Here is a 144,179-nt window from a genome sequence, read left to right on the forward strand (position 1 = left end):
TTCTATTACATAAATTACTATCTGTCACCAAAAATGCTGGTGTCCAGTAATAATGTCAGTCACAATGTTTACACATATGAAATAGAAAGCTCCAATAGAATCTCCATTCTCCTGTAGGAAATTGGTGGGTGTATGTAAATATGATATGTCAATATAAATAATAGTCAAGAACATTTTAAATGAAACCTAGCATTTAGCAGCTAACTGGAGAGAGAGAGAGAGCATACTGAAACACACAGGTGATCACACCACAACAGCAGTGCTCACTCACTGAGCTGCACGGAAAACAAGGGACATTAGATCAGCCCAACCTAAAGAAGAATAAATTGAGGATGTATTGATCCCAAGGCAAGAAGCAGACACTGCAGCTCAGAGAAGGAGCTCATCAACCACAGAGATGTTAACACTACTTGTGAGGAGAAGGACATGCTTGAAGTAAAGAGATCAAATGGACTCCTTAGTGGGCTTGCCTGCAAGTCTTAAACAAGAAAAACCAATGAGGCTTTTAATAGTGAACAAGTAGCAGTTTATTATGCAAAAGAATATGATATTCAGTTTGACCGATCCATTTTGGAAAAGCTTTCATAAAACGAGGATTGTAATGCTCCTGGGTGTTTTGCTGTTCAATCTTTACATTTTCAAAACAAACAAATTTGAGATGTTGGCCTTTGAAACACTGGCTTTAGATGGCTGGCTAAAACATATACTGAGGATATGAAATTGTCTTGCATCAACTATTTCTCATGAGCAGAAATTGTATTAGAATTTTTGCTAACACTTATAACATTATAATAACATTATTATAACACTATAATAACTGCACACTATTAATCATTAATTAAGCATTAGTAAACATATAATTAATAATTTATAAAGCATTAATAGACAGTAATAAGCAGTTTATAAATACAGATATAAATGCTTTATTCTTGATTTAAAAGCATATCTATAATGTGTTTAATAATTGTATTTTCATACTTTATTAATGATCAATTTATAATTTCTCAATGAAGTATAGCATTATTTACAAACCAGTTATTTAGGAGTTGCCAGTGATTCATAAGATCACAAGAAATGTAGTAAATTCAGGTAGTTATAAAGCATTTAGTAGTGGTCAGTTAACTATTTATGTGAGCTCATCTAAAGTGAGGACTAGTTATGCCTTGTAAAGCATTCATAAAGGATATTTAAAGGCTCAGTTATCTCCTAAACAAAAAACGGAAACAAACACAACACAGTGATACAGAACATATAAATATTAACAGCCTTTAAATCTCATTTGTAAAAGCTTTACAAGGCATAAATAGTCCTCACTTTAGATGAGCTCACAAAAATAGTTAACTAACAACTACATATGTTTTATAACTACCTGAATTAAGCCTGAATTACAGTAGAAATACATGTTAATAAACTATTTATTAGCACTATAAGTAACTATTACTATATGTCTGAATAAAAAGATGTATGAATGCACATTTAAATAATTTATTCATCATTTACTTACAATTTCTAAGTGATCTTATGAACCACTGACAACTCCTTAATAACTGGTGTGTAAATAATGCTATACTTCATTAAGAAATGATAAATTGATCATTAATAAAGTATGAAAATACAATTATTAAACACATTATAGATATGCTTTTAAATCAAGAATAAAGCATTTATATCTGTATTTATTAACTGCTTATAAATGTTTATTAATTCTTTATAAATGATTAATTAACTGTTTCCTAATGCTTAACTAATGATTAATAGCATGCAGTTATTATAAAGTGTTACCGAATTTTTCATGCCATACGGAATATATATTAAACTTAAATGTATAAATATGATATCCACCCAAATATCGGTAACTGTAAGTCAGATATATTTCACGTCTTTTCATATTACATCTGATATAAAAAGTATTCACCCTATTCTTCATTCTGTAGGCATGTTTAAAATATATGAGGTCTCGCACAATTGACCTTAAATGAGTATGCTCAGTCAAATCAAAGTTCTTTCTGTGTAATTAACCTCTAATTTTAAATGTATGCAATATTAACCAACTTATAGTTTACCTATTGTGCCTTTTCTGATATTTCCTTTGCTTTAGTGTATAAAAGAGCAGTCTGTGAGTGTAAACTCTGCAGGACAGTGGTTCCCCAGAAGCAGGGTTGAAGGCCTATGTTCTAAAGGAAAGAACCGATTCTGAACTGACTGAAGTAAGTTGTTAGTAAGTTCAGTCTTAGTTCCCGCACAAACATACATAGGCTTGTAACAAATCTGCATGATGCCCACCTATGTTCAGCGCTGGCTGCCTGCAAACACTGTGTACTTTGACCCACTCTCAAACACATTAGTTGCAGATGAGGCCTGTTGTAGAAGAGTTGTGTTGTCGCAATATCTAAATTCTGTTTTCCAAGGTTTTCAGATTTGGCTGGCATTCTGGTACAGTTCCTACAGGTGCACAAGCACGTCAATAAATTAGAATTGTACATTGCTCTGTTGATTGACAAATACTTGTTACCACTGCTCGAGAATAATTTATGACATATGACATCTAATCTGCAACGTATGACACACTTAAAAACTCCTGCTCAAGACATGTTTGCTATGATGGTTCAGATTGATCAGATTGATTTCTAAATGTAAGTGTTTTTAGACATTGGATTGTTAAAATAGCATAATAAGGGGACTTTAATGGCATTAATTGTATTGTTATTTAATTAAATATGGTACAAAGAAACCCATTGTCTTCATGAAACAAAACTGTAAAAAGCATGGTTTAAAATCCTTGCTTGCATCTAAAGAAGCATAAACATAATTTTGTTAAAAATTCAGTGTTGTTTTCAGAGCATGCTGACATATCATCCATGCATGAGTACTGCAGAAGCTGTGTTTCTCTGATTAGACTACCATTTGCATTTAGCAGTCAGCATTTCACTTTATGCTTTTTGAGAAAATGACAACATGCTGTTTAAAAGTTGGATTCCTGGTTTTGTACTTCAAATATGAAAGCTTGAGAGATGCTTTTACTGAATCAAGAAGATTCAGAAGATAGAGCTGTTTATTGTGCAACTTGTAATAAGGACTATTTTAAATGCATTAATGGATTCTGCAATTACACAGGTACATCTAAGTAAACATATTAAAAATAGTGACATTGTACTGTGTAACCCTTTTTTTAATGCGAGTGAACTGAAATGCACATAATGCAGCGAAAAATATGTTTTCTTTTATTTGTTAATATAGCTGTTGTTCAGCCATTAGTATTAATAGTAGGCTACCCTTATCTCAGATCATTAGTCATCAGATTCTCTGTAAACAGCCAAGGTGCCCCCCTGCAAGGTGTCATAAGACACTCAAGACCAAGACACTCAAGACTATGATACATAAACATAAATGAGAGATGAGAGAAAAACACTTCATATAGTCTATATTTAACATAACAATTGATGGGAGTGAGAAACCTTTCAGTCACTCAATGCAGTAGGAAGAGATAAGTTAATATGTGCATGATTCAATAATTTCATTCCTACGGGAAGGCTTGTCTCCACCTGTCAAAATATCCAGCCGTCTCCTCTGAATATTCTTCCTGTTCTGACTCTCTCTCACCCGCTTTGACTTATGTGCAGCTCTAACACGGCAGAATGTTTGCAAGAGAATGTTTTGTATGATCCATATTTTGAAATGAGTGACTAAATGAGTGACTAAATTAGTGAGCTGCCGTTGAAGCTTTCCTTGCAGGTCTCTTTGATCTCTATTCAAACTTGATGACTTCTGGGCCAAGAAGAGCTTCCAACACAGCCATCCATGGGGATCCATACTCTTGGCTCTTTAGAAAAGCCTGACCAAACACGATGGACTCACTGCAGAAGAGTTTATGGGGCTCCAGTCATTGAGAGCTTCATCAACACAGCTCCATTTATATTTTAGCGGCCCGGTATGAATAATGCACAGAAACCAGTGAGAAGGAATTTAATGATGCCTTTTTGGTAGGGTCTGCCTCTCAGAGCAGACGCATCCCCTCTTCCCATTTACCTGCTCTAGTTTAGCCTGAGGGAGGGGTGCTTACATGAAAAAGTCTTGACTTCATCTGTCTCATACTTGTGGAGGAGCGTGTGAGGGAGGTGCTGTGGTCTGGAGGAGGTGGGGGCTGGAGCTCTTCAGCCTCTCAGCATATTGATCCGTTCTGACATCTCATGTAATGATGTTTATTCTGTAATGAAATGACTGGAAACTGGGCTGTATCAGACTGCTTTTACATCTTTTGCTCTCACCTATAGTGGAGCTTCTGTCTGGCAGTCTGGATCCTCTTATACCCTAGCCCAGTGGTTTTCAATCCTGGCCCTGGGGACCCACTACTCTGCATGTTTTGTATGTCTCCCTTGTCTGACATACGCACCTGAGTTCATGGAGCTCTCACCTAATGAGCCGGTAATCTGAATCAGGTGTGTTAAATAAGGGAGAAAGTCCCAAGGACTTTGCGAAAGGAGACCCTGCCCCATTTGGGAGGTTCTGCCCAATTTTGGAGTTCATTTTGAACTCACCAGACCTGAACCCCACAGATAATCTTTGGGGTATTGTCAAGAGAAAAATGAGAAACAAGAGTCCAAACAATGCAGATGAGCTGAAGGCCACTGTCAAAGAAACCTGGGCTTCCGCACCTCAGCAGTGCCACAAACTGATCACCTCCATTCCACGCCGAATTGAGGCAGTAATTAAAGCAAAAGGAACTCCTACCAAATATTGAGTACATGTACATTAAATGAACATACTTTCCAACAGTCCAATAATTCACTAAAATGTTTATTTTTTGTTGGTCTTATGAACTATTCTAATTTGCCCAGATAGTGAATTGGTGGGTTTTTGTTAAATGTGAGCCAGAATCATCACAATAATAAAAAAAAACAAAAAACAAAGACTTAAACTACTTCAGTCTGTGTGCATTGAATTTATTTAATACACGAGTTTAACAAATTGAGTTGAATTACTGAGATAAATCAACTTCTCCATGATATTCTAATTTATTGAGATGCACCTGTAGTTTTAGTATTTGAAAAAAAAAAAAAAAGTATCAGGTAAAGCCAATTTGATAGATTTCTTCTTTGCAAGCTTTCAAATGTTTGCACCTAACACAAGCTTCCTTACTAAATCTTATGCTGATGGTCACGTTTGTAGATTTGAGCATTAAATCCAATATTGTTGGAATAATTGCAGTCAAGTTTGGCTCCATATGACATTATGTTCCTAGCAGTATAAGGTGTGTATTGACATTTCCAGGCAATACACAGAATCTTGTGGTCTGAAATCAATGTTTGGACCACAGAGTACAGCTCTTAATAGACACTCTACTACACAGCCGTTGTCCATTTTAAGAGCCCAGGTGAGAGCTTGTTTTGCAAGGAAACTGTAAAAATCTATCCACACTATTTCACTGCTGCCATTGATTAATGTGCAGTTATATATACATTTATAATTATTTTTACCTAATGCATTGTACTGTATATGTTTTACTGTGTAATTACCCATATTACCACTGAAGTGAAAATAACATTCAAAAGCCATTCATGTGCAATACACCCTCTCTCTTCCACTGGCTTTGCACATTTCATTGGAACAGCAAATATTATTTAAGCACACAACAGGGTCTTTATAGCCTCTGAGCAAGGGTTGTGCCTTTGAATGAAAAGTAGAAATAAAATTCACACAGTTATGAATTAAAAGTAAATAAATTCTCAAAGGAAAAGTTCATTTAGAAAATGAAAATGTACTCACCCTCAGGCCATCCAAGATCTTGATGAGTTTCTTCATGAAAACAGATTTGTAGAAATATAGCATAAGATCACTTGCTCACCAACGGATCATCTGAAGTAAATAGGTGCCATCAGAATGAGAGTCCAAATTGATAAAAACATCACAATAATCAACAAGTAATCCACATGACCATCTAGTCCATTAATTAACATATTGTGAAGTGAAAAGCTGTTTGTCTATAATAAATACAATACAGACCAAAAGTTTGGACACACCTTCTCATTCAAAGAGTTTTCTATATTTTCATGACTATGAAAATTGTAGATTCACACTGAAGGCATCAAAACTATGAATTAACACATGTGGAATTATATATGGAATTATATACATAACAAAAAAGTGTGAAACAACTGAAAATATGTCATATTGTAGGTTCTTCAGAGTAGCCACCTTTTGCTTTGATTACTACTTTGCACACTCTTGGCATTCTCTTGATGAGCTTCAAGAGGTAGTCACCTGAAATGGTCTTCCAACAGTCTTGAAGGAGTTCCCCGAGAGATGCTTAGCACTTGTTGGCCCTTTTTCCTTCTGTCTGCGGTCCAGCTCACCCCTAAACCATCTCGATTGGGTTCAGGTCCGGTGACTGTGGAGGCCAGGTCATCTGGTGCAGCACCCCATCACTCTCCTTCCTGGTCAAATAGCCCTTGATGCCTTCAGTGTGACTCTACAATTTTCATAGTCATGAAAATAAAGAAAACTCTTTGAATGAGAAGGTGTGTCCAGACTTTTGGTCTGTACTGTACATCAAGATGGTGCTTACTTGTGGATCACTGTAACTTTTTAATCAGATGTTTGTACTCTCATTCTGACGGCACCCATTCACTGCAGAGGATCCATTGCTAAGCAAGTGATGTAATGCTAAATGTCATTTAATAAACTTTTCCAAAAATCTCCAGATTTTGTTAAAAGTCCTAATTTTGCTCAGCATTAGTAGATTTACACCTAAAATCTGATCACTTACTTTATTACTGCAAACAGTGTATTTGCGTTATAATTGGGGACAGAACACCACCTTACTGAATGCATTCTGTTCTGCCCAACCTCAGTCCAGTGATTAATGTTGCTATGGGTCGCTGAAAAATCACACACAAAGAGAGAAAGAGAGAGTGTGTTTTTATTGCTATTTTTTTCTTTTACTATGTCATAAAACTTGTATGCACCCTTAAGGTTTGCTCAAGGATTTTTGAAACCTCAGAATCTGAGCACACATTTTGATGCCTGCAACTCTTGTTTTCAATAGAAGACATTCAGATGGATTTTTAGGGATTTCTATTTCTGCATGTCAAACCGACAATCTCTAGTGATTTGCTCTGTTGACTGTTTTCCATGCAATTAAGTGATAAGCACTGTTCCAGACCATCCATATGTGATGCAGGAATTCTCTGAATTCATGAATATAACATAGCAGTCTCGAAACACAGCAGACAGCAAATCTTTTGCTAGACTTTCTTTTTTTTTTTTTCAAGTGAATGCATTTCATATTCCTTTTGAGAGACATTTGTTTGTTTAAAACAAACAGACTTAGACACATCCTGACAGCTGCAAACTCCCACCCTGAGGTGGGTGTGAATCTGAAACATGATTGTAATTGAAAGAAGCAGTAATGTGTTGCTCTGAAAAAAAAAACTTTGAAATATCCAATTTTGACATTCTAATCGAGAAAATATGTTTTATAGCTCAAGGACCAGAAGACTAGCTTATAAAAAAGCAAACTTGAAGTTGATATGATAAAACAAATGGTTAAAATAAAAGAACCTCTCACAGATTTCCTAGGTTTGTAATTGCTGTTGTGTTGGATTTGCATGTATTTATCACAGTGGGCTTGGCTGCTGGACACAAGAACCTACACAAACCATGTTTAAAAAATTTATTTTTGTTATTGGCTTCATTCAAATTGCATTCAACACAATCCTTGAAATGGTGGTATAATTTATATTCACCGCGTGCAGTCTGTTCAAATGTGTAAAACTGATTTTTAAAGCTGTTTGAATAAAATTTGGTCAGTTTCCAGCATCCTTTGCATGGGACTGAATGAGTAGTGTAAATGTTCAACATATCTGTTACTTTGTGCTGTGTTGGTCCTTACCTTGCCAGTGCCATGTTAAGCTGCAGTTGGATTTAGAAGAGTTTATTGTGTTTTCAGACTTTGGTCACAGTGGCAGATGTGCTGTAAGCACTAATGTGACTGAAGATTATACTGTATGTTCTTTAGTTTAGAAGTCTCTTTGTCCTCTGTGGTTTTACTGTAATAGATATTGCATGTCACCAAACATTATTTTCAAAATGTTTAAGTGTGTTGTTGCTAGCTAGTAGTTAGTTTGGTATGTCTAATTGTTTGGGTTCTACTCAGTTCAGTGAGCGCAATTATGCTCATTTTCAGTCTTATGTTTTTCAAAACAATGAGCTCTATGACAAATCCTCATAACCCTACAGATCTATTTGTTGCATACATCAAGATATCTCAGACTAATAACTGGCCGTCTTGGCTAGTAAATTATCCCACACAGCTTCATTACTGTAACAGGGTACAGCTTGAATGTAAAGCAGAGAATTGTTAAATTGTTAGAATTGTCATATTGGAAGAGATCTCTGGCAGCAACTAACCAAGCTCTGTAGCTAAGGTCCGTGATCTTTTTATCATTACTCCTATGTGTTCATGCTTCCACACAGACAAAATCAATATACCACCTCATTAAATGTCTTTAGAGACTCAAGGACATTCAAGATGAGATCTGCAGAAAAAAAAAAAAATGGTTGAAGCAATATACTGTTCAGATTTAGCAAAATATGAAAATAAAATGAAACAAATTAAAACCCAAACCAAAATTGAGAACCCTTCAGATTAAGCTTATTCATAAGAATGAAAATTTCCACTAATCTAGCATTTCAAACAAGCTGAAAGAAAACAGAGACTGTGTTATACTTGAGCATGTAAATCTCTATTCAACAACTTATTAAAATATTCCTCTTTTGGGTGCAGGCGCACATACCAATCAGATCTGGCATCTCTTTGTCTTGCATCATTTATGTGTTTTGCCTGGGCAAGATACAGCAGAAAAATTCACAGCCCTTTGGCAAATACCTGTGTTGTATTTGGAGGAATCATTGCGGCTGTGGATTTCTTGCCTATTTAATCAGGGTGGGAAACTCCTGCTCCTGAGGTGGAATATATTTGCATAAAGATACTTCTATCAAGACTGGACACTCCTGTATCAGACTCTTCTGAAAGTTCACTTCTGGAACTTTAAAGACGTGAACAGAATCAGTGATGTGTGGATTTCTCTACTTTGGTTCATATGGACGTTTTATATAATAGATATAAAATAAGCAGGTCTTATAATTTATGCAAACCATTACAAAGAACATAACTTTAAATACAAACTGTAACATACCACAGCAACTGTAAATACGTACTATAATATATCAACAGCTTTACACAACATAAACGCTTTACATACCACAACATAACTTTGCAAAACATAACCTCACATTCCATAGCATAACTTTACGTAACAGCTTTACAAAACATAATTTAAAATAACATAAGAATTAACATAGCAAAAATAATACACAGCATATTATTTCTGCTAGTTATATTCTTACAACTATTATAATCCACAGCAAATGAAAAGCTGATTTTTAAGTACTATAAGTAACAAAACAAACAGACAAACAAACAAACAATTAATATATGAGTAATTTCATGGCGTACTGGAAAATCTTTAAAGGGAGAGTTCAACCAAAAATGAATTATCGGTCATTAATTACTAAACCTTATGGTGTTTCAAACCCGTAAGACCTTCATTCATATTTGGAACACAAATAAAGATATTTTAAGATATGCTTGGTGCACAAAAAGTATTCTCAACGCTTCATAAAATAACGATTGAACCACTGATGTCACGTGGACTATTTTAACAATGTACTTGATATGTTTCTGGACCTTGAACATGGTAGTTCCCTTGCAGTTTACGAAGGGTCAGAAAACTCTCAGATTTCATAAAAAATATCTTAATTTGTGTTCCAAACTATCCCTTTAAGGACATTGCACCATGACTGTAAACATAAAAGCAGAAAATGCAACTGCTTGCAGTAAACATTAAAGTAATTCTTCAAGCAATTCAAAGGAAGTTAACTGCATTTAACATTTCTGATATTAGTGTTAATTTTAAGCTATACATACAGAACTGGATGCTATTTAATTATTGGGACTTTTAAAATCATTGAAAAGGCATTATACAAATTTGTTTAGTTTCCTTTAGAACTCAGGCTGACTAACCTGGGAAAAAGCTACATTATAGCAGATACCTCTAATGCACAAGGGAATAATGGCTATGCTTAAAATTACACATAAAGATGTCACTTTGTTCGCTTGTTTGAATGTTTAAAATGTGCCCATAATGGAAAGCAATGAGAGAAGAACATGCAATCACACATAATGACCTGCTTTGCCGGAAGTGTCATGCTTTTGTGAATATGCTTTTAAATGAATAAAGTATGAGCTTGTCTGGTAACCAGAGTGGACAAAGAGCATTGAGGTAACAATTTTCGTTGCTGTAATCAATATTTTCATGTTCAACGCCAGTAATTAAAACATTCTCATATTTCTGAATGAAATGGATTTATGTTTCATATTTGAAGAAAAACTATAAATTAATATAGCAGGAACATTGAGGGCTAGGGCTAATTAGCAAGGATTAAAACGGTCAGGAATGGAGCAAAACATAGTGCCATGCCTCTCCTAACCACACGAATAAAGAATTGTGCTGCTGAGCATCCTTGTTCTGAAAGTGTCTTTTGTTCTGAAATCACTGTAGGTGGAAACAAAACCCATTTTTTTTTATCCATTATAAAAAGGACATGTTTGAATGATCCAGTGAGGTTTAGAAGTAGCTATCTTTGATTGTGAGCAGTGCATCTGTTCAAGTCAAGGAACTGCAACTCATATGAATGTAAATGCTATCATTCTCCATGTGTTATAGGCCTTCTTGGCTATGACTAGGTGTGAAGTAATCAAACAAATCAAACTAATTTAGTTGCTTACATCATATTCATGTTTTTGAGACTTTAAAGAGACATACAGGACAGGTTGTATAAATATGGGCTACAGTATGTGGTCCTCACATGCAATATGATGTGTCTGTTTTAAAAGTTAGTATTTTTTTTATTTTATTTTGTATTTTATGTTCATGCCTCATATAAAAATATATATTACACTCTAGGAGATACATTTTTGCCATATGGATCCACCATTTCCATCTGAAGAAGAAAATTAAATAATGATAATACCTAAGATTATTATGATAATAATAATAAGATATATAAATAACATTAATGTTCACATTGTTGGTTATGAAAAAGCCATTTCTTAAAATGATGCTTCTAGCCACAGTAATACTGTACATGTAGCTAAATTTGTCACATTTAATTGCACTTTTCTGCACAATTTGCACTTTTAAATAAGTTGAAACAAAATGTTCCAGGTGCAAAAGCAACTGAATCAATTTGTGCTGTATTGCTGAACTGTGCTGGAAAATGAAGGTCTTTAACAAGGGAAGTTGTGCATCTCTGTAAGTTCCTAGAGGCTGTAGTGCAATATCCTCCCAAGCGTCATTTGGTATTCTAGCATCACACTCTAATAGAACACAACTCTCGCAAACATAATGAATGTTTGCTGGCAAAAGGTTAATATCCACTAGGCAGAAAATGAATCAACAGTCTATTAATGAGACTATTACCAATAATGATGGATAGAGAAACTAGACACCCCCACAGTCAGGATCAGTTTGGAGGTATTGATCAGTGGGATAATGCATTTTTAGACATCACTGTCCTGATGGCCTGGGGGTAAACTGAGGCACTGTACGCAGCAAAAACCTATAGACTGTGCTGTAAATACAAACCTGTTGTCTTTTTTCAGCCATACCGATGTGTAGAGTAAAACAATGCACAAAAATGAACAAAGGGATGTCCTTGTCGGTATGATAAAATAATAATAATAATAATAATAATCTATACAAATAAACTCCTTAATTTCGGTGTAGTTGAGGAATAGTTCATCTAAAACTGAAAATTAGCTGAAAATGTTCTAACCCTCGGGCCATCCAAGATGTAGACGAGTTTGTCTTTTACAGTAATTGAAACAGTTTTCAATGCAGTGAATGGGGGCCGTCAGATTGAGAAGAGAGACCAAACAGCTGATAAAAACATCTGAATCAGGGGAGAACTATGGACACAAAAACAGTCCATAAAACTTCTAAACTAATATGCTGGTAAATATCGACTTTAACATTATTTAATTTATACTTTTCACTGGAGGAAGCATTAGTATGGATTAAAGATTTGTATTTTGGCCATGAATTATAGCAAATATATATAATTATAGATCCACATCCAGTGAAGCTGAGTTCCTCATTTTCAGAAAAAAAAAAAAAAAAAACTCTTCTATGTGATAAACCAGATAAGGGTTTTAACGCTCGTCATGTTATTATGCAGAAATGTAAATGCCACTGACTTACCTTATTACCCAGTTGATAGTCCATGCTTTACCTGCCACAACAATGATTTTCTCAGCTTGTGATAACAGCTGAATCAGTGGTTCTGATAGGAGTGAATGGCTCCACCTGTAGTCTAGCAGAGATCAGTCCGTCTCAGAACGACACACCATAACCCCCCATAGGGACAGGCAATTGGAGGACAACTTTGCATGTCTTTCATGCAACAGATCTCTGGTAGGGTGTATCAAAGAGGTGTTTCTCTGAAAACAGGCCCTGCGTACCTGAGGGGTTGAGCAGAAGAACCACTTCAAATCAAAGGCTCAAATTAGGACGGTAAGTTTTCTAAAGTTCGATTCTCACAGAGTTTTTGGAAAGACATCTGGGTTTGGGATAAATTTGTGCTTATTTAAATTGCACTTATAGTGAGTTTTAGACAGTGTCCTATGCAATTTTATATATATATATATATATATATATATATATATATATATATATATATATATATATATATATATATATATATATATATATATATATATATTTTTTTTTTACCTTTTCAACTAAAAAGACAACTTGCCCATCAAACTGTTTCTCTGTCATCAAATCTTTCTTTTTTTGTCTTTGTTAGCCTCTGTTTGTTGACTGATACAGGTAAAGAACGATTAGGTTTCATTGGGTGCGTCTCAGTCAGTTCTCTAGTTCAGTAGTCAGTGAGCTGATCAGGAAGTTCTGCCTTTTGTTGATTATACCAATGGTGGCGTTCTATGACATTGTACATAAGACATGTTGCTGAAAACTGATAATCTTGTATAGTCTCAATGTGTATTTAGCACGGGTCCTTACCAGTACCCGGATCCATGTACCTGATATTTTGATCCACAACCTCAGTAGCTGATTGAAATGCATCCACTGTCTAATTTTCTCTGTTTGCATAACCACACTACATTATGCTACTACTATAATGTACAGAAGTCAATGTGTGTGAGGATACTTGACGACGTTTAGTGAAAACTAATCTCATCAGATCACATAATTTTAGCATGGCAAAATACATTGACATAACACACAGACTGTTGTAAGCAGAGTCTTCATCTCATGTACTTGTACACCATTCAGATGTCTCTACACTACAACACCATTTATTAAAATATTCAGTTTTATTGTCCTTTAATGCTTATACCTAAAATCATGCAGCTTGGTGAAAAGAGGTGTGCTATTGATTTATATTTTTCACTCAGGGTGCTATAAAATAGGTGAAAATCCTAATCCATTTGCTTGGGATTACACTCTTTTATTTTTTGCCATTAAGCAACCACAGAAGAACGTCTCTTTACATTCTATTAAGCCTATATTCTATATAATCTATTGTGAAAACATAAAAAAAAATCATATACAGTGCATATGTAACATTTAATAAAACTTAAACAGTATAATAAAAACAATAAATAAATAAATAAAAGCAGGGTAAATGTATGCTCAGTGATTCATGTTATGAGAAGTTTACCTACAGAAGTGCTTTTGTTCACACAGTGGATGTCTGACTCCAGCACTGAAGCCCTGCTGCTGTACGTCTGACATCAGAGACTGATTTAAATGTAAAACCTCAGGTTGAGCTCTGGAATAACAGTGTCAAAAGAGGGTAAGATTCGTATGATCCCTCTTTTAAAACCACAGATGACACTAAAGAAACGTTTGTTGTCGGAGCGCAGAAATGAAAGACTGTAACTTAATCAAAATTGAATTCCTTTCAAGTTTTGGCTCTTTTTTTCCCCCGGCCTCTCGGAGGTTCTGGTTTCTTTTCACACTGCATTTCTGAGCCTTCAAAGCTCTTTTTGCTATCTTTTTACTAACTGAGTCAGCAAAAGCATTGCCGGTACATAACAGCAGCACGTCAGCTCTTACACACACACACACACACACACACACATACACACACATACAGGATACTGAGACCTCAGTGGCTCTCGTCCCACTTTTATTTTTCCGTTTGAAAAAGAATTATGGCTGCATATGTACATTATACAATTCTGCTATTTACATCATAACAGATAATTTTTTCTAGATCAGTGTGCAAATAAATCAAATATTCATGGAGCTGTAAATTCCAAAATATCTGCAAGAAACTAATGACTGCCACAGCTTATTTAAACCTCGAGTATTTTCACACCAAATACTCCAATCTTCATTTTTATTTTCTTCACAGTGTGTTGATTGTAGTCTCGTTCTGGTGAGTAATTATCCTTATCAAACTAAAGCAAAGGTTTATACTATGTCCCAAAAAGCAGATTTCCAGCAAAAATTATTAATTGGTGAATGTTACGACACAATTACCCAGTCATAATTTATTTGATGTTTAAAAGAGGGCTGCAGGAATTATGTATTTCTATAGGCCAGCCTGAAAGTCAGCACTACCCTGATTCACTCAACAAAAATCCAATAAGGTTTTTCCATTGGCTTTTGGATTATTGCAGAAAATAAGCTCTGTGACCAAAGGTTTATGATCCTTATGTTTATGTTTTGTTCTTCATGATGTGTTCATTACAAATTAACTTTTATTATAATTATTCTGAAGTCTAAATACATTCATCAAAAATAATAATAAATACAAACTCAAACTCTTTCAGTCTTCATTTAAAAAGCTAACTTGTTCCCAGGTTTTAGGACTTCTTCTTGCAGCTCTTCATTTGGACCAATGAAATGTCATGGTAGGAGGGGTTACTCAGCACCACAAAAATAGAACTCATAACATCTCCGAAATTTCTCTTGTTGTGAGAAAGCAATTAGAAACCTTTAATAGTTTATCACATTATGCATGGTTAGGAGTTTTTGGAAACCGTAATTTTACATTAGCACTGCTTTGTTTGTGCAAATCTTCAAAAAATAAATAAATTAAAAATAAATAAATGAAAGAGAAAGAAAAAGCTGCCAGTCGGTTCCCACCTGTCTTACTCCACAGATCCAGTGTCTTGGGAAGAATGGAGATGTGTTGCATGGAAGAGAGAAAGTTGAAATCAGAGCACTTTTCAGCAAAGCTCCAGGGAGATAGCTACACAGCTGAGGCTCAAAGCAGAACGGGTGACCTGGGATATTGTGGTTCAGGCTTCAGTGTTCAGTCAGGGGGATATAAAAGGGCAGCACAGCGCTTTCTCTGATTGAACCAATTGCTCTGTGTAACTATCTCCCAGGTCTGTCATTCCCCCCGGGCGAAAAACACTCCAGCTTAGCACTGAGAACATACAACAAGTGCCGCACGGCCAGAGAGGTGTGCGGAGGGAGGGTCGGTACACGGCGAGGGAGGTGTATTAAGACTGTGCTGATTGATTTATTGGCTGCATTGATTGTCGAAGTTGCTAAATAGCTCAGAGGCACAGCAGACAGATTGAATGGAGGGGGAATTGGAAAACCATGTGTATGCGAAAGCAATGTTGAATATGCAATGACACCCTGTCCATTTCTTATCAAACAAGCCAGATTTGTGTAAACCACAGATCCGTGTTTTTTTTTTTTTTTTTTTTTTTTTTTTTTTGCTGTGGAATAAGTTAACTGGGAAAGTGACTTAAGTTCATTCTGGCCTGAATGTTTGTGATCAATTAAGAACAGAAAATAATAAACTCTAAATGTGAGGCTAGTGAGATTTGCTTTATCCCAGTATCCTGAGGGTTTACTTTAAATGTCATAGCACAAACATAAATAATGTTTTCTTAAAATTATCCAATGGGCTGTTTCATTTAATCACTGCTTGCTATTCAAGTAACGCTCTTTTCAGCTGAGACTCGGAGTCATGTGGTTAAATTATCGGATAGCACAACACAGACTTAATAAATAAGTATTGAGTGGTTTTATAGAGTAGTTTTAGGCATGAATAGGTCATGCAGTAGTGCTTTGCATAATATTAAATGTATGACAACACCATCTGAGATGAAGGCGATTGAGCAACATTGCTTTGGGTTATGAATGGCCAAGACTAACACATTGCCAGATTTCAACTGAGAAACATTTGGTGCTCTGAATCAAGTGAGCAATTTATACTCAGTATATAACAAAAGTGTATTTATGAAAATAAAATTGATTTTTTTTTTTTTTTGGTAACAAAATAAAGCATTTAGCATCAAGATCAATGTAGTGATCCTTAGAAATACATTTGTCATAGTGGTTCTTTAACATGAACCTGAAATGAATCCATCAGGTGGGTTGCACATTCAAAAATGTCACTTCTTTTATGATTTTCACAGGCATCTCTTTTAATATCCCATTTGTTCATAATGACAGAGGACTTTGTTACAGCAGATGTTTGGTAACTCCCTGCTGCTCCCTCCACAAGCATTGCTGCTACACTCATCATCATGTTGCTGTATCACTATGCCAGCGACCGCTTTAAAAAAAAATGTGAAGGGTTAGACCCAGGAATGGAGCATTTGTGCAACACTTTGGATTTTTCTGAAATAAGCTGTGAGTGTGATAATGACAGTTTCACTGGCTGTGATCAACTCGCATAAGAGATGGAATCATTCTTGAGGTTGTGATTAACCATGTTGCGCAGTGTCAGAAATTAAAATATAAAAAATATAAAAAATACTAGATACTGCTAAATCACTTACATACCATATCACATATCATTTCTGAGCCTCGACATTCCTTGAATCCACACTCACACAATACTGTCTGTAACCTTGATACTTTAATGTATATACCATGGTAATGAATGATTAACAATATTAATAGTTCAAGATACCTCAAAGAAAACCATGGTAGTAGCATGTAGATGTCTAAAAGTCTGTTTTATTACCATACTTAGCACAAAACCATTCAAAAGTATGGGGTCAGTAAAATTAATGATTTTAATACTAATTCTTCTGTTCTACAATATGCATTAAATCGATTAAATGTAAGAGAAAATGCTTTTATAATGTCACAAAAGATTAATAAAAATAAATGCAAATAAAATTATTGATCAAAGAATCCTGAAAAAAATGTGTCATGGTTTACAATATAGAAATAATATTAAGCAGCTCAACTTTTAACATAGATAATACAAAGAAATGTTTATTGAGCATCAAATCAGCATATTAAAATGCTTTCTGAAGTAATGATGCTCAAATTTTTGCTTTGTCATAAAAAAAAAAAAAAAAATTATTACCTTTTAAAATATTTTAAACTATAATAATATTTCACGATATTACTGTTTCTACAAATAAATGCAGCCACTGTGAAAATAAGAGATTTATTTAAAAAACAAAAAAATGTCTGATCGACCCAAACTTTTGAACGGTAGTGTAAGTGAACATTTAATCAAACTGAAGAATTTAAAAAAGTACTGCATGTAGTGCATTTCTTCAAGCTAATTTATTAAAGAGGTAAGGTCCAAAAGCCTGTTGCCAGAAAATAAATGCTTTTTTTTAACGTCAAATATATGTAGTACAACTGTCATTCTGATAATGTTTTGCATACTATAATATTAAATATATGGTATAATAATAATAATAATAAAAAAATGCATATAGAAGTGTAAGCTTTTGGACCCAACTATCTGAATTTTTACTAGCCACAAAACAAAACTGCATTCATAAAATCGGGCAGAAATTACTGAAGCTTTCTCATTTTAGAGGTTTACTGTATCGATAAGATCTGCATTTGATTATAGTTGTTTCTATTCTTCAGATTCCACAGTTGCACTGCACTCACTGCTGGTGTGCGAGAAATAGAGAGTGAGAGATCAAAAAATAAAACCCTCAGGGTGACGGTGGGTAAGGACACTTAACTCATGGCATGCATCATCATAGAAGACATGATTCATTTAGCAACTTATTCTGAAGAAAACGAATAAAATCCTCTTTTGACAAATATAAATATATTTATATTCGGGATAATATGTACAAGAACATTTGCCATCATAAACACCATTGGTATTGGGGGTTGAAAGAGCAGATTAGCACTCTTGCTATGGGTACACACACTTTCGCAAAGACAGCAATGATCATTTGGTGTGTTAAAGCACGGACCAAGGGAACGATGAGGGATGGAGGGAAGGCTGGCGGTGGAGAGAGCAGCAGCGGTTTAGTCCCGAGAGCCAGGCGAGTTGCCATGCTCCTCCAGTTCCCACTCAAAGTTTTGCCCTGTCATTTGGTAGAACATCATGTTAAAGGGCTTGTAGAATTTGTGCAGTCTACGAATGACATCGGGGTCTATTTTGGGGTGAGTTCTGCCCTTGGACTTGCCAAGGCACCGTGGGGTACTGCTGTCCTCTGGCTTCTTCAAGCAAGGGAATCCCTTGGTTTTATTGAAATAGAAATGTTTGTCAGTAACAATACGCTTGAGTCCCAGGAAATCCTGCACCTTTGCCATCTCGCCGGACGGATCAACGATAAGCCTTTCTCCGCTGACAAAGTGCATCTGCGAGAGCGGGAAATACTGCATCCAGCTCTCCAGGTGAAGAGCATAGATCCCTATTCGCAGGGCGCTCCACGACGCATCGATCAGGCCCAGCGTTCGGTTCTTAAATGCCAGCACTTCAAAAGTCGGTATCTCAGGTCTCTTGGAGAGCGTCTGAGTATAGTCCGAAATGGCTCTGGTCACTGGATTGCGGACGACTATGATTAGCTTAATGTCTCTCGCCATCGAGTGGATTCGCTTCGGGGCACTGTTTGTCACAAAGTAGCTGGGTGTCTTCTCCATTGTGATCTGTCCCTCCAGAGTAGACGGCATCAGCTCCCTGCACCAGAAGTGAGAGAAGCAAATTAGCATGAAGCAGTTAACACGATGCACATGTCTTCATTATTAAATGCAATAACCAAGGACATGGTACGTGCAAAATTGATTCAATGAGTAAGTGCTATACTATTTGAAATCACACATGAAAATAGCAGTTATTATCCCTGGACATAATGTTGCAAGTAGAAGCGTAGAGCTAATTACAGCCACAAAGTAACGAACAAGAGATAAAAGCCCAGAGATGAAACGTGTACGTGTACAAGCACTCGTTGCTTAATTGACTCCATCTGTGTTACTCCTGGCACTGTTTTGGAACTTTAATAATGAGTTCACTGCATATCATTAATACTGCTGAGCCTGGGGTATTGTTTTATCATACATTTACTCAGAATGTTTTACTCTGTCCCAACAAGTACAAAGACTTTTTCTTAACATTTTTTTTTTGTGTGTGTGTTCATTTAGGTAGCAGTTAGGTAACCTTGCGGTATAATTTTCCAGACACCACACCTAAAAAGTAAATGTTAAAAAAAAAATAAATAAAAAAAAATAATAATAATCTTGTGTAAATATCAGACATTTTCATTAACCCACTTTTTATGTTTACATTTGCATTTATGCATTTAGCACACAACAACATACTTTTAACAACAATAAACTGATAGCAAACTGAAATACTTCTTAAGCTTTTATTTTTGGTATCAGAATAACAGTCTGGACATTGAAACATTCATTTTCATTCTTTTATTTATTTATTAAATTGCAAAACAGTGAAAACATTCTACTGTTGATTCTTATTTTATCTTAAAAATGCATATTAAAAATAAATACATTACAAAAGGACTCAAATGGAAATCTCTTCTAGGTTTTGTGAGATAAAACACTTTTAACTCAGAACAAATGATTTCTAAATCTACTAAAAAGTAATGTCATAACATTTAGATGCAATTTACTTACAGGCAAGGGTATATTTATTTATTTTTGTGCTGGCATTACGATAGTTATTCATACTGAAAATAATCCTAAAGCCTATGATATAAATTGACATTTTGACACATTTTTATGATATATGTACCAGGTTAGATTGGAAACGAATCTGCTAACAACAACAACATATGTTGCTGCAGTATTGTTAAAATGAATACATTTAAAATCCAGACATCTGTCAAATATCACATATTTTTACTGCTTTAAAATGGCACCATATGCCCTTTTCTGCTCTTCTTGTTCTGATGTAATGTTCAGATGCCTCACTGAAAGAACAGCATATTAATTATGCCATTTTTTTTGTAATAAGAGATGTATATTTGCTTTGAGTGATATGTCTGATGTGTGATATGAGTGATTAAAGTCAGCTGTTTGTCACCGTATGAAGCATTGTGTTTCTGAGAGATGAATCGGTGTGCTAGGAAAGAGTCATTCATAAATTAAGGAAATTAAATACATATTTATCTCTGTTTTGGGCTTATATTGCAATGTGATCCATGCCTCAAGAGTGAAAAACAAATGAATATTTAGCAAGCTCTCTCCTCTATGATCTATTCATACTGATCTATTCAGTATGATCCCTCATTAAATCTCACAACAAGAATTTGACCTAAATTTATGACTACATAATTAATTTGCCTTCAGTTATACGTAATTGAGACACTATGAAACTCATCAGTACACACACACAAAAATAAAAAAAACACAGACATCATATTGAAATTCTACATAACATTCACTAAAATAAGCGTAACTTCATGCAATAGCCTATAAATAAATAAATACAAATATAAAATTATAATATTGGCAGTGTTGCGGAAGTAAATTATGTAAAATACAGAACTTATAACATAATCAGATAATATAGTTTATAACTTAATTAGACAATTCATAATTTAAAAGAGATTTTCTCTCTTAAAATCAATGAGTCTTTTTGAATGAATGAATCTGGATTAGAGTGACAGCATTAAATCTCAACATATGCTAAAACTAAAATTTTGAATACATATTAGTTAAAAATATTTAATGATATAAATAAATCAAAGACTTGAACTTTGCACTAATAACAATGTCATCTACAAAGTTACATCACTATTTATTTAACTAAAAGCTACAGTAGTTTTATAATGTACATTTAGTAGTCCACAAAACAGAAAAACACCAGCTTTGGGCAGGGATGAAAGCCGCTTTAGGCAGAGCACGATCGTGCCGCCCCTCTGTCTGCCTCCTCCAGCACATTACTAGCAACGTCCACAACTTCGCTGTCATTAGCATGGTCACTGCTGATTTTGACTATGCTGTCCTCTTGACTTCCAGAGGCAATGAATTTCAAAATGGAGCTGCTTTGTTTCTCCAGTGCTTACTCTTTTAAAAGCTGTCGTCTTTTGTACTCATGAACAGATCATTTTATTAGTTTTGACATTTTTGAATATACATATGTTGCAAGTATGTTGCACGCATATACTAATTGATGCTACTCTAAATGGGGTGGGGGCAGGGAGCGGCTGGGCGGGAATTTTTATTCAAAATTTAAAGTTCATTTAAATTTATACAACTGGAGTGGGATAAATATGCTGTTGATATAAGTGCAATAATTGTAACTTAATGTAAAACAAAGAAATAAATTAATATCTCTCTCTCTCTCTCTCTCTCTCTCTCTCTCTCTCTCTCTCTCTCGCCTTCTCTCTCTCTTGCCGCCCTGGCTGAGCTGCCACCCTAGGCTACCTATAGGCACGCGCCGGCCCTGGCTTTGGGAAAAAAAGTGGTAAAAATGCAAGATATTTTGTGGCTGCATGGACTCAACCGCTCAAAGCCAAACTATTGTTAAGCTATTTTGACTGAATTGAAAGCGTTACAGGCGTTAAAGGTCATACTTTAGAGCACAAGGGTTAAAGAGCAGGTCTTTAGCTGAAGCCTGGCAAAATGATCTGCTCTATTTATTATGTAATTCTTGAAATGTTAGCTTTTTTGTTGTGTTTGACCTTTTCTTGCTTTTACCAGAACAGAAATAAATAAATTAATTCGTTAAACCTGCCAGAAACAAACAAACAAACAAAAAATATCTGAGTTTAAATACCTGGTTGCACACACTTACCCAGAACTACAGACACATTCAAAAAAAGTTAATCCAAAAATTTAAATTAGTATTCACCTTCAGGCCATCCAAAATGTAGAAAAGTTGAAATTTGGAGAAAATCTGTTCTGATGAAGAAACAAACACACCATCTCGGATGGCTTGAGGGTGAGAACGTTTTCAACAAATTTTCATTTATGGGTGAACTATTCCTTTAAAAGCTTTCCGTACCTTCACATTGAACAACAGAACTTTTGTGTGAAGTCAAGGTAAATGAAGTAAATTTCCCATCAAATTGCCACCAACTGCTCCTCATTATTATTACTACATTTACCATATTCAACAACAACCAATGGGTAAGAACGCAAGTTATCCATTCTTATTTTGCTAACACCATATTATCTGATTTTTCAACAAGTAGGGCATTGAAGAGGTCAGACCTCCAACCTCAAGGCTGATGGGCTGGATTTACTGCTATGATATTACTCCAAAAAATCATATTACTCTGGGGCATTACTGACGAAAAGAGCAATAACCTTTGGTTCCACATTGTAAACATCATATGAGAGAAAATCAGCTGCTTTGTTACTTTCAGTACAATGTACAATCTGTAATTCATCATCACCAGAATCACCTGGCTATATCGTCATTAACAATATATTTGTTATTTTCTACAAAACAATCTGACAACCTCATTTATTTTAGACTTTCTGGATAACCAATTGTCAGTGTGCTTGTAGATGAGGGGAGATTACATTTTTTGTTGAAGGATACTTATATCTGGACCTTATATCTTAAATGATATTTCAGAAAGGTGTTCTTTCATCCTGCATTCATGTTATAAAACCTATTGGATTAAAAAAAGGTTGCAAACACAGCTGAAGGTTCAAAGTGCACAGTAATGTGCAGAGGTAGCACACATTCTCACAATAGATTGAATACTGTATTCACTGTTTCATACACCCATACTGCAGCACCTTGTACAAACTTCATTTATTATATAGATGCCGTGGGATTGTGGAACTGAAATATAAGCATTGTCCATGAAATTGTATTATACGGAAATGTACCTCAGTTCACAGGTGAAATCTTGGGATTTTTTTGTTGTTGCTAAAAATGACTGTGTGTATCGTAAAATTAAAATCCATCATAAAATCTACATATTCCTTGTTACATCAAAAATTGGTTATCTGTCCTGTGTTTTAATGCATTATGTTTCGTAAGTGTTTCTGTGTATTATACATCTATATTAAAATGTTGTTTAAGTTATTCATGACATCATACCACATTTTATAAGGTACATTACGAGGCATAATTGACCCTTTGCAAAGATTGGCCCCCCTTCGTTACAGTTGCTACGTCTGACAAGCCATGGCACTCTTAAAAGGAGCAAAAAGGAAACTGACAACACGCCAACAGACAAAACAGCACAAGTTTATTTTGGTATGAAATGTTTTCATTTTGTAAGAAATTCAAACAATAAATATAGTTTTGTGGCTTTTTAATGTGATGTGACAGATCACTCGGACCTCAGGTCAGGCGGCATGTGAACTAGGGTGGCCATTTGTGCCATTTTCGCAGGACACGTCCTGACCAGGATTTCTATATTGCCTAAAATATCCACGTTGTGGCTTTGTTTGCGCTGCACAGACCAATGGCTTCTTGGGCTTTTGAATCGCTCTCACATTACTTTGATGTCATACACCGATCAGTCTGCTCAATGCTGCTTTCCAGTCCGACACTAAAATGTACACGTATTTGCATCGCTTTGACCGTTCTCTGTAGATCCCACCTTCTCACGCACCACAATTGGTCGATTTACGTACAAAGTCGGCAGGTTATTGGTCAAATGATCATTACTGTCATTAAGTATCTAAACAGGAAACCAAAGCCAAAACCTGGATATTTTAGGCAATATAGAAATCCTGGCCAGGACATGTCCTGCGAAAATGGCACGAATGGCCAGCCTAATGTGAACCGATCATCTCTTTGTCTTTACTAGTTACTGTGCAAAATAAACATGAATTACATCAGAATGACTCTTGTTTAAAGCTGCAGAAAGACGTCAATACACATTATTTTTCAAGTTCACCTAAGTCCATCTACTCTCCAGTCTGGTTTATTTGTCGGACACAAATGGCAGATTCTGTGTTATGATTGGTCAGATCACCTGTCATTCAAACTCTCTGAAGGGTCAATAAAAGGAGTAGTTCACCCAGAAATGAAAATTTACTTAACCTCAGGCCATCCAAGGTGTATATGAGTTGTTTTCAGGTTATATATATATATATATATATTTCCCCTTTAATTACTTTTCTATAATTTATAATTAAATTACTTATAATAGCAATTCCTGGAGGGCCGGAGCCCTGCAAAGTTTGGGTCCAACCCTGTTTCACCACCAATACCATGTAGTTTTCAAATTAGCTTGAAGGACTTGATAAGTTGGATCAGGTGTGTTTAATTAGAGTTAAATCTAAACTCTGCAGGGTTCTGGCCCTCCAGGAATTGAGTATGACACCCCTGATATAAAGGATTCAAGTAAAGTGTTTCAAAAATTTTCATTCATAAATGCTAACATTTATAATTATTACTATAATATAGTTATATATAATTTATAGTTATTCTTATAAAACAGTTTATGAAGTGAAATTGTTGTTTTTAGTGTTGTCCCTTTCAATACATACATACAGAATGTCTTCAGATGTGACAGCTGTCGCTCTCGCACAAATATGGTGATAGCACAAGCCAATCAATCATTGCATGTTGGACACATTTTAAATGAGCATCTCTCTGGGCCGCATTCGAATTCTCCTTGTGGAACACATCAAATGGAGTACATATATCCTCCATGCCCCTCAACACACGCATGCACGCTCTCGCTCACAAGTGCCTCTGTAATTTCATTTCTGTAACAGTATTGCACTTCTGATGGGTAATTTCCCAATGGATTATGCTTTGCTCAACATGCTATAGAGCTGTGGCCACTTCTAGAGCAGTAATGGGATATAAAACACGTCTGTAGATAGCACAGTGAATAGAAAGAGTATTCGTTTTCATTCCATTCCATCAATGTTCTACACTTCTTCACTGCTCTAATGAATAACTAAAGATTTTTTGCCCTCTCAAGGTCTTCAGGAGTTGCTGTTTAAAGTTCACCATGAAGCACACAAGATGATCAGGATGGGGGTTTGATTGCTCACAAAAATAAAAAAAAAAGATAAAAAGAAAACCTTGCTGAGAACGAGCAAAATGGGGGAAAAACCCCCAGAATGAATCACCTTGTATTCACCTATGTAAACTGCATCTAAAGTAAAGGCGCAACGGGCAGCATATGCCTCAATGTTTAATAACAACACATACTTCTCCAGACGAGATGTTCTATCAAAAGGACAGATGACTGATGCTCAAGGTAACCTTCTTCATTTAACAAGAGCGCATAACTGGCCATTGTCCTCATCAGGCTCGATGCAACTCATTATATGTGTAATTGCAAAAATATGGAGATTACAGAGGCGCGATACCTTCATTTGTGATTGAGGTCGAACTCATTTTGATTGTGAGTGAATCAGTCATGGATGGTGTACATTTAAAATGTCAGAGGGAGGGAGAGGTGGAAAAGAAAACAGAATGCTGATAAACAAGCTAATTTTCCTAAGCGCCGCGGATGACTCGGCTGGCCTTGCGCTCAGCTGGAACGGAGAGAAAAACAGATACAAATGGTTAACAATCGCTTATGCCTGCATGAAGAGTGCAGCATGACACGGGTCATTCGGGTGGGCAGGTAAATACAGCATGAGGGGCTGAAAAGGCTTCCTTTGCCATCTGCTGTTTATCTACTCACACAAATCGCATAATATATACCTGAGCTATTTGTCTATAGGCCTTGCCGTGCTTGCATAACGCTTGGATAAACATGCTTAGGACAACTAGAATTAAATAAGATAAATTCCTCCGGTACCTCTTTGGATCATTTGATGTGGACTGAATTTTTCAGTTCGGTAAACAAAACAAAATAAAAATAAAATCCACGGTGCATTAATTATCGTGAAATTCATGTTGTGTGTGATTTTTTTGCATTTACCAGGCAAATGGCACAGTGAAGTAGAAGGTATAGCATTTTAATGAACATCATTATTGGGGGAATGTTGCTTTCAGAGCGCAAAAACTATATTGCCTCTTTATGCTTTGAAGTTAAAAGCATTCTAATTGCCTCTTGCTGTGATCTACAAGACAGAGAAAGATAATGCATGATCCAGGGGCATTATTTTACACAGGTGTTTCTGAGGTTATTCTCCAAATGCATATTCTAAATCACTCTCCAGTCTCCAAGGCAGATATGAAAAACTTACATTGGACGCAGAGATGCATCACCTTTAGGATTAGACTTTTAAGGGCTATATTGTTCACATTTTTAACTGAAGTTTGTTTATTGTTATTCAAGTTTTCGAGCAGAGCGAGTTGCTCAGTTCTACACAAAAATTCTCATTTAACATTTGAATTCCGCAAATAAGACTTGTAATAAAAATAAATAAATAAATAAATAAATAAAATCCAACAAAAGGTTTGTGATTAAACATCAAAATTAAAATATTGTTTTTACTAATTATGCTTATTTATCTTTTCAATATTTTTTTAGAAAATAATTACATCAAAAACAATTAAAATCACAATTTTGTCCACCAACAATTACATTCAAAGCAGCATGAGTTCCCTCCCCACAGTGAGATAACCATGTCCTTTTATAACTCTGAATACTTCCACTCACAATGTTTCCCACAACAGCTCTGCATGTACCTTGGTTGTTTATCAAGGGGATGTAAAGGCAGAAACACCTGCCTGTTTCAGGAGAACAGGACGAGGGAGGGGCTCATGGCAGAGATTCAAAAAGAAGTCAATAACAAGAGCAAGACTTTCCCAAAAACAAGTCATTGAGTGCAACACTGAACCGCTCGAAGACATAAAACTTTGTTGTAATTATATGGGAGGCATTCAAGCAATATCTGGTAACAATAAACCAATCCAGCATATAGTGTAGCTGCAATATATATCTGTGAGTCAGTGAAGTGATGAAAAGAATTTTGGTCAAATGTGAAAAATGAAATAGCTAAAAAAAAAAAAAAGGTTTTCTAAAAATTCCCCAGATTTACCACTGTAATGCAATCTGATAGTCTCGCCTAAAACTCTTGCTAAACAAGGTGTTTTTTGTTTGTTTGTTTTTTACACTGAAGAGACTTTACCCTTTTGGTAGAACAATTGTTTATTTATAGTAATTTCTGCATATTAATCTGAGATAACATATTATTATAACGTTATATTTTGTATATTAGTCACAGATAGTATTTTAATGCTAAACAATTACACACTTCATCTCTAAATGGTTAGTTCACCCATAAATCCTGACATTATGTTACCAACATGTTGTTTCTTTCTGTCTTCTATGGAAAACAAAAGCAAATATTTTGAAAACAAAAACAAACAAACAAACAAACAAACAAACAAAAAAAACCCCGTGGTTGCCAGTGTTGGTTTAGACCCAACTGACTTTTGACAAAAACAGGTGAAATGTTCTTTAAAATATCTTATTTTGTGTTCAGCAGAGAAAAAGTAGTCAGGTTTGGAATGACGAGGGTGAATAATTTTCATATTTTTTATATCACTTTAACATCCCACTTTAACATGGTATCATGAGTATGTACTTGACCTAAAATGTGGTTCTACAACATGTTCATTTACATTAATTTGCATAGACAATAACATGTATGTTATTTATGTGTTGGCAGTATCAATGAAAAAAAAACTACCATATGAAAAAATGGTTTAGTTGGTTTTTGCCATTTTTACTTAAATTATCAATATAATGGTATACAGATTTCAGTATAGGGTTGATGCATGTAATACAACAGCAAAAATGTCACTATATGATATAAAGGATTCAGAAATATATGACTTTTCAATACTGTGGCTGTACAGCACAACTTAATTTTTAGATCCTACAAAATGAAGTAAAAAGTGAAAAACCAAATGCTTAACACACAATCTCACTACAAGCACTGAAGCACATTTAGATTTTTGGTATGATATGAAGAGGCCCAAAACACACAGGGAATTGTTTTTCTTTTCTCATGGGGTGAATAGAATGGCTTTCTGAGAACAAAGCCAAGAGACTTGACAGGACGAAACACCTACGACAGTTCCCCAGACAGTTGTGCCTCTGTTTCCTTTGCGCTCTCACCCGGCTGACTGATGTTGTGCTAAGAGAGCTGCAGAACAGTCAGTTTATCAGTTGCATGGAGAGAGGTGCGAGTAATTAAGACAACAACACATTCTCCCCACTGCAAGTAAAATCCCTTCCACTTCCCAGAGAACTGTTCACTTCAAAGAAACAGTTTAGGAGAAAACTGACAGCTGGTCTTGATCAAAAAAACCTTTTCTGTTCTCTCCTCCTGCGATCCCCAGAAGGCCATTCTACGTCCAACAGCGAGGCAGCACAGTGCATCGCTACCCATCCTGCCAGCCTGCTGCACTTAGATCTAAAGCTATGTTTATGAGCCTCTTGGACATGCTGAGCGTGATGAAATGAACCAGAGGAGAAGCTTTATGGATCTGTGGAATATCACCATAAAGCTGATAATTGCTCCATGAAACCAGCCTTTATATCACCTTGTAAATTAGCTTGTTTTCCCTCGCAACATCATTTTAACGAGAAATTGCAGAGGAAAGCACCACACCTCCGAGCATTAGGCTTTATTTATGAATTTAGTCTTGAAGGGAGAGCAGAAGCGAATTTTCTTTTCACATTTTATCACTCACACAGCCTAGATGGCACTAGAAACATGCCATTCAGCGGAATATGTATGCAGGTACTTTCAGAATTTGCATTTGTTTATGTTGCTTTCAATGGGGGTGAGAAAAGCGCTTTTGGCTATGCGCGTACAATTTCCTCACAATAGCCCTCAATATCCTGTGATTGGTGAGGCAATTATGAAAACAAGTAGAAGCCACATTTGGTTCCTTCTATATAGTGCCAGAGACTACACAAGCACACTGATCAGTCATTTAGTATTTTACCAAGATGCAATTGAAAATTATTGCCATCTGAAAAAAAAAAGAAGAAAAAAGCACAGTGGAAGTCACACATGGGTAAAATAGAGGCAAAGGCTAAAATTTCTATCCAGAAAATCTAGCTGATATGGTTCAGTTAAGCAGAACTGATTAATATGACAGATTGGACGTGATAGATTTTATTGCCAAAAAGAAACAGCGATGAGCACTCATCCAGGTACTGAGAGAGATTGCACTGCTGCCCATGAATGATAACACCACAGCTTTCCTACTCTGCATGAGTGACAGGAGTTACAGGCGTTCATTAGTAAGGGGATATCCGTGTAGACCCACACATTAAAAATCGGACTTTTCCATATGGCTCCAATCCATGATAACAGACTGACACCAGAGAAGAAATGTAGCATGAATCCACCGTGTCGTTTCTTCCATGTGTCATGATCCATTGTGTAGGAGACAATTAGAGCTGTCAACTGATTCGAGATTATAAGCAAATTATTTACATGATATGACAATTAACTCATCAAACTGATCACATGTTGTCTCATATATCAACACTGGCTAAGAAATTTTCCTAAATGTAGCTGTCTGTTTATTATTATTATTATTATTATTATTATTATTATTATTTTAAAGTGTATTTAATTATTCTACAGATGTTTGAGGTCAGTAATAATTTTTTTAAAATAAATTGTTAACAAAAAGGATGCATTAAATTAATCAAAAGTGACAAGATTACAACACTTGGGTGTTGGTTCAAGTCTGACCTGCATCATGCCCTGCTCTTCCTTCCCCTTCAAGTTTTCAAATAATTCCTTCTCTCTATACTGTATTATTTAATAAAAGGCAAAAAGCCCATAAATAAAATAAGGAGGACGCAGTCTGCCTCTGTGAACAAAATAAGACCAAAGTATACTGTCATATGCCATTGTTTGTCTGATGTGCTGAAGTCCTCTGAAGCACAACAGCACTTTTAGAGTGCTGTTTGTCTGCAGGCACTCCACTGAGTCTGATATTTGCTTGAGTCAGCATCACAGGACCCCATTTGTCCAGTGCACTTACTTATAATAGCTTTGTGCAAAGCAGCATTTGGGAGCAGCTACGTACCACCAATGACACTCCACCGCTCTAACTTCACATACTACGGAACATTTCTCTCAACCGTGATGTATTTTCTCAATTTCCCTGCCCGGGCTCGCTATACTGGGAATTACTAGCCTTTGAGAAAATCTAGGCGCAGTGGATTCATATTTTCACTAACAATGCACAATGGGTGAGCCATTTAGATATCACTGTAGAAGTCATTATTGAAATAAAATCAAAGTATTCTGTCTCTTCTGCTATTTGGTGAAAGTGATTTGCAGCATGAAAATGAACTCCTGACCACTTTTAAATTAAAATATTTCTCCCCTTCTCTCTCTCTCTCCTTCTATTTTTTGAGCCAGTTTTGCTAAACCCTTTAAATATATCTATGATTCAATTTATATCTGTGTGAAAGGCTCAGGCTGGCAGCGGTCTCCTGAACGTGAAACCGATCAGCAGTCTCTCGCATCACAGGTATGGTTGAGTACTTTGAGATACAGAGAAGCTGAAAAGTTTTAAATATTTTTTTATTATTATTTAAGAACAGATTAAGTGAAATATATCATAGCAATTCTTTTTACAGTACTCCAGTTCTTTGTTTGTTCTCATGCAGGGTTAAAACTAATGACCCACCTCTAAAACTTAACCATTAACAAGCTAATAAGTAAAGATTTTAGTTTCTCAGAGTTTGTTTTTACTCGTTAGTGTATATGCATACTAGTATGAGTAGATGTACTGTATAGTGCTATGCTATTTATTAATTAATTTTTTTTTTTTTTACATTTGCAATGTATCATTTATATAGGGATGGCCGGGGCTAGCTGTCACTAGCATTTGAAATATTGATTTAAAATGTTTAATTCAAAACCCTTCATAAATGGAAATTGTCTATAATTCTAACTCAGATTTCACGATCATCATACAGCAGCCACTGGTAAAACAGTGAACACAATAAAAACAAGTCAATGAACTGTATCTGTATCTGTGGCTCAGTGGAAGAGCATTGTGTTAGCAGTGCAAAAGGTTGTGGATAAAAATTAAATCTAACCCTGAATGCACTGTAAGTTGCTTTGGATACTACATGTAAATCTTACTGCCTGGAAAATATTCAAAGAGCCAAGAAAATATGTGCCTCTACAGAAAATGACTTTCAAAGATAAAACTGAGAAACATTCACTTCAATAAAAAGCATGAAAACCACCTTCTTTTTTCAACTTCCTTTATATAGAAACATTCAATATTCTATCTTGGCTTGTTTTCATACCCTCCACTCATGAGTGAAGGTATGGTTTTTTTTTCTTTCTTTCTTTTTTTTTATTCATAAAATTAAAGGTAAAATTACATATTAAATTTTCTCAGTGTACTCAGATTTGTGAAAAGGGGTTATTTGCTAAATTTATTTGAAAAGAGCTTTTTTCTTTCAAAAACAAGAGTAGAGTGAAGTGTTAATATAAACCAGTCTAAAAGAGTGACACAAAAGAGAATGGAGCTAAGACTTTCCTAATCCATGCTCTGTGTGAGTTTTTCAGGCTCCTTAATGCGTTGTTGACCTTTGTTATGCTTTAAGGGCGAAAAATATTAAAGCATTGAACTAATGTGCATGCAGTGTTGTCATTCAACTTTTAAATGTCACTGTCTCTTTTTATCTTGTGTGTACTGCAACTTCAAGAGAACATCTTCACTGTAGTTTAACCTAGAAATCACAGATCTGTTTACTGTCTTTTATCTTTTTTTAATTATTATTTATTACTATATATATATAATAGTCTTAATAAAACCAAAATAAAGGGGTCACTAAAATCCAGGCTAGAATTGCATTAGCTTTTACAGAGACATGATCGTGTGGTGGTGTTTATTCGTGAACATCTGGCGTCATGGAAAGAGCCTGCTAAGAACACTATAATCACGTACTGAAGGACTAAGCTGCTCCATTAAAAGCTAAGCTGAACTATTACTGGAACGTTTGGTAATCCAAATTGTGCTTTTACTGCCACAAATAGCGCTGCGAGAAAATCAACTGCTTTAAAAAAAATGTACATTTTAAGGACTCCACAAGCAGGTTTTCTGTCAACTGATGATGAAAACTCTTCTCTTCAAGAGTTGCAGGTGCGATCGTGAGGGATTTCTGGGTTAATTAAAGCTGTAGCGGTTGTCTTGCAGACAAGGGACTCACGTAAGTGTAAAACAAACATGATGGAAATTCAGGCAACACATTTGTCATGTTGTCTGCCGTAGCATATGGAGAGCAACACCTGTTTACTCTCTGTTGCCAAATGTCCATCATTCATCTCTACCTACACATGCAATATATGGAGCACTCTGGCTTATAGAGCTCTGGATGATGCAACATTTTCATGCGAAATTACTGTAAACATTAAACCAAGTTCCTGCCAAAAGTTCTTGTTGACATAAAACATGCCAATGTGTTCAAAAAAATGAAAAAAAATCAATGCAAAGCAATGAGAGCAGATTACAATAGTAATAACTAATCAGTAATAACTGGACACCTTCATTCTCCAGTTTAATTGTCTTTCTATACCTTGCTCTGAGCTACTGTAGACTAATGCTGTTTTAGCCCTCTTTTTAGACTTGGTTTTCATGTATATTTGATGATGCCATGGATCAAAGCATGAGATGTACAATTCAATTTCACTGCGTCACTTGCAACCCTGTTTTGTGCAATGTTGCACTGCTGTTGCTCGATGGTTTCTAGCGGTGTACTCTCCTGTCAAATTCCTGCATAATATCTCCTAGCAGCATGCTGTGTCGGCTCAATAAACGAGAAAAAAAAATCATTCTTTATCTTCAGAGGGAGCGACATAGAACATGCCGACTGTGAAATGACTGTCCCAAGTCATTGAGCACTTCGCTGGCTTGCGATTTGAGAGATGTGTCTAGATATGTGTAATCCTAGAATGGATCTCGGCACCGCATTCAGAAAGCCTTGGGCCAATGAATAGCTTGTTTAAGCACTTCCAATAAACCACTGTACAATTCTGTAATCTCTCCATCAGAGGTGGTTTGATATTAGGGGAGGATTGCACATTGCGAAGGCAAGGATAATGTTTTACAGATACACAGATTAACTTGTGTAATCTACATAACCCAAAGGAAGATCTTAAATGCGATGTGTCTCATATATGGATTATTTAAAACCTGAGCATTAAATCCTTGTCTAGGGTTTCTGTCATCAGGATAATCTCAAAGATTGGTCTTTTTGTCTTGGAGAAGCTAATCATAAACATTTACATTCATTGCACACTTTTACACAATATCTCAAAGCGTCCGATCATATTCCTTGTTTTCAAACAACCAATCAATAAATTAATTTAAAAAAAATATGAATGATACATTTAAATAAATAAATAAATAAATACACACACCATGGATAGAATAGAAGTGAGCTGTAACCTCACTTGGTTATCAAAATATGCCTTTGAATAAATGAATGAATCCATAAAACCACCGCTAGAAGTGAGAAGTAACCTTACTTTGTAATCAATGCTTTTAGCGTCGAATGAATGAATGAATGAATGAATGAATATAGGCCTACTTATGAAAAATGAACATAAACTCATAACTGACTATAAATAAATCACTTCAAACTGAACCAAAAGAAAAGAAGAGAGTAAGTTCAAAGCTCTAGAGTTTGTTCGCATCGCATTTCACAAACAATTAATAATAAATACAGCAATGAACACCCGTCAAATTATAATTTTCAGTATTTAGCACCCGTTTGAAGTGACTGTGAATCTTTGATTAGAGAATCTGAGCAGCCCCTGTGGATTGTGGGACAGTTGGTGAGCTTAAACCAACTCAGAGTCAAGGGGGAGTCGGATGAGGCAGGGCTCCAGTAGCACTGAATATTCTCTAACCTGAAACAAGATCCTCTAAGCGCTGATGGAAGATCCTGTCCTTCGATCCCCAGCTGCACATCCAACCTTGAAAAAGCTTAATTTAGGCAGCAGGCAGAGGGGGATGAAAAATGATACTTTCAAGCAACTTTGCCATTATCACCTCGCACATGTAAACAGAGGCCATTACACTTAGAGTGAGAAAAAGATTGAACAAAACCACTAAAATTGTTTAATAGCCTTTATTATAAATTCTGTACTGTATGTATATCAATCGCCCTTAATTGCCACCCTTCTCCAGATTCCTGACAGGAGTGGGTGTGTGAGAGAGGAGGGGCACAGAACCAACCAGGTCTGTTGGCATGTGACGAGGCACAACTAAAATGAATGGAGCCTCGTCACCCCGGCTGTTAAAAGCCAAGCGCACCTCTTCTCAGGAGACCAGTCTCTTCCCCCGTGCACACACTCTGGTGTCCTCGTGAATCTAGGAAGGGAGCGCGGAGGGATAAATAATGTTGACTGGTTCAGTGAGCTGCCGGACCCATGGTCTGCAATGGAAGACCATACAAGACGCTGGCAACAGGTTAGGATGCCCTGATGCGCCATGGGCCAGGGAAGACGAGTCGCTGTGAAGAAGAGAGGAGTGTGTGTGACCACCAGACTCCACCCCTTACCTGGACCCCTCCTTTCTGAACACTGCCCTCCTTCACAATTCCCCAACATAATGAGGACACCAGATACCCTGTTTATTTTGGACACAAATTCCCCTTTGAACAATTTATTTCCTGTTTTAGACATTTTATGTTTATTTTCTGTTAAATAAAAGCCCACTGTGTCTGTCATTTGCCCCTCCTGCCACTGTATGTATGTGTATTTATACACACACACACACACACATTACAGCAGAACTGTTTCCAACACTCATAATAAATCATCATATTAGAATGATTTCTAAAGGATCATGTGATAGACTGGATGTCACATGTGACACTGAAGAATGGAGTAATGATGCTGAAAATTCAGCTTTGCATCACAGAAATAAATGATAATTTAAAGTATAATAATTTGAAAACAAATTATTTTAAATTGTAATAATATATCACAATATTAAATTTTTTCGGTATTTTTGATCAAATAAATGCAGGCTTGATGAGCAGAAGAAACTTCTTTCAAAAACAGTAAAAATAGTAATGTTCCCAAACTTTTGGCCTGTACTGTATCCCCCAAAACTGCACAACTGTAGAGTAAAACATTAATAAAAAAGTGATAATAAAAAATGCGTCTTAAAACTGACATGATTGTACAAAATCACAGTCTGGGGACTCAGAACAACTGCTAACATTAAGTTTAAGGTAAAAATAACTGCCATGAAATTATAGTATCTTACTCCTATGCAATAAATTGTTCTTTCACTACATCTCTTTACCTCTGTCTTTATCCTCTTCTCTTCTTTTTGGCACTGTATCTATCGCAGACTATGCTCATTTATAATGTGTCATGTAAATTCGGCCTTCCGTCACAATCAGGAAGCTTTCACCGTGTCTAGAACTGGCGCGAGCTGCCAGGCCCGTTTCTACGAGCTGTGTGTTAACAAAAGCAGTGCTGTCTATATTGGATGCGGCGTCGGGCACGCAACACAACAAATTACCAAAAACTGATCGTGCGCGCGTTCTGTTTCTGATGCACTTCAAGCACTCGATGGGCGGGGGAAGATTGACGAGACTGACTTTTTTTTTTTTTTTTTGCTTTATTTGGTAGTATTTTGAATTAATGGGTTTTAAATAGTAGCTTATTATAAAAAAAAAAAAAAAAAATCACTCGTTCACTCATGCTGGCGCCCCTATGGATGAGTGGCGCCCTTAGCATTTGCCTATACCGCCTATGCCGCGGGCCGGCCCTGTATATTAGGGGTGTGCACGAAGGATAATGGCTTCAAAAACGAATAACGAATAATTCTGCCCGAATATTCGGCTGAGGCTGCAGGACATTCTGGTGTTTGCTAGGTAACAGTTGAGCCATGGGATCAGCGCAATATTTTACACAAATCTCCACGCAATAATAAGTGTGTGAAGTGAATGAATGTAAACTTTAAGAATGAAAAGAGAGCATATCAAACACCGCATTGCTGTTGCCTCTCAGCAATCAGAGCTTGGCAAGAATAGCCTATATCAACTAAAATAATACATGATACATGTTCTACTATTTGTGTATATTTAAAAGGCAATGATTTAAACCTGATAGGCTAGGAAATGATACATGAATGAATGGAATAAGCACTGAGCGATCACCAATCAAACAGCCGTGTTGCCGTCTCTGCGCGTCTCTCAAAAACCAGACCAGCTCTCTGTCTAGAGCAGGCTAATAATCAGCTTAGATACATATATATTTTCTACTACGCATACATGTTTGATTCTATATCTTTGCTGGTTTGCGTGGCCCATGCACATTTGTTTAGTGAAATTCAAAAAATTCTTAAGACTGCTTAAAGATTTATGCGTAATAATAAAGTGTGCCTTGAATTAATTAAGTCTTGTTCAGACGATTACTAAATGTTTGTCATGAAAGCTCTCTATTTGTATGATAAATTTATTTTTAGAAATTAATTTTATACTTCAGAACACTGAATAGGACAAATAGTCGAAGCACAAAAATTTTTCCATACTCTGTTCTCATTTTTTCCATACTGTTCTAGACCTGAAAATTACTTAAGGGAAATAGCTAGCCTACTTTTTTAAACTACGCAGCAGCTGGTGAGCCAAAGGAAATCATGTTGATTTACATAAATATCTATTATTACAATGCAGTACCAAGTGTGTAAAGTAAATGAGTGTAAATTTTATAAATGAAATAAGTGCAAATGAAATAGCAGTGCTGCACTTGCCTTTTTCCATGCCTTTCCTGGAAATTACTTAAATATATTTTCATATTTCTAAACTGCATAGGAACCTTTACTGTTTTAATTAGAAGATATTTAAATATTTATGGATCACGAAAGGTCAACAAATTGGGACTCGAACCCGCACTCGAAACTTTGTCTATAAAATGGTATCAGCTTCGACTGTTAGAAGATATTTAAACAAATGTTATAATCATTGCATATTTGTTCAGTGATAATGAAAAATCTAAGTCTCTAAAACCATAACAGGTCTTAGCAACTACAATTGTATGAAGTTCCGGTTCAAGCTCCGCCTACTTCGCTGCACACCCTTATTATAAATAAATAAATATATATATATATATATATATATATATATATATATATATATATATATATATATATATATATATATATATATATATATATATATACCATAAACACGCGCACAAACAACAAACAAACAAAGGTTAGCATGTTAGCAATGCTAGAAATGTTAAAATTGCTGGAATTCTGCAACATTTGCTTTCATTTTCATTCACAAAACAGTTCCCATGTGTGTATTTGCCGTCAAATATTTAAAATAATTCAGAAAATATGAGAACAAATTATTGCTAGAAGCAAAGCCGTAATCTGACTCTGCAATCAAAATATGCCTTTGGCTTTGTTTTATTCTGGAGAGATTCTGCTCTGTCAAATGCATTTTATTCAGTGACATGGAAAAGTGACACTGGTGTTCAGTCTGACTCATTTTTACATTCAACCATCAAATAACTTCACCATGACCCACTTTACGTGACTTTAGTTTCTTGCTTTGTTTATGGCTTTCTAATAGAACACAATGAAATTAGCCTGAATGTCAGCATGAGTGAAAACTCAAGAGCCCTGTATTATTATTGCGGCAAAAAAGTGTTGCCTTATTTAAAAACAAACAAATATTTTGTAGAGTTTTAGTATCAAATTATGCCTTAATTTTCACAATTTTCCAAAATGATTTCAGCCTTTACAGGGGTAGGTATATTTGCAGAATAGCAGACAGATAGTATTCTGTGGCTGTTGCTTAAAGATTAAAAAAAAAAAAAAAAAAAAAATCAGAATGCTTTGAAATTATAGGATTACGGTTGGGTCAATAGTACTTCTTATACCCTATTTGAGAAGTGCAAATACACCGTGGCATCTGCCCACATGAGCATCTCTGCTGGCTATTATAATCAGTGCTGTGCAGTAAAATGAGTTACAAGACACCAGTGAATAAACCCCCACTGCTGCTTTGAATGAGCCTGTGGACAGATCCTTAAACATCCTTATTTAAGTGCAAACTTTATGACTCAGCTTATCACCAGACACAAGCTGTAGAAACTATGGAGTGTTATATATTACACTGTTATGGCCAGACTGATAAAAATACTTTGTAAGAGACACCACAATCTCAGCTGACGCTAATGCCTACAGAGCTGTAAAATTAACTCCAGGTCGGGAAATCTGACCTCATAATGTGTTCATGAACGATGAAGCCCTTTATTACTTTTAAAAGACCCTAAGTTTAAAAGGGACTGTTTTAGTTTAGAACAAAATCGGAATAGCTTTCCTCATTCCCTCAAGTGTTTAGGCTCAGCAGTTAGTTTCAAAATAGCTACGCAGATGTTTGGCAACTATTTTCTAATTCTGCTGAAAAGGCCAGTTTATACCTGCATGCACCTCCATGTGGGTCCAGTACAGATTTGGCGCTGGTCAAGATGGTACATCAGCTTGTTTTAGAAAAGTAAAGGTTAGATGGTCAAGCTAGATTATTTCCAGCATCCAAAACACAACGAGTAACTTTTAAGTAGCATTTTGCTTATCTGATAATCTAACAAGCACAAAAGAAACCCACTCAGATACGCAAATACGGAATCATGCAATTGTTCACATTCAAAAGTTTGTGGTATATTACTGTAAAAACATATCTGAAGGATCGTGTATGACTGGAGTAATGGCTGCAGAATATTCAGCTTCATTGCATCACAGGAATAAACTACATTTTAAAACATATTCAAGTCTTTTCGACCCCAAATATTTGAACGGAAGTGTATAAACATCTTAAACAAGGTTGTCTGCTCAATTGAGCTTGTCTGGTTAAGCTGGCTTTAGAGAAGTTCTGGGCATTTTTTGTGGGCAAGTTTTGATAGGCTGTGAGACGAGCTAAATCATCTAAGACCAGAAAAAAAAGTCCCGGACATGTCCATTAAATGCATTTAACATCTTGGATTACAGTCGTCACAATGGTTTCGGTTAATTCTATCATAGATACTGTACATGTATAATGCTTTAAATGGTCTCAAAATTAGGTAATTTTTCTGCTCGCTAAAATTTCTGAAAAAGCTGTCCAGGTATGCTGTTGATCAGATTTTGGAAGAGAGCTAATGATCTAAATGGAGTTTAACTATTGTCAGTGCTCATCCTCAGTTGTCTGCTATTCTACATTCAGTTAAACCTTTGGACCTGACGATTTGACAGAGAAAACTGCAATGTGGCTTCTTTCTATGTTTACCTACCGCTAGGAACAGATGTTATTTGAAAGCCCAAGAATATGAATGCCAGGGAAAAAGAAAGAATGAGATTTAACAAATTAGACAAAATAAAGACACCACTCAGAAGAAGCCTGCAAACTGTAAATTCACAAATACGAAAATCACACATCATTAGACATGCAAAATTGCCTCTAATGTTGGCAGTGTTTACGTGTGTCAAGGGAGGACGGCTGAATCCATTCTTGACTGATTGATTTTACATTGATTAGACTTACAGTGACTCATGTGCATCTTAAAACACACAAACAAGTCAACATGGTGCCTCGTGATGCTCTGCAGAAGCCCCACCACTACAGTTTCAGGACTGGAGGAAACATGCTGACCGGTCCTTGAACCCAAAAGTGCTTGGAACAGGTACAACTGTATCAAGACAAGCTTTCAGAAGGAATGTTGTCGTCTGATAAGTTTTACAATGGCACATCTACACCAGTACACTGATCTGTTTGAATAAAAGATTAATTAACCTTAAGAATTGAGTTTAGAACTAAGCTTCTTTTCACGTAACCCTCTTAGTCTAACACAGCCAAAGCTAAGAACGTTCTCAGAACGTTCTGTTCTGGTTATGAACAAACATTCTTCCAGTAACATCCTTAGATAAATGTTCCAAGATATCTTGTGTTAATACTATTCTAAAGCAGTTAGTACAGAAATGTGGTTTATACATCATTCATGGAATATTTTCGAAAACATTTTAGTTAGACATTTAGCCAATATTACTAGATGTTTCACAACATCGAGAGCACATTCAGAAGTAACATTCACACAATATTTGTAATTTATAAAACGTTCACTTGATGTTTGTATATAACTAGCAAAAACATTTTTAAAACAAACAAACAAACAAACAAATAAATGGGCTATATATATATATATATATATATATATATATATATATATATATATATATATATATATATATATATATATATATATATATACAGTCAGACCTTCGTACAGTATGTATACTTAACAAATACTGTTAAAAAAAATTACTTAAAAAATATAATGTAGAATACAAAATGGTTAGTGTTTATGACAATTTCTCTAATATAGTAGAATTAGTCTTAAGCCTATGTGCTATGTTCATATGCGTGACACATAATCAAATCATTTACATTACTGTGCGATTCTTTAATGTGATATTTCTCTGTCCAGTAAAATGTGTTAAAAAGAAGCAAAAAATAATTCCCACAAGCAAAAGGTTTCTCAAATCACATTCAAAATGGATTCATCTTGAGCTATTTTGGGTATTATTTCTGATAAATAGCTATTTATATGCAGTGATGCAATTACGTATGAATCAAAAACACATTTCTATGACAGTTCACACATTTGTCGGTGGGCAGTATTGCTAAACGCTGTTAGAGTGCTTTTTAATTATTCTAGATAATCATCATCTTTAGAGACCTTGAAGGATAGAAACATATCTGTTCAGTAAATCTGCTTTTCATGCGTGGTGATGATGTACCATCTTTGTTTGTTTATTTACATGTGGTTTGTTTAGATGAAGAGTAAGGTGAAGCATATGAGCTGTGCAGAGCGTTGGACGCTTGCTGAGCGCGTGTTGAGTGCTGGGAGAGAAGAGCTCTCGACTATGAATAAAGACAATCCTCATTGATTACATTTTCTGTTGGCATGGAGCTAATCTTCAGTGATTATTGCCCCCTTAAAGGTTCATTATTTTTGTAAGCAGTTGATGCAAGCAACTCACACAATTCCCTCTGAGAGTCCACTAGGACCTTCCTTTCCTTATAGCTGCTTCACACCAAGATAAACCAGACCAGCTCATCACGATCATTATAAAAATAATTTCCACCTCAAAACTCAGTGGCTCTGCCCAGAGGAATCTTTTATTGCTCAGAGGTTGCTCTTTGATAGCTCAGAAGACCTTATGGTGACCTAATTATGTTTTATTTAAGTCTCAACTTAAATCTCCTTTAAAACTTGGTTACATAAAAATAGAGCTAATAAATATATATATATATATATATATATATATATATATATATATATATATATATATATATATATATATATATATATATATATATATATATATATATAGGGTCTGGGTCAGTGTTATTTTAATATTATTCTTAAACTATCGCAGTATTTTGAATTTCAATTTTTATTATAATTTGAGCTTAAGTTGTAATAATTTTGTGATGTGCTTTTTTCATTTTTTAAATATATATATTTCTATAGCTTTGATTTCTATTTTAGTTTTAGTAATTTTAGTACTTCAACATTTGATCTGTTCATTTAGTACTTGATTTTTCAGTGTTATTTTGATATCGATTGATTTCAAAGTTTAATTAATCAGCTTGAGTTATTTTGTTATGTGTATTTTTATTAGTATTTTTTATAAATATATTTATATATAGCTCCAATTCATTTTATTTCAGTTGTAGAAATTGTAGTACTTCAACATGTTTGATGTTTCTCTCCTGTTGATCAATACTATTGTAATATTATTTATAAATTATAATGCATAGTGTTTAGTGTTGTTCTGTTGTTTGTTATAGTTATGTTTCTATATAGCTTTCATTTTTATTTTAGTTTTCAGTTTTATTACTTCATTTTAAACTGATTTCAGTTACTTTTCAAGGCAATATATTATTTTGAAGGTTTTTAATTTAATACATTTGTTGTATTTTAGCTTAATTTCAACTATTTTATAGTTTTAGTTAACAAAACCAGCTGTTACTGTGCTGTATGTGTGACCTTTCAACTGGTCACCTCACACCCACTCCTACCAAACGTCCTTGTACTGAGTCTTTAAATACCAGCTGTTTCAGAGACACATAAGCCATGGCTGCTCTGGCTGTTGTTCTTGAAGATATTACAAGGCCAGTGAGATTCAGTTGCAGTGGGGGGCCTGAATATGTCTTTCATTATTAATAAAGATGTGACTACAGTCTCTGCCTGACAGCCCTCAAGCCCCACACTGCCTTAATGTGCAGCCGGTGACAAGCCGAGAGCAGGAGCACCCACGCACACTCAAGCCTGGTTGTTGTCACACCATTCCACCATAACCTTTAATTATTCATGCTGCCTAAGTGCGCCCTACCAGATATTGGGATCATTTGTTAGGTGAGTCTAGTTTCAGAGTGAGAGAAAGAAGGAAAGCAAGTAAAAAGAGTTAGAGAGTGAAAGGGTATAATCCAGGCTACTGTACTGAAAGTGCCTCTCCCCTCCATTCAGCACTGGCCCTTGATTGATTTGAAATTACTACTTGAGATGTGAACCAGAGAAGCAAATGGACTGAAACACTAATTTAGAGCATCTCATCTGTGGGAAATTCAAAGTCCTGGTGTTCTCTTAAACACGCCACTAAGACTCCATCAGAGCGCAGGTCGAAATATTCCTGCTTTAATTCTGCATCAGACAAGTAAAGTAAACAAATGAATACATTATTTTTCTTTTATTTTATTTCTATATTTCTTATGAGAAAAACAGTAGGATAAAAAACAAATATATTAATTCTAAGTGGTGTGATTCTAGGGAGAAACAGTAAAACTAAGATTTATAACCGTAACTTATGAATTAATATATATTAACTAAATAAATACATTTAATATCTAATTAAATTTACTTACATTTGGGAAGTTCAGTTGCAGTCTCTAACGAATGATGTCCCTGTAATGAATGAATGAATATATTCATTCATTTATTTATAGTATATAGTATTTATAGTATTTATGTCATGTAATTATAAACATATATTTTAAGTATATTAAATGGGTACCTGAGTAAATGCATTTATTCTCTGATAAATTCTCTGTTTAATTTGTCGCATCAGACACATTTAAACTAAAATGTTTTTTCAGTTGGTTGGTTAGTGGGTTTATTATTATTATTATTATTATTATTATTATTATTATTATTATTATTATTATTATTATTAAATGTGGCAAGTTCAAATAAATAATAAAAAAAAAAATAAAAAAAATTATATATATATATATATATATATATATATATATATATATATATATATATATATATATATATATATATATATGCCATTCAAAAGTGCATTTTTCTTTCATCTGAAATAGAACACCACGTGTGACACTAATGCCCACTAAAAATATAGGTGCTTGACACCCCTATTTTTTAGTCCAAATAAACTCACCAGGTTCACCCTATGCACTTCAATTATTGTCTCAACAAGTCAGAGACGAATCCCCTGTGTGAAATAACAGATTTGAAGGGGGATTCTGCGTCTCGGTGTAATGGCCTCTCTCTGTGAAAATCAGCTGCTGTCAGTCTGTCAGAGCCACTGATGATGACGGAGTGGCATGGCTGCAGGTCTCTCATAACACACAATCTTCCTCCATGTGTGCATTAAAGGAATAGAGCACCCAAAAATGAACATTCTTTCATCATTTACTCCCCCTCATGTCTTTCTTCAATATGAGGCTTTCAAACATCAACATGAAGACGCTGTAAAAGTATAATAAATATGTCCCATACAGCGTATTTATTGCTATATTTTAAATTATTTAAAGACATTTGATAGCTTTGTGTAAATACTGAAATTGTGTTACCACTGAAAATCTCTAAATTCCAGTGATTTAGTATAGTCACATTTGATTAGTGAAAAGTTCACAGTGCTTTTGTGCAGTTATTGAAGTATGAGAGGCTCATGAAACATATTGTGCTTGATGAAAGATAGTCAGTCATACAGGAACAATGACAGCACTTACATTTTTGAGTGAACTGTCACTTTAAGGACAAGGAGGAGCAGCAGGCAGGCATCCATATCAGCAGTTAACAGAGAAACACTTCCTCTCAGATGGGATGAGCTAAGTCTGAAAGCCCAGAGACTTCCACATGACTGTCTCAAATTGATAATGTCACCGCCAGAGTCCTGGAGAGCGGTCTGACAAGTAAGTGCTGAGGTTAAAAGAAGACACCTAAAAATGCAAATTACAAACACACACACACACACAAAATAAAATAAATAAATAAAATAAATAAATAAAATAAATAAATTAAGAGCAGAGACTAAAACATAATACAACTAGGTGGTGTTGTGATAGTTGAGATTATCTATCTATCTAGATATTAATTTATTAAAACCTGTATACAGCAATGAAGGATTGATTGATCAAAAGTGACTGTAAAGACTTATAATGTTACAAAATATTTAAAACAGACCCTGTTCTTTTAATTTATTAGTTATCAAAGAATCCTGACAAAGCATGCATAACATTTACCACAGGACAACTGTTTTCAACATGGATAATGATAATAATAATAATAAAAATAATAAAAAATAATAATAATAAAATGTAGCTTTGCGTCACAGGAATAAATTAAAAACAGTTATAAACTGTTATTTTATACATATAGTTGTTTAATAAATTAGAAGCAGTTATTTTAAATTGCAATAATATTTCACAATATTACTATTCTTGCTGTATTTGTTATCAAGTAAATGCAGCCTTGGTGAGAGACTTGGAAAAAAAATAAAAAAGTCTAACTTACCTCAAACTTTTAAATATGATGAATAATCATTATTCACTGAAAATCCGTGGCTCTCAAATAAATTCTTTCAGTGAAGTATGGTTTAAATATCATCCTATTCCTCACATAAAACTATCATATGGCTTTAGGATAGAATATAGTGCAAAAATTATGCTTTTATGGAGTTTTTATCACGTGTGGCATTTGAAAGACTCTCATTTTCATTGTGTAGGTAAAAAAAGTGTCCAGGATATTTTAACAAAAAATCATATAGGTTTAGAATGACACAAGGGTGACAAAATTATGACAGAAATGTAACATTTGGGTGAACAATCCCTTCAATGAAAAATTGCCTGAAGCACAGTACAGACTGGTATGAGTTATAATCTGGACTTTAGTGGCACTTGCACCACACCAGCACACCGACACAGAGACTTCCAGTGTGTGTGGCCTAGTGTCTGAGGGCATGATTGAAGGACTGCGGAAAATGAACATAATATGAATGCCGGTGAGCACTACCGACTGGCAGGAAGAGGAGGGCGCTGGGATTCGACTGACAAAATCAGCCCAATAAGAAGAGCACAGCGTTAATGAGCCTTTTCATATCAAACCATGAGCAAGAACCCTGGGGAAACGGGGTAATTAACAGGCGTGCTGACAACAAAAAATCTGATACTTTTCAGAAGCACTTGCTTTTTTCATTATCCAACTCAAAACATTGCTGTTTTCGGTTTGATAATTCTCCAGCGTCGGGACAATAAGAGGCCCTGGAGGTCCTTGAAACGTGCTGGGTGTCATTATGAACTGTTATTTCACTAGATACGACGTAAAGGTCAAATCTACAGAGGGCAGTTACGCTGAGCACGACCGATCTGTGTCTATCAGTGGTAATTATGTGGGGATATTAAACGGTGACTTGATGGTGGAAGTGAGGAAAACGTGTGCTCTTTCCTTTTGTACAAACTCCGCTTCGTTGAGACATCACTTGAATCACAAGAGCAGACATTGTGGCTCTGACTACTGATGATTTCCTTTGGCTTGAAAAGAAACGTATTGGTTTGCTTTTATCATTTCAGTACCATGTTATCTTTGCCTAATGTCTGCTGAAAATGACCGTCATGCAATAAAAAAAGTGCAGGCGTTTCAAAGGGTTGCACAGAAAAGGGGGACGTCGGAAAGAAGGCTATTACCCACACAGGCGGATGAGTTCTGATGGGCATGTTGATATGGCGAACTAGCGGAATTTGTGTCCGAAAAAAAAATATGAATAAAATGCCAGTCAAGCCAGCAAATGTAATCTGGAAAAATGGGACGGATCAGAGCTATAAAAGCAGTTATGAAGCAGTTTGAAGCAATTAGCAGCCAGGCAGATGAGGCAGCCTCACGACCACAGAGGAGTGAGAGAAGACCAGAGATGAGAAACATGACATCATTTTGCTCGAATCAATGCATGTGAACTTTGCAGCCTGAAAGATCGCTGGGTTTTTCACCCGAGAACTTGATAGAATTACAGTGAACATGAGTCATGGACAGGATGAACCATGCTCCTGTCCGCCGTTCATGCCCTGTGACATGCGGCTTTTCTGAATTTGTAGACATAACTCAATGCCACGGGTGAGCTTTCTGAACCCTCAGTGGTGAAATTGGCCTGTAGATGCCATTGGTCAGTTTTCCTTTCTCTCGTGTTCATAAAAAAATCCAGCGTGATTGTTCTAAGAAAGAGTGGGTCCAGGGGGAACGGCGGTAGAAGGCAGCATTCACTTCCATGAAGAGAATATCACGGATTGCCCAATGAAAAATACACTTAACGTTGGAATTGATGCCAGTTGTATGCTGGTTGAGTGGGGATGGGACTCAGGAGAACAAAGGAGGAGATAAACAAACAATATCATCAAATATGAATGACTGTCTTTTCCTCCCAAAACGACTCGTTTGACCATGTAAATGGTTGCTTTTTTATTGTAATCCGGTGAGACTCTTAGAATATGCTGTTACAAACAATGCAATAAAGAGTCAGATATAACCCACAAAGGTCCAAAGCTACTGTCAACTGAATATTACTGCACACAGATTCATATCCTGCAGCTAAGTATACTTTCAACTGTGCACTGTGAGAAAGGTTTTTATATAAATGGAAGAAAATAAACATTTGCAGTACATATTGTTACATTAGAAACGATAATATAGAACACATAAAATAAATATGTACCATTTTATTTACCCATTTCATTATTTTTAAGGGGCACCAGTGGCAGCCCAGGCTCTGTAGGCAAGATGTGACATTACCAAAAACAACAACAAAACCTATTATTTAAGCATAATGTGTTGGTCTATTTGTAAAGGTTTTGTTTAGCATGAGGATTCAGGTCTAAATATCAATATAATATGTAATTATTTTTAATAAACCAAGCAAAATTGCCTTTGCACGTGACAGGCAGTGATTTGCGTGAATTTTCAGCTCTGACAATCATATAATAATAACATGATTCTGTATGCTAACCCTTTTTAAGTTTTGAATGACATGAGGGTGGTTAGGTGATTAAATGTAGACATATTAATGGCTGATTTCTGCCACAGAAAATGTATTTTCTTACATTAATCATGTACTTAAGATGACTTATAAATAAAACAATTAAAATATTTATGAGATGGATAAATCATACATCTATAAACACACTATAATTTAAAACGCTGCAGTTGGAAAGACATTTGAATGATTATTAAAGACGCACCTTATGCTCACCAAGGCACTTTTTTTTTTTTTTTTGTTATATGAACAGTAATATTGTAGAAATAGAAAGTTTAAAAGGACATCATTTGTTCAACATTTTGCTGAATAAATGTATTGATTAAAATAAAACGTATTTATAAAAATATATTTATATTTATTTATAAATGCCAGTGCACTGGAAGTTTGATTACTTATTTTTAAATTCTGATGGTATGTGAATTCTTTTATTGGCCATGCTGGATATATACATGAATAATATAATCAATGTATACATAATGTATATTACTACTACTACACAATTTTATGTTAAAAAATAAACAGCTGCAAAAAGGTATAAAACGTTGAAATCTAGACCTTAAACATTCTGAGCACACCACATACATAAAACCCCCTCACCCCAACAAACCACATACTCAGTGTAGATTCAAAATCTCTTATATTAACTCGGCTATTTGAAAAGCCGCATTATGGAGGTCGGAAATTCAATTTTCCTGCTTTGCGCAAGTAAATGCATGAACGGTTAATCAATTACAGTTGCTTAAAATCTGATTCACTCTGCATAATGCCCAAACAGCCGTGCCACTTCTCACACTACCGGCCTTGGCAATGCCAGCTCCTCAATTTTAGTCGCTGTAATGGAGTGTTTATAGACACCGTGCTGCAGTTTAAACTTGGCCTGTACCTGCTCCAATTATACAACACTATAGAAAATACATTGACTTAGATCAGTGTTTCTCAATCCTGTTCCTAGGAGGCCCCCAGCTTTAAACAGTTTAGGTGTCTTGCTAATCTGACACCCAATTCGAGTCTTAGAGCCTCTACTAATGAGCTGGTGAGTTGAATCAGGTGGTTAGATGAATTATAGTGCAGTGCTAGGAGACTGCTGAGAGCAGGATTCAGAAATACGACATTTTACACCACTGGTGGATCGAAACAATCTTCTAAATCAAACTTTCTTTCTATTTTTCCCTTTTTAAATCCATTTTTGGGAAATGCAATACCTTCTCCCATTCTCCCTAAAGTAAACATGTTTCTATCATTCTTACCCACTAATTTCCCGGATAACACTTTATATTTATATGACATCACACAATAACTCCCAGGTGGAATCCGGTTTCGTTCTTTTCATTTCTACGGAAGGAGCTTCCGCCCCACTGCAATCTGGCTTTCAGACGCCGTCTGAAGTACGCAGAGCCGTGGCGCTTATTTACTTCTCGCAGCCATCATCTTCACGTCAAGACCACTTTTAAACTCTTATCGCTTAATCTGCGGGAAGACGAATGAAACGGCACGGTAAAATGAAAAATGTGCTTCATAATGACAGTGGCACGGCGAGCGATGAAAGGCAAAGCGGCACAATGACACTTCCTCTGACAAGTGCAGGCCGGCATCAACAAAGATCTGAAAAGCACAATATAGGTGTGTTATTTTTTAATTCCATGTTTCATTCTGAGCCTAAATGACAGACCTACAGTATGTGGGAGACATGTTTGCAGCAAACTTTCATCGTCTCACAGCGGTTTCCACGGTAACTATGAGGGAGGCAGATATCAGAGGATTCTCGGTACTGGCACAAATCGCGGCTGCTATATTGGAGTTACTCAAAGGGGAGTGACATACAACCAGGAAATCCATGAGAAAACACAATGAAGTCTTCAGACGATCAATAGTCACAATTTGTCAAAACGCTGAAGCATTGTCAAACACACCAAGTGTCAATCAGGCGACTTCATTTCTGCATTCGTATCTCCAGTACAACTGATTACAGTGGCATTGTTCTCCAATTTCAGTGTGGCAATTTAGAGGCTGTGGCAATGAATGCTGACAAAAACTTCTCATTAGAGACCTTTGACGCAGACGGGAACAGGATAAAGTGAATTCTCTGGGCTCCTAACCAAATAAAAAATCACCAAAACCCAAACCAGGCAAATCAAATTGCCCGAGGCCAAAACAGACTTGGACTCTGCTATAAAACAACAACATCAACAGCAAGACGGATGCAAACAGCAGCACATTGCACACAAAACAGCTGCCGATTTCAGATGCCTTCACCTGTATGGAAAGAATGATAGTAAATTAATTTTACCTTCATTTTATTATGACAAACGGCAGCGCAAGCAACATCTACATTGATGTTTTTCAAATGCATCTCTCAGCCTTGAATATTAATGGGGATTTATACAGTATGTGAATTTTTACTTGCTAATTGTTGCCGTCTCATAAATGGAGCATCTGGCTGTTTATGCTTTAAGGAGAGCAACAAATGTAAATGAGATTATTTATTTCATCTGCCTCGTTTGGATGCTTTATCTGGGCTACACAAACCAAATGACTAATGTGTCAAAAGGCGAAACGCTTACAGGAATTGAGGAGCGCTTTTTGTGACAAGCACTCCTCTGTTTTCACACATGGCTGATAGCAGAGGGTGTGTTGAAGACGCTGTCCCTGTTGGCTCCGCTCCGATTGGCCATAAAGGGTTGGCAGCAGGGGAGTGTAATGTCTGTCTGAACTTTGTAAATAAATAACGCAAGTTGGGGCCTAATTAGCCCAGCATGTAATATGGGTTTGTTTTGCTTATTTTGCCAAGCTGATGGTGGCTGAGAGATAATTGATTATTTGTGGTTCCATTTTTCCTCATTGTACTGCACATTCACAACAACAACAACAGGAAAGAGATGTCAACAGCTTCTGGATCATTTGCGTTCTCTCTTGTGAAGGCTGAAGGATACCGAAAAATGAAGGATGCGGATTGCGTGGCTGTTTGTGAGATCAAATCATTTTCTCCACTGAATGTCTTGACTGAAGTTGCCATAATAAAAACTGCCATCATTTTTATCAAATGTCTAGTTAAATAAAGTATTCGTTTACAGTTGTCTGGCAAATTTTAAGGGCAAAATCCAGGAATTAAAATCCACGGAATCTAGAATTTCACTTAAAGGCAGATCTCGCATTGGGTTCACACTGATTCCCACAATCAAGCCTTCAAACACTGGTGTGACAACAGAAATAAGAACAATGAAAATAAAAAACTGTAACCTTAATTAAAGCTTGATAAAGAAAATATTATTTATTCGTCATTTCATCTGAATATAAACTCTTGTGAAATTTTGTCGGTCAGTTTTGAGGTTAACTGACTTAATTTGGTCTCTGGAATGATCTGTGACATTGCATTATGTTGAATAGAAACATTTTTGTGTCAGTATGTTAATGAAAATTAGCACAGAAGACCCCAAGTGGCATGTTATTTAATACTTATTGTAATTCATTGAGTTACAGTTCAGGAATAGATCATCCCAAGATGCTTTTCTTATGTTCCTTTGAGCGAAGAGTAAACCAAAAAACTGCAATAAGCAAGAACATGATTTAAATGAGGTAAGCATTACATTTTACAGTGCCCTATGATTCCTGGAATGCCCAAATTGGTCTTTTTAGGAAGCTGAGATTTAGCCTCCAATAATTAGCACCAATAATGACTGTCATAGAGAAATGAAGAATGGGTAAGAAGAAAGTAGTTTAATACAATATACAAGTATTTTGTACGGGTTGTGTGCATGGGTCAACAAGCCATTTCTTCTTTTCATCTTGTATCTTAACAGTAGGACTTCTGTGTCTAAATTAAATGCAAGGATTACATATGGGTAATCTTTTATCAGCAGCACGGTCAAGGATTATAGCAAGTTCAACATTCAGTAGAGCTGGGTATTGCTCGTATTTTTGCTTCAGAATCCAACTGGAACGGCTGTAATCCTCTTTAGAAACCATGTTCGTGAGGTTTAAACTGGGGATCCATGATCGTTTGGCATCCATATTAAATAATAGAACACTCTCCTGTCATGAAAATGGCAGTCCGGTCAGGATTTTTTCCAGCTGGATTTGAAAACCTCCTCTCATTGGGTTGCTATCATGTCTACACTGACTGCTCCTGTTTCACTGAAGGGATTGAATTCAGCTCACATAGCGTTGTGTAGATCTGCCTGCACTGCACTTTCTATTGGAGCGCTTTACTCTAATTGCAAAACGAAAGACTCACACAACTTTTGCAGTTATGTCAATGATATGCAGGAAAAAAAAATGATACCTGTCAAATAGCATTCAGCTTGCCATGATAGATCTTTCTCATAGATAAAGTGAAATTAAAAATAAAAACCACCCACCGGCAAGGAGGCAGTAAACATCAATCACAGCAGCAGCAACATCTGGAGTTGGCAGGCCTCTACAGAGTTCTGCATGTCCCATTAATCCCTTCAAATTCCCCCAAATTCTGGGTATTTGGGAGAATAATGGAGTTTCAAGAGCACTTTTCTATTTTAGAGCATATTTGCACAGCTATAACAGGGAGTTATGGCCAACAAAGGATTGCAACTGTCTTTGCATGCCTGTTCTAGAGATTTGTTTTTGGATAGTGACATGTTCCTATTAAATTTAAGAGACTACAAAGAAAACCTAGCAATATTTCTCATGATCAGAGTTTAATAGAGTTTAATGTTTTCTTTAGTTAAAAGAAAATATTTCCCTTCATAAATAAAATCACTGGTTGCACTTTATTTTACAGTACATGTACTAACATGTACTTATAGTGTACTTACAGTGTAATTATCTAAGAAAGTTCTGGTAATACAAGGTAACTACTTGGGGTAGGGTTAGGTTTAGGGGTAGGTTCAGGGTTAGTACCTAGTTATTACATAGTTATTGTAATTACTATAATAAGTACATAGTATGTACATGAGGAACAGGACTGTAAAATAAAGTGCTACCAAATTACTTCTAAGAGACATTGTCTGGCATGCAAGTGTTTGCTTGTAATAAGCCATTTATTATTATTATTATTATTATTATTATTATTATTATTATTATTATTATTATGAAGCAAACAGTCCCATATGGTGTGCAAATCAGTACTTTACAGGCTCAGTGTTGCATCGGAAAACACAGACACCAAAATATCAGGCGAACCAGCAAAAAGAAACTTTCTTTTTTTTTGTCTTAAATTTCCATTTAGCTACACATGTAAACCATCAATTGTTCACTGGTGTGTCTCAAAGAAAGAAAGAAAGAAAGAAAGAAAGAAAGAAAGAAAGAAAGAAAGAAAGAAAGAAAGAAAGAAAGAAAGAAAGAAAGAAAGAAAAAGGAAAACCTTTTAAAGTCAGAATTATTGGAGTCATGAATGAAATGTGAATTACTGTTTTTAAATATTGTAACATGGCAACTATGTATTCAAATAAAAATGTTAGACCACCAACATTCCCTCAAATGTTGTTCAAACTGTTCAAACACAAAGCTGTTGGAACGGTTTCCGATGATACATAATAGTCCAAATTTAAGCTGTTTTTACAGTCATTATACAGTTAATTATAAAATTAATTTGCATTCAAACATGTTAAAAATGCATTGTACTTTGTACAAAATTAAGAAGAGCTGCACAAGAACAATCAATTCAGCAAATCAAAACAGCTTATTAGAAGTGCATGGTTACTCAATAGGGCATAATCAGTTTTCAGCAGAATTCAGATACGTCTACATTGCAGTTCTCAGCCGTTAGATACAGTTACAGCCTACTTATATGTCGGCCAAGAAAACCTTGAATGCATAGACTGCAGTTTTTCACGTCTGCCTGTGTTTCTGTAAAGACTACCAACAATCAAACCAAATCAACACTCCTGCCCTCATCAGAGTACAAGCAGATGTCTTTGGAGACAACACACACATTCCGCAGTAATTATTTGATTTGAGCATAAAACTCTATAATTATTATTAAAAGGTATGACAAGAGAAACAGAGTACCTAATTGAGCGTGATGAGTATCCTCAGTCTAAATGAGGTATGACTAAACGTCTCCTTGGATATATAAAAGCGGCATTTGCTGAAGCTCGTAGATGATTAAAAAGCATGACATTGTGCTGTACATTTCTGGAGGATGCAGGGCCATGCTGCAGCGTGCCAGTTACATAAACACAATAATCAGTAAAAAGTGGGTGCCAAAAGAAAATCTATGATGCTTTGACATGCTGTGACAAAAATGGATATCTTAAATGAAGTAAGCATTTCACAAGCTCATCCTCATCACAAGCTGATGTTTGATTTCAGCAAGTTAATGCCAAATCACATGGGATCAGTCAAGACTAACGGGGAAATGAGAACCCATTTGTAAGTCGTTCAAAGCTCCTTGCCATCTGAATTTCTTGAGAAATAATGGACGTATCCCTGCAGCCGGGAGCTCAGATGTAGCAAAACCGCCTTCGCTGTGCTTCCTCTTTCATGACAACAAAAGAAAGCAAAAATAGACACGATGATCAAAGGCACATCTGGAACAGGCACCAGGAGATAGAAATCAACATCGTAAGATAAAGAAATAAGGAAATAGAGGCAGTCAATTTGTTGTTTGTTAAAGCACAGCACACTCTCGAACACGTATCATGTATCACGTAGATGCTCTACAGCACCCGGGGTCACTTACACTCCCGCGGCATGGGCTTCACGGCAGGTTCCATCAATGTTTAAAACCTGCCCGGTTTGTAGGCGGCTTGGTAGAGAGGGAGAGACAGGTGGATGGTGATTTTTTGACATTGCAGGAGAGAGACGGTGAGAAAGTGGATTTCAGACAGAGAGGAATTCAGACAGAGAAGGTGGTCAAACGGAGTCCATCCGCTTTTCTAGCTTTGAAGTAGGTCACGTTTCGCAACACTTTGTGCTGAGAACTCTAACAAAATCACCATCCAACGTCCTCTCTGTCTTTAAAAACAGAGTATGTTTTAAAAATGAATGGAAATGCAGAGTCCTCTGAATGCCAATTAAACCTCCAGAGGTCTGTCAGATACCCTCAAATCAATGAAATACACAAAATGATTATGCATAAAACAGATGCGTTGCATCTAAATGTTTCAATGCATACAATGCATAGCAAATCTGATTATATTATTATTATTATTATTATTATTTTAATCAATGTTTTATGTATTTTTCCCTAAGGTCCACTTATAATATTTTTCCATACTTTTTCCACCCCCTCTATGACCCTTACAAATTAAACGACAGTTTTTTTTGCTTATGTGCCTTTAAGTCTTTGAAGTAAACACTCTGTTTGCATGTGAAATCAGAAGTGCTTTGCTAAACTTACCAACCTACTGCAGGGTTTCTGTGAAGTCCAATGTAATAATTAACTGCTCCATCCTTCAATAATAGGTCTGAATGACCCTGTGACAAATTTACAAAATAATTTGCACTAAAATTATCCATACAAACCATTCAGAACAGACTGAAAAGGGTGTCCAGATGTCCTGTTTTTCCCAGAACAGTCCTGTATTTCAATTCTATTTATAGTGTCCTGACTAATTAAGAAAAAAATCATGTTTTGGCCTCTATTTCAAAATTTCTTTATGACTGGGAGATCAGAGCGAGTAGTTGTAGTGTTCTGTCATGTGACAACAGCCTGATCAAAGGTAGTCTCAGCCTCAGACGTCATGCCCTCAGACCGTTGGCTGAATGTCTGATGCATACGCCACACAAAATTTGAGACACTTTTGGAGTTTTGAAGTCGTCATCAGATTGGTTGAATTATACAGGATTTCCGGGAAATATGCATGTGTCCTTTAACATTCTGCCCGGAATATGACGTAACGCCAAACAATATGACATTTTTGACCAGCGAATGCTATGTCCCGAAATTACCACCACATCAAAGTCAGTGCATGCATAGCATTTAGGTTTTCATGAACTGGCAGGTTATATAGTTTTCTGTCGCTATGTCGGTGTTCATTTTTGTTTATTATTTGGCCAAAATATCATATTATAAAAGATTTAGCTCGTCACACAAGCTATTTGGCTTTGTCTCGAAAAAAAAATCTTGGGACACTCTTCTTCGCTCCTTAAATACAAACGACATTAGCCTTTATAAATAGTGTGTTATGAATATATTTCCTTTAATTGAACATTTTACAATTTTTTGTCCATACCAGTGTGTCACAGAAGTTCAGCGATTTGCCAGTCTCACAGAAAGACTGGGTTTAAGCTGTAATTGAGAGCCAGAGCCCTGTTGTGTTTGTCATGCCAATCACAGCCATCTGCTGGGAGCTGGCTGGGAGGGACACCCATTACTGCAGACACTTGTGCAAATCACAAAGTGCTCTGCAATCCAGCTGAGCGCCACTGGAGAATGAACAGAGCATGGCAGCTGTTTATCCGGGTAGTGCAACACAAAATCACAGCAATATAACACACGTGTCAGAGCATTTTTTAAATGACCATGAACAAGTTCAGAAAGCGTCTGTTGACTGTCTCTGATAATTATTATTTTTTTTTAAACATTTGCAGAAACATGGAAAACCTATATCTATTTTTGTATTTGCAGCAGATGAAGGTAAGGATATGAGAGATTTGAATGTATGTGTGTATAGCCTGCCTAGATATTGCTATTGGAACGACGGCATCACATCAAACCAGGTCTCATTACTCACAGCATCATTATCTGAGCACTCGCACTCTAACTACCAGCTTTACGTCAGCTAAAACAGATATGACACTGTGTAATGAAAAACCTAGAAAAACCTAGAAATAATGTGCCATTTAAAAGTAATGCACTTTATTCACTGGTTTTCGAATCCAAGAATGTGTTCGATGAAAATAAAAGTGTAGGTACATCCGAAAAAGCTTAGTTTTACATACTACAGGTCAAAAAAATTGAATAATTAAGATTTGTTTTATAAATGTTTTTGAAAAAAGTATTTTCTGCTTATCAAGACTGCATTTATTTGATTAAAAAATACAGTAGAACACTAATATTTTGAAATATTATCACAATTTAAAATAACCAATTTCTATTTGAACAGATTTAAAATGTAATTTATTGATGTGATTCAAAGATAAATTTACTCCAGTCTTCAGTGTCACATTATCATTCAGAAATCATTCTGATTTGCTGCTCAAAAAATAAATAATAATAATTCTTATTATAGTGGTATGTAAGTTTGTCTTCTGTAAGTTTATACATACCTATGTAAGTGATCACATTTATTTGGAAGTAAAACATCTTTAACAAGGAATGAAAATGCTAAATGCAATGTTAAGACTAGTTGACTTTGATGCTATGTTGTTTTGCACGTCCCTTTCTAAACCTCAGTACTGGAAGTAGCCTGAACACCCATACTTTTGTCCTCCCGACTGAAGCACCACCACTGTGCCGTAAATGAGATGTGACAAGGCCTGGTAAGAGGTGTCTGCACAATCTGTCTTACCATATTGTCTTGCTCACCTTGTACTGATGAAGTTTTGACTGAGCACAAACTCTCCTTCAAATAACAGAGCCTCCACCTGGAAATGCAACTCCAGCGAAACTCATCAAATTACAGGCACAGGTGAACAGTTTTAGAGGTGACGAGTAATTCCATTTTCATCTCAGAAAAGCTGATGTAGAAATCTTACAGATGTCAAGGGCTTCCTCTACATCACGTCATAATTATTTGAGGAAACTGCAAGGCACACAGTATTCACATGGCATTGTGATGCCTTTTTCCCTCTTCTTCTATCATTTATTTTATTTTTATTTTATTTTTACAGTGCAGCCCTTTTAATATGTTAATTTACTGTGGTTAAATTAACATCTTAAAATAATAATAACAATAACAATGGGATTAAAAAAATAAATAAAAAACCTGTGTGGACAATGTGATACAGAAAATGTCTCAGTTACACATGTTAACCCTTGCTCCCCTATGAAGGTAACAGAGACACTAGGGGTCACTCTTGGGAGCCCAGACACTTCTGACAGCTTAGAGAAATGGCCACCGAAATGACAACAGGGGCGCAGATGTTGACAAGACAGCATGTCACAACCAAATGCACTAACCTTCAAACACACAAGACTTATGACCTCACTCTTCAACATCCAGAAGAGCAGCCAAGAAGGCAAAAAGTGTAGCGACACTCTGGTGTGATGTTTACAAGATGTATGCCTTGGCACCATGCCAGACTTGGGTATGATGTCAGTGATGAAGCGATCTCATATGCATCAGTCCCAGTGGTGTGACCGCGGCTGAGGATGCCATATGCCCCAGAAGCCCCTGCCCCTTGAATCGTTGATGCTAAAGTACCCTTTCACAATGCCACTTCACCCCTGCCCCTCCAGAGGTCTGTGCACACTACTGCTTGGAGGGATCGATACACGAAAATATGCAAAACCAATCTTGGTCTCTGACACATGTTAGCATGTGTTTGAGGGTCAACATTCTGAATGTGAGCTTGTGAAGGGCCTGGTATGATTTGGTTCAAGATTGGTCTGAGCCCATCACCCTTCTTGTGTACAATTAAGAACTTGCATTCAACTTCTTCAACTCACCCTGGGTAAGCTCTATCACTTCCTTTACCAGAAGGCATGCGACCTCCGCTTGAAGAACTTGCATTCACTTCTTGCACTGACTGAGATAAATAGAATGCCAATGAACTTCAGTGGACTCCTTGCAAACTGAATCGCAAAGCTGGGCCAAATGGTTCAGCATGTTCTGGATGGTTCTGGCTCACATCACTGCGGCCTTATATCCGTAAGTATAAGGACCAGAACGGGATGTGGCTGGGCTGACTCTGTCTTTAGGCAAAGAATCCGAGGCAAGCACAACTTGGACAGGTCCTAGCAAGCGGAGCATTAACCATCCACAAGCGCTACTTCAGCGTGAGCACGGCAAAATACTGATTGCAGAAATCATGGCGGTCATAAGGAAATCATGGTAATCGCAACCCGAAGAACACAGGTGGAAAGGCATGAGCAAATGCTATTGCGGCCTATTTATACCTGGATGTCTGAGGTTTATTGCTCTCCAATTTCAGTGGCCTTTTCTCAATTATGTCAAAGGTATCTGTGCTCCAAAGAGCAAAACAATTGACACAATGTCAAGGTGACTGACTGAAAGGGAACTAAATAAACAATATAACTGCTTATTGTAATTTTTACTCAATAATTTAGTGATATTTGTAAGTTCCACCCAGTTGACCCAATGAAGGTATCCAATGGTGGCTTTTCAGTGCTCAAAATAATTTGATTTCAGTTCTTTCAAATCTAATCTGACTACATTTTATTATGACAAATTTAAGTTGAAGTTTTAACTGATCATTGGTGATTTGAAGTTTCTAGGAATTTGTAATTTTCTAGACAATATAATAAGACAACAAGTTTTTAAAGTTTAATGGTATTAAGGTATTCAAGTGATCACGCGGCACGCACATAAGCGCGCACACACACACACACAAAATATATCAGTCCTAGCATTGTTAACTTTACAGCGCAGTTGGTACTTTAATCAAAATAAAAATACAGTAAACCAAACAACAGCATTTTCATATAAAAATAAGGCATGCAGTTTCATCAAACAATGGTATAAACATCATTCAATGTAAATTGTAATAATTGTAATTAATAATCGCAATTACAGTTTTAAAGGAATTATGATTTTTGTCATGATCATGCAGCCCTTCTTTGTGTGTATTGTCCATATCTCAGAAGATCAAAGTGTCTGAGGTTCTTTCTAATCCATATGGGAAACACAAAGTTTCTGGATAAAGCATGACATGATCTTAAAAAGTCATTGCTACAAAGATTTCAGGAGTGTCTCAAAGCAAACATCTCTCTCAGAGACAAGACATGAATTTACGCAAGACCTCACCCAGTACTTCCACTTATAATTTCTGTACAGAGCAAAGTAAACCATGCATGGAGCTTTTAACTTTCATTTAGCTGTTTCAGCTGGTAAAGGACATGGACCATCTACATAGAGGGCATCCTGACATAACTGAACACATCTGAGAATGAACCCAGCTGCATCTTTATGGATACATTGTGTTCAATCATATAAGCAATATGCCCCAGGTGAAAAGGCACTAAGAGCAGAGCTCCTACACAAAGCTAATGTCTGTCCAGGAACAAATGCAATGGAATGGAAACATGTCAATCCGAGGTGTACATTTTAAGGGTTTGTCAAGGGAACTAGGATTACACACACACACAACACACACACACACACACACACACACACACACACACACACACACACACACACACACACACACACACACACACACACACACATTCAGGTTTCCATATTTTATGAGGAAATTCCATTAAATGTTTTCATACTGTACAAACTTTATTTTCTATCCCTTTACCTGAACCTGTATGATTTACATACCAACCTGCATTGCTATACCAAAAAATAAATAAAATAAAAATCTCCACAATGTCAAAATTTACTGATATTACTATATTTGTGGGGACATTTGGTCCCCACAATGTAGGGAATATCAGGTACAAACACACATGCATGCACACACACACACACACACACACACACACACACACACACATTGGGTTTCCATGTTTAACAGGGACATTTCATATATTTTTTTATCATTCAATTAATATCATAAATGTTCTTTCCTGTAAATGTTACAAAGTCCTTTAAATCCCTGTTTATTTACAGAAATGCACAACACAGCAGGCAAATGAATCTGTCTGAATGTGTAAAACAGAACATGTTAACATTTTCATTTTGAATTTAAGTCATGACCTTTTTTTTTGTAGTCTCTGTTGAGAATCCTTAAACTTGCAGTTTATTTCCAGATTGAAAACAATTTTACTTTATTTATTTGTATTGATTAACAACATAACCCTTCTTCATTTTAAAATCTGGGTCCATATTCTTAAAGCTTTTAAGAATCCTCTTAGAGAGATCCTAATTAGGTTAAACATTTTCATTTAGCTTAAGAGAGATTCAGGACCAATCTGAGAGCAACTCTGAGCGAGGCAAAGGAAAAAACAAAAACAAGGGGAAAACAGTGTAACACGTGATGTAGGCTATATACACCGAGTTTCAGTTCATTTTTGTGACATGCTTAATTTGTTCACAGAAAGGAAATGGCAGAAAGCGATCCTATTTGTTTACTTTATTTTACAAAAGCACAATGTTTTGTTTTCATTGTGAGTGTACACAAATAAAAGCAGACCTTTATACAGTGTTGCATTATTAATAAGACAATAAGTGTTTAAAGTTTAATCTGCTGGTATAAGGAAACAGTTGAAGTGATCATGCGGCACGCACACAAGCACGCACGCAAACACACACACACACACACACACACACAAAAGATATCAGTTCTAGCATTTTAGACAGATAGATATACTTCTTGATTGACTGATATAGATATTGTTGTGTCTCTAATAAGATCTAATAAAAACATGATCCCAGCACAATCTAATCTGTTGTATCTTATTAACTCACAGTCATCCTTTGTCTGCAACACATTTCTTCTCCCTCTTTATCTTTCAGCCATTTTCTCCTCGGCTAAAGAAAATCTTAAGTCTCTTTAAAGTCTTCGACCCTACTCACAACACTTTTTGAACTTGAGCTCTTTTAAGGGTTACGGTGTTTTGTGAATAACGTTTATCTTTACTAGGATCTTCTCTTTAATTTTAAGGGGAAACGCCCACTTTTTAAATAATTTTCTTAGAAATCTGTCACTAGGAGCAACTCTTTACATTTAGAATTTTCATGATTGTAGGACCTGGTTGTTTACAGATTCAGTCAATCAAACAATAAAAATCTGAATTTTTGCATTCAATTTATGTAATATTTCAAAATTTCCTAAAACTTGCTGTTTATTTCCAGATTTGACTGACAATCAATCAATCAATCAATCAATCCCAGACTTTCCCCAATTATTCACTGACACATCTCCTGTCTCAGTATTGAGAGAAATTGGGAGTACATTTCAGTGGCAATGGTACTTCCTTCAGCCTGAGACCTAATAATTTCACTCTTGAATTTTTTTTTTTTTTTTTTTTTTTTTTTTTTTTTTTTTTTATAAGGAAGCCTGGTTCAGGTGACAAAACATAATGTAATGTAACCCAATGCATTGATTTTTATGAAAATGAAAACAATTAGTTTCCTATATTTTAAATATTAAAAAATATATAAAAACTCCATTAAAAAGTCTACATTATTTCCTGCAGCCATTATGTAATTGTCTGTCTGTACTAACACAAGGCCTCACTATTGTTGAATGCTAATGATGAATATCTCACTTGCAGGGTCGGTGTTGTCTCCTTGATCAATGTTATCTGCAGTTTTTCTGAGATGTTCATTGCGCACCCCACACTCGTCCACTCTCATTGTGTCTCACTTGAGATAATGTCACTGGAAGGGCATGAGGAGCACTTTCATCCCTCTCCACTCAATGGCCGCTCTCCGCTTTTCATCAAGCACACAAGCAGACATGGAGAAGCGTGTTAAAAGGTTATCGCTGGCCTTCAAGGATCAGTATCAAAGACAACACCTTAAGGAAACAACAGTCCGAGAATAAAAAATAAAGATAAAAATGTGCCAAGGAACTATACTTGACAAAAAGACAAGATGTGGCGAAGTAAAGCACAGCTGTAGTGAGAAAAATCAAGAAACTAAACAACACCAACAAAAAAATCCTATTGTACCATAACTTATCAGAAGTATTTCTGAGGCCTGCTGTGAAGGCAGTAAACAATGCCCTCAAACCCTGACTAAACTGTGCTATTTCTCTGAACCTTGAAACAAAATGTCTCTCAGGAGATGTGCAGACGAAAGAAAACAGAGCTCATTTGATTTAGAGCACAGTGGTGCAGAGGAAAGACTTGAAAGACATACGTTTACCAGAGTGAGGCAGGGCTTCCCCCGGCACACTGTAAATAATCTGACATTGACAGGTACTACAGCGAGAGCAACCGCAGATAAACCTCTTTAGAGGCCAAAAGGACAAAAAGGACTGAGACGCAGGGATATATGAGACAGCTGGGGTTGTAAAGTACTTGAGGAAATGTACCTCATTACTATAACATATACAGATTTAATCACCGAAAGTACAGACAAATTTTTTTTAATCAAACATGCTCTTTCTCCACAGACAGAAAAAGTATATACTGCATTATTTATTTGTTTATTTGCTTACAATGTTATTTCCTTCAGGAAAAGTAGGTTTTCAAATGTACACTGTGTACGTATATGTATATATATAGTCATGGCAACATATTACTTTAACTCATTTAAATTAATTACAATTATATTTTTTAAGGATTCAACTCTTCTTTTCTTTCAGTTTAATATAATTTATGTTAATAAAAATCTAATGTACAGGTAATTTAATTATACATAATAGTAGGTAGCAACCGAAAGTAGGTGGATTTATATATCTTTTCATTATGTTTGAATAAGTTTAACTGTGGCACTTTTTATTGTTTTTTTTTTGCACTTCTTTTCACGTTGTAAAAAGTGTTAATAGATAGAATGGATAGAAGTGCAGAGGCATGTTGATTTATGTTGTTATTTAGTTTATAGGATTAACCAAAACCACATTGCAAAATCCACAAAGATTTAGATAATAATATCTTTGCCAATAAATAATATATGTATACTAAATGTCTTGAAGTGCACTTATAACTAACTGTGCTAAATTAAACACTCTAAAATGATAAAATGATAAATAATACTAACAATATGCTATTCCACTATAATACAAATACATGCTTTTGTACATCTATTAAATATAGCAGTGAAAATGGACTAAATATGGACGTTTACAGAGCAAGCCGGACAGCCCACATAACTATGGGTTTGACTGATGTGATGTCAGGCTGTGTTATGACATCTCACATAACACTGATCAAAGGTCAGCTGTATGACAGCACTATTATTACCATCACAAATTGTTATTATCTTTCATGACTATTGACAACATCTGTTACAGCCAGCATGAAACAGCCTCATGACCCTGAGGATTCGAGAGCATGTAAAAGCCAAAGGAATGCTAGAGCTCTAGGCATAGGTTGTTTATAAATTTCTGACCACATCTTAATTTTCTAAAATGTTATCAGGTGTTATATGAAACATTTCCAGTGGGGCCAATCCAATACCTGTTCTTGTAAGAGCACAAATCTATTTTAGTGCCCTAACTGCGAGCTGTCATGGATAAAATAAAGCACTCACGTCAACTCAAAGTAACATACCATAAATCTTTGACAGCTATAATGGAAACATAGACTGTTGTGGAAACACATACTGTACATTGTACAAGGGAGAAGAAAGAAAAAAAGAAGAAAGCTTTCCTGCAATAAAATTAAGTTTGCCCTTCTGGTTCCTGACATGCTCAGACATGCTCCAAGTTCCCTGCATTTAACGGTTTACACGCACTGTGGAATCCAATATGTTCGCTAAAGTAAAAGGGAGGAGGATAGAGGCAGCCAAGCATTTTATAAGCTGAGCAAATGGCTTTGCCACATTTAGAGCGCTGGAGGAGTTAGTAGGAGCACTATGAAGCGGACAGCAGTACTTAAACCTACCAATGTCTTTGCTGTGTTTTTTAGCCAGAGTCACTGGCTAAATCGATGTAGCCTGACAGGTGATGTACTTGTGCCAAACCTGGTAAGATTGGTCTCTGGACACGCTGTGAATAATAGAGGCACTGGTATTTTTCTAAACCAAGCGAGAGTTTCCTCGTCTGATTTTCGTGGGAGTTTGGGCCCGTGTGACAAATATAGAATTGAATTTGAAATGTCCATGTCACAAGCACTGACATATCTAAGCATAAATCAAGCTATAAATATGGCACATGGCATATGGAGCGCTAAAATTTCCATTTGTGTTGCTGGTGTCAATTTGAGACCCGAATGACTGACACAATGACAGAATAAACTTTATTAAATGATTAACTCTCTTGCTGCTGTTATATGACTCTGAACAATCATTCAACTATTCACAAACATCTGCTCTTTACATGTGCCACATGAAATAAAGAGATTGAGAGGCTGAGAGAGTTAGAGACAATATTTACACATGCAGGCTTGCTGAAAGTGCTGCAACATAATTATGAAAATTACTGAATCGCATATAAAAAATACTTTTTTTTTATGGGCCAAATCTAAAGGTATTGACAGCACTTCTAATTTGTGCTTCAGTTATGCCTTATGCTTCACATTATTTAATGCATATAATTACCATGATTGGGTAACATCTTCTGACAGGATTTTAACTGTATTAACATTATTATACATATTCAGCAAATGCAAAATACCAGTCATGGCAAATTATGGTTATTCACATGTTTTGCTATAAAATATGCAGAAAGCTGGAACAAAAAGCAAGGTAAAAAAAAGAAGAAGAAGAAATTAGACTAGTTGTCGTACATAGAAGCTCTATTTCAGGATTATATATGCATAGTGATGTACATCTGAGTAAAATTGAATATATATATACATATATATTTATGTTTATTTTTTTATTTTTTATGGAAATGAAAACTTCCATTAATATCTATTAATATCTGTTATCTACGTAATAGAAAGTAATTTATTCCAACATATGATTGACCATCTGTCACCGATTCTAATTAACACTGGAGAGAAAATGAAGAGAAAGTGTGAGCTCCAAACTATTTGACTTCACAATTAACATCAAGGCTGTATCCCATGAGCTTCTCTTTTGGAAACAAGGCTGACCTACAGTTCAGACACCATCTTTACAAATAATAGCAGTGCTTTTTTTCTGTGATTACGCTAAGCCAATTTAATTGTTAACAGGTCATTCTCTGTCAGCAACAAAAATCCTTAGTGATTATGAAAAATAATGAACAGAAAAGAAAAACAAAATCTAAAAAAACTGACAGGAAAGAGAATAATAAAGCTATACTGCACACAACCCAAGTCTCCATTCAACAGTCTCTGGCAACCACCACCTCTGAAATAACAGCCTGCGCCACTGTAGTCATGGGATTTAAGCCTGAATGCTGGCAACCGGGTGAGTAGAAGGATTTTTCTTGATTAGCTCATAAAGACACTGGGCACAAGCTGTGATGAAGCGAGAGCGAATGCCTGAAAATGTCTACAGAAAGGAAGCGAGCAAATCAAATCTTCTTGTGATGCTATGTGGAAACCTATGAAATGCCCTATTGTCAGAGACTTAATTAATTGTCTTAAAACTCTTGACTCGACTGGCTTCCACACAGGAACTCAGAACAAAAGACAAAGAAATGAAATTAAAAAGTGTCCAATATCGAATATTATACACAACACCTCTGGAATCTGTAATGAACATCATCCTATTTAATATGAACGGTTATCGGAGCGATTTGAGCCTTCCATCGGTATTGTGTGATTATTGATTTTTCGAAGAAAGGTAAAATAAAAAGGAGCTAATTAGTATTCCAGGGCACCTCAAACTGTTCTTTTATTAATCTGACCGAACAGGGAGGAAATCTTCACTTTGCATGCTGAATGAAGAACCAGCTCGTGTCTCTGGCCAGACTGCTTTCATAATTCTCATATTCAGAAAAATGGAGACGGGCACAAGTGCAGATTGGATAACACTGACCTTTTGCAGCTTTGGTGAAAAACGGACAAAATATTCAGAACCAGTCATCCATTAGGAATAGAGAAAACGATGGTGTCCGATGACACGTCTGTAACTGAATTCTCCTAGGAGAATCCGAGAGGCTTATGTTTGCTTTGTGTTGTCAATGAAACCGAATGGAGGGGAAGGGACTGGCGCAGAGACACCGTAATCGAGTGGAAAGGGGTTGAGATGAGCTTGTGAATACAGTAGGCTGCCATCAGCCCTCCTCGTGGCAGCGGTGGCACTACGAGCACAGTGGGGATCAGGACAGCTTGTTCACTGTTTACTCAAGCTAATAACTGCTTTCTACATACTCCCAAACACTGATTACTGCAGACACAGCGGGTGGCCTGTGGAGCTTGCACTTTATGGAGCGCCATATTAATTCACTATTATGACACGCACATGGCACTGGTGCATTAGTGATGTCACTCCAAGCCCAGTCTGGAGAGAGTTAATGATAACTGATTCTGAGGAAGTAGCAAGGTTTGGTTTGTGTGCCTGTTCAGTTTTTTTTCACCTGTCTGTTGTTGAAAAAGAAACTGTGATAAGACAAATGGTTCCAACTCGGACTCTGGATAGAATGAGCTGTTTTTGAAGCTGTTGTAAAATGGAACTGAATGCACACCTGTAACTGCACATTCTGTACACATATAGCAAATGACAGATTGTTTATCAACTATAAACAGCCACAGATAAACTCCTAAATATGATCCCTACCGAGAGACCCTCTAATATAAATATGAGGGAATATACTATCTTTTTCAAGTTTCTTCTGAGTATTATTCATATTAAATTAAATTGTATTATCATTGTTTGTTTGTGTTTCTTTTTTACCTCATGAACTTTTGAGTATTATTTGAAACCATATTGTCATTTTTTTGTTTTTATGCTTTTTTTAAGATTAGAAGAATATATATATATATATATATATATATATATATATATATATATATATATATATATATATATATATATATATATATATATATATACAGTATATTTAAATACTTTGTTATGAAAAATATAAAGTGTGGCATTGTAAAGACCACGACATTTGCAGTTTCTATTAAGTTTTAATTTTCTATTATATGTATTACACTATACTTTTTGTGCATTTATTGATCACATGACACATTTATATTGTTACAAAATATTTCTAAATAAAATTAATTATGCTCTTTTGAACTTTCTATTCATCTAAGAATCCTGAAAAAAATAATAATCCTGGTTTCCACAAAAATTTATAAATAAATAAATAAAAAGTAAAGCAGCATCACTTGTTTCCAACATTGAAAATAATAAGAAATTGTTCAGTAGCATCAACTTTTTTTAAGGATCAAGTGACACTGAGTATTGGGGTAATGATGCTAAAAATTCAGCTTGGCATTACAGGAATAAATAGCATTTTAAAACACTTAATTTAAATTATTTAACACTTATTTGTATTTTTGATCAAACAAATGCATCTAAGGTGATTGTAAAACACAGAAAAAAACAACCCTTCACATTAATCCCAAAAGTTTGAATGGGAGTGCATGAGTTAATGAATAACACATTTTTATTACATTGCTCTTGCCACCATTTTCCAAAATGATTAAGAGGTTTTTACCCAGGTTGTGTTTTTAGGCAATCAGCATCATGCTGGGCTAAGAATCACTATTATCTAGCACTTCTCTTTGCTATATTGAACATCTGCTGTGGAGCGTGTTTCAAAACAACAAACTCACATCGCGATGATGATCCCGCTTCCATGTGTGACGGGATTGGTCAGGTAGGTTGGAAAGCGCTCCTGGTGTAAGTGTGAGGTTGTGCCGGTCATTAGCAACAGGGGGAGTCAGTGAGGGAGCGTGACTGACTCATATGAAAGCGGATCTGCTGCTTGTAATGGTGCTGTGCTGCTGTTTGGGAATGCTTACTACAAATGTCACCTCAGCATGCTGCCTGGCACTCTGCCCTCTCTCCGGCATGTCAACAGAGACGCAGCTAGCTGTTCTGTGCCATGCTTCATGCCTCAACCGCGCTTCCTCTCGATGGTTCTTGGAGAGAGGCGTGACACAATTATCTCTACATGCACCAAAAGTGGCCCTACATGGAGAATCAGCACAGGGTGACTAATGCTGGGCCTCTTTAACATTTCAGAATTCACCTTCTGCAAACTCTTTTACTTCACGCTCTGCTTATCTCCAGACACATACTATGACTATCTCCAGCTGCTCCCAGCCTAGATGCTTAGTGATTCTTGCATTCTTAAACGCAGTGGGTAAGTGAACAACCTGTCCTCTGAATAGAGTCTCCCACACAAACATTGACTGTAAAAAATGAATGCTCAGAAAAATAAGCGCTGACACCATATTATGTGTGAAAACAGTTCTCGAAATAGGAAAAACAGGGTCCATTGATCAGTATTTAACGTTTGCCACTTAACCAGGTCATTAGAATGTGGTGCTGTGGTGCTTAAATTCAGTTCAAAATATATATTTTTGCCAGGCAACGGTGGCCATTCAATAACAAGCAGGCACAAGAGGAAAGAAAGAGTGCAAAACTCTTTACAGAGTCATTCTTCAGCTGAAAGAACTGTGGGTCTGTTAAAAGGCTGCTCTGAAAAGTTCTGTGTTCCTGTTACTCAGCTGATAAAGAATAGTGCTAGCAACCTTAAAGTGGACATGAAGCAGTCAGTCAAGTTTGCATTATTTAAGAAAACAAAAAAAATATATATAACAAAAATGATTAATGTAACCATTTTAAAGAAAAGGGGATGTTTTGTTATTGCTTTTGGAGTAAGGGCGCCGCCATCTTGCAGTACCACTGCGTGTGACATCACTGACCTGGTTTGCTTAGATGGCTTGTGCAGTAATATAAGCATTTCCAAGGTGTTTTTTATTTTATTTTTTTGACTCCTTACACCTAAAGTGTAGAAATTATCTGTACAAACTGTAAATCTATATATAATCCTGTAAATCTAACTATAATCCTGGCTCATGAATTGTAATTATGCACTGTCATGCAATTAATATGCATTAGGCCCTAGCTGATTAATTAAAACAAAAGAACTGCCTCTTGTGTACTGCATATATATATAAATCTTTGTTCTTTTTTTCTTTTTTTAAAAGTCACAGTCGTTGTTAGGAGCTGGGAGGTGTTTTAATATTTCAGAGATGCTACCAGCTATGTTTTGAATTCCTCAGACAGACGATAACAGAGTCTGCCTTTGATTGAGCAGACAATGCATTATTTAAGTATCTCTTAATGGCACTTAGGGAGGAAAAAAGATTTGAATAAACTTCAGAGGAGGAACAACTAATTAAAACAACCTTTTTATTAATGCATATCCTCAGTAGCGTTTGCAATGCAGTATGATCCAGGTGGACCCAAGGCCTGCTGGAGCACTGATGGATGGCCCGCCTCTGGGCTCGGCTGTCTCCCACTGACGCGGGACGGTCGTATTGATTACACCTGCTGCCAATCTTCCTGAGAGCTGCCAATACCGCTATCAGCCTCCTGACAAGGAGAGCCCAGCCAAAATAAAGGCATCAAGAGTGCATCTTGAATGAGAAAGATGCCGCATTCCTCATTCCCACACCCCTGAGAGGCAAACAGATGGAAGCGTTGCTGTCTGCCTGGTACAGAACAAACCACGGTTGCCTGAATCCCATACGCCGTGGGCTCCTAACGCTCGCTTAAATATGCACTTCATTTCTGCTAGAGATTAAAGTCTTGAATATGCTTTCAGGTGAGCTAAAAAGAAGGTGATAAGCCTCTAGACTGACCAGTTGATAAGATGTTATCTGTGGAAGCGGGAATGTAGAACGGTTTTCAGGTTCGGTGTAATTATTCATCTCTATTTTGTATCCTACTGTGTTTCATGTCATCTGGGAGAGTGTAGTCGAGGCGAATGACACTGTACATCACAGGACGAGAGCTAGAGGTCACTCACTAATGTGTCTCACACAAAGGAGACATCCAGCTGATATGTAAAAGACGAAAGGGAGTGAAATCCTTTGTGCTGTCGTTCACGAGGCAACGTGAAACTGAATATCTCAGAATAAAAAGAAATACATCCCAGCCGGCACACATGCCACTATGATAATTCTGCCAAATAACTCCTACCACAGAATTTAAGATTATTACAGAGCAAACGGCAGTGTAATTACACTATAAAAGTTAAGACAATTAGAGCCGTGCTCTTTCCCTGTGCAAAACCAGTGGCATAATAACATGCAAATTACCTAGGAGCTTGTAATCAGTTACCTACTTGAATGGCATTGTGAAATCATCTGGGAGCAATATCTGTCTAACATCACTTATTCTACTGTCAGAAATCACAAAAGAGCAGGGAGAAATGGGAAATGGGAAAAATCATTATTGCACTGAAAACTACAGCACATTTAATCTCTTTAACAGGCAATGAAGAAATTATTTGTTTTTTTGCAGAAAGCAGATTACTGAGAATGAAGAAGGTCTTCTGTATATTCTTGCTTGCTTGTGGCTGTTAGACATGTGGTCAAACTGCCCCACAGAATTGACCTTAAAATGCATGAATGCATACAGAAGGTCAAAAAGACATCTATTGGATACACTGGATGCATTTGCAAAATAAATAATTTATGAGTAAATAAATAAATAAAGCAGATTATTTAGCTAGGATCCTTGCAGATAGGCTTGAATTTATTTAATGAGACCGCTACTGGTCAAAAATTTTGACAAGTCTACTTCTGAATCATTTTCATTCAGATGTTGTATATTTTTGACTGGTACTGTTCTTATTAAAAGAGACCTATCAAGTATTTAAATAACTTTTTGAGGAATCTGTGGTGTTCCAAGAAATAAATATTAAGTTGGAATTCCATAAGAATTTGCAGGATGTATACAAATCATTGTGAGCCCTTATTACAAGACTTGGGGTAATGAGACATATTTATAATAATAATAATAATAATAATAATAATAATAATAATAATAATAATAATAATAATAACAATAATAATAATAATAAATTCTGAACCTATTCCCAACAAATATGTAAATTACATTACAGAGACTCACATTCCAGATTCATGAGGAATATCAAGGAACTAACCTCTAGTTTCACAGACAAGTCTTAAGCCTAGTCTAGGACTAATGAAGCTTTTCCACTGCATGGCATGGCATGGCTTCCACTGTGTACAGTTACTGGTACCTGGTACTTGTTTCAGTACCACCTCGGCTGAGGGTCAAGTGACCCACACCGTTACCAAAATTTTACATATAAACCCTGCTGATCACTGATTGGCCAGAGAGAATCGCCATAGTTTTGTGTCAAGATGAACACGCGTAATGCTATTTTCTATTTTTTAAGTCATCCAACTACACAACTGAGTTCTAATTTAAATCAGTATCTTCATTAAATTGACATGCTAAATTACAAACCATGCCAAGTTACAAACATGAGATTACAGTGCAGTCATTACTCATATGTGTAAACTCTGTGTAGCCAGCCAAACTTAACCATGATTAGTATTTATGCTGAAATAGGTATTTCTTTTTTGATTGCGGTCAGTTTGACCTGTTTATGCATTCTAGGGTTAGTAATACCTAAACTTGTAAACAGTAATGCACATTAAGGCCACAAGTTCTCGCCAAGGTTACAACCAAGTTTCAACTCTATGAGCTCATAAATTGTACACCCCAGCACAGTGGAGCTAATCTAGACAGTCGTAGAACCCTTCTCCAAGGCTCCGTCATCGCTTATCAGTAGGCAAATCATCTTAGTCATTGACTCTGCGGCCTCTGGCTCTCATTAGTTCTGACTGTGACATTGATGGAGGGCTGGGTCTCTCCTGCAGTCAAAGCACACAGGTCGGCGCTGGTGGGTGGGGAGATTAGCGAGCACCGAGAACTCTCTCATGTTTCCTGCCTGAGGCCAGCACTCGCTGACTGGATGAGCGCTGCGGCGGGACAGCAGGCGGGGAGAGCATCCCACCACCACTGCCACCTCCTCCCCCCAGTCCATTTTCCTCATATTTTTTGTCCTCCCTCCACCACTTATTCGAGTCAGGATGACATGAATGGAGAGAGAGGCATCTAAAAAGCCTCAGTTGACATGTGGTCCATGAGAGCACTCAAGGCATTATGGGTCCTGTGTGGTGAGTGCTCTAAAATGAGAGAGAATCAAGTACAGTTTTACGGAGGGAAGCAAAAAGCAGCTGCGAGAGGCAGTGTGTTAGTGCGCTGTTACTTGTCACACTATTAATGTTGATACAGTCATTCACACATGAAGACAAGAACTGTTCAAAGAAAAGACGTAGCATGAACTCATACCGGTGGTTTTGGAGGGAAAACACAGCTGTAGTGATTCTTCTCTGATCAATAGCAGTGATACTCTAATAACAGATCAGATGATTCCAACAAATCCGCAGAAAAGTTACAATCGTATCAAATTTGAATGCAATTTTTTTATTTTTAGTATTTTTATTGTACAAATAATTGTATGATATATTAAAACAAACTTCAAAAGTTTTAGGTCGGTACAATTTTTTTATGTTCTTGAAAGAAGCCTGTTATGCAAACCAAAATTGGATTTGTTTGATCAATAATAGTGTAAACAGTAATGTAACTAATATTACTATTTAAAGTATCTGTTTGCTTTTTGAATATTTGTAAAAATGTACAGTCATTTATTGCTGTGATGAATTTTCAGCATCATTGCTCCAGTCCTCAGTCACACAATCCTTCAGAAATCACTCTTTGCTGAATAAAGTATTAATTTCTTTAAAAAAAATGACAGATTTGTTTCTTTTCTTCTTTTTTTTTGAAGGGCCATACAATCTCCAGTAACAAGTTGAATGTGGAATCAGAGTAACATTTTGATGGTGCAAGACAGAAGTCACTCAAAGGACTTAAGAAAAAAAATTATATATATATATATATATAATTTTACATATTTGGTTCTGTGCTACTCATAAGTTCTACAATATTTTAAAGAAAAATTAAGGGACTTTTCTGCTCACTGGATGTCAAAACTCTCAAATCAATTTTGCTTTGAATGCTTTCTTTACTGCAGTACAAAATGTTCCAACGAACACAATAAACAAATGAATGAATCAGCCCTTATGAGCTGGACTATGTATTCTGACTCGCAATGTTCCTGTGTGCATACATTACAACATTTACAACAAAGTAACATGGCATGATACCAAACATTATGAAGATATTAGCTCATCAGCTTGTATGCCACTGAATATTTCAACTTCATTTCTGATACACCTTTTTAATCTCTCCTTATAAATTTGTTATCATATGAAATTAAATGGGTTGAAAGAATAGCAAAACTTGCATTCCTTGCACATTATATAAATTAACACGCAATGACCTAAATTATATTCTAACATTATGATTTATCCTGATGCACTACACATAAAATATCAGCCATGTTATTCCTCCATTGCCCTGATGAATAATGAGGGTTTCCTTTTTTCCTCCCAATGTGGTGTATACACAGGGTGCAATCTGTGACCACAACAATTTTCACTAAAAATTCAAATATTTTTTTTCAGATGTGTAATTCATCAATCCGACTAACTAAATCACAGAACCAAAGGGTACAAAATCAAGGACCAACAAACATCCGACTGTTTTGACAGAGCCCCCTCGTGATGCACAAGCAGACAGTCTTAGTTTCACAGAGAGTTTTACAGAGAACTGTCATTTTTACAAGTTTGTGTCTCTCTGTTTCTCAGCAGCGAACCACAGAGGAAATGAAACTCGATATAGACGCACAGAAACGCTTCTCCCCCAACACACTTACAGTATCACACAGAATGTGTGTTAAGTGAACTAAAAATAATACAACACAAAAACCTGCTTGGATTGCCTCTTGACAGAAGACGTCATGCACAAAAGACTGAAAAAACTATATTATGTTAAATGTGTTAGTCTAAAAGTATAGTTTTGATTTAATGAGTTCATATTTATAATATATTTGTTTTGTTTTTTTGGAAAAGAGCAGCTAAATAATTCCTTTTGTGTTCCATGGGAAAGGGTCATATTAGTTTCAAGTGACACAACAGTGGGTAGAAGATGACAGAATATTCTTTTTAAAGCAAATTATCAGTGGAAGGTGTGACACGACTGATCAACCAAATTTAGCTATGTGAATGGGTGAAGACAAACATCTTTGTTTGTTAGAATTATGCAACTTAAATATCGAAGATATAAATATTTTCTCTCTTCATTTTTGAAGCTGCATTAAAAGCCACTTGGTTTATTAATATGAGGGGGCACAACACTCCTAACAAACAGCGGAAATCTCAAAGGCGGCAGGGAAAATACAAGTTCAGGAGTGAGCAACAGCGACGGGAATCTTTCTAGGAATATGTGGGAAGTATGGCTAAATCTATCTTTTTTTTCTCCATGGGTGTGTGTGAATGCTGTGCCTCACCCAGAGAAAATGCATAACCCTCCAGGACATTACATCTGCAAAATAGAGCAAAATGCAAAGTTTCTCCTGCACTATTATTATTAAACCAGTATGTCCAACAATGGAGGTAAAAGTATAAGGAAAATCAGAATGACAGAATTCCGTGGGGAATAATGATGAAATGGAGGAAAGCTTTTCAAAGGGAGGCCGAATAAAGAAAAGCTAATTCCCCTTATCTAAACCTCCAACAGGGATTTTAATTGGCCACTCAAATATTCAATTACAGAGGATTTGAATAGCCTATCACTTATTTCTAATATTTGACCATCCATTATGATGGCAGGTGTGAAAGCCATTAAACAAAACCAATCTTGTTATTGAATACTAAGGAGTACAGAAGAACACTGCTGAGCAGCACTTCAAGAACTTCAGAACCTGTGAAATCTGAAAGTCTGCATGAGCGCGAGCTGAAACTGTCTCACTCTTCAACTTTGCACATGAATATGTTTATTTCCACAAAACAAGTGCAGAGAAAATCTGCAAATTATCAAATGAAGTCAATTAACCTGTTAAATGTCACCCCGTCCCGTATACGGGACGCCTACGTTGACTATACTATATTACAATCAAATCTAATCTAATCTTGACAAACTATATATCGTTGGAAAGGTCTAAGACTCCCAAATATATATTTTACCAATATTTTTTGTTTCAAATTATGTAGGAAAAGTAATAGATGAATTTATGACAAGAGTGCACCCTCAGAAATCTACATTACAAAAGGAGCTTTGACCTTTGTTTAAAAAAAGACTTCCTCGTTGCCTTTTTCTCTATCACATTTTAGAAATCATCAGAAGCTATATATCACTTGAAAACACTAAATCTCAAAATTCATCCTTCAAAACCCATTTTAAAATCAGACATTGCATTACCATGTAAATGGTACATCAAAATCATGTTACAAAATGTTTTCAGTCATGAATTATAAAAATGTATGTTTGTATCATGCACATTCAAGTCTATCTTCAAAAACGTGAGTGACAGTTATCAGGTTAATGAATAAACTTAAGTGAATAAGCAACTATTAAAAAAATTGGGGTTGATGTGTTTTATAAAAAATAATGCTTTTATTGAGCATGAAATTGCAATAAATTGATCAAAAGGGACATTAAAGACTTCTACAGTGTTATCATTTAAAATAAATGCTGTTCTTTTGAACCTTTTATCCTTAGAATCAAATAAACATAAAAAAGTACTATACATATAAAACAGCACTGAATATTTTTAGAGCAATAATGAATAATTATTCATTATTAATGAATAATTATTTTTATATTTACTCATAATCAACATTATCTAGTACATTATCTACTAATAATAACTCCACAGTACTTGATGTATTGTTAGCGATATGTGGTTGGAACTGTGACCAGACCAGCTAAATGCCCTGAGACTGTGCTAAACTTTAAATGAAGTCACTGATACAAGTTTTGCATTTGGGAATAGGACGACCTGGATGACCTTGACTCCATGTTCCACTGGAGATCAGAGGAGCACGGCTAAGTGAGCTGAGACTGACTCTGAGGCAGGTGCGACTCAGATGTGCGAAAAAGTCCAAGGGTGAGATGAAGAGGGACCTGTGCGGCCCCGCGGAGTCCCTGTACCATTCCACTCATGCAGCTGTTCAACTACCGCTGTCCTGCTTGTAATGCTATGGCTTCTGACACTAAAAGGCTGTAAAACCCAAACACATATGGGGCCCTATAATACACCCGGCACAATGCGACGCAAGGCACAGCACAAGTGTGTTTGCTAGTTTCAATCCGGCGCCGTTCGCATTTTCCCATCCAGCGCCACGTCATTTAATAAGCAAATACATATGCGCTCATTTTTGCACTCATGGGCGTGCTGGTCTAAAAAATAGGTGTGTTCAGGCTCATTGCTGGCACATTGAGATTTTGAGGAGCTGAAAATAGACTGCGCCAAAGACCGGTCTATAGTCTAGCGCAATGTTTTTTCTTTGTTATTTAAAGAGCGACACGCTGCTTATTAAACACAGGGACGCACAGCAGCACACAAACATGCCAAATACAAAAAATTAAAGGATTGCAATGCATAAGATATTTTTGTAGGCTATTCCGCCGTGTAAATAGCAAATCTGTCATGGCACGAGCGCATGATGAACAACATTTGTATGGGTCAGTTCATTTTACCAGTACAAAGTGGTTATTGCGAAGTGGCAGTTGGATATGAGAAATCTGAATTATCATAATGAAGTCATAACATTGTCAGATCGCAACCTTTAGGCCACCAGTGCATTTAATCAGCACCAGCAAGTGACTCTAGCAGATGCAGGGCAATAACTCCCCATTATCACTTAATTTTCTTATTAAGCAGAACATGGAGAAATTTTATTAGTTTAGATTGTTGAGGTAGTTCAGTACAGTCTAACATACAATTATTCAAAGTCAATGTGCATGTTAATTAGGTTAAATAAACTTCTATAGCTGCATTTTATTTTGTGATGTGACCTTACCTGAGCCTCACATGCAGACTGTGAGAGGCAAAAAAAAAAAAAAAAAAAGATAAATCCTATACAAACAAGTTTATATCTGTCAAAAAAAAGTTGTTTTCTGAAAGAAAGAAAATAAAAAAACACTAAACAAACAAACATTGGAGAAACATTTTGTAAGCTGCAGTGATAAATTTACCAGCTTTCTCAGAAGTACATTTCCCCACAAAAAAATTCCTCATGATGGTACTTTATGCATTTTTACAACCTCTCTGTGGAAAGGACATAAAGAGGATCTTCTATATTCAGTACAATCTAGGTCAGCTGGCCCCGGGCAAAGGTCAGGCACCAGAGCGTATCGTACAGCTCAACTCTGAAACAATATCAGAGAGCTGCACTAGACCCAGAGGACCAGCTTTGTGTGTTTAATGTAGTGTGTAAAAAAAGAGAAAACACTGGAGGGGAAGAGAGAGAAATATATAATGGGCAATGTAAAATTAAATCATAATTAAATCATAATATTATGTGAAGGGGAATTTCACAGTTATGGCAGAAGTTCAAGATTAAAAAATAGTAGCCTATAATGTGAGCCATTTTACATGTGGCAGTTCATAAATAATATACATGAATAAAATTTATATGGATACACAAATAAGAGAAAGTGTATATCATATATCCTGTAACTGGTCACTAGGTCATTTACACATAATTGGCCTCAATAGTTATTGTTAATTACAGTGATGCTATTGTCAACCTAAACTAAAACTATTATATAACATCTCCGTTAATTGAGATAAAGCTGAAATAAAATTAAACAATAAATATTGGATGTAAAACTTACACTTTACCAACAAATTAGAAATGTTGCCATGGCCATTTTGCCAATATTAAACGAAAATATGATATTTCCACACAGATGTTGTTTTTATTAATGCTATTTTAGATTTAAATTATTATATGTGAGTTTTGTTGGCATACATACCAATAGTAAATGTATGGTTTATATAATAATAATGAAACATTATATTACATAAACATAAACATGTTTATTACATAAAAATTGCATTTATTTAATTATTACATTATTTAAAGTTATTTAATGAATTACCCTAACAAGAAGCAAAACATTTGTTATAGTATTTATTCATCTTTGTTAATGTTAGTTGAAAAAAATACAACCGATCATTGTTAGTTCATGTGCGCTCAGATCTATTAAATACTATTAACAGATATATCTTTGGATTTTATTAATTAATTAGTAAAGTTGTAATGATCACTGAATATGATTAAATACATAAAGTAGTACCGTAATTATGTGAACAAATGAAACCTTGTTATAAAGTGTTAAAATAACAATGACAACAACAACAACAACAACAACAACAACAACAACAATAATAATAAATTAGTTATTATTAAACTATATTATTGGATGACACCATTTAACGGTACATTAGATATGAATGTATGACTAAAACATAACATGACATAAAATGACATAAAATGGTTCATAGGTCATTTCATGTTTTGACGGTTACAGTCTGCTTTTTATTTTATGGGCATTTCAGTTTTTGTTACAATGGTACATGAATCTACAGAGGAAGCTAGAGAACATTGCCAGATTTAGATTTACAAGAAGATTCCTCTGCATTCAGACAGGAATCACAGTCACAGTAAGCAATGCGTCTGCCACTGGTTTATTCCTGTGCAGAGTCGACAGAAGACAAGATACGCTTCAATGGTCATGACAACGGCAAACTTTAAGATGATTCTCATGCAGCATTTGAAATACAGAACCAAAGCTGAAGCAAACCAAGCAAAATTGGGTTTAGTTCAGCATCTGATAATAGCAAATGTGTTTAAGACACAGCGAGTAGCTGGAACAGGCCGTAAAGTCTTAGCGACTGTCCTTGGCTTCTCTGTTAAGAGAGCGTTTCACAGTTAGCAGCTCTGACTCAGGCTGACTGCCCTGGAGATCATGTAGGGGAGTGAAAATATGAAGCGCTGATTCACAACACCTTCTCATTAGCATGTTAAAGGTGGGAGCTGCCATTTGCGACTGAACAGCTACAAGGTGCCAATGAAGCATAAACTCAGTCGCCAGCACACGTTTTCTGTGCAGTTGTTAAACAGCTCATTTAATACCACACACAATCACTCAATATAGCTTTCGAAAAGGATTGAGCATTGAGTAAGCCTGCTGTTTTAAGAATCAATAACCCTGATGTTTGATACACTCAGCCGTCCGGCTATTACTCTACTGCAAGGACCCTTACGGCGAGTACAGAGCTTTCAGATGCTCTTCCCCTCTAGTGGACATGTTGTCATGACAGGTTGTCATTTTGAGGAATGGCTCATCATTGTCATGCTGTTGAACGGCTCCGATTGAGCTGCGCAGCTGGAGTTATGTTAAGAGTAAAGCAAAGTGACAGAAATTCTAATCAAGTATCAAAACGGACACCACATTCCCATCGATGCACATCAGGTCGTCAATGATTTATTAGTCAAAGTAAAAGCATGTGTCACAGCCGCAGGTCTCATGGGTAAACATGCCACCAGCTCAAGGTCCAGCACTTAGTGATGCTTTCTCCACAGTATACACCAAGGACAACATTCTCGACAGCAACATACAAGGCAGGTAAGTGCCATGCAACAAATTCCCTCACTGGGGATTTTTATTTTTACAAGAGCCGGGCAGTTTTTGATAAGCACATATACAGAATAAAGAAATCACTTTTGCTTCAAGGTGGCCTCTAAAGTAAAATTCACAAAATTAAAACTTCCTGCTCAGCATACTTCAGATACAACTCACTTTTCAAATCCCATGTAGTACTCGGTCAGGTTTCTTGAGCAGTAAATCAGAATATTAAAATGATTTATGAAGGATCATGTGACACTGACGACTAAAATAATTATGCTGAAAATTCAGCTTTACATCACAGGCATACATTACATTTTAAAACACACTAAAGTGCAAAGCAAATATTTTAAAATGCAGTATGTAACGATATAACCTTTGTAATCATCGGGAAGAAGGAGGCGGGAACCGGCGCACAATCAATAACACTTTAATATTCAAAAATAAACAAAACAGCGCGTCAGCCCCTCACGGCGACTGACGCGCACAAATAAAAAGCAAACACATAAAATAATGTCCCAGGCCTGGTCCTCTCTCGTCCTTCACGGTCGTCGCTCCAGTTTTATATCCTTCCATCTCCTACGTGGGACTCGATACTGGCGGTGGGGCGCAGGTGTAGCTCATCTTCAATCACTACACCTGGCCTCACTCCTCGTTCCCACGCCTCTCGGCCCCGCCCCACTCGCCACACAGTAATATTTTACAATATTTTAATTAAATTTTCATTTATAAATGCAGTATTGGTGAGTATGAGACAGCCAGAAAATAAAATCTTATTGGCCCCAAATGTTTGAATGGTTGTGTACATATCCACACTACAGAAAATGAGTAAGTTTACACATTTTCTGGCTGCTTACACAGCGTGCAAGTCGGAATAGTTTTGATGTCAAAACAGGAAAGTTGTTTGTTTGTTTTTGTATTTTCAGGGTTTCATAAAGAGCTGAATTGTGTTAGTTATTAGCCTTTTGCTGTACATGTAAACATAAAGTCAACATAGTTAAAGCACATTATGAGTTTGCACAGCTGCCTTGGTTTCTCACGGTGTACATGAGCGTGTCTGTGTGCTCTTAAAGGTGCTCAGCTGTGCTGAGTAAGTGTTCTCCCTTCTTCTATTCCTTTCCCCTTGATCTGAATGCAGAGAGAGGGAAGAAGGAGAGAAAGAGAGAGAGAGCGCTCCAACAGGCCCCAATTATCTCACCGTCATTCAGCATTCCTCATTCAACTCCCCTAGCGACACCCACCACTGCTTTCATTTCTGTGAGGAGATTCCAGCCTGAGCCTTGGGGATCTGGGGGTGGAGAGGTTAAACACTGCATAGCTCAACTGAATTTGGCATTAGAATCGCAGGGATGAAAGCTGAAAGAAAGCCGATCCCGTACGTTTTCGCATCTAGGGCTGAGAAGAGAAGGGTGCTGGTTTGCTGGATCTCTATATAGCTGTTGCCAATTAAGGCTGAGCTTCTTTTAAAGCAGGATTTTGGAAAGCGGCCTAGTTTGACACATCAACAATTTGCAGGCGCATAATTTAGTTGAGGTGTGTAAGTGACAAAACAACACAAAATTAGGCAGCAAAAATTCATCTTCCGCCACAGAACAAATGAACCAGTTTAAACAGGTGCTCTAGTAGAACGATGCAGTTCTGTCATCTACGTTTGTATAATTCAACATATTGTTGTCACAGACAGTGCACCTCAAGCTATAAGCAAAACATTTCCAGATGCACACTTCTAATAACACAAATGAGACATGTATGACATGCTATACTCTGAAAGAAATTATACACAGCACAATGTTTTTTAAAGAAAAAAAAATATCCATGCACCTTTGATTACCTCAGACTATATATTTATTTAAAAGTGATTTGTCATACCACAGGATAATTTATAATGAACTAACAAAAAAGGTTATCTGAGATAATATATATTACCATTGAATGAAATTCAATATTCCCCAGGGTAATTTCTAAATAAATTAATTTTGGCTTCAGTACAATTACTTATCTAATCATATAATTTTGCAGTAACACATTACAATAATGTTCATTAGTTTACATTAGTTAACTACTTTAGTTATCATGAACTAAGAATGAACAATACTTCTACAGCATGCATTTATCTTAGTTTATGTTAATTTCAACATTTAGTAATGCATTATTAAAATGAATAAAAATGTGCTTGTTAACATTAGTTAATGCACTGTGAATTAACATGAAGTAACAATGAATGACTGTATTTTCATTAACATTCACAAAGATTAATAAATAGTATAATAAATGTTAAATTGTTCATTGTTTATTTATGTTAGTTAATACATTAACATTAACTAATGTCAATGTCAATACTCTAAGTTTTGCTATAATAAAAATAATAATAATAATAATAATAATAATACTTATTATTATTATTATTATTATTATTATTATTATTATTATTATTATTATTATTATTATTATTACTATTTTGATGTCAAAAAAGGAAAAAAGTCTCAGTGAGGTCTTTTGAAACCACTGGGGCTTTTATAGTTTAAAGGTAAACAGAAATGCAAAATTCCAAATACATTTTAAATAAATTCGAAATAAATCATTATGCAGATACCCATATTTTTTTTCTGTTCTGTTTGGAGACATGTATTACATACATAAATGATAACATGTTTTTATATCTATTAAAGCATATTTATACATGCTAATAAATATTGGAACAGCTGGTTTCTGCATAATTTATACATCTTAACATCTGAGAGAATTCTTGGCCCCGCAAAGCGTTTCGATTGGTCGCTGAAATTCAAGGCAAGCCACTCGCTACAAAGCTGTGCTTCTCACACAGGCTGTTCATTTTCAGTATTGGGGGGGAACAGAATTACTAACATTGATAATTCAGCGGGACAGACCTACATGTTGCTTATTTTTCCTTGGGCAAACCATGACTCTTTCAAGAATAACAGATTGAGCTGAATATATTCTGCCAATTCTTGAGCGCGCAGACACAAACAAAGAGAAGGACGTGCACACTTGCACACACACACACACACACACACACACACTCACAACTGATTATTCTCTGAGGATCCCTTTTGAGTCCTCCATTAGCTTTGATGTTGATAGCTATTAAAAAGATTTCTTACTTGATGTATGTAATTAATGTTCTCTCTTTGTTCTCACTTCAGTCTTAAAAGAGGAAGAACATCCATAATTGTGAACTCAAGTGAGTATTCATGCCGTAATCTGATCTCTTTTGGCTTCTCATTTCACTGATTGCTCCTAAATAATTTTCAGCTTCACGACAGCCGCACTTTTCTTTTTAAAGGCATAACCAGTGGTGGCGTCCTGTGGCTAAAGTAAAGTTTTTCTGGCTTGCTCTTCTATGGACAGCGTGATGCATTGTGTGCTGCATGAGAGCAGCCCGAGGCATTTTCTGCTTTCATAGGTGAACTGAGGGAAGAGGCATTGCGAGACTAATGGTGTATAAACAATATGGAGATCAGGATAAGCAAAATACTTTTATGTCATAAGCAGAGCAACGAATATTATATTCTGATGATAAATGCTTGTCTATGGTTTAAACAGAAGAGCTTGAACAAGGAGTTGTGCTGCATGTTCCGAAAGAAAGGGCTTGATCTTCTTGATGTTGAATAAAGCAAATCTGCAGGATCGGACAGTTTTATCAATGTGGTCTGAGAAAGTCAGCTGATCATCAATCATAACTCCAAGGCTTCTAGCTGTTTTTGAAGGAGTTATGGTTGATGTGCCTAACTTGATGGTGAAATTGTGATGGAACGATGGGTTTGCTGGAATCACAAGCAGTTCTATCTTGGCAAGGTTGAGTTGAAGGTGATGGTCCATCATCCAGGAAGAAATGTCAGTTAGACAAGCTGAGATGCGAATAGCTACCGTCGGATCATCAGGATGGAATGAGAGGTAGAGTTGAGTGTCATCAGCATAGCAGTGGTATGGAAAGCCATGTTTTTGAATGAGAGAACCTAATGATGCCATGTAGACAGAGAAGAGAAGTGATCCAAGAACTGAGCCCTGAGGCACCCCAGTAGTTAGATGTTGAGACTTGGACACCTCACCTCTCCAAGATACTTTGAAGGACCTATCTGATAGGTAAGACTCAAACCATTGAAGTGTTGTTCCTGAAATGCCTTTCGCCAGCAGCGTTGATAGGAGGATCTGGTGGTTAACCGTGTCAAAAGCAGCGGACAGATCAAGCAAGATAAGTACTGAAGATTTGGATTCTGCTCTTGCCAGTCTTAGAGCTTCAACAACTGAGAGCAAGGCCGTCTCAGTTGAATGTCCACTTCTGAAGCCAGATTGGTTGCTGTCAAGGAGATTGTTGTGTGTGAGAAATGTAGAGACTTGTTTGAACACAGCTCGTTCAAGTGTTTTTGCAATAAAAGGAAGAAGGGAAACTGGTCTGTAGTTCTCTAAAAGAAATTGGTTCATTCACCTGAAACCTGATTTTTCAGCATCATTACCGCAATGTCAGATGAACCTTCAGGAATCATGCTAATATGGTTACTTGCTGCTCAAGAAAGCATTTTTTAAAAGAAAGTTGTGCTGCTTCATATTTTTGTGGAAACCATGCTACTTCTTTTTTTTTCAGAGCTCTTTGAAGAACATGAAGTTCAAAAGAAACATAAGAAACATTTTCAAGTCTTTAATTTCACTTTTGATCAGTTTATTCTTGCTGAATATAAATGTGTGTTTTATTCAGACACTACAGTATATAGTGTCCATTAATTTCTCAGAAATAATACTAATTTGTAAATAATTGATATCAATTTGTTAACTGGAGAGTGGAGATTTAAAAAGCCCAATGAACATTTGTACCAGTATATTTTCAAACATTTGTATATACTGGTACATTTCTACAAGTCCCAGTACAAAAATATAGTCCCATCCAAGCAATGGCTGTGACACAGCATTATCTCCCCATAAAAATCCACTCAGAAGTAATATACAGCTGATGCATTTATTTCGCATGAAAGTCACACCCTGGTGAATCTGAATCATATTTGAGAGATCAGGGATAAGCTTCGGATATGCCGGTCGAGTGGCGAGTCTTTTGGGGATACGTAGCGCTAATTCACCTTTACGTATCCTGTCAGATGTGGTGAGATGATCCGCGACAGATTCAGTTTTTTCTAAACACACAAGTATTACAGCGTCTGGAGATGAATGACTGAGCCCATTTCTTCATTAATAGACTGACAGAAACATTGTGTACCAGAAATACACAGACCTTGAGCCAAACGAATACAATGAGAGGCTGATTCATTACAGAATATTCTATAAAGCAAGTCAGAGCAGTAGTCATGGAAACACTCTTAGAAGATAGTCTCCAATACTAGAAATTATGAACTAATGAACTCCTTAAGAACTACCTTCTTCACACTTGATTTATATATGGTGTAAATATGACCATATTTGTGGATTTCAGTGGAATTGGACATTGCTATTTCTCATTAGCTTTAGTTCAGTTGGACATTAATGAATCCAGCCGCAGGCCTTGAATGCTTAATTACTGCAATACAACAGTTGAATGCAGCAGTAACCAAAATGAACAGAATGACCATGAACTGCTGCTGCAAATTAATCACATACATATGATTCGCTTTAATTCATTGCAATTGCGAATCACTGCCTTTAGGATTAATCAAATGTTTTCTCTAATAATCAGTTCAGGCAGTGTTTTTCCAAATCTTGTATTGGACAATTTTGGTGAGCCTGTGCGAATTGTAGCCTCTGTTTCCTGTTCTTAGCTGACAGAAATGCCACCCATCTGGCACCAACAAAGTCACATAAATCCCCATTTCTTCCCCATTCTGATGCTCAGTTTGATCTGCATCAAGTAATCTTCACCACATCTAGATGCTGCCATGTGATTGGCTGATTAGCAATTTGTGTTACCAAGCAATTGAACAGGTGAACCTAATAAAATGGCTGGTGAGTGTACATGCACACACACACACACACACACACATGTGGTTCCTTTCTTCACTGCTGTTACAACACTTGCATCCCTCCACCACTAAAATGCCACAGAGCTGCAAATCAGCATATTAGAATGATTTCTGAAGGATCACGTGACACTGAAGATTAGAGTTATGATAGTTATGATGGTCAGTTTTGCCATTAAAGTAATAAATTACATTGTAAAATTTATTCAAAATAAATGTTAAATTATAATAATATTTCACAATATAACTTTTTACTCTATTTTTAATCAAATAAATGCAGCCATGGTGAGTATAAGAGGCTTTTAAATGGTATAGACTCTAAACTATATAAATAGCAGTCTCATAGCTTTCTCTCTCTCTTTTTTTTCCTATTTTAAAATTGTGCTAGAAATCAATATTTATGCTGTTTTGATTCATCTTGTACCTAGCTGGATGGTTTATGCCTTAGAAATCTTTATTGAAGAATTTTAGTGAATCCCTCTTGAGACAACAAATAAGAAAAATGCCTACGGAAACAACTTGAAGGTCACTGTTACATCATAATATTTACATTTGCTCATTTGCCAGACACGGTTATCTAAAGTGACTTACAGTGCATTCAAGGTGTACAACTTGCCAGTATGTGTGTTTCCTGGGTATCTGACCCAGCGCTTTGCTGTTGCTTGCACCATGCTTTACCAGTGGAGCTATAGGAACTACATAAATCTATATAGCCATAGTGTCATTTTCTGGAATGACCTGAGGCGTGTGACCTGAACTACTTTTCACTCTTAAAAATAGAGGTTCTTCAACAGTTCTTTGCAGCACTTTCGGTTCAGCAAAGAAACCTCTTATAATCAACCATTTTTTGCAGTAACAGACCCTTGAGTGGCTACATGGGTCTTTGGAGAGTTACTGATGTGACAAATAGGTTCTTCAGACCAGTGTATTGGTTTCTGGGTTCTTTAAAGCGCCAGTACATATCTACTTATTTTTTTTTATAGTTGTTTTATATACTTATTATTATTATTATTATTATTATTATTATTATTTAACTCTTTCCCTGCCACCAATTTTGAACATGTTGATGATTTTCACTCAGATTTGATGGACTTCAGCCTCTACAAAAAAAAAAAAAAAACTTTTATTTTAGCTTAAAGCATTCTTTTTTTAAAAAAAAAAAAAAAATCAACGCTTATAGGTAGGTTTCATAATAATCATACTGATTTGAAGATACATCTGTTAACATAAGAGCTTGTTTCTCCGTCACGTTCATGTGTGTTTTTGTTCAGGAGGTTTTGTACTCATTCAGGAGATGTCTAATAGCGCCCCCGATTGTATAAAAGTGAAAACACGAAAAGCATAAAAACTCGCCAATTTCGAGGAAAATAGTTTTTTTTTTAATTATTATTATTTATTTATTTTTTAACCTTTTGTCAATTAATTACAGTCAACATCTCCACAGCCAATTCTGAAGAATATGTGCGAGGAACATAGGTTGAAGAACATAATGAAATACTGTATAAGCTAGACTCAAGGTGATTAGCAAATATGATTAGCCAAATAATTAGATAATAAAGGTTGTTTTTGGATCTTAATAAGGCTTTCCTATAGTCTTTTGTGACTCTAATTAGATCCTTTATTCTTAAGAGTTATGTCCACTTACAGTACATCAAAACACAGTATAAATCTAAGATGACTTTAATATGGATTCGTTCTGGTCATAGGGGAATATTGTATGTAATTTCAGATGAATTTACATGTGAGAGCGAGAGATAAAGAAACACACATATACCCACTCGTACCCTCTGGCTGAAGCTGCACAGGAGTAATGCTCTCCTCTCTTAATAAACATGTCCACATCTCACATCCAAGTTGCACTAATATACCAGAGAGAAAATTGATGGCACATCCCTGATTTGTTAGCTGTTATTAATGGGGCAGGAAGGAAGGAAGTGTTCTGTGGCTGCCAGCACAATATCTGACCTCTGAGAGTGCATTAAATCAAGGCATTAAGGCCTGTGTTAATAAAAAGGATAGGAGAGGCGGAGCACCTCTGCCAAAACAAACATACCCCAGACATAACAAGCAAACAGCCCAGGCTTCCACCAGCACAGGAAGGAAAATTAATATTGAATTAATCTGCCATATTAGGGCAGAGACTTGCCGCAGTTGACTGAAATGTGAAGAAGATCTCTGCAGAGCCTCTGGATGAGCTCTGCTTAGAGCTATTTTGAAGCACATGTCCATCAAACGCTGTGACTCTAAGTGGTCGCTCTTGAAGTGTAAAGGTTCCAGTTAGTGGCAAAATTTATTTTACAGTGGGACACCAATGCAGAACCTTTTAATTTCCATCGTTCTTCACATAAAAAGCTACATACTTTCCAGAGGTGTCATGCTTTTTTTTTCTTTTTTTTTTTTTTTTTTGACAAGTGGATTATTATTATTATTATTATTATTATTATTATTATTATTATTATTATTATTATTATTATTATTTTTATTATTATTATTATTATTATTATTATTATTATTATTAATTTTTATTTAATCTTTAAACATTTCTGGGTTTGAATAATGGTCCAAATTTGCACTAAACAAAACTGTACAGTATGACTTATATCTAAAAATTAAAGGTCTATATTCATTGCCAGTGTTATTTTGGCATCCCTGATGTGCTATTACAGTTTTTGTTAATATTTTTAACTATATCTTATTTTATATATTCAGATTACTTTAATATAAAAAAAAAATATATTTATTTATTTTTTATATCAAAGTAGTATTTATTATTAGTATTATAAACTAATATGAAGTGAAAGTAACATTCAGCCAAGTATGGTGACCCATACTCAGAATTTGTGCTCTGCATTTAACCCATCCGAAATGCACACACACAGAGCAGTGAACACACACACACTATGAGCACACAACCGGAGCAGTGGGCAGCCATTTATGCTGCGGCGCCCGGGAGCAGTTGGGGGTTTGATGCCTTGCTCAAGCACCTAAGACGTGGTATTGAAGGTGGAGAGAGAGCTGTTCATGCACTACCCCCACCCACAATTCCGTCCGGCCCGAGACTCGAACTCACAACCCTTCGATTGGGAGTCCAACCCTCTAACCATTAGGCCACAACTTCCCCAATATACTATAATAATAGTGAACTATTATTATTATTATAATAATTTTTTTTGGTTTTAGATTATTTAATTGAAAAACTGAGAAATATTGCCTTGACAAATAGCTGATATAAACTTTTTTTTGTTTGTTTATTTGTTTTTGTTTAGTTTCAATTGTAGTTTTAGCTAGTGCATTCAACTCCTGTATATACTGGTGCTGTTAAAGAACTCATACAGGCTTTGTAGTTTAACCAAAAATAATTTACTCCAAAATCCATGTCATTTACTCTGGAAAACAATATAAAAAATAATTTTCAAATTACTTATTTGCATTCAACAAAAATATATAGTGATCAGAGATTATCAAGCTCCAAAGAAGAACAAAAGCATATGAAAGTGCAGTAATAATCCTCCACCTCTCATGTAGCTCTTAAATCTCATTCATGCTTCTTCATATTCATAGTGTTTGACTACGAGAGAAGTGACAACCATTTGGCATCACTTGATGTGACAGGTTGGTATATGCTTGCAGCTTGGAACAACATGAGTGTGAGTAAATTATGCCAGATTTCCTTATTTAGGTGAACTGATCTGTTAAGTGATGATACCTAGAACAACACCATTCTATGACCAACCTATAATGAAGCATCAATAACATTTTCAACCTCCAATCTCAGCCGACACTGTAAAGAAAAATTAATGAAAAAATAAAATAAAATGTACAAGAACCATTAAAGATTTAAAAGATTTCTACACAGATTGCACAGCAAGTGTCTCTATTAATGAAGCATTCAGAGATTTTGAGACAGATGTCTGTTTTCATTTTGACAGATATTGGATAAGAGTATGTGGGTGGAAATCATAAAAGCTCGCCTGGACCGCGTCTGATTGCCGCTGAGAATTTGAGCATTTCCTAAGACGGAATCAATGTGTAAAATCTAGTGACTTTGTCTGAAATATGTCTACCATAAGCACTCTGCGTCTGAGCTGTGGTCACTTTTAGTGTAACTTACAATGCTAAAAAGCACATGGACTGACGAAAATTTCTGTTATTGTGCTTGTGGCCACAGGAGGCTTGATTGCATTCATTATCACAACAGGACTGCTTCACTGAGTTTCCATAATCGGCAGAACACGTGGTGGACTTTGTTGTGTCTTTCATTTGAGAATAATACAAAAGGTAAAAAGAATTGTGCACAGTGTCAGGAACAGGATGAATAAGAGCTAAAAAGCAAAAGGGACATTTAAAGCACAGTGGGGCTTCCCTTGCTTTAGGCAGGTGGCATGTCGTTTCATTCCCATGTCACTCGCTGGTATATACTTCAGTTAACATAAATGTAATGCTGTCCAAACTTTTGAGTTTACTTTTAAGCACCCATATTCATGTGACCTTTCTTTTTAAGCCATCTATTCTATTACTACTTTCCAACATCACTGTGAATCTATGACATATACCAGTTCTCTTAGTCTTTAAGATATATTGGTTGCACATTTTAGAGCAGAATAATGTGTATCACCACATGTGGGATGTCAAGTGCCCTAAACAACAACTGTTTTAATCTCTGTGAACTTTTTTTTTTTTTTTTCTGCAGTGAATTCATTCCCTCAGTCCACAGACTAAAGTTGTCCAGGCAAATGCAGTACATAAGTGGTGTAAATTTAATCTAATATCGAATAAGCATAACACTTCTCAAAAAAAAAATTTGAAAGGGGACACAAAGATGTTTTGCCTTAATTAAGACCAAATATGCCTTCAGGTCTGGTGAGTTTGCTGGTCAGTCAAGCACACCAACACCATGGTCATTTAACCAACTTTTGGTGCTTTTGGCAGTGTGGGCAGGTGCCAAATCCTGCTGGAAAATGAAGTCAGCAACAGCAGAAGGGAACATGAAGTGCTCCAAAATTTCTCCACCTTTCCTCCAGACTCTAGAACCTTGGTTTCAAAATGAAATACAAAACTTGCTCTCATCTGAAAAGAGGACTTTGGACCAATGGGCAATCCAGTTCTCCTTCTCCTTAGCCCAGGAAAGACGCCTCTGGCATTGTCTGTGGTTCAGGAGTGGCTTAACAAGAGGAATACGACAACTATAGACAATTCCTTTAAACGTCTGTATGCCTTTATCCCAGCCTCAGTCCATTCCTTGTGAAGTTCACTCAAATTCTTGAATTGATTTTGCTTGACAATCTTCATAAGGCTTCGATTCTCTCGGTTGGTTGTGCATATTTCTTCCACACTTTTTCCTTTCACTCAACTTTCTGTTAACATGCTTGGATACAGCACTCTGTGAACAGCCAGCTTCTTTGGCAATGAATGTTTGTGGTGTATTCTCCTTATGAAGGGTGTCAGTGATTGTCTTCTGGACAACTGTCAGATCAGCAGTCTTCCACATGATTGTGTAGCCCAGTGAACCAAACTGAGAGACCATTTCAAGGCTCAGGAAATCTTTGTTTTGAGTTGATTAGCTGATTGGCATGTCACCATATTCTAATTAGGTGAGATGTTGAATTTGTGGGTTTTTGTTAAATGTGAGCCAAAATCATCACAATTAAAATAACCAAAGACTTAAAGTACTTCAGTCTGAGTGCATTGAATTGATTAATAATCATGCGATTGACCGTTGCTTGACCAGAAATTACGATCTGACCTTGAATTTCCCATTTAGGATTGTGATTAAAATCAAAACACATCTCTGCATGTTGTCTGTGCCCAAATACCACTTGCTGTAACTGACTGTATGCATCCCATCCTCAACATTCACAGCAGCCCAATGGTACTTGATGTCAGATAATCCCATCAAACATCACCATTCATAGTTACAAAGGTGGCGCAAATGGATGTGATGATAGTCAAATCCCAGAAACCCTGTGTGTATCCACCCCGCATGATAATCTTAGCATGACACAGTCAGCCAAAGGCGAATTCTAAGAGAACTAAGCAAACAAAAATTCACTGTCTAAATGTGCCTCAGCCCTAGGCATCTATCAACACTGAGAATGTTTTACAACACTTTGACACCTCAAACCATATACATAAAGGAAAGAACATCAGATATCTCTGTGAGGAGGTTAAGGAAAGAAGTAACTGTCAAAAAAACGCCAACGCGTTATGAAGAAATGGGCACATAACAAGCATCACAAACTACACTATCTGTTATTAAACACTAGGTATAACATTCCCTCCTCTGGCAACGCTCTGTTGGTTAACTAATTATCATGCCACATTCATTTTCTGCACCCCGAAGCGTTTGTTGGATTTACCCAATGTGGAGCGCGCATGTGTTCAGCCAGTATATTCCAAAACACAGCTCTCTGTGAGCAATTCAGCAGGAACTGTGTCTATGCAAACCCAAGGGCTGCTGGGGTCTCTTGATTTACATTCCACAGACTGCATCAGGAATTCTGAGACATTTCGCCTGTTAATTGGGAACAGCATGCACCGAAACAGATATGCACTGACACGTAAGCAAATAGCAGTGTCACAGGCGAGTCCCTAATTAGTGAGCGTTAATGACTACAACACATGCTTGACCATGGCCGTGATATTCTATCAGTCAGTAAACACAGCCATTTTTCTTCAGCCGCATCTTTCACGTATGATGGTCAGGCGTGTGTGTGTGCTTTGCATCGAGAGGCAGTCGTTGCGGCAAATGCTCCTTTCCATCCATCTAAGGACATGTTTACAAAGCTTTCATTTCTGAACGAATCTCAACCCAGCGCATGCGGCCCCAGCGTGACGTTGATTAGGAGGCTTGTCAGAAATAAACTGGAGAGCCCCATTCCTCCAAAAACCTGTATTCATTTAGTTCTGCCAAGTTATACAGTGCCACATCTCTGCGGGAAAATCCAGCATGACATAAGAGCGAATTTTGCCCTTTTAAAAGAGGGTTAATCTTTCTTTCTTTCCCACAGCAACCTCAATCTCTCTCCGGCCCGCATGGCTCTTGTGATCCCGGACTGCTGCAGTAAATTAAATTAAATAAACCCATTAGTTACAGCACTGCTACCTTCTCACCTCTGCCCAGATGCGCTTTCATGGTTTGTTGGCCTTTTAAAGTAAGCGAAGGACTGAGTATATCGAAGCTGTGACGGGAAAGTGACCTTGAATGAACAGAACAGAGATTTGGGTTCATTGTTAATCAGGATGATCACCTAAACCTATGTGTGTTAACACATTTCCAACTGTGTTTTCCAGGTTAATAATGAACACGTATCCAAAAAGTAAATCATACTTGAGGTGCCCTCAAATATGTAGAGACAGGCGAGAGGAAAAATGGGGGTGGATGGCTGTGAAGAATGAGTCTGCGTCACTGCAAACACGTTAAAATGTGTGGAATGAGTAAGTGAGTAGAGATCACCAATCCGGCAACACGCTGGCAGCCTGAGCAGCACGTCTGAGGGGAGAGAGACTTATTTCATAATTTCTTTCACATTATATCATTCCGTCTGTTGTTTAAAATCATGAAAATGTGTATTAACTTGAGATAAAAGAAGGAAAAAGTGACTAAAGCTGGGAGAGGATTTAAAGTGGTTCAGTGGCAAACAAAGACCATTTAAAGTACCTCAACTAGTTGAATAAGTTTCTCTCAATTTCAGAATTCGCTTCATAAAAACAGCATACTTCATTTTTATACCTTATTTTGAACACTGCAGGTAACCAAAAAGGTTTACTTTAACACAAAGTTTCTTCGAATTCTTGAAAAACAGCACAAACACAGAGAGGTGCAATATAGTGCAACAGTTGGGTTCTGGAAGTAAAAATCCTATTCTTTTGCTGTGGGAAAACTGCAACAATTCTATAGAAAACTTTCAAGACATACTGTACATACTATGATCTCATTAAACAATGCATGTTTCTGTTCAAGCTGTCAGTCGGAATAAATTGTCAGATTCGGAAAGATGGAAAATAGGATCAAATTGCAACATAAAACATTTATTAACTAACAAAACAAAAGTAAATCCAGGCAAAGGGAGACATGGACAACAAATAGTAAATAGATACATGAGGTGAGGTGGGCATGAACTGAAAAATGCACATGTAGCATCGACAAGGGACTGTGTAACAACCATTTTAAGTTTTATTTAAGACAGAGAAGACCACTACAGTTGTTTATGATTTTATATTTGAGCAAAAAAAAAAAAAAAACACTGGAGGTAAACGTACTACTGTTCATCATAAGTTACAATCATTGTCAAAAATTAAATGTAGTTTAAATGCATTATAGAAAGCAAAACTTGACATCTTTTTTAGTTTTAATAGGCAGGCACAGAAAAAAAACAAAGCATGTCAACAAAACATGGCCCAAACTGACATCTCACATGCCAACAATCCAAATTACCCCAGGAAAACAATCTCCTTCTGAAACTCCAATTAGCAATTAACATAATCCTCAAAAGCATCCTTTTTCATCTCATCAGCTCAGGCCAGATCTCAAAGGACTCTTGGCACATGTGGCAGCTGCTGCATAAAAACTATTGTGAGTTGAGCTGATACTGCGCAACATTCTCATGTGGGGTTTGATTAATGGTGTATGCATATAATTGATGGCGGGAAACTTGACACCTCGATAGACAATGGCACAGGCAAAATACCAAAAAACACATTCAAAGTCACATAAGAACAGGATCTAAGCACCAGAACTCAGTGTGTTGAAACTGTTGCAGTCGGTTTACACTTCCAAAATACTGTCCCTACATTGCTTCACACTATGCTAAAATTATTCTAGCTGAATACCTCATGGTGGTTCCAGGCAAGGAAAAGCGCATTAATAAATAAACAACAGTAAGCAATGAGAAACTTCAAAGGTTATGGGACAATCACAGCAAACAAGCTTCTGGAAGCCATTGAGTGTGTTTGTCTTTGTTTGTGACAGTGACTCAGGGGTGTTAAAAGAGGAATTAGCTCACACCTACGGAGTGTAAGCACATCTCACCACCATAATTGAATTATGCCTGTCACAATCTTCTAAGCTGTGTATATTATTGAAGAGACGGGTGGTGTGAGCTATGTCACAGATCATTCACCAAGCAGCGTTGCTAAATAGCTGCCTTTCTTGTTTGTTTTTTCACATTCGGTTGTTCGCAAAATGGGAAAAACCTTAATTTGCAATTTGTCATTCCCCTGGTAAACTGTTAAAAGAATAGTTCAGCTGAAAATTTTTAATTTGTCACACTTTGTTTAAATTTCTCTCGCTGGTCCAAAACCATATGGTGTTATTGTTTCCACGGGACACAAAAAGTTTAGAGCAGCAAGTTTTTAGAGAATATCTGCAGAGAACAAGTTCACAGTGAACCAGTGCTGTCAAGACCAAAAAAGATGCAAAAAAAGGCATCACAAAGGATTGTAAGAGTAGTCAGTGTAACTTATTTCATGTCTTTTGAAGCCAAATAATAAGCTTTTCTGAGGAACAGACTTGGAAATGTGCTGCATGTACCACATTAATGCCACTTTTGAATTTTTAAAAGAGATAATTCAGCCTAAAATGACAATTCTGTTAACATTTATGGCCATTGCACGCTGAGTCTGACAATTTTGTCCAATCTTTTCGCATGTTAAGAAATAAATAAACCTCATGTTATGTCAATCAAATTTACACATTGCCTCAGAAATATTTGTCTGTCATAAAACAATTCAGATCGGGTTAGAATTTTTTCAGTTTTTTTGGCATCCGTAGCAAGCATTTTGAGAGGTGTTTTGACAGTTCAGAGCCACCATACAAGCGAACGCCACAATCCAGAATCGCGATTGTCAATTTCATCCACTTCCCTATACTACCTTCTTTTTCTTTTTTTTAAAAAATCGTGAGGACAACAAACTTATCCTCGCTTCTTGAAGACTCCATTAAGTTTAGCATTTTATCTGAATTTTTTTTATTTTTCATACAAAAAAACACATCAACCTCACGTTGTTCCAAACCCATAACCCATGTTCAAAACATGTGATCGAAACACAAATGAAGAAATTTTTATTTATCCTGAGAAATATCTGTCCTCTCCACCAAAACGGTCATGGTTTAAAAAGTTCATAAAGTAATCTATACATATCAAGCTGTTCAATACAAGTTTTCTGAAGGGAAACAATTACGTTATAAAATGAGCAGATTTTATGCTTTTATTCAGATTCAAACATTGATCAATGCACATACAAATACAGCTTATCAAATATGATCAATAGAAGGACAAATGTGCTTGACTGGTGCATGAGAACCAATAATGTTTGTTCTTGCATTTGACACGAAGGCACAGTGGAGGGATAGAAATATCTCAGATTTCATTAAAAATATTATCTTTGTCTGTCAATGAACAAATTAACACATAAACAAAACTCCAAAAAGGTTTGGGATGCCATAACGGTGTTTCATTTCAGGGTGAACAAACCATTTAAGGTTGACAGATGTGGTCACTATACATCTGTTATTGTGTGTCAAGAGCTGCATAGCAATTCTTCCAAATTCCTGCAGGAAAATAACAGCATATAAATGTAAAACAACAAGAAGGTGAGAAAACCATGACAGAAGTTTCACTTTGGTTGGAAACTATTCCTTTAACTAGAATCCTTTATCTGTCAGAGCCATATGTGTATTAGGATTTCTGTGTTCTCTGTCAGATGTCACAGAGAGATGCAGGTGAAGCCATGTGTCACATTCCTAGCAGGGATTCAGAGGTTTTTTTTTTCATCCCCACTGCTCCTCTGAGGAAAAGTAACGCTCTGCTATGATAAATGTCAGGTCAGAGGAGCAGCCGTGAGACACGCTGGAAGCCGAATATTTGCCCTCACTGCGTGACTTCAGTATGTCAAAGTTCCTGTTTGAACTGCATTAGCTTGTTTTGGGGTCTATCTTGAGCCTGTAGTACTTGCTCAATATGCAAAAAAAAGGTGCAGCAGGAAATGCAGGGAGAAAATTGGAATCTTGTCAAGTATGATTGACATGCCTATTTGTCCTAGGGAATTCTTATTCAGAGAGATTTTAAGATGACTGTAAACCAGCTCTTTGTCGAATGAAATCATTGTTCCTTTTGACTGGAAACACATCATGGCAAATCTGTGTAAAGTAAATAATCCCTGGAAGAATTCTTTTAAGCTGAAATGACTTAAGTTTACTCTTTATTTTAGGCTCAAAATAAACAATTTAATACTCGAGGCAGTGGCTGACAATGTGGGGCTAAAAAAAAGAAAAAAAAGAATCAAAGCTTAACCAGCCTCCATATTTGCTTTGCAACAAGGACAAGGTTTAGTTTCTCATGCACAGACACAAAGTGATCATAATCTGTGTGTTAATGGCAGATTCTGCAAAGATGCCAATATTTGAATGGCTGCAAATTAAATTGACAAATTAGATTCTTAGCATAACTAGATTATACTTGTGGAATTGGCTGAAGATCATCTCTTCAGAAACTTTCTAGCAGGATTCAGCCCAGCAGGCAGCAAGGATGTCTGTCAGAAAGAGCGAGGCGTTGAGGGTTGAGTAAGAAAAGATGTACTGCAGAATCTTGACGGAGGGTGGATTTTCCTCTCTCAGCCCTCAAAGATAAAACGCTGTGATTCCATGTACAGCTCTGGTGCCGCAAAAGAAATGAACTCGAATAACCCCGAAGGCCGACCTCTGAGTAAATTCCACAAAATGAGCTCACATTTCACCTTGATTCTTTAGGCCACAGAGAACCTTTCTCATAGACTGCGGCACCATGTGAATACTTACACCTTAATGCTCTTTGACTTTAATTGAACTGTCAAGACTGCTGTCTAGAATTGTTTCCGGAGGACCAAACAATATGCGCGTGCCTCTTCATGCAACCCAGAAAGCTGGATCCCGGAAGATGCCTACATATCATCAATATGTCAAAACAAATAATAGCACAAGTACATTTGCAATTTTCAACCATCAACAGTGCAGGAATTTCGGCAGCTGTATGGAATGGCACAATGTTCGCGTCTAGCCAAAAGACGACTTGAAGGGCGATAAACGTGAAGTGCCAGAACAGAATTTCCTGTAGTCACTGGGCTCACTTGTGCTGGTGAATTTAATTAAGTGGAAATAGGGGATCAAGACAGACCTGACTGCAGCGGTCCACTCACTCTCCACAGGCACAGGGGCATGCTGCTAATTAAAAGTTTAATTCCATGACTGCCGTCCTTGCATGCCTTGGCAGAAGCTTATCGGGAGCAGGCAGATTGGGGCATCCCAGGGAGGTGCAGGGGCTAGGCTATATGTAGAGAGATGGTATCCTGCTTGAGCTTGGAAGCGGCCCACCTCCTCTCACAGCTTTGAGCCAGCAGTCAGGAGGCGAGAGTCGGGTTGAACTGCAGCGTGGCATGTTGAGACAAGGTAAACAAGGGATAAATAGAGGGTTTGGGTTCTGTCCTGCATCGCTCACCAATGGATCTGTCAGAGTCTGTCAGAGGCTTGTGTCACTGCTTATGACAGGAAAGAATCAATGCTGCATGCTGTTCATACTCCTCAGAAACTTGCAAATGATGTGCTATACCCAGTGGCCCTTAAAGTATTAGGACTATTAAGCCACACTTAAAAATGTCTGTTTTTCATCGCATTACAAGTCAAAGCAAGTGACATCTGCAATCAAATAGCGCTGGGGCTTTTCTCACAGATAACTTTTTTAAAGCTATTTTTAACGGTGTCAGGGAACCTGTCAATTCTCAATAGGTTCACACAGGTGTTCTATCAGAGAAACCAAAAGGTGAAGTGAAGAAAAGAAAAGTGATGAGCTACATTAACTATAGACATGATCAACTAACGTCTGAACCCGAGTGTTCAAATGCTAAATTCTAGTAGATCTGACTTTTTATAACTAGAACAATGCGTGGGCTTCAGCAGTGAATAACTCTCACCGATCAGAATATATTTTATTTCCAACAAAACGGAAGATAACTTTGTGCAATGCTGATCTTTGCTATCTCTTGAAAGGCCACCTCTTTTACAGGTTTGCAACTGGACAAAAAGATGGAAAAAAAACTCTTGTCAGGTCAAATAGCTGAAGGATCACCAGCTCTGAATATTGTGTGGGGGCTATTGAATAGAATGAATAACAGATCAGAGAAACCTGTCAAATGTTGCGAATGTCCTCTTATATATACACACACACATTTTTTTTTTTTTTTGCAAAACATAATAACCACATACTGTAACACACATTATATAGCATATTTGATTCTTGTAACTTTGCAAAATATAAACTATATTATCACCCTGCACTAACTGGGATTTGGAATGCTCAAAAATAGCAATGTTTTGCCCTACAAATGGCTTACTTAAAAGTTGTCTCTGCATATTGAGGCTTTTAACACTGCAAAAATTACACACTTCAGCTTTAACACTCTCCTTTTTACCTTCCTGCACTCCTTTAATCTAAGAGTGAAACCCAACAGTGGCGCAATTAGTCTAATGATGCCAAGCTATTATTATTCGACAGAGGGAATGCATTACCCACTCAGTCAAAGTGAGGCTTCTTTTAAAAGCAGACAGGAGTTTAACAGAGCATCCAGTCCTCCCTGACAAGCCTTTTAAACAGAGCATCAGGCTTTAGAAGAAGGAGCACCATCACATTTCAAGACTGAAAAGACTACTTAACTTCTCTTGATATATATATATGCCAAGCAAATGAAGTCCAAAAAGCCTTTACCGCTGGATATTTATTCATGAAGGCTTTAAAATGTAAAACTGGCTTGTCTCTGCATCTTTGCATAAAGAATATTTGTAAACCAAGATGCCTTCTTATGCATATTAAAGGGGACAGACCAGCTTAACATCACAACTGACTCACTTTCCATGTTGTTCCTAACCTGTATGACTTTCTTTCTTCTGTGGAATATAAAAGAAGATAACTGTTCTGTCCTTGCAAAGTCAATGGGTCAAACAACATTGAGTTTCAATGTACATTGTATAACAATTTACGAGAACCAACAATGTTTGGTAAACAAAAATGCAGTAAATAAAACTATTGTCTTTCTACTTTAAAATTTCACATGTAATTCAATGTGTTACTTGCTGTTTCTTTATAATTATTTGTGAAATTTTTATTTTTTTCCACAGTATATAGGCAGAAACAGAGCACATTCACATTTTCAAAATATCTTCTTGTGTTCCAAGGAACAAAGAAAGTCATACTGTTTTGCAAATGACAGGAGGGTGAATAAATTGAATTATTTACTATAATAATTCTTTACCTTAATGAACTACACATTTCACATGTTTAAGCTTTACAGCCACAGCTAAGTGTGCAATGAGCCACTTCTGCAAATGCAAATCATCTTGCAAGCATTTGGTGAGATTTCGGTCTTAAAAGCCAATATTAAAACACAAATGTTGCATGCATGTTGTGATGTTTCATGTCATCAAATTCAAAGTCAATTTAATATCATCACATTCAAGGTCCATTTAATATCTTGTCAAATAACATTTTGTTTAAATACAGTTTATTAGCAATTAGTTATATATATTTTTTAGCTACATTTAACCCCTCAGTTGGCACTTTGACTAATTGCACATATAGCCAGATATTTATTGCACATGTAATGTTGTTTCATTTGGTGAGTATGGTAGGCCATTACATATTTGATATTCGTCCAAGCTACATGTCATGTTCCAATCGCATGTAGAAACAAATTTAAGGCAGCTTAAGGGATTTTCTAAAACACACAAGCACTCTTACGTGTTATTTATATAAGCTTGTCATCCCCCGGTCTAATGAGTCCCACACAACGACTGTAATGAAACAGCTCGCATTAACAGCCAGGCAAATGAATGAATGTTACGAGTTCTGCTCGCTCTGAAGTGAATTGCGGCAGATGTTGCCTGGCCTCAAAGCTCTGAGTCACAGCCCAAGGCTAGCAGATCCAAGCGGATCCAGCACACGCCGCAGCATGGCTTAATGCTCATTCACTCTCTACCCTTCAGACGCTATTTGTACAGCTTCTTCTTACCATAGGCAACTGCTCGGCTGAATGATGTTAGGTCTATGTAGAAAAGCACTCCAAAGAAAAACAGCCTGACTGTAATAACCTGCCTGCACTGGTTCTGATTGTAAATAGAGTGGAGAGATAAACTAGGAAAATAGTAAACTAGGAAATATCGCAGACCGATGAGTCAAAGCATGTTAAGGATGTGTATGTGAAAGTATACATACACCTGAGTAAGCACCTCAGGATTTGAGCACACCTGGGAGTCCGGAGCCCAGGCGTGCTGAAAGAGCTCAACAGAACATTCACTGCACCTGGCTCTACTGAGAAGTGATTTCGAACATGCATTCGGCGTGAAATGAAACAGTCATGCTGCTGTAGTAATTATGTTGAAGCTGGACAAAAGTATCTACTGCAGCCAGAGGCTAGGGTTGCTTTTGAATCATCACATATGTATAGTTTACTGACTAACTGACTGACTAAAGCATCTCTCAACTACGAAATGGGAGACAAAAGCAGATGACCAAGACTATATTGAGTGTAGACATACTCAAAAGCAGTACGTAGGCCTACAGAAGTAGCATTTAATTCCGATCAGCCCTGATCAAAATATTTTTTTTGTCAAATAAAGATGTATACTATTTCTTATTTTACGATTGTACTAAACTTGTACCTAAGATGTATATAACATGTACATTCTTAAGTCTTCAAAAGCTTTGATCATTGGTATAAATAATAAGACATTTGTACTAAACTAGTGTTCTTCAGAATTACTTGACCATTTTGAAAAATTCAATAATGGTATATATATATATATATATATATATATATATATATATATATATATATATATATATATATATATATATATATATGATTGTTTGGCTGATATACGGGTAAATAACAAGCTCATTGACCATATGCTCTGCCCAGATCTATCAAATTATAAAAAAATTGCTTTTTTAATTTCAGATTAAATTATTACTTTTTGCATCAGTAGTTTGGCATAATATTTCACTATTATTTACGAATAAATTAGCAACTAAAAATAATAATGTAATAAAAGTATTACAAAAATTACCCCATAAAAAAAAAAAATCAGTCGAGAAGCAAGTCATTTTGTTGTCATGTGTGTGTGTTGTTTGCAAATTAATAATAATAATTATTAAATAAATAATATAACAAATAAATCAACTGTTTTGAAAAAAAAACTTAACTTTTTCAAAAGCATGTTAAACTAAAATCAGGAAAGAAATGTGATTTCCATTAACTTTAAACTAGATTGTTATCATGATCACAGACATCGTTATCTGTCATTTAACAACACAACAGAGAAACCTGAAGGGCGCACCTGTACCAGTCCAGCCCCCTCTCGTAGTTCCTGTCAAAGAAGTGCGGCTCATTCCCAACGGCTCGAACATCAGGATGAACCCGCAAAGCTTCCAGCAGAGCCCTTGTCCCCCCTTTCTTCACTCCGATTATAATGGCTTGGGGCAATTTTTTAACCCCGTAATCCGAGGTGCAGTTCACCGCTCTCCGAAGCTCGCTGTCCGTGGTGCTGAATTCCGGGTGCTCGTGCTCTCCAGCAGCAGCGGCGGCGCGCGACATCATGCTGCTGGTTGTAGCCGCCTGAGCTCGCGCCCATCCCGCCGTCCTCGTGTCGATCCCCACGCTATTTCTAACACTCGAGACAGCGATAGTTTGCTCTGTAGACGTTCTATCGATGAACTCCTCGTCGAGGTAGACCTGGGAAGAGGAGGAGTAAAGTTTTTCCCTCAGTGTAACAAAAGTTGTTTCCTCTGTCACTAGCCTCCCCTGATAAACGTAGTTCTCCTGGAACTGGAAGGAGTTGTAACAGCTCATCAAGCTATAGAACAGATATGTGACAGAAAGAGAAAGGGTGAACATGAATAAGATCTTCCGGGGCACTTTAGAAGTAAAAACCGAAGTGCTGGACCAAAATGCCATCTCTGATAGCAGCGACCCTCTCAGAGAAGTGGCCAGACATGTTTTCACCCCAAGTCTCGCATGGACACTCAACAACAATAATCCGTCACCATCAACACCGCAAACATCTGAAAGTGCGAGGAGCCCCGCGCACTCCACGCGCGCTTCACTTGAGGAAAACGGAGCGTTAAAATTCCAGAAGAACGTCTTGAGTATCGATTTCTTATTCCGACGCTGACAGCCTTTGTCACAATTGATCGGATCGAACTTGCAGATGAGAACGGCTGCGGTCGGGCGTCCTTCCAAACGAGCAGCCCGCTTGGACTGAGGGTGATGCTGCTGCTGATGGAAGTCTTGTCATCTTAGAAGAAAAGGGGCCAAGAGATAGCAAAGTCTCTGAAGTGATGTGCAGGGCACGTCTTCCCCCGATACCGCTTCTGGAGTGCGGTTTTGACACCGCTGTCCTTCACACAGCTGATTTCAAGTGGCAATTGGCGCAAACGCTGGATCTTAATCCAAACGAGGTGCTGATGTTGTATCACGCAGTCATCCTCCCACTGCTAATCCACTAACTTTGAGCGCTGGAGAGTGAGCAGCCTCGCCATAAATATTAATTGACTGCTCTCAGTGGCTGAGAGTGCAGCGCGCAGTCTTAACGCCTCGTGTTGATTGGTAGACGTGATGCGCGCATCAGCCTTGGGCTCATCCAAAAACCAGAATAATACTACAGTAAGAAACTGGTGCTGCGCCAACCGCTTTCTACAAGACGACTGAGGAGGAAAACATTAGACACGCTTGTAATTATTACAGTTGAAACAAAAATACATTCATATGGTCCTATCAAAATACAAAAGAATGTGCTTTATTTCATAATAAAATATTTGAAACTAACAGATTAATATTTATATTGATTTATAATATTGATATTTAATTTATTATATCATTCAACTCTTCTAATGTTACAAAACAACCGAATACAAAATAGTTTCATTTGCATAAAGCGATATATATTTATAGTAAACATGATATTTATTGTATTAATGGTATAAATAAACCTTTATGGACTAAATGCACTAAACCCTATTTAATTGTATGTCAAATCAAATTTTCTAATTAAGAAAAGATTTTCTGATCAAGAAAATGGATTTGAATGTATCAAATGCAGGAATGTGGGGGTGCAATGAAAAAAATAGATTTAAGAAAAAAAGGCTCAAATAATTACAAAAGAACAGCAAGTGATAAATTGAATTAAACATTGTTTTCTTGTAAAACACCCAAATAATCTTTGTTTTATTTACAGTATATGTTTACAACATAATCATTTTTTTTACAGTGTGGTGGGTGTTTGTCACACTCATTTAACCTGCAAATCCTGCAGTACCAGCTCCAGTGAAGGCAGTACTGATACGAGGAATATTACAGCAGCTCACTATATGAATATATGTCTTCCTTTTATTATATCTGATCTCACATTTATATTGTTATGACTCCATTTTTATTGCAAAAGCACTAACTTTGGTCTATACAGAGCAGCTCATGTCTGCTCTCTACTGGCCTGAGTAAAGTGTGATGATCCTTCATGACATGTACCTTAATGCACATTACAGCACATTAATGCATGGATTTCAGGAGTGAAACATGGAGTTCAGGATGACAGAATGGGTGGAAGCACACATTTCTGGAGTTCAGCAATGTTCTTGTGGAATTTTCTGTATTTGTGAATTTCTTTATCTTCATTTTATTCATTTATTATCACAGGTGATGGACCTTTTTCTTTGAATATGATCCAAGGATTAGACGTATGTCTTTTAGTGAAATAAACATATGACTTCTGTGCTGAACGATGTGTCCCCTTCCTTTAGATCACTCCATTCATCATCTCCCTCAAGTTCTACAGCTTCCAGCTCAGAGCATCTGTTAAAAGTCAGCATTCTGTTTTCCTGATAAATTTGAGTCACTGCTGTAAGCTGCTTGTGTGTGTGTGTGTGTGTGTGTGTGTGTGTATATATATATATATGTATTAATGATTTACTGGTTGTTCAGTAACATGTTTTGTTTAAAGAAATTGTATATCATGAAAAAACACACACACACACACACACACACAAAAAAAAAACAGATTATGCATTTTGACATCAAGTGTGTTTATTCTATAACTGACACATGCCAGCACTGAAACTCCTCAAATATACTAAACTTTACTTTAATTACAGCACCTACACTGTCAGAAACACCTACACTTGTGTTGTGCTGGCTTTTGCTGCAGCTAGCTCCTCTTCCCACATATAGGGCACCCACCTATCTAGATGTGGCAGTGTTGCTGTTCTCACTCTCAATGTTTAAATGACCTCTCAAACTTAGGTACAAATGCTCACTGGATATTCAGCACCACACACTTTAGGAGACACAATTCTTTGATCAAAATTTTGGATGAATGTATTTTTTTTAAGTCCTTTTAAAGATATCACCTGCCTAGAAGCTATTAGAAAATGCAATGTAGAGTTCACAATACAGGAAAACACATCTTTAAATATCCATGGCTATTTAAAAGATTGGCTGGCAGTTGGACTCTAAGCTTCTGGCATACAGTACAAAGGGAAATCCTGTGAAATTCGCCAAAAATGCTTGAAACAGTCATATAATTGTCTGAGCTGTGAGTGGCAAGTGACGAAAAAGGTAATTTGGTCTAATAGCCTACATAAACATTAAGACTTAAGACTGCATCGCATGGGGTAACACTTTATAATAACTGCACACTATTAATCATTAATTAAGCATTAGTAAACAGATAATTCATAATTTGTAAAGCATTAATAGACAGTAATAATCCGTTTATAAATACAGATATAAATGCTTTATTCTTGATTTAAAAGCATATCTATAATGTGTAATTTCATACTTTATTCATGACCAATTTATCATTTCTCAATGAAGTATAGCATTATTTACAAACCAGTTATTTAGGAGTTGCCAGTGATTCATAAGATCACAAGAAATGTAGTAAATTCAGGTAGTTATAAAGCATTTAGTAGTGGTCAGTTAACTATTTATGTGAGCTCATCTAAAGTGAGGACTAGTTATGCCTTGTAAAGCATTTATAAAGGATATTTAAAGGCTCAGTTATCTTCTAAACAAAAAACAGAAACAAACACAACACAGTGATACAGAACATAGAAATATTAACAGCCTTTAAATCTCATTTGTAAAAGCTTTACAAGGCATAAATAGTCCTCACTTTAGATGAGCTCACAAAAATGGTTAACTAACAACTACAACTACTACTGTTTTATAACTACCTGAATTACAGTAGAAATACATGTTAATAAACCATTTATTAACACTATAAGTAACTATTACTATATGTCTGAATAAAAAGATGTATTAATGCACATTTAAATAGTTTATTAATCATTTACTTACAATTTCTAAGTGATCTTATGAACCACTGACAACTCCTTAATAACTGGTGTGTAAATAATGCTATACTTAATCTATAAATGATAAATTGATCATTAATAAAGTATGAAAAAACAATTATTAAATACATTATAGATATGCTTTTAATTCAGGTATAAAGCATTTATATCTGTATTTATAAATAGCTTATAAATGTCTATTAATGATTTATAAATGATGAATTAACTGTTTCCTAATGCTTAACTAATGATTAATGGCATGCAGTTATTATAAAGTGTTACCTAGCATGGATTTTTACAAATAACATAACAGAGATAAATATGATGTCCAATAGAAATGATATTTGTAAGTAGTATTTTAGCTATTACTCCAGTGCCACAATATACAATGCAATATTTGCTCTAATAATTAATAGTTTTGCTTTTTAGTGCCTTTTACATACAGGTAAAGATTTGTTCACATCGCTTTCTTTTGGGTTCTTTGATTTTATAAACCTACACAAGTCACACTGTTCACACATTTATTTAAGGCATATGGTGCTTAGAGGCATTTATAGGAAAACAAATAAATAAAAATAAATGTAATAAATATAGCATGCTTAAACATTTGAACTACATTTCCACCCAGCCCTGATGTTATTGTTACCCTAGATAAGAAACTGAACAGACAATATGGCTAAATATAAATACGCAGACAGATACTAACAATAGGTAATAATATCAAATGTTAATTTAAAAAAAAATGTTGTATACATTTTGGGATTTTTTATTGAAAAAACAAAAAGGTTCTATCAACAGAAGTTTATGGAACACAAAAACTTTGAAGCTCAATATCTCAAAACTGCTCAGAACGCAGATAGAACCTTATAATTCCAAGGTGACGATTTCTTCTCTATCCATTGCCTTCTGTTTTGGGCATTCTTACTACTTGACCATACTTGAACATGTCCTTCCCCCCCAATGAAAACCAAAAAGAAGAAGAAGAAGAAAGGAAAAATTACATGCTCACCAAGCCGTGGGCCCAAGGCAAAAGCAGAGATGCTTTCACTGTCTAAGTGAGAGAGAAAATGGCAACCTCTGAGGCACACAAAAATAAATAAATGATAAAAAAAATAAAATAAATACAATTCCATGCACATGGAAGTTCTATTCGGCCTACGGCATAAACTGATGATCAGCCGATAGCTCCAATCAATTTCACTGCACCTATGGAAACAGAACAAAATAATTCCAGCCTCCATTTTTATTTTGGTCCTGAGATGACAGAAGATACAAATTAATATAATACAGTAGAGTACAGTTTAAGGGGAAGAATCATCTTGTCCACAGAAGAACACGTGCAGTCATTCAAATACAGCACTTAAATGTAGAAATGTCAGAAATTTTACACAGTTACAACATCCCTTCTATGAATATGCCACAATCCTGAATGTGAAATGATGCTCTCTGGTTGATTTTAGTCGTGTGTACTGCATTAGGCTGATAAAAATGTGCTGGGTCACAACTGATGCCCTATACAGGAAACTGTTATTCCTGTGACATCATGGGGATGATAACAATTTTGTAAGGCAATAGTGCAACAAGCAGGAGTGCTTTGCTGACACTATAAAGACAAAGTCAGATATGGTCAAGCAGTCTGTCAATGCACAAATGAAATGATAGATACCAGGCCTTTATCGAATCAATTCCAATGTTTCCTCCCATGTTGAACAGCCTGCCATGCAGAGGACTAATTAGATGATAAAAAAGTGATGGATGTGTATTAAATCCACTAGCCTCTTTATTTATTTATTTTTTTGGTTTTAATGCTCCTTTGGGCTTTGCAGTATTTCCTGCTGACCTTTTAGATCCTAACTTTATTGTATGTGAATGCAATTAAATCATCCATCCAATAGTAGCAATGCACCGGTGCTGTTTGAAGGGCTTAACAACACACGAATTTGGTTGACTGCCGGGAGATTGAATATGTAATATTGTCAACAGCGTCTGTGTAATCAACAAGAAAACAAACAAATGAAACATTTCCAAAAAGCATAATTGCATTCTATGAAACATAAAATAGATGATCATAATTTGGGCATGATAGAAATTGGAAGAGTAAAAGCCTATTGATCCTAATGTCATTACTCCGAAAGGTAATGAGAGAAGACAAATCAGAGCTGATATAAAAAGTCACAGAGGACAGGTTGCTGGGAAGGAGAATCAAAACGACTTCTGAAGGGGTCATGAGCTCTGGAGAGAAAGAGCACGGCAAACCGCAGAGAACGGGCTGGATAACCATCAGGGGCCATGGGGAGTCTCGCATCTCGCTACTAGAAACTAGAGGTCAAAGAATTTCCCTGCGGACATCCACTAGGCCGTGGTTTGCCCTGGAGACATCAGCCCTCTTATGAAGGCTTTTCTTCTCATTAAGGTTCTCCTGCAGGTCCTTCAGATTCCTGTACAGCAGGACGGAATTGCAATGAAACACTCAGGAACTACTGTTAATAAGACTATTGTGTTCATTTGCAGGGTAAAGACCTTACAGTGACTGTTTTAAGATAGCAGCATTTCTCACTGCACTATAGTATTATCTTCTATATCTTTAAAAAATACTCAGAATACTTAGTTGATTTGACAAGAATCTACTCAAAAAGGGGCAATACAGTCTTAAGATTGCATTTACAGCTCAACAATAGCAGTCAAGGTTATACAAATTCTAATTAATGATGCACAGTATCAGTCCGACATCAGTTATTGGACAATAGGTTTATTATTATTATTAAAAAAAAAATATATGACTATTGCCTGATATATGATATATAGTGGTTGATAGTGGATGTCATTTAACACTTAATAGAGATAATTTCTAAATACACTAATAACACACCAATAATAAATGCAATCTGTCATAGCTACACTTCTAACAATAAACACATGAAGATGAAGAAGGTTTCTAAAGTTTTAATCTGACACACAGGTAATCCAACAAGGGTGATCCAACACACAGGGCAGAATAAATGCAGAAGCTGATGTTGATGTGACCGGACAAACTAGCACTGAACACAAAGGAACTTAAATCCACAAACCAAACAAAGATACTTAACAACATGAACCTGAATAAAATGACACAATTATATCAGTGAAGGGGAACAGTGCATGAGGAAAACAAAGTCCAAACTGAACAACAAGTGACATACTCTTTTTCTGTTTTTCAGTCGTTGAATTCTAAAGTTGTGATGTTTAAATTCACTTTTCAAAGGATTTGTTAAATTTTTATGTACACAAACATTATTATTAAATGTGATCTTTAGCAAATATTATAGAGCTGGGATGACTAAATTCAATTTTAAAATGATTTTTTTATTTTTTTTATTTTTTGTGTGTGTTATGATTTCTTCAGTAAAGTAGTATATATATGACTTAACATGACCCCCCCCCCCATTTTAATTTAGCAACTGAACTACATAACAAAACTCTACTCAAACAAAGCAAAGATCTTTGAGAACGAGAGTCTTACAAACTAAAACATACAAAAATGGGTGAGTGACTTAAGATTATTTTTTTAGCTGCACTAAATCTAAACCTCTAAATCTTGTAAGATATTTTTTAAAAGTTATTATTATTTATATTTGTATTTTCTGACTAATTTGGAGAACAATAATCTACTTCTTCTTCTATGATGTCTTCTCCTGTGCCTCTCAAGAGAACATTGGTAAATTATTTATTTTTCCAGATCTTCAGCTGATGCAACACTTTCCCTGCTGAGCATTCGATCTTCAAACATAACTCAGAGCAACACAGAGAAGTAATTGAATGCCAGTGGAATGGCAAAACACCCTGGAAGCAATCCGGCAGTGGAAGATCTCTCAAATAATTTAAAAAATATCAGAACAGCTTGTAATAGTTCTAAAGCCTTTAATGACGTTCCACAAATGGATGATTTTACGCTTTTGCAACTTGGAGGAACGGGTCCTATACATCATCTTCACCTCTGGCCGGTAGCCCCAGGACATGTGAAGTCATCTCTCCAAAGGGTCCACCGGATTTACACTGGAGCAATGTCTAGAGTCACCTGTAGAGCATCGACACATCCCTGAGTCTGCAAAGACACCCGAGCACCTCCCAGGTGGAGCACCCTCAGCATAATTAGGGTGGAATCTGCTAAGACTTCTAGTCTAGGGTCATTTATCAAACAGATCACCCACAAGATTAATGTAGCCCCACAGTAGATTGCTGCCACTTGCTGAGATCATTAGCGTTGGCTCGGCTGCCACAGAAAAGGGGGCTTTGCTCAGTGAAAAGTGAGTTCTGCAGCTTTGCATATTAAATGAATAGTCCATCATCGCCTAATTAAGAGATTATTGGAGGCACTCGTGTCCAGTCCCGTGGACAGTAAACCATAACTGAAGGGCAAAAGAGATAGATTAGCTCTACCTGATAAAGTGCTTAAAGATAGTTTAGCAAAATTCATCATAAACTCATGCCAGTTAGCGTTGCAGAAGAAGATGCATCGACAAAAAACATATAAAGCACTAACCATAATTGGATTGAGACTAGTTTCCTAAATGACATTTGTGTTATCATCACCTAGCGCCAGGGATTTTATACCAATTTGGAAATGGTGTGTTTATTAAAGAGTTGGGAGTGTGTGTTTTCAAAATGTGGGCATTACAGAAGGCTGTGTGCTGTTCTTGCATGCATCATACATACATATTTGTAATGATTTTAATTATAACAACCTTATTTAAATAAACCTAATAAGTTTGAAGCAGTGGCTTATATTAAACTCACAAAACTGAACAGAGAAATCTAGACATGTTATCTTACTTGATGCGGATAATCCATTTGAATGGCCAGTCTAAGAAGTTCTCTCATTATTTTTGGCTCTCTTCACATTCATTTTATTTTATTTGCCACAGTTTTCCACAGATGCCACTAAAATTTTGATAAGTTTAGCGTATGTAGTGTGCAAATGGTAGCTCAGGTTAGCCAAAAAAAAAAACACACGAGGAGAAGCAATGGGATAATACAGTATAAGCAATCACAGGTTTTACAGATGTTGTGTGAGAAAAACACAGACTTGGGAGGTTCAGCTGAGATTAAAGATCAAATTTCACTAACGTCCTACAGGAAAACCATAGCCTCAATAGAGCTAAAGTAAGTCAAGCAGAAGACAGAAAATCATACAAATTTGGAATGACATGAGAGCGAGTTAATGATGACAGAATTTCCATTTTCGTCTGAACTATCCCCTTAAATCTCCGGAGAACGCCAATTAGTATTTAAAAGCACAGGTTCAGCTTGGCCAATCAGAAAGCTGGCAGACAGAGCCAGCACTTACAATTCCAAACTCGAAACTTGGTAAGCTTTGCATCATCTTTGTAAGTCCCAGCATTGTTGTAAAGACCATCCGAGAGGGCCGAGGCACAGAAGCACTTGAGGTAAGAGGGCTTATTAACATTCATGACCGTGAACAGACCACAGTTTCCCTGATAAAATCTCAGAGGTGTTAAGTAGTGTAGATTTGCTACATTCATTTTTAAAGAAAGAGACGGAGCATCTTAAAAACCCCAGGTCTCTTCCAAATGATAAGAGATCACCGGAGCCATTAGGAAAATCAAGAAAGACAGCCTACTTGTTGTATAGGAATCCTGACATGGCTGAACAGCAGAAAGACTAGCTCCACTGGCTGAAAGCCTCCCAGTGTATAAGGCTTGTTTTCCATCGACTGTGTCAGGAATCAAGAGGCCTAATCCCTAGAAGACTTCAGATGAAAGTTTCAAAAGAAATAATGAAAGGCACATTGCCTCGGGGTGCATATCGGGGTAAACATATAGTGAGTTGGGGAGAGCAGGAGCAGAAGCGCACGACAAACATGCAGTGGAGAAGAACACAGCCATAATTCTTGCCTGCCTCCACCCCCTCCAGTCCAGCTAAAAATACATAATACAGATTATAAAATAAAACAAAACAATCTCAAGCCAAGATGTACCAACCAAAATTAAAAGAGAGCAAGCTGTTTCAAAAATTTCTTGTAAAGTTTGACATATCAAAATAATTATTCTTAAATGAAATAAATTGACTTGAAAACAAAGATCATTGGATTATTTTTTGCACAAAAATTCTATTTCAGATTTTCTTCAAAATGTTACTTTTTATTTCTTTGTAATTAGTAGTAATATATACAGTACTATAGGATGACCGTACTATACATCCTCTTTTTTCCAGACATGTCCTGGCCAGCATTTCTAAATTGCCTAAAATGTTTTCCTATTTTATTTTATTTGTATTTTTTCATGCTTGTTGAAGGTAATGTTTGAAAAGTAGTTTGATCAATAATGTGCAGGCATTACATAATTGTCCAGTCATGACGTGAGATTTGGGGATTTACAGAGAAACAACAAAGGAATGCAAATACATGCACATATAATGTATGAGGACTGGACAGACAATGTCAACAGTCACACACACACACACACACACACACACACAAAATAATATATATTTTAGGCTATTTAGAAATTCCAGCGACTTGTCTAGGAAGAAGAGGATGTATGGTCACCCTGAATGAAAATTGTTTCTACGCCATTTTTGTATTTATTTTTCTTCACTGTACACTGTACAATCTACTAAATGGACTGTACATCTATTATTTTCAGTATAATTTTTGTCCATATCAAAAAATCAAATATGCAATCTTTCTTGAGTAATTTTACTGAACATACTTTGCAGAAACTTTTATATAAAGTGATTTACAAATGAATACAAAGACAATACTAGAATCAGTTAATCCAAGGGATGAGTAGTGCTGCTGCAGATTTGTAGAATTTATTTAATTGTTTTATTTATTGTTTGTTTCTTGTGCAATAAATAAATAAATAAATAAATAAATAAATAAATACATAAAATGAAATACAAAGACACAATTAGTTAGTAAAGTGCTCCTGGAAGAGAATCTGTTTTTGAAGATGGATCAATGGATCTCCAGGTGAAGGTTGGTAATTTGTTCCAAACAGCGGGTGTGAAGGATTTAGAAAGTGACCTTATGTGATGACACTGACTGCAGAGATCAGGGTCCATGTATGAAAAAAAAAAAAAAAAATCAATATCCTTTGTAATGTCAACATTATTACGAAAAAGGAATTCACAGTAAGCAGGTTGGCTGCATCTTAATAACGCAAATATTTTATTATTTAGCAGACCTTGTATATTCAGTGGCCTACATTATGGGCTCCAGCTCTGTATTGAGTCTTTTCCACAGGCATTACCCACAAGTCCCTTAGCAGTATTTCATGAAAACACTTCAATGTCTACCAGTGGTCCAGAGCCTTTCTGACTTTTATCTTCTTTAAAGTCTAACAATTAATCAGGAAGAGACTTATCAGACAAGAGCATATCACCACATTTTCTCTCCTCACATTGACCCTTATCTGCACCTTTGTGTTGTCAGTGGGCACACAGAGATCCAGTCTTATAAAACATAAATAAGTAAATAAATAAATCAATTCCAAGTCTTCAGGGAGAAATATGTCTAAACAGGAAAGGATAGGGCATCCGCCACGCTCTTGTTCCAAGTGGAACGGGTACGTTTTCCCAGTGTTATCCAATCTCACTGAGTGGAAAGTACTACGCCAACAGTGGCTGGCCTTCTTGTTGCAAGCCCTGGCCTACACCAAAAACGGGGTGCAGGAGGCTCGCACAAGACACTGAAAGGGGCAGCATCCATGGCGTTTTGGTATGGATCCCAATTCGTCGGTCATTATCAACGTGATGTCAAGAGTGACTGACTGGAAAGGAACATGTCAGTTACGTTATGTAACCCTCGTTCTCTGAAGAAGGGAACAGAGACATCACGTAACATTGCCATAGCTACTGTACCACCACTGAGCATCCAGATCACCTGCTCTGCTCCTCAGTGAAAACCTGTGTATGCATTGCACCTGCTGCCTAGTTATACTCACACTGCGGCCAGCGACAGGCAGGATGCAATCATCGCTCATCAAGTGGACTGGTCTCTCTAAGCGAGATCCCAATTTGTCGGTCAATACTGACATGGCGTCTCCAATCTCCGTTTGTAAAAAACGAGGAATTTTACATAGAGACAAACTATAAAAAGTATTAAATCAGTGATTCTATAATAATAATAAATCAACCAAAATGTTAAATGAACAGAATGTTGTTGTTTTTTTCGCTTTGCTTACTTATTTTATCCTACAAGCAAAAAAAAAACCTTCAATAACAATGAATTGTGTCCACTTATTTATGCAAATGAGACAATAGTGTAAACTACTGAACAAAATTTAATAAACTTTTGACCAGGTTTTTGGCCCGATTTAAAGTATGGTGAGTGATAATGAATAAAAGTCTTCCAGCAGTCACTAATTGTATCCCTTAAAATTAATCTTTAATAACCTAAACAACATATAGAGAGATAATTGTGTCTCATTAATAACTATTTCATGAAATGTGCTATGTCAATATTAACCTACAAATCAAAAAAAGGCAGTTGTAATTGGCTAGTGAATAAGATGCTTTAATAGTCTAGTTCATATCTTATATGGTCATTTAAATTGTAGAGCAGAATGTTAGAAAAAATTGCTGAAAAAAAAAATCCTACTATATTATATGTAGGTTATAATTGGATTTACACATGCAGTGTTGAAGATAAATGAATGAATAAAAAATGTCCTTTTCCCAGCCGCTTGTTAAGTGCTAATCTTTCCGTTTGGTACAAAGTGCTGTGGGAATCCGGAGTTGCTCGGCTGAATCGACCACGTTCCCCTGACTGTGTTTAACAAAGAACATAGTGTCACAGCTCATGGCTTACTCTCTCAGTCCATTGCGCTTGCTCTGCACTGCAGCTCACACAATAAACCACTGATTCCACACACCGACCTACCTGATACACGACACGACACAACACAAGCCACTGGCCCCTGACTTCAGTTCGTCCAGCTAGGTTTAGGTTTGATGTTTATCTCCTCGCTGGGATAAAAGCTTGAGGAAATAATACATCTTTAACAGTGGGTAGAAACAAGGGCGTTTGTTAACGTAAGCTTGAGGTGTCTTGCAGTGTGAACGAACATGCAGCATCGATTAAAAAAAAACATGTGCGGACCTATTGTGCTAAATGCGTAATATTTCCTTGAAATAAGAGAAAACCTGCCGTACAAAATTAATTCTAAGCTTACTGGTCTATTATCGAGAGCCCCTATGAAGGACTGGATTTGATAATTGAATGTGAGTCACAATACAAATGTTTCCATGAACTGAGAGGGTCAGCTCATACATTCTGTTCACATGTCATAATACAATGCATTTCAAATCCCATTTCAGACTGTTAGGAGGGTACATAAAGAGGGAAAGAAGAAAAAAAGACACCAAGGTCACTGTGCAGACTCAGGAAACCCAAAAGGGATGTTTCTCACACATTAATGCGGGCCACGTAGTAAATCCAGAGCAACAAAAGCAATATCATCAATTCGTGGGTCTTTCAACTGTCCAATTAGCCTTATCTCCTCTTTGCAAGAACAAAACTGAGTCATTAAAAAAAATATGTTGATAGAAAAGCAGAAATAAAACTGTCCCTTGAGTAAAGCACAGAATGTATTACCTATTTAATTTTCTTAATTATGTCATGATTTCAATGCGGTGCATGTGTCGCAGTTTTGCGGCACAATAGAAAACTCTCGCAGTGATAAATTGAGATTTCAATTAAAGATGGCATTGATTAATAAAAAACTAAATCATGTCAAAGCGATTCACTTCAAAATAGCTCAGAGGACTGTCTTGAAATCTAATATTGATTCAACTTTACAAAGGGATTAAATATTTTTTCTCTCAAAATTCACTCATGGGCGAAACATCCTGTGAAATGTTCCTGTCCACCTTGAAGACTTCCTCTGTAAAAACAGCAGACACGCTCAGAAATTGTATGTCCTCTCTGCCAGCTGTTGAAGAAATATCTTGCATTCAAGGAGACATAAAAGATAATGCCATTATATCAAAAAGACACCCATCTCCCCTGGTGAGTGCAGGGTGCTGGTGGAACAGCGTAAATAATGAAGCCGACTGCACTAACTATAAACTCTGCTGACCGCAGACTTTAGATCACTGTTTCTTCATCGGCAGGAAATACCTTTGATGGTCAACTTGAGACATGGCCAAAAGAAGACTTTTACAATACAATAGCTCACAAATAACAATTACAATAATTTATATGTGTACTTCTAAGACACTTGTATCATTTCAAGTTATATAAATTATCATTAGCTCATATACTATATATCAACATTGCAATTTCACTGGATGATGCAACTCGCCAGACAAATTCAGTTACTCCAAAGAGGTGAATAATAACATTAATTAATGCAATAGTGTTAAATTGTAAATTGTAGTTCATGATACCTATAGTAATGCATAAACTAATGTAAACAAACTGACTCTTATTGTAAAGTGTTACCAATAAAACCTTGTAAAGCTATAGATTTTCATTTACATCCACAAAGTGCAAAGTAACATTATGCAGCAGAATGACCTTAGGTCAATTGTATATGCAGCTGTCTGAAATGGCACTAACAATGATTCACAGTTGGGTCATTTGGAGCATATTGTGTCAATGCCTCATTATTGCACTCCGCTTCTAACGGTGTGACTATCTTAACGAAATGAACTTAGAGCTAAATAATGAAATAACTCGAGAAGCCCAGTCTCACCTCAGTCATAATTCAGATGCATATTGCAGCACTTTTCTGATTGCTTGTTAAGAGCCACAAACACTCAGACCCTGTTGATGACATTCATTATTTCCATGTGTTTCCTCTAGTACTAACCATCTGATCTCAAGTACATACTTTAATATGTTTTCTATAAAAATAAATGAGATGGGGATTGTGTTAGCAGAAGTCGCCTTTTCCCTCGGGCATCAGGGACAAAATGCTTGTGATTAATAATTCATATTTTCTACTTGATGCCTATCATAACAGAAATAGTTGCCGCCAGCTTTATCACCCTCTCCACTCCTAAAATAATGGGCTTCTAAGTCCAGAACACCTCCGCCGTTCTATCAATTAATAATGTTGTTCTTAGAATCTTGCTGGTTTGAATCAAGATAGTCTTCTTCACGCTTGTCATGATTGTTCATGCGTGTGTAGAAAAAAAAAAATGTTGAATGCAGAATGTAAGAATGTGAAGTAGCTATCACCCTGCTGCAGATCAGTTCTGCCATACTTGAGGTACATTCTGATGTATGATGTGTCTGAGTATGCAAGAGCTGTCTGTGTGAAATAAGCAGTGATCGGAGAAGGTTTCTGCCCTCTGCCTGAAGCTCTCCTGGGAGACCAATCTCCTGTACGCTCCTTGGGAAGCCATGATCCAGAACCCCAGAGGTTAGCTGATACAGAGTTTGAAATGAAAAGTGAAGTTTCATTATGAGACAAGTGCAGATCCCATTATGGTATTAAGCATCTGCCTGCTGGTGAACGGAAACATTTAGCAGAACCCTTGGTGACCCCATCATCGCTGAAATTATAAAAGCAGCAAGCATTTTTTAGGGCTGTTTTCAAAGGGGAAATACGATTCATGCATATGTTGTCTTTTAAAAATGAAAATGCTTGGAGCATCAGACACCTGTGACCTATTATTACCTTTTATTATTTATTATTATCAATCAACACTATCAAATTACAGAAAAAAAAATGGCATGAATATATTTCCGAAACATAATCACTTTTTTCTTCCACTTACGACTTATCTAGACCAGGAACCCGATTTTGCTTCGTTTCACAGATTGAGAAATAATGAGGCCGGACTGACATTGATAAATTCACAAGCAAAGCCAAGCGACAATGGATGACTTTTTCATTGTCTCAGTCCTCAAATCTATAAACTGGCTAATATCAGAGTTGGCTTGTGCTCAATAGCAATCTGTTCACTGCTTAAGTTAGATGTATTTCAGGTTTCTACAATGAGTGTTATACTTGTTTTGAATTCAAATGTTCTTTTATGGTATTCGAGGAATAATGTAATCATGGGGTCCAATAATAACGTCCTTTCTTCAGGATTGTTTTCACAGCACGTCGTGTCAAGTACTCCGAGTGCTGTATCATTATACTGCTACCTGCGGTTGAATACCAATTGAATATCATATAGTTATTCTGTCATCTGTAGTGCAGGTTTTAAAGTTATTACAGAAAAGTTTCTATGATTATACAATTTTATAATTACAGATATGAGTCAAACTGTTGATGCCCTTGCCTTACTCGGTCACATTACGAAAGATTTAAGTTGGTAAAAGTACCACATGAAGGTTCAGACCTCTCTTTGATGACGAGGGTCAAGCAGACTGAACAGAAATATGTGAGCATTTCAGATGAAAGTCAGACAGAATTCAATTCAAGTTGTCTTTATGGTGTCATGAGAGTATGAAAAATAAATCCTTTTGATTGGCAATGGCGAGATTTATGCTGATATACAGCAGCAGCATCAACCATTTCAATCAAGCAATGAATATTGTTATAAAGCAACTAATCAAAGTCTGTTGTGTTATCATATGACCATTAGGGACCACTTTATCTGAAATGGATGATATACCACATTAATCAACTGGTGTGAGAACTTATTTCGGTAAAAATAATTCATTTAAATAATTTACTTTTTCGGCACAGAAAACATAAAATATAATACAAAATATGCAATCAAAATGTCTGCCTGTCCAAACGTTCTAAATACAAATTATTTCACAGAAATAACTGACAAAGTATAACTCACACTTCTGCCAGGGGATATTTATTACACTTGCTATTACTTTAAGTGTCTCAATCCCCTGAGCAAATGTCTGCAACCCCTGAGAGTCTGAACTGTGGCACTTTGCGGCCCCACAAGACCAACCGAATATGGTGAAGAACTTTAAAGCCAAACAGATCTTTCAGAATGTGCAATGTGATCTAAAGTATTTGCATGTATTTAACTTAAAATGTGGTTTGCATATACACTGAAACATGTAATACTGATATACAGACATCATCTAAAACATAAATCATTCATTTATGAACAAATTTACAGACTTAAAAATGCTTACAAATCCATTTTAATTTCATGGAAATAATTACTGCTTCTGTATTGATATTCTATTTCATTTTATTTATTTATTTTTACCTGTAAATGTTATCGATGAATACTTATAAACAATGAGAGCAGGTTTAGAAATTTACCAAGAAAGTTGACGTCACAGTTAAAGAACATACGGCCCTATTAGAGGGCCAATATGGTGGATGTGTAATAAAAACAGATTAATCAACACATCTGCATAGATAACCAAAATGCTTCATCAACACTCTAGAAGTAATCTCTTGCAGTGAATACAGTACTCAAAATACAGCCTGATGGACATGTGTGAATATGCAAAAGAATTCATAACCCAAAGCCTTAAACTACTTTTCATTTTTGCAAGTTAATGGAAATGATTGATTGCATCATAAAATATCAGAATCAATATTTGCTTCATTAAAAAGCGGAGATTCACGAACCTAACACAAACACGCATAAATTGCTCTGCAGTAATGATCATTAATTGCAAATGAGGCTGGCAGACGTTCAAGCAGAACCTGTGCAGCAATTACATGTAATGTCAAAAATCTTTACCTGCCCTTATGTTGCTTTTTAACCTTCAGCACTAAAGCAGTAGTCAAGGAACATCTGCGCATCAAGTAAGGAGGGGAAAAAAGGACATGAAAAGCTCCTTTTCAGCTCTGTTGGACTTTTTAAGATAAGCGTGCTGCACTGTTTGATGGCACTGGGTAGAAACTCTATCTCCTCGATTTCCGATGATCAAAGGTGTGAAATGTATTACATACTCCTATTAGGAATGTATTCAGATGGGAAAGGTTTTGTGCATTCAGATCGCACAGACAGACCAGGAAAGGAAGCCGAGTGAGAAGCTGGGGGAAAGGTAATGATCTCTTCAAACAAAATACTGTATTGTGCCCACGGTGGTGAAAATTACTTATTCCTATGCATTATTTGAATGCAAAGCACATGGAAGCCACATCGAATGTCTTGGTACGAAAATCAGATGAAAAAAAAAAAGGAAAGATGTGGTACTAGGAAACCCAGATCACCCAGAGGGAGATGCAGAACAGAGACTTATAATAAACAGCAAGCAGTAACATCGCTTACACATCTCTGAACTACAACCAATCAGGTGCTTGATTTACTTCAAAGAATTATCAGTCATGCATTGAAATAGAAAAACCGGGTAGAATGGCAATTAGTGGAAACAGCAGTACCTGAAAAAGCGGATGTCTATATTTCCTCATGTATGACAGCCCTACCTTACAATTCAATCTGAAATATTCAATATTGCATTGTAACAATATTTTACTATTTACTGGGGATTTAGCTTTTTGTCGTGTGAGGAAGTTACATTTACCACTGATAGTTATTAAAGGTGATGTTTGTATGTAATAGATGATAAAATAATGTATGCTAGGTTCATATGTATTGGCAAAATATAGAAAAAAAATGCTAACATCAAAACAAAATGGTCCTTGTTGTTTAGCATCTTTTCCAACCAGACACATTAACATTGACTCAACTAGTGGTGTGTGTTTGAGGCAGGATTATATGATTGTTCAACCTACTGTATTTGGAATGGAAATATTTTGTAACAGTACAAATGTTGTAAAGAAAAGAAAAGAAAAGAAAAGAAAAGAAAAGAAAAGAAAAGAAAAGAAAAGAAAAGACAAGGAATATATTTAAATAAATCTGGGGGTCTATGAGACCACAAACATTAGTAATGTGAGATTTTTCATGGAAGGCGTTTGTTAGTAGTTTATAGTCACTTCACTGCAACAGCAATTTGTGAAGCATTAACCTTATTCTCCATTGCTAAGTATATTTTCAAGCTATTAAAATGGCTGTGGCATCTCTAAGACCCCAAACATAACAGAACATCATATGATATTTGACTGCAGTGGCTTGGTCCTCGTGAGAGGAGGTGTGAATGGACTAGAGCGTGGTTTGCGTGAGTGTAGGTCAGTGATTGTGAATGCAGCCTCGTTGTGTTGCGAGGAGTTAATAGAGGCTGTGGAGGCTCTCCTTTAACAGATTACAGCAGCTCTGTGTCACGGGGAAAGAGAGGCAAGTTCTGCAGCCAATCCATCATGGGCCCTGTCTATATCCAGACTTAGTCTGGCTAAGTCATGTGATAAAGGTGCATGTCAGCCCCCCTCTGCTGCTCAACTGCATCCAATCCCTGCTGAAATCCACACTGGGGTTCTGGCTGGTGCACAAATCCACGCTGTTCAGCTCCACCTGCGACCAACTTCATACACAGTAGAGAGACTATCCAGGTTTAACTTGCTGCTCTTTCATTCTTGCTGTCAGATTAATATATATATATATATATATATATATATATATATATTCCTGCTTCTTGTAATTTTTCTCCTGAAGGATTAAAGCCCCAGCTGTGAGGAAACATCCAGCAGTATATTCTGTGCATATGACAGGGCTCACTGCTCGTTGGACAATTATATAGGCCCAACCTTTTTGTGTGGCAAATCCTATATCAGCTTGCACGCTCAGGGGAATCTCAAATTAAACCTGTCTGAAAGAGTGAAAGCCCAATCTTGTGTTTCTCTCATGTCATTAACACCAGTACAGTATGTGTTGTCTAATCAGACAGATTAACTGTCTGAATCCTGCATCCTGCTTGCTTTTTGGTTTTGCAGTATCTAAAGTTCCTCAGTCATCTATCACAGGCCTATTTATAGTTGCTTTTGATTAACAAAATGTGGGATGTCTCCCTATTGACTCACTGCAAATGTAGCTATTTATTTTTTACTGGAACAATACAACAAAGCACCATAATAAACAATAGGGAGCGCATCACTGTTTAGAAATCTGTAATGTTGCAAACCACAGTTCATGGTTTCTCTGACTAAATTATGGCATGTAATTTATGCATGAATATTTGGGCAGCAAACATTATTTACCAAAAAAATAAAAAATAATAATAATAATAATAATCTCCCTCATGTTGTTTCGAACCTGATCTTGTATCATTTTTGGATGATGTGAATTGCACGAAAATGTACATTTTTAAAAAGAATAGGATGAAGGTAGATTGCGTAACCACACTCCACAACATAACCGTCACTGGGGCGTAAACAGATTTTACATAAATACAAATGAGATATGCCAAAACATAAAATAGTGACAAATTGCTATGAGATTCTGTTGGAATTACTTTCCTTTCAAAACAAGACCCTGGCCACTCTTTTCTACATAATGATAGTTAAAGCTGGCATAACATCAAAATACACCCCATCTATTGTATGTTACTGGTCTTAATGTGAACAATTCCCATTATATATATATATATATATATATATATATATATATATATATATATATATATATATATATATATATATATATATATATATATATATATATATATATATATATATATATATTTAACCTTCCAAGGCCATAAAAAATCTTTGGTGAATAACAAGCCAAAATTGTTGCTAACTGAAAATCTTGCAGTTCACTATAGAACTCACTACAGAACTTTTATGTTTAACAGAAGAAAGAAACACATACAGGTTTGGAACAAGTAAAAAAGCAAGTAAGTGATGACTGAATTTTCAATCTGTAAGTGAACTCCCCTGCCCACCCTTAAAGAACTGAACATCCAGAGTGAGGAAAGGGGCTCAGAAAATCACTCTGGATCCCTCACATCCAAGTTGCCCCATCTTTGAATTTTTGCCATCTGGCCGGCGCTTCAGAGCCGCAAATACCAGGACAGTCAGGCACAAGAACAGGTTCTTCCCCTAGGCAATCAATCTACCTCATGAACAGTTCAATGTTCCCCACTTATGCAATAAAAACGTGCAATATCCTTATATTTAAGAAAAGTAAATGTGCATGTCACATATTTATTTTTATTTTTTTTGGTGCTTATCAGTATAAATCATAATGTAAGGAAGAAAATCAGATGCGGTCACAATATTTATTTTTGTTGTTGTTGTTGTTGTTGCTCAACAGAATTTCACAGACAAAATTCAGTCAACCCAATGTGAATCCATGCATTTGAAAGTTTCGCATGATAAACTTCCCAGATTTCACTAAATCAAGTTGATCATGTGTATTTAGCTGTGCTGACTAACAGAAAGTGACTTCTGTGTGAGCTGTGCTTCATGCATACACTCTGTTTTCGTACAGAAAATTTGACTCAAATTTCGCTAATGTGACTGCACCTTTACATAATGTTTTTTTTTTTTTTTTTTTTATAATACAGAACATTATGGTGGGAGTAAATAATGACTAAACCATTCCTTTAACACTGGTCTCAGCACTAGCGTTAATGAGGCCTGTCTGTTGTTCATTTTTATTTACATAAAAGTCCTTGGCTTACTTGAACATGTTCATTTGATCAATCCTTTTCAGCAGCGTTCTGAGATAAGATGCCACCATGAGATAAATGACTGATCACTGCTCATTTGTATATGCAAAGCGAAATTATTTAAGTCAATCATAGCTACTTGTGGCAGCAAGCCAGGGTTTTCGTGTTCCAGTACTTGCATTCATCAAAAACAAAAAAATGATTAGTTCCAAAATGGGTCTCAATTCTGTAGGAATCTGTCACACACACAGAGATGTGCTGTTTCTTTAAGAAACGTCTCCCTTCTTAATTTAAAGCTCAAAGCAGAGGAACACAAAGGTTATTTTCATTAAGTTCTTGAAAATCTTGGATAAAGGTATTTATGCCTTCAATCTAGCAATGACCTTTTCGTAATGTCATGTTAAGCACATCTGAATGAAAGTTTTAGCAAATATGAAAAGGTCACTTTTAGTGCCAGACTTTATTTTCTTAATAAACTCACACAGTGCTAATATGATATACTGGTAAATATCCACATCTGACTTTCTTGGCTTTGGCTAACTTGTTCGACATATGATATTTATTAGTCTACAGCTACATCTTGAGCTTTCTAGTAATTTTAACAGATCATCTTTCTCTAGGTGGTGTTGAATTTTGATGGGTGAAGTCGGGAAAGTCAATTAGATTATTGGTCATGCCTCTACTTTAAAAATCCTGGAGCAGAAAAGCAAAGGGCTCATAGCTCTAAAATGATAATTAGAGTGATCCTGAATTGCATTTGGGAGTCTGGAATCAATCCAAAGCTGCAACAAAATCAGATTAGCAATGAATGTGTGAATGAAGGCAACATATATGGCAACTAATATACTGCTAGAAAAAAAAAAACATACTAAAGGTTTGACACATGGTTCAATATCAGACCTGTGTTTTATGGACCTTGCCATACAACATCTGCAACTTCAAAAGTCATACTCTACATTGGTGCTTTAAATTTATCCAGTTTCAAAAGAGAGGATACATCCCTCAGTTAGCATTTTTTTTTTTTTTTTTAGAAATGAACATACTAAATAAAAAAATCAGGTCTATCTAAGAGTGATTGCGACAACTACCCTTCGGCCAGACATTATCATGTGGTCCACGGTGGAGAAAAGGGTCCTCCTCATTGAACTGACCATCCACTGGAAAGAGGGCATGACAGCAGCCCACGAAAGGAAGCATCTCAAGTAGGGTCAAACCTGTGGAAAGCCATAAAGGAGCTGGGAGGTGAGGCCTAGAAAGCAAGCTACTGGCAGTGGCTCCTGTAAGGACAGCTGCAGGGTGTGGCGGGGAGACATCGCCTACATGCCACTGCCCCAATGTAGGGAGATGTACTGGTATAGGGGGCGAAACATCAGTGAACGGTGTCCTCCAGCTGATTACCCTACAGCTGACCTAAAGGCACCAGTGGAGGTGCAACAGGCCGAAAAGCCAAAGCAAAAACAACATCTCACCTGTATAATGATCTGTGACACTATATAATGACACTCACAATAACAACAAAACTCTGTGCTTTTGTAAAATAAAGAAAACAATCGTGCGCTTTCTGTCTTCTCAGTTTCCACAAATATCTTTCATGAAACCTGAATCTTGAAACTCAGTGAATATTTGAAGCAGAGATGAGAAATATATGTATAGAAAGCTTGAAGTGTCTACTTTTAAATGAAGTCATGTCTAATACAAATATTCTCTGATAAAGTAATCCATACGAAACCAATGTGAGGTACAGTTTCTCCTGTCTGAGCTCATTATCTGTAATGTGATCACACCCACGAGCATCGCGTGCCCTTCATATGATAATCATTCATGTGAGATGCACAAACATGTAAAAGCCCACATCACCTACGTAAACAAAATGTGAAGAGTCAAGTTCATCTCATATACATTTCCTTTCTGGAGGAAGACAAGCTGAGAGGAATAAGAAGAACATGACACATGGTGCTGCTTTGATGAGTAAGTACTGTTTCTTATTTGCATTAGTTAACATGGTATTGTGACATAAATCTGAACACATTTACTAGTTGGTTTTTCCAAACTATAATTTCACACTAAAATGTTTTGAAATCGAGTGAAACATTTTCAGTATGACAGTCAATTCATTGTATCTACACAAGGATGTTTTTATGCTCTATATAATATAAAACAATATGTAAAAGTAATATGAGTGTATTAATCCTCTGTTCACAAATAGTTGTTTATAACGTGCTAAACAATAATTAATTTCTCAGATATAAAATGTCCTTTTTTACGTTAGTACAAATCATTCATGAGTCTATGACTACAAAATCATGCTGTACCAATATCACGTTCAACTCCTCCTTGACTAGTGATGATGGTTCACTTGTTTCACTTATTGAACAGAATCTGATTTCAGGAATGACACATAAGTCTGTTCACGCCTTTGTGGTTAGATCGGTGTGCTCAATAATGTGTCTTTGACCTTTATTATGTACAATTAGATTTAGATTAGATTTACTGTGTTGTAAATAAAATACAAATAATGTAAACCTCTATTATTTTAGTCTCCTCACATTCTTTCTTACCTGCCTCATAGCCTTTGTCTCACATGTGAATCACTAAATATTGATGGCCATTGTCACGCCCTCGCATATGGCCTTTCTATAACAAAACATAATTTACAGTATTTAAATCAATATATTGTTTTCTGTGAATGAGGGAACAGGATGATTTTTACATCATTTTGAAATAAATATTCGATATTCAAAGTCTTATTCGGAACTATTCAGTATAGGTTTTATGGGCTTATTTCAGCTTGCAAACGGAGGGGTGGTGTGGGTGCGGATTCTGGCTGAGCGCCGTGTTGCTGCGACTCGAGCTCCTTGGAGTCCCAGTGCTAGGATCGGTTTCCACACGGAGAGGACACAAGAGGCAGGAAGATGAAGACCTGCCCCATCAAAATCAAACAGAACTGAACTGTGGAGTTTATTGTTGCTCTTCAAATTCTGCCATATAACAATTACTTCTCATCAAAAGTATCATCATCCAGGTCATTGAAATGAAACACAAGGCATTTATTAGAGGAGTTCTATTAGCTAAAATAGGATTACAACTATAGAAGTGGTATGATAGATGATGCTGATGTAATTACATTTGGCATCATCTTCTACAAGGTGAAGTGTGTCATTTCTGCACTAGCTACACCAGAAATGCAAACATTTTTCTGATGAAAATGTAAGGTGTATTTGCCCATGCAAAAACTTGCTGTTACAGAGCCGAGCTGGATCCTAGTGTGTTGTTGCCTGTGTTAAGTTGTTTTAAAGAGTTTTGATATTTAGTGCCATAGTATGCAATTCCTTAGGTCTTCTGAGTGGTTTATGTAAAAAAAAAAAAAGATAATTAATATTAATAATTTTATTAATTTGGTAGTGTATAAAGTACTGTTGTTGTGTTTGTGGGAAACTGGTTTCAAGTCTAACCTTTTCTTTGGGTAATGCTGGGTAAATCGGGGAAGTTGTGGCCTGTTGTTTAGAGAGTTTGACTCCTAACCCTAAGGTTGTGGGTTCAAGTCTTGGGCCAGCAATACCTCAACTGAGGTGCTCGTGAGCAAGGCACCAAAACCCCATCTGCTCCCTGGGCGCTGCAGCATAAATGCACTGCTCTTGGTGTGTGTTCATGGTGTGTGTGTGTGTGTGCGCGCACTTTGGATGGGTTAAATGCAGGGCACGAATTCTGAGTATGGGTCACCATAATTGGCTGTATGTCATTTCACTTTAGATTATTTACAAATTGTAGTCTGTTACTGAATACACATTACATGGGGAAACTTGTAAATAGTAAAATAATCTAGATTACTCATTTTAGGTAATGTATTCTAACTTTTAGATTACTTTTTTGGTCCGAATATACCAAAAGAAGGAAGCACTACCCTTGGTCTTCTAACAATTGAAATAATAATAAATAAATAAAAAGCTATGTACCTTTCCAAATTAATCGAGGTCTTGTTTATGTCCATAGAATACATTGAGGAGTTTGTTCAAATCAAATAAGCAGCCAATGTTAAAAGTGACACAGTGTGTTTACACTTTTACAACTACTAATATCATATTTATAGTCATCTATGCACCTTCAATTATGATAGGAGACATATTTTAACATCTGGGAACAAAAATGGCACAATTCACCTTTAAATATGACATTACTGTCACCTAAAAACACTGAAATGCTTGTTAGGCCTCTGTGTTGTCCTCTGTTATAAACAGATACAGACAAAGTCTGTGTGAACACCACAATATTTCACCTCACATATGAAACATTATCTGCCAGAGTGCAGCCACTGTTGATAGAGGGACTCCTGCGGTGTATAAATTTACAGCAAGTTTCCCACAGCTAGATCACAAAACATCCAAATTTCTCAACCGAGATGAACACTGAGGGTCTTCGTTCACTGTCTTTATATTAACAGAGCCTGGGGAACCACAAAATGTGCACTCTTTGAAATCCCAGCACAGATCCACCATGAAATTAGGATGCATTTCATACACCGACACCGGATAACAATTTTAAAACAATCAACAACTGCTTGATGTTTTTCCACTTAAGTTTATAATAGTGCCAACAAGCAGTGAAACAAAAAAAAGCATTAGGTACGGCCTCATTATGCCAAATCACTCACTATAGCGAGACAGAAGCTCAAGCGTCTGTTTTCTTTGTACACAGCACTGTCCTTATCATCAGTGATCTGTGACTCAATTAGTACAGACAGCAACTGACTATAATGAATTAGGAACCCGCTGACCCAGGTAAGTTGGATATCAACCTGTTTGCTGAGTCACACTTCATCCGTCAGTAACGTCCTGCCATCGAATCGGTTATCAGTAATCACAAATCAACAGCATCCTGATGCAGGTCACTCCAGGTGTTTGAGAGTACTGTTTTGTTTACCTAACAGAAAATTAAGGACAGATGCAATATTCATTGTGTACTCAAGAAAAGCTGCAAATAAATTACTGATGAATATAAGGATTTCATCAGCAATTAGTAACCGATTGCATTGTTTTGACCTTTAATGATGTGATTTTATAAAAAAAATAAGTCTGATGGTGCATTTCATTCAGGCAACAAGAACAGATTATGACAGTCACTTTGCAGCGGTTTGTGACAGCACTTCCTGTGAGCCAGACTCTCAGGACTCTTCATAGACTGGAAGGTTAGAAAGGTGTCCTGCTCATTGACTGACATACTCACTGGTCTGGTCGAAGTAGGGTTATTAAAGTTAACTAAAACTAAAAGCATTTAAAAAAAAATAAAAAATAAAACTTTTTTTATTCTTGCCAAAAAAATAAATAAATTACATTATATATTTATGATGTTATCTCTGTGTACTGGAAGCTTCTTTCACCAGAACAAACTACTTGCATGTGAAAACATAAATAATAATAATAATAATAATAATAATAATAATAATAATAATAATAATAATAATAATAACAGAATCACAGAATTGGAACAGGCTTTTTCATTAAATTAAATCAAATGAAAATAAGGAATATTTCCTTGACAACTACCTGAAGTAAAATAAGTATTTTTTCTCTCTTTTAAAGTTGTTTGCGTCTATGTATGTACTATTGCTGCTGCTGCTGCTGCTGCTGTTGTTGTTATTATTATTTTATATGTCTATATTATTTTTTTTTTATTCATTTTTATTGCAATTTTATTTTTAGTTATTTCAGTACATCAGTAAAAGTACATGAAAATTAGAAATCTTTCCATGGCAACTAGCTGAAATATGGACTAAAAGCTTGTACTAAAATAAATGAAAATAAAACATTATACTACTATAAAACATAATAAAATTAAAATAAATAAATAACACAAGAAAATTACTAAATCTTAAAATTAAAGCGGAAAATATTAAAATAATATAAAACTAATTCAAAACATGGATAAAAACATTAACAGTATCTCAGTGATACTAAAATTTTTAATTATTATTTTTTTATTCCCAGTAGGCCATTCAAACAAATGACTCACTTGAGAAAAGAAAAAAAATCAGCAAATCAGACAAATCAGCAAACTGATTCACACAAATAGCAGATGATGTACCCTTCCCAGCAGGCACCGGACGTCAATATAACGTCATGCTGACATTGGATCCCAACGTTGGTCAGACGTTGTAATTTGGTTGAAAATGAAAATCGGGTTGACGACAGAACCCAACGTCATATTGACGTCGATCTCCAACGTTGGTCAGACGTTGAATTTTGGATGAAAATGAAAATCTGGTTGACGTCAGAACCCAACGTCAGGCTGACGTCGATCTCCAACGTTGGTCAGACGTTGAATTTTGGATGAAAATGAAAATCTGGTTGACGTCAGAACCCAACGTCAGACTGACGTCGATTTCTAACGTTGGTCAGACGTTGAATTTTGGATGAAAATGAAAATCTGGTTGACGTCAGAAACCAACGTCATGCTGACATTGGATCCCAACGTTGGTCAGACGTTGTAATTTGGTTGAAAATGAAAATCGGGTTGACGACAGAACCCAACGTCATATTGACGTCGATCTCCAACGTTGGTCAGACGTTGAATTTTGGATGAAAATGAAAATCTGGTTGACGTCAGAACCCAACGTCAGGCTGACGTCGATCTCCAACGTTGGTCAGACGTTGAATTTTGGATGAAAATGAAAATCTGGTTGACGTCAGAACCCAACGTCAGACTGACGTCGATTTCTAACGTTGGTCAGACGTTGAATTTTGGATGAAAATGAAAATCTGGTTGACGTCAGAAACCAACGTCAGACTGACGTCGATTTCTAACGTTGGTCAGAAGTTGAATTTTGGATGAAAATGAAAATCTGGTTGACGTCAGAACCCAACGTCAGACTGACGTCGATCTCTAACGTTGGTCAGACGTTGTAATTTGGTTGAAAATGAAAATCGGGTTGACGACAGAACCCAACGTCATATTGACGTCGATCTCCAACGTTGGTCAGACGTTGAATTTTGGATGAAAATGAAAATCTGGTTGACGTCAGAACCCAACGTCAGACTGACGTCGATCTCTAACGTTGGTCAGACGTTGAATTTTGGATGAAAATGAAAATCTGGTTGACGTCAGAACCCAACGTCAGACTGACGTCGATCTCTAACGTTGGTCAGACGTTGAATTTTGGATGAAAATGAAAATCTGGTTGAAGTCAGAACCCAACGTCAGGCTGACGTTGATTTCTAACGTTGGTTAGACGTTGCATTTTGGATGAAAATGAAAATCTGGTTGACGTCAGAACCCAACGTCAGGCTGACGTCGATTTCTAACGTTGGTTAGACGTTGCATTTTGGATGAAAATGAAAATCTGGTTGACGTCAGAACCCAACGTCAAGCTGACGTCGATTTCTAACGTTGGTCAGACGTTGCATTTTGGATGAAAATGAAAATCTGGTTGACGTCAGAACCCAACGTCAGGCTGACGTCGATCTCCAACGTTGGTCAGACGTTGAATTTTGGATGAAAATGAAAATCTGGTTGATGTCAGAACCCAACGTCAGGCTGACGTCGATCTCCAACGTTGGTCAGACGTTGCATTTTGGATGAAAATGAAAATCTGGTTGACGTCAGAACCCAACGTCAGGCTGACGTCGATTTCTAACGTTGGTCAGACGTTGCATTTTGGATGAAAATGAAAATATGGTTGACGTCAGAACCCAACTTCAGACTGACGTCGATCGCCAACGTTGGTCAGACGTTGCATTTTGAATGAAAATGAAAATCTGGTTGACGTCAGAACCCAACGTCAGGCTGACGCCGATTTCTAACGTTGGTTAGACGTTGCATTTTGGATGAAAATGAAAATCTGGTTGACGTCAGAACCCAACGTCAGGCTGACGTCGATCTCCAACGTTGGTCAGACGTTGAATTTTGGATGAAAATGAAAATCTGGTTGACGTCAGAACCCAACGTCAGGCTGACGCCGATTTCTAACGTTGGTTAGACGTTGCATTTTGGATGAAAATGAAAATCTGGTTGACGTCAGAACCCAATGTCAGGCTGACGTCGATCTCTAACGTTGGTCAGACGTTGCATTTTGGATGAAAATGAAAATCTGGTTGACGTCAGAACCCAACGTCAGACTGACGTCGATCTCTAACGTTGGTCAGACGTTGAATTTTGGATGAAAATCTGGTTGACGTCCGAACCCAAGGTCAGACTGACGTCAGTCTGCTACGTTGGTCAGACGTTGCATTTCGGATGAAAATCTGGTTGACGTCAGAACCCAACGTCAGACAGACGTCAATCTCCAACGTTAGTCAGATATTGCTGTAACGACAGACAAAAGAGGAGGAAGCAATTGCAGGCAATCAGATGTTGTTTATTGATAAGGAATGTCCAGAGTGTTGGCAATGGCAAGGAAGGTCTACGGTGGCGTGCGAAGAGCGGGATGGTGAAGTCAGCGGTGCAGGTGAAGGTGGTCAATGGTTAGAACCAGGAACAGACCGGAACACTGACACGCGGACGACAACACGAATCCAACCAGCACACAAACACGGAAGACGGTAATCCAGTTTGTACGTGGAGACATAAGAGAGGATCTGACAACAGAGAGAGAGCGAGGTGAGTATAAGTAGCAGAGGTATGATGACGATCAGCTGGAGCGAGACAATCAACACCCAGGTGATGACAATCAACTAAACGAACACATGGAGACAACGTAAGTACAAAAACAATAACAAAACATGACACGGAGGAAACACTGGATTTCCTACCGTGACAGTACCCTCTCCCCTAGGACGTCACCTGACGTTCCCAGCCTGCTTTACCTGTAGATTGTAATCATCTATAAGGTGGTGATCCAATATGTCCCGAGCAGGAACCCAACTCCTCTCCTCCGGACCGTAACCTTCCCAATCCACCAAGTACTGAAAACCGCGTCCCCTCCGTCTAGAGTCCAGAATACGATTAACCAAATAGGTGGTTTCCCCATTAACGAGACGAGGCGGGGGGGGAACCGGAGCAGGCGGATTAAGACGGGAAGAAATCACCGATTTAATTTTGGAGACGTGGAACACGGGATGAATCCTCCTGTACGCCGGAGGAAGGCTAAGACGCACGGTAACCGGATTAATAATCTTGGTAATAGAAAACGGGCCAATAAATTTGGGAGCAAGTTTGTTAGAAACGGACCGCATAGGAATGTTCTGGGTAGAAAGCCACACTCTTTGACCGACGACGTAACGGGGAGGCTTCGACCGGTGGCGATCGGCCTTAGCCTTGGTGCGCGACCTAGCCTGGAGCAGAGCTCTGCGAGCTCTGGTCCAGGTGCGGTGACACCTCTGGACTAATGCGTGTGCGGAGGGGACCGAAACCTCGGATTCCGTACTGACAAAATTAGGTGGTTGGTACCCTAAACTACACTTAAATGGAGACATGCCCGTAGATGACACTGGCAAAGAATTGTGTGCGTACTCCACAACTGAGAGTTGCTGACACCAGGACGAAGGATTATTGGAAACCAAACATCGCAAAACCCTCTCGACATCCTGATTGGCTCGTTCGGTTTGACCATTGCTCTGGGGATGGAACCCGGAAGAAAGACTAACAGTCGCTCCTAACAATTTACAAAACTCTCGCCAAAATTTGGACACAAATTGGGGACCCCTGTCAGAAACCACGTCTGTCGGGAGGCCATGTATGCGGAAGACGTGGTCAATGACAGCTACCGCTGTTTCCTTGGCTGAAGGTAATTTGGGCAAGGGAATAAAATGAGTCGCCTTCGAGAACCGGTCCACTACGGTTAAAATCACCGTATTGCCTTTAGAGGGCGGGAGGGCGGTGATAAAATCTAGCGAAATGTGGGACCAGGGTCTTGAAGGGACAGACAGCGGTAAGAGTAACCCATCTGGAGGTCGATTGGAAGTCTTACCAATAGCGCAAACTGAACAAGCCAAGACGAAATCGTGGACGTCACGAGCCATACCAGGCCACCAAAATCGTTGCTTGACCAGAAATCTAGTTCTACTAACCCCTGGGTGACAAGCAACACTGGAACAATGACCCCACTGGAGAACGTCTGACCGTAACCTCTCCGGCACAAACAATCGGTTCGGTGGGCAACGAGCCGGGGGCGTTACCCCTTCTAAGGCGGTCAACACCTTCGATTCGACCTCCCATCTGAGCGCGGAGATAATGATGGTCCCCGGTAAAATGGGCTCGGGAGTAGCAGTACGATCGGAACGCTCAAAAAGACGGGATAAAGCATCGGGTTTGATGTTTTTGGAACCCGGCCGGTAAGAAAGTGTAAAATCGAAACGACCGAAAAACAATGCCCACCGAGCCTGCCTGGAGTTAAGTCTTTTGGCGGTTCTAATGTATTCTAGATTCTTATGGTCTGTCCATACAATGAAAGGTACACCCGACCCTTCAAGCCAGTGACGCCATTCTTCCAGTGCAAGTTTGACTGCCAACAACTCTCGATTGCCAATGTCATAATTAACTTCTGCAGGAGATAAACGGTGAGAATAATACGCGCACGGATGCACCTTTCCGTCTGAGGGTGCGCGTTGGGATAACACTGCTCCTACCCCCACCTCTGACGCGTCGACCTCCACTATGAATTGACGTGAGCGATCAGGGGTGACGAGAATGGGAGCTGAAACAAAGCAGCTTTTCAGTTTGGCAAACGCAGCCTCAGCTGCGTCTGACCACCTGAACGTCAAACTAGGGGAGGTCAAGGCGGTCAGAGGAGCGGCTAGTTGGCTGAAATTGCGAATGAAACGCCGGTAAAAATTGGCGAACCCCAGAAATCTCTGCAGGGCCTTGCGAGACTCAGGGGATGGCCAATTTACCACAGCCTTAACCTTCTCAGGATCCATGCGAACACCCTCAGTCGAAATGATGTGTCCTAGAAAAGAAACAGACTGTGCATGAAAAACGCATTTCTCCGCCTTGACAAACAATCCATTCTCTAGCAACCGCAGAAGCACTCGTCGTACGTGTTGCACGTGTTCCTGGAGAGACGAAGAAAAGATCAATATGTCATCCAGGTAAACATATATGAACAGATCGACCATGTCTCGCAACACGTCATTAACGAGTGCTTGAAAGACTGCCGGCGAGTTGGTTAGCCCGAACGGCATAACGCAGTACTCAAAATGGCCTCTAGGGGTGTTAAAGGCAGTCTTCCACTCATCCCCCTCCCTGATGCGGACCAAATGATAAGCATTACGTAAGTCCAATCTAGTGAAAACGGACGCTCCCTGCAACCTCTCAAAAGCTGAAGACATAAGCGGCAAAGGATAGGTATTCTTTACCGTTATGTTGTTCAGCCCTCGGTAGTCAATGCAAGGTCGCAAGGATCCGTCCTTCTTTCCCACAAAAAAGAACCCCGCCCCCGCTGGAGAAGAGGAAGGGCGGATAAACCCCGTTGCTAGAGAACTGGATATATATTTCTCCATGGCCGCCGTCTCTGGAACAGACAAAGAATATAACTTGCCCTTAGGCGGAGAAGTACCTGGCAATAACTCTATCGCACAGTCATAGGGACGATGAGGAGGAAGAGAATCAGCACGAGACTTACTGAACACCTCCTTCAGGTCGTGGTACTCCGCGGGCACGCTAGCCAAATCCACTGCTTCCCCCTGAAACACAGACTCAGAAACATTAACACCAGCAGACAAAAGACAAGACAAATGACATTCCTCGCTCCAGCTAACCACAGATCCAAGGCGCCAATTGATGCTGGGGTTGTGTTTCTGAAGCCAGGTGTGACCGAGAACGATGGGGGATGAAGGTGAGTCCGTAATGTAGAATGATATCTCCTCTGTATGATTGCCGGAGGTGGTGAGGGAAACAGGTAAGGTGGTCTGAGTGATGACTGGTAGTCTGTGTCCATTGAGAGCAAAGGGTGCAATGGGGTGTTTGAGGGAGGTGAGAGGAATGTTGAGCTTACTAGCGAACTGGAAGTCCATGAAATTACCCTCTGCCCCAGAATCCAACAAGGCGTGATGCTCGAGTGCGTGGGTGGACCACCGTAGACTCACCGGAAGGAGTGTCGATGTAGAAGAGGTCTTTCTGGCAGAGATCCCACCCGATAGTAGCCTCCGTCTTACTATCGGGCTTGGTCTTTTACCGGACAACGCTGGATGTGATGTTCTTGACTGCCGCAGTATAAACATAGTCCCAGGGATCTCCGCCTGATCCTCTCCTCCCGGGAGAGCCGAGCTCGCCCCACCTGCATGGGTTCAAGATCTCCCGGTGGGCTGACCGCAACATCTGAGCGCTGATATTGGGCCTCCGGTCTGTTCGTGAGAACTGCTCTCCCCCTCCGTCTGGTGGCTTGATCGAGTCGATTCTCCACTCTGATGGTTAGGTCAATCAGACTGTTGAGAGAAGTGGGGAGCTCGACGGCGCGGATCTCCTGTTGGATGCGGTCAGCCAACCCATGCAGGAAGTGATCCCACTGCGCCTCCTCGTTCCACTTACACTCCGCCGCCAGGGTGCGGAACTCAATCGAATAGTCAGAAACGGACCTTTCCCCTTGACGTAGGTCCGTGAGAAGCCAAGCCGCTTCCCTCCCGGCGGCGGAGCGGTCGAAGACCCGTCTCATCTCTTCCGAAAGTGCGTGGAACGAGGCACAGCAGCTGTCTTGGTTCTCCCACACCGCCGTCCCCCAGAGGGCAGCCCTTCCCGTAAGTAGAGATAAGACGAATGCCACCTTCATTTCCTCGGTGTAGAACGTGCGGGGCTGCAGGGCGAAGTGCAGAGAACAATGAGACAAAAAAGATCGACAGAACTCTGGCTCACCCGCATATTTCTCCGGGATGGGGAGGCGTGGATCGGGCTGGGAAATCCCCCCGGAGACGATCGGCGGTGTGGGTGGCGTGGGAGGCGCAGCGGGTGACGATTGTTGTTGTTGTTGCGTCTGGAGGACGAGCTCGGACACCTTCGTCACCATTGCTTGGAAGGCTCGACCCATCTCATCTATCGCCTTGTCTTGGCGATCCATACGACCCACAGCTCGTTGCAGAAATTCTTCGAGATGAGATGGGGAGCGATCGCCTGCTGCTTCCATGATGGTCAGATCCTACTGTAACGACAGACAAAAGAGGAGGAAGCAATTGCAGGCAATCAGATGTTGTTTATTGATAAGGAATGTCCAGAGTGTTGGCAATGGCAAGGAAGGTCTACGGTGGCGTGCGAAGAGCGGGATGGTGAAGTCAGCGGTGCAGGTGAAGGTGGTCAATGGTTAGAACCAGGAACAGACCGGAACACTGACACGCGGACGACAACACGAATCCAACCAGCACACAAACACGGAAGACGGTAATCCAGTTTGTACGTGGAGACATAAGAGAGGATCTGACAACAGAGAGAGAGCGAGGTGAGTATAAGTAGCAGAGGTATGATGACGATCAGCTGGAGCGAGACAATCAACACCCAGGTGATGACAATCAACTAAACGAACACATGGAGACAACGTAAGTACAAAAACAATAACAAAACATGACACGGAGGAAACACTGGATTTCCTACCGTGACAATTGCATTTTGGATCAAAATGAAAATCTGGTTGACGTCTGAACCCAACGTCAGACTGACGTCAGTCTGCTACGTTGGTCAGACGTTGCATTTTGGATAAAAATGAAAATCTTTTTGACGTCAGAATCTAACGTCAGACTGTCTGAAAATGGAATACACAAATGTTTTGTGGTTTTATCAGAAAAATGACTAAGATGAACTGGATTATAACAAATATGATTTATTTATTCACATGTTGTATCATTTACATTTAACATGGAACAGAAAGTTTACAAAATAATTACATTTTAACATCAACATTATTGGAACTGAATAGTTTTGAAAACATACATTTTATTAACATCTTTCTTTTTTTCCTGCCACCTCCACCCACCCTGTCTGGTGCACAGTAACGTCGCAAGGGCTGTGCAAAGCGTGCAACTTCACTAGGCCTCACACCTCTAGAGGGCCTCGCTCCTGGCCTGCATTTTATGTCATTTATATCTCATTTTTATTACTATTTTTTCCACCCATCTTGTCCTTTGGTAGACTAAAATAGTCATAGCGGATAGACAGTACAAGACTCTAAGTATAAGAATGAGTAAAGCTGTTTGTTGATAGGACGACAAAAAGTTATGAAGTTTAACTTTTAAATGGTCTAGAGCCCTGCATTTCACCCTGACTTTTTTTACACTCCAGGCCGGGTTTCGGGCCAATTTCCACATCATAGTTCAGATGCGGGCTGTCCTTAGGCCTGTTTAAGGCTTCTCCTTATTTTTATATTTAAGACATCCATCAATTAGTGATGAAAAAATTGCCGCACTGAGGGAAACAACACGAGACCGTGCTAACATGACTGTCAATAGCGGCTTAACAGTGTTAAGTGTCCCGCAGCATCACAGTGTTCTGCTTTTAAATGCACGCAATAGGCTTAAGCTTGACATAAAGCATCTTCAAAAAATTATTACCATAAATGAGTCATGGGGTAAATAGGAATGAGATTTAATTATTTACTAATAAATAGTTTTCTGAGTTGGTGTAGCAAGGATGATGTTGCTAATCCTAACTCGCCAACTCTTAATTTTACAAGCCTTAAGAGAAAAGTTCATCTTTATGGATTATCTTTATAATGAATGAGTTCTTGTTTCTGATGTGTTGTATTTTGTTAAGTAGTCATTTAAAGTTTTCTATAGATATATTTGTCACGTCCGTGAGTCATGTATTCACTGAGCTTTGGTTCATTTTTGTTAAGTGCTCCTGTTCAAGACGAGACGGTAGAAAGCGCATCATGACTATTTTCTTTTTTTTTTATAAAAGCACAACGATTTGTTGATAATGTGATTACACACAAATAAAAGTAGACAATTTACAGTTACGAATGATGTATTACTCTTACCTTTATGAGCAAAAATGACTGCATATCCACTGAAAAAAATGCAAGTGATTGCACTGGCCAGCACGCTTTTGCTTGCACTCTCCGCACAAACTACTGGATATAGCGCACATTTATCTAGGTTTAATTCTTAAACATACTTGAACTGTTTTATATATCTATAGATTTTATTTTAGGCAAGTCGTGATGATTTAAGAAGGCTAAACTGATCCATAGGTTCACTGTCTGGCACTGGCCGCTTGGCCATTAAAAAAAAAATCTAGGTCTAGGGATAGGGCTTAAATTTGAGGTCCGTGCAAGGCTCTAGGCTGGTCTGCCTCAGTGGTCGAGATGGCCAATCATATCAAAGAATGTGGGTCTTACTGTCACAACATAACTAGAGTTTGTGGAAAAATGTAAGCAGTAGCCTACGGTATTAGAGAACTGTTTTATGATTGAAATGTTCAGCGACCAAACATAATAGACTATCTAGAGATGCAAACTACTCAACCTTTTATGAAATTTCGCCCTTTTGAATTGAAAAAATGCGATTAATGATTCATGTAAAACATAAAATAAATGTGACAATAGACATTTGCGTTTTTGACTATTAAACATACGAATAAGAGTGAGAGTTCACATTTTAAAAGAAAATATTATTTTCAAATAGTGCAAATTGATTTTAGATGTAAAATTCAGCTGCAAAAACCTATTACCGTTTAATTTCACTTTAATAGCAATAAACAGTTTCTTTTCTTTCCCAATAAAGTAAAATACTGAACATAAACATAGGAAGATGAGAAAATAATTATTTTAGAAGAAAATGTTGGATCGCACTTTCCATCTGAACTCTTCATATATAACTGTCTACAAGCCTAGAACTAATTTAAGCATTCTTATTAACTTATTATAATTATGATTGTAGATCCTTATGAGCTAGTGCGTGGCCATGATTTGTGCGCAAGCATGTCAGTGAGCAAGGCATCACAATCGAACAGATGCATGTTAAAGTTGAGTTTGTTGCGGTTCTGGCTTTGCTACCGTTCGGACGTTCTATCCTACTGTTCTGCGCTTCGCTTATTATTTCTGTACTTTTCTCAGTTTTTTCTACGATTTTTTACTTCAGCAGATCAGCACAGTGCTCAAACAAAATATTTTTGGCACAAACTAAAACTAAAAACTTTTTTTGACTGGAATAATACTACAAAAGAAGACTTTGCCTCCCACTGCCAGCAGCTTACATTCTGGAGATGGGAAAACAACTGCCTACATTCAAATGGAAGAGAGAGAAAATGCCTCCTGTTGCTGCAAACTTCTACAAAGAATTGTGATTCTTGAAACAAAGTTACTTGCTGGACTTCCAAAACAGGCGAAACACTCAGCAGACTGTCGTCATGGACCCTCTCAGCATACAGCCGGTGAGTCCCATGAATCTTCTGAATCTCAACAGTTTGTACCAAGTGTAGAGGAACAAGCCGAAACGGATCATCACACTAATCGATGGCACAAACAGGGTGCAAGACCCAGAGGAACACAAGACATCAGATTGTCATGAGTTTCTCGTATTGCTGCCGTAGCTTTCTCTACCCCAGATTCAACTATGACAAGGCTTGTAAATACCAGTATTCTACCTCCCACTATACATCTTGAAAACAGATTTGAAGAATTAATGAATGCGGGTGAGGAATCCCCAAATGTGATTAACAGCTAACACCGTTACTAACAGACAGTGACATTCAGCTCAGAGCGTAGCCGAGCCTAGGACTCTGATAGTGGGTGACTCTATTATCAGAAACATCCGTAGCAGGACTACAATAACATGCTGCCTTCCTCAAGCAACGGTCTCTTATGTGAACAAGGAACTTCAGAAAATGAAGCACAAGACTACAAATCTAATTATCAATCCATGTGGGGAAGAATGATACTCTCAAAAAGCAGTCAAACGTCCTTAAGAAGGACTTCAGTGAACTCTTTCAAACACTTTGAAGACTCCAAGTTCAGTCGTTCATCAGTGGACCACTCCCAACTGATAACACCATGCAGCCACAAAAAGCACTGCTGATGGACACCATCCCGGAAGAGACCTGCCCTCAGAGCTCCTCACAGACAGACTGTGATGTATCAAAACAGATACAAGACTCAGCACTCAAGGATGACTTTCTTGAAGACAGCCGGGGAAGCCAAGACAACATATCACAGCCACAAGAAACACCAGAGACACAACCCATCTCACCAGACACATTATTCCTCTCTCCAGCATCTCCACTTCTGTGCTTTTCACTGAAAATGGTAGAATTGGTGTATGCTTGGACTAAACTCTCTCACTCATTCGCTGCAAGCCCGCAAATGTCAACAAGAAAACAGCAGGGTCCCAAAACATCAAAGCCTGGGGGCCCTGCTCCTGTGAGAGCTCTCAGACCGCTGCAGCAACAGCAGGCCCCAAACCCTCAATCTGCTGAAGGTGAACCAAAAACAACTGATAGAAGCTCTCAGTGATATGTGTCGGGTCCCTGCTATAATAACCGCAACATTCACAAATGTTTAAAGAACAAGTGGGAACCCAGTGTGCCTGTAGCTTTCTCGATTTCACTTTTATCATGTGACAGAAAGTTTAAGGCCATCTTAAGCCGAAGGGCAAACTCATCTAATATGCATCAAACTAAAACTGATGTAATGACATAAAGCACTGCCATCAAGTTAGCATCTTTAAACATTCGCTCACTAAAAAATTTAATCATTTTGTAATCAATGACTTTATAACCACAAACAATTAGGATTTTATGTTTCTAAATGAAACATGGCTAGAGGACAGCTGCAGTTCAACAGTCCTCAATGAAGCAGTCCTTCCTAACTTCACTTCCATGAGTGTTTGCAGGACTGTTAGGAGAGGTGGAGGTGGAGCTGCTTTTTTAAAGATGTCTATCAATGCAAACAAGTGTCATTTGGTCATGACTTGTCTTTTGAATATTGAGGGATTGTGCTAAAAGGTGCTCAACACATTCTTTTTATTATTATTTACAGGCCTCCAAAATACTCTTCAGCATTTGTTGAGGTAACAGAAACGTTATCAATGATTTCCTCAGAGTTTGACTGTTTTGCTAATGCAGGGGATTTTAATTTTCACATAGACAATGCAGAAAACAAAACTACAAAAGAAATGATAACAGTTCTAAATACCTTTGACTTGATTCAGCATGTGCATGGACCCACACAAAGGTGGACACACTCTAGATGTAATCATCAGTAGGGCTCTAAACATTTCATTCATTGTTATTAAGGACGTAGTACTATCTGATCACTTCTGTATTTTCTTTGATATATTGATCTCTGCTACCACTTACTCTAGAACTGTCTCTGTCAGAAGGATATGCTTTCAAATGTAGCCGCACTTAATAACCAGAGCCATAGTTCGCTGACAAGTGGTGCATTATTGCGTTCAAAATCGCAGAAGAATCTCATGCGGTTATGAACGCGATATTGCGTAGCTTGTCAGCGAACTACGGCTCTGTCTATTAAGTGCAGCTCCATTTGAAAGCAGGTTATTGACATCAACCGCTAATCACCGCTAATCACAGAACCAGCTTTACTGACGAGACATGCATGACAATTGCATGCAATTAATAGTGCAGCCCTAACGAGAACACTAGTGTACTATTTACGGAGGCCATATCTTTAACACCAAGTATTTTTTGCCGACTCTGTTGATATTCTCCTTGATTCCTTCAACTCAAAAGTTAAGAATGTTATTAATGATATTGCTCCAATAATAGTCAGTAAGAAAACAAACAACATTTTGGAAGACATAGTGCAGCAACTAAAATCATCAACTTGCTATATTGACACACTTCCCACATCTTTTTTCAAAAGTGTGCTTAACTGTTTAGAAGTAAACTGTTCAATTGTTAAGCCCCTCCTGAAAAAGAGCAATCTTGATAACACCATTTTGAGCAATTATAGACCAATATCTAATCTTCCTTTTATAGGCAAAATTATAGAAAAGGTAGTTTTTAATCAGCTGAATAAACACTTAAACATCTGGTTTCAGACCGCATCACAGCACAGAGACAGCACTCATTAAGATAATAAATTATATTAACTTAAATTGTGACTCTGGCAATATATCAGTGCTGGTATTGCTAGATCTCAGTGCTGCGTTTGACACTGTCGATCATAACATACTACTAGAGAGACTGGAAAACTGGGTCGGGCTTTCTGGGATGGTACTCAAATGGTTCAGGTCATACTTAAAAAGGAGCGATCATTATGTGAGTCTAGGAGAGCATAAATCTAAGTAGACATCCATGATATGTGGAGACCCACAAGGTTCAATTCTTGCACCGCTCTTGTTTAGCCTGTATATGCTTCCTCTAAGTAAAATAATGAGAAAGAACCTAATTGTCTATTACAGCTATGCTGATGATACCCAGATTTACCTAGCCTTATCTCCAAATGAATACAGCCCCATTGACTCCCTCTGCCAATGCATTGATGAAATTAATAGCTGGATGTGCCAGAACTTTCTTCAGTTAAACAAGGAAAAAACTGAAGTCATTGCATTTGGAAACAAAGATGAAGTTTTTAAGGTGAATGCATACTTTGACTCTAGGGGTCTAACAACTAAAAATCAAGACAGGAAACGTGGTGTGATTCTGGAGACAGACCTTAGTTTCAGTAGTCATGTCAAAGCAGTAACTAAATCAGCATACTATTATTTAAAAAACATTGCAAGAATTAGATGTTTTGTTTCCAGCCAAGACTTGGAGAAACTTGTTCATGCTTTATCACCAGCAGGGTGGACTATTGTAATAGGCTCCACACCGGCCTTCCCAAAAAGACCATTAGACAGCTGCAGCTCATCCAGAACACTGCTGCCAGGATTCTGACTAGAACATCTGAGCATATCACACCAGTCCTCATTAACTTCCAGTTACATTTAAGATTGATTTTAAAGTACTTCTACTTGTCTAGAAGTCACTCAAAGACCTAGGACCAAAATACATTGCTTCCAGAATCAGCCTCCAGAAGAGATCAGATGTGCTAAAACACTAGTCACATTTAAATCTAGACTCAAAACTCATCTGTTTAGCTGTGCATTTATTGAATGAGCACTGTGCGATGTCCGATCTGATTGCACTGTATTTTATGTATTAACTGTAAGATCATTTTCTATTTCTAACTGTTTTAAATTCAAGTCAATTTTTAAATAATTTCTAAAGTTTTAAAATTGCTTGTTTTACTTTTGTTCTTCATGATTATTTTACTTCATTTTATGTAAAACACTTTGAATTACCATTTTGTTCGAAATATGCTATATAAATAAACTTGCCTTGCCTTGCTACAGCAACCTCCCCCACCACACACACACATACACGCAAAATTGTAGAGGGCCTCGCACATCAACTTTGCACAGGGCCTCTCACCCTCCTTGCGACGGCTCTGCTGGGGCATATTTTAAACAAAAGGCAGTGGCTGCTGCAGTATTTGCCCCGTCTCTTTTGATGTTTTCTGGACACTCTCTGTAAGAAATATTTGAATAAGAAAATGTGTAAGTATAGGATATGATGCACTATAGTAATCACTGAATGTAATCATTAACTATTTATTTGCCTTCCACAGAATACATTTAGACCACTTACACTATTGATTTGGTTTCTTAGAAAAAAATAAAAATCTACCCTAGCTTTAAGAGCCATGAATGTAAATTACATGCTATAAGTCATCAAAATATATTTCAGCTTGTGATGCAATTGACAAACACTAAGCAGACAATCTAGCAAAAGAAAACCATGACAACAAAGACACATTGCAGTATTTTTTTGCAGAGTGTCTTAAGGTAAATTAACATTTAATGTCTAATACATTAAATGCAAAAACAATTGTTAGAGAATGCAAAAACAATTGTTAGAGTTCTGAACAATAAAGATAGGCTGTTAACAG

The 144,179-nt window shown here is 37.0% G+C and overlaps 1 protein-coding gene and 1 long non-coding RNA gene across 2 annotated transcripts in view; both read right to left on the reverse strand.

Moving 5' to 3' along the window:
- Positions 1–17,804: 17,804 nt before the first annotated feature.
- hs3st4 (heparan sulfate (glucosamine) 3-O-sulfotransferase 4) lies at positions 17,805–103,096 on the reverse strand. Its single transcript, XM_052550708.1, has 2 exons — positions 101,976–103,096; positions 17,805–19,008 (listed from the first exon to the last, which is right to left on the reverse strand). Exons 1-2 carry the CDS (start codon positions 102,590–102,592, stop codon positions 18,354–18,356), a joined length of 1,272 nt encoding a protein of 423 aa, XP_052406668.1. The 5' UTR covers positions 102,593–103,096; the 3' UTR covers positions 17,805–18,353.
- Positions 103,097–143,579: 40,483 nt separating this feature from the next.
- Positions 143,580–144,179, reverse strand: part of LOC127943070 (uncharacterized) — a 1,496-nt gene continuing 896 nt past the window's right edge. The window contains exon 3 of the long non-coding RNA XR_008149540.1: positions 143,580–143,758. This is a non-coding gene — a long non-coding RNA (uncharacterized LOC127943070). The remainder of the gene's footprint in view (positions 143,759–144,179) is intronic.

This window comes from Carassius gibelio, chromosome A3 (genome assembly GCF_023724105.1).
Source record: "Carassius gibelio isolate Cgi1373 ecotype wild population from Czech Republic chromosome A3, carGib1.2-hapl.c, whole genome shotgun sequence".
Taxonomy (NCBI): domain Eukaryota; kingdom Metazoa; phylum Chordata; class Actinopteri; order Cypriniformes; family Cyprinidae; genus Carassius; species Carassius gibelio.

Bases quoted from the DNA above. Each gene is read 5' to 3' on its own strand.
- hs3st4 (XM_052550708.1), bottom strand. From the start codon at position 102,592: ATGGCATTTTGGTCCAGCACTTCGGTTTTTACTTCTAAAGTGCCCCGG. The intron at 19,009-101,975 runs GTGCGCCCTTCA...CTTCTGGTGCAG, and splicing joins AGGGGGCTGGACTGGTACAG to GGAGCTGATGCCGTCTACTC.